The sequence below is a fragment of the Tenrec ecaudatus genome, chromosome 1 (genome assembly GCF_050624435.1).
Source record: "Tenrec ecaudatus isolate mTenEca1 chromosome 1, mTenEca1.hap1, whole genome shotgun sequence".
Taxonomy (NCBI): Eukaryota; Metazoa; Chordata; class Mammalia; order Afrosoricida; family Tenrecidae; genus Tenrec; species Tenrec ecaudatus.
Window position 1 is genome coordinate 220,873,708 of NC_134530.1, and position 122,236 is coordinate 220,995,943.

The 122,236-nt window shown below is 54.8% G+C and overlaps 3 protein-coding genes across 3 annotated transcripts; 1 reads left to right on the top strand and 2 right to left on the bottom strand.

The window, feature by feature from the left end:
- The first annotated feature begins 13,632 nt into the window (after positions 1-13,632).
- On the top strand, positions 13,633-55,661 carry ADORA1 (adenosine A1 receptor). The gene is made up of 2 exons (XM_075540537.1): positions 13,633-13,973; positions 55,022-55,661. The coding sequence occupies exons 1-2, from the start codon at positions 13,633-13,635 to the stop codon at positions 55,659-55,661; spliced, it is 981 nt and encodes a 326-aa protein (XP_075396652.1).
- A 1,941-nt stretch (positions 55,662-57,602) lies between these two features.
- MYBPH (myosin binding protein H) lies at positions 57,603-65,801 on the bottom strand. Its single transcript, XM_075542134.1, has 12 exons — positions 65,591-65,801; positions 65,353-65,487; positions 64,595-64,762; positions 62,038-62,126; positions 61,333-61,528; positions 61,017-61,156; positions 59,988-60,147; positions 58,772-58,908; positions 58,457-58,643; positions 58,284-58,338; positions 58,094-58,177; positions 57,603-57,714 (listed from the first exon to the last, which is right to left on the bottom strand). Exons 1-12 carry the CDS (start codon positions 65,799-65,801, stop codon positions 57,603-57,605), a joined length of 1,674 nt encoding a protein of 557 aa, XP_075398249.1.
- Positions 65,802-69,842: 4,041 nt separating this feature from the next.
- CHI3L1 (chitinase 3 like 1) lies at positions 69,843-77,898 on the bottom strand. The gene is made up of 10 exons (XM_075540538.1): positions 77,799-77,898; positions 77,553-77,582; positions 76,547-76,748; positions 75,478-75,534; positions 74,660-74,810; positions 73,781-73,905; positions 72,579-72,702; positions 71,779-71,961; positions 70,878-70,994; positions 69,843-70,478 (listed from the first exon to the last, which is right to left on the bottom strand). Exons 1-10 carry the CDS (start codon positions 77,839-77,841, stop codon positions 70,338-70,340), a joined length of 1,173 nt encoding a protein of 390 aa, XP_075396653.1. The 5' UTR covers positions 77,842-77,898; the 3' UTR covers positions 69,843-70,337.
- Between the last annotated feature and the right edge of the window lie 44,338 nt (positions 77,899-122,236).

Here is a 122,236-nt window from a genome sequence, read left to right on the forward strand (position 1 = left end):
TGCCCCCCTAAATCAGACCCTCTCCACTCCTTCCCAGCAGGTGGAAGTTGGGGGTTTTGAAGTGAGTCGCTAGCAGGGAGCCCTGGATGGAGGACAACAGATGGGGCCACCCAGCCCTGTCGCCCAGACCGAGGGCAACAGGTGGAGGCACAGGGACCGGAGTGTGAATGCTGGCGATTCATGAGCCCCGTGGGCGGGCAGAGCGCCCGGCTCAGGGCCAGGGACAGCTGGAGAGCACTTGGGTTGGGGAGGGTGCAGGGGCATCCCCACCTCTCCCTGTGCCCCCCCCCCCTTCAGCTACTAGAGAGGAAGCACAGGAAGGCGGGGGGTGGGAGGGCATGAAGTGAAAGAGGGGAGCTCTTCTCTCAGGCTGGGGTGGGAGTGAGGTCAAAGGGCCCAGGATGACCTGGAAGGCTTGTTAGGGAGGGCCTAATGGAGAGATGGGTGCCCGTCTCTGCCCCTTCCCCTGCCCCCCCGCCCCCACACCCCCAGCTGTCCTCTACCTAGCCCTGAACCGGAGGCATTTGGGTAATTCCAGCAGCTGTGTCAGTCCTTGGCTGGGTCAGGGAAGCAGCTGCCACCCTTCCTTGCAGACGGCGGCCGGTGGGCAGGGCATAAGGAAGTGGGTAGGTGGGGGGAAGTGTCTCAAGTACAGGACAAGCCACCGCACTGCTACCTGTCTAGTCCATCCCCATCCCAGGGCTCTCTGCTCAAGCGCTAGGGGAGCAGAGAAAACCAGCGATGACGCTAGTCATCATAGTGATGAACATTGGCTATATTCTTCCTGTGAACATTGTGTGCCCTGGCGGCCCAGTGGGGACCCCCCAGGGGCTCTGCTCTCTACCGATTATACCAAGAACCGCCCCCCCGCCCCCCAACATCCACCAGGGGCCAGTTCTACTGGGAATCAATGAGTACAAATCCCAACAGCGCCGAACTGACAGGGTTACTGGTTTTATAACAGATCATGGACTCCGCCCAGCAGGCCTCAGGAATGCATTTTCCTTCCCATTTTACAGAGGAGAACCGTGCAGAGGCTTTGGTGAAGCCAAGCACCCAAAGTCACACACTAGGAAGGGGCAGCACGGGGACTCCGGGCCAGTGTGTCTCACTTTGGAGACTACCCCACACCCCGGCTCCCCAAGGCAGGGTTGGGGGTATGGGGTGGGGGCAGATCTAACTGAACTCTTCTCCCTGTCAGAACGGGGAGCAGCTTGCTGAGATGGGGTGGACAGGGCTCTAAAATCCTTTCTCTCCAGCGATTTCTCCAAATAGCAGCGAACCCACTTCTTTGGGCTGGGTCAGAAGGCAGCTAGCTGCCTGAGGTGGCGCAGTGTCCTTGAAGTGCTCCGGAACCGAGCGGCTGGAGACCAGCGCTGGTGGGCGGGCCGAGCCTCGGTGGGTGTAGGGTGGAGGCGCTGCGCCGCCTCCTTTGGTTCCAGTCCATCATGCCCAGTGGGCCATCTCACTGAGTCTTGCGCGGGGCGCTGGAAACCAGAGCCGGCACAGGGCTCCCTCGCGCAGAATGGTGTGGTGGGGTCCCCGCGCTGCCGGCTGGCCTCTCCCCACGCCCGGGCTCCGGTCCTGCCAGCAGAGGGACCCCGCGTCCCAGACAACGACGGAGCCCGCGGCTTCAGGTGTCCAGTGGCTTGTGGTCCAGCAGATCCACTCACCACCCCCAGCCTCAGTTTCCTCCTCTCCGGAACGGGAAGAGTGTATTTCTCTGAATGAGCTCAAACGATGAAGCATCGTTCCATTTTCTTCTTGAGGCTGGACGATCGCTCTTGTCCTACTGGGAGCACGCTGCTTCAATGGGACCAAAGAAGGATCGATGCACTTGATTTGTGGCGCTGGAGGAGAATATTGGAAGTGCCACGGACTGCTAAAACGACAAACTGGCCTGTGTTGGAAGAAGTAGGGCCAGAGTGCTCCTTAGAGGCAAAGATGGAGAGACTCTGTCTCATAGACGTTGGGCATGTTGCCAGGGGAGACCAGTCCCTGGAGAAGGACATCACGCTTGGTTAGCGGGTCAGCGAAAAGAATAGGGCCCTAGAAGAGAAGAGATGGATTGATACGGTGGCACAGTGATGGGCTGAGACACAGGAACAATTATGGGGACGGTGCAGGATGGGGTGTTTCATTCTGCTGTGCACAGGATCACTATGGGTCAGAACTGACTCCACGGAGCCGGACACCTCCACCGGCATGCAGGGGAGAAGGATGGGGCTTTCTAGTTCCAAAGAGTTTCAGCCTCGGAGAGCCTCAGGGGCAGTTCTACCCTGACCTATAAGGTTGCTCTGGGTCGGGATTGATTTGATGACCGTGAATTTAGTTTTCTCACCATGCATCCATGAGCTGCTTCAAGCTCCAATTGATGTCCACCCAGCTCTAGGGCCAGGGTTCATGGCTGGAATAGACGCGCCCAGTAACAGAAGGCTGACTGTGTCTTCCACCCAACAGGACCCTCCAGGTAGAATGAGCAGCTTGGAGGTGAAGTATAGGACCAAAGTTGGGGCTTGTTCCTTCATTCTGGAATTTGAAAATTCAGGGTGGGCCCACAAGGGGGGTGGGGGAGGGGGGGGGCCACAGAGCAGTGTAAACCGGATTCTGGACCCAGATCACCTTTCATCCTGAAACCAGGAGAATGTACGCTGTACAAAATCCCCTTTGCCCTGCCCAGTGCTCTTTGGAAATATCCCCCAGTCCAAGGCAGATCTGAACGGAGTAACTCAAGTAGCGTTTAGAGTTGTGTGCAGGATCAGAGAATTGGGGCCAGGGACAAGCCTGGAGCTGAGAAAACGGGCAGAAGGCAGAATCTGTGGCCAAGCCTGTTTCCCCAAGCCCTTCTCCTTCCTTCTCCAGGAATGTCAAGTTCACATTCCTGTGTGTGACTGGGTGAGTGCCTGGACTTTCATCCCTGGTGGCCATTCCTGGTGGACAGGGCTTCTGGTGGAGGCATCCCAGTGAAGACGGGCATGGTGGCACCACTGTGGCTCTCCAGGTTGGGCTTGGGGGTGGGGTAAGGGTGGAACAGCTGGCTTCTAGCTGAGTAAAAGCTTCACTCCTTCCAAGAAGGCTTATTGCTTCAGTGTAAACTCTTACCCAGGGACGTGGTCCACAAAGCACCTAATTAGTTGCTGAGAGCGACAGGCTAATTGTCCACATCTGATTATATTGGTTTCAAATTCCATATGTTCAGTCCCCCGTCTGAGCGGAGGGGCTCATGATTTGCTGGAAAGAACCTTGAGCTGGGACTGGGGGGTCTGAGCTTGCTTCCACGGTCTAGTCACTGACTGCTTTCACTGAACACCATATCTCAAGGTTCTTCCTGTTGTAACATGTATTCGGGCTTTATCCCTTTCAGCAAATGAATTCATGCCACCATGCCCGTCTTCATTGGGATGCCTCCACCAATGTATGGCTCTACCGCTGTGGCAGTGACATCATCTGGTGTCAACTTGCAAAAGGTTGGGGTCTAGCTTGTCAATCTGGTCGCAACTTGATGACCTCATTTGGGAGGCACAAATGGAGATAAATTGCTCATAGGAGGCCAGGGACAGGCTCACTCCTGGAGAGACATACCTGTTGAAAAGCCACATGGAGCTACACAGAGTCAGAGCCCTGGAACTGGTGAAGCCATGTGGAGACCCACAGCAGCACTGAGAAAAAGTTTCTACCACCACTGGATCCACAAGACTTTTCACCTGCTGGACTGTGATCTTCCAGCATTCAGCTTCATTGCACGGCTGCGTGAGTTTAAAGAGGAATTTACGGAGAACAAATGTTTTGAGAATGAATGTACAAATGTGCTTTACACAATTGATGCATGCATGGATTGTGATAAAAGTTGTATGAGCCCCTAATGAAACAATTTAAAACAAAGAGGAATTTATGGACTAGTATTGACATATGGGGTAATATCGAACCTATGGACTTGATCTGGGCTGGGCTGTTTTCTTAATGTATAATTACTCTTTGATATAAAGCTCTTTCTTGTACACATAGGAGTATCTCTATAAATTTGTTTCTCTAGTCTACCTGGACTAACACAACCACCTTTTGTCTATGTATTTCATCAGCTGGTGGGCACTTGGGCTGTTTCCACACGTAGGCTAATAAGAGTAATGCTGCCATGAACATTCGTGTATATGTCTTTGTGGAGATGTGTTCCATTTTCTTGGGCAGGTACACACAGAATGAAAGACAGCACCACAAGCCAGCTCTTTTTATGTCTGTGGCCTATATCATCTCGAGGCCTGGTTGGCAAGTGATGATGGTCTCCGTTGCTGTCGAAGGTACTTCCGTGTGTGCTGTGGAACTGATTGCCACTTGGAGAAACCTCACCTGACACAGTAGAACTGCCACCTAAGAGCATCTTGGTGATCTTTTTTTTTTTAAAAAAAACAAATTCAGCAGGTGAATTTATTTGCAAACTACCCTTTTCTTTTTCCTCTTTTAAAAAATAATTTTATTGGGAACTCTTACAGCTCTTATAACATTCTATACCTCAATTGGATCCAGTATATTTGTACATCTGTTGCCATATCATCATTTCCAAAACATTTTCTTTTTACTTGAGCTTTTGGTATAAGCTCCTATTTTTCCCCCTCCCTCCCCCACCACTACCCTTGTGAATCCTTGATCAATTATGATTATTTGATATCTTACACTGTCCATTGTCTCCCTTCACCCATATTCCTGTTGCTCACCCATCCCCTTCAGCGGGGAAAGCTTTGCATCCAACCTTGTGATAGGTTCTCCCTTTCTTCCTCCTCCCCCTCCCCGGCCATTCCCCTCCCCTCATGATATCACTACTCCCACTCCTGTTCCTGAGGGATTTATCTGCCCTGAATTCCATGTGTCGAGAGCTCTTATCTGTACCGACGTGTGTTCTCTAGTCTAGCCAGATTTGTAAAGTAGAACTGGGTCATGGTGGGAACTAGAGGAACTTGCAGACTAGCATTCAGGAACTAGAGGAATGATGTGTGTTTCGTTGGTGCTATACTGCACCTTGGTTGAATCACCCCTTCCTGATAACTCTTCTGTGGGAGAGTATCCAGTTGTCTACAGATGGGCTTTGGGTCTCCACTCCAACCCTCTTCATTTGCATCAATATAATTGTTTGTTTTGGACCTTTTGATACCTGATCCTGTTGACTTGGTGCTAATCTTTAAGAAAGCAGAGTGCCAGGTCTCTGTCCCTTAGAGCACCTGGGTGGGTTTCACCTGCCAACGGTTCAGTTAGCAGCCCAGCAATTATATTACTCATCACACCACCCTTGCTCCTAGGCTCCCATTTAACAACTGAAACACTTGAGGCTCAGCAGACGGCCCCTAAACTACCAAGAGCCAGAACCAAGCTCACTTGCTCCCTCCCTCCTTCTTTCTGCTTTCTGCCCCTGTGAAGATGTACAGTCTCAGAGACCCACAGGGAAGCTCCACTCTGTCCTAAAGGGTCGCTAGGAGTCCGAATGATCCCGACGGCAGTGAGTTTGGTGGTGCGAGGTAACCCGGGTATAGTGGTCCACCTGCTGGGCTGCTGGCCACAAAGCCAGCAGTTTGAAACTGCCACCTGCTCCTCGGGAGAAAAGAGAGGCTTTCGGCTCTGTTGAAACAGCCTCAGATACGCACAGGGGCAGCTCCGTGCTTTCTCGCTGGGTCGCCCTGAGCCTGGATGGACTTGATGGCCGTGGGTGGAGTAGGGGCTGCAGAGGCAGGTGTTGGGAAGAAGCTGCTCATGGGTGCACAGTTTCTTTTTTCAGTGACGAACGCTTCTAAAATTAAATCATGATGACGGTTGTACAATTCTGAAAATATATGAAACGCCATCAAATGGTATACTTTAAATGAGCGATCTTTATGATATGCAAATTATATCTCAATAGAGGTGGTAAAAAAAAAGTTACCGGAAACAAAATGGAATTTAATCTGGCAACCTTACTTCTGTCCTTTCTCTCCCCCCTCCTCTCTCGCTGTCTCGATGGCCGTCTCCTGGCACACTGAAGGTGTGGGTACACTCCTCTTTCTTGAGGGGTCAGGGCACCACTTGGTGAGTGGGAGGGAGCATGTCCAATGGAGAGCCTGCCCCACCTCCAGCCCAGAAGAAACAAACATGCACACCAAACACACTTGCCGTTAGGTTTGTTCCAGTTCATGGGGGCCCCATGTGCATCAGGGTAGAACTGTCCCCCATCGGGCTTTCAGTGGCTGATGTTTTAAAGAAACGAATCACCAGGCCTTTCTTCTGCGGTTCCTCTGGGTGGTTAGTAGCCAAATGCATTAACTATTTGCATCACACAGAGACTAATCTCTAACAAACCAAAAACTCCCTACCATCAGGCTGATGCCGACTCATAGCGACCCTATAGGACAGAGTTGAGCTGCCCCTGTGCATTTCTGAGACTGTAACTTTATGGGAGTAGAAAACCTCGTCTTTCTCCCTCGGAGCCAGCTGGAGGTTTTGAACTGCAGACCGCAGCCCATGTGTTAACTGTCACACCAGCAGAGCTCTTCAGACAGCCTGGCTTTCCCTTATTCCCAGTGAGCATGGGAGAGCGCGGAGGGCCCCTTGCCTGCACAACCCTGTGGGGGTGGGCGTGGCGTTTGAGGAACCCCTGGAAGGTGAAGGGCTACATTTAGTGGGGATGAGGTCACTGGCACAGGGAGACGTGGGCTCAAATGTGTCCCTCCATGGTGGGGCAGCCTCTGGGCCTTCTAGGTGGTGGCAGTTGAATTGTCCACAGGTATCATGGTTGCAGCCAGGGTTGGAGAAACCAAGAACCCCCCCCCCCCGGCTGGTGTCTCGTGGGCTGAGGTCGGGGAGGGACTGGCCACGGATTCCCAGAGGAAGGGGAGGGGTGCTGCAGGTTATTGGGTGAGGGAGGGGGCTTTCAAGGAAGAAGTGGGGTTAAGCGAAAGAAGGTCTGGCAGCTTCCCCTGAGGTGGAGAGTGGGAGGGAGGGGCTTGGGGGCTAGGGAGAGCTAGATGCTTCCAGGTGGTTGCCCAGCCTGTGTCCGGCACAGCTTAGGTCTTCACAGGTGAGTGTCTTTTCACAGTCTGGTCCCTCTGCTTGCTCCCTTCCCGGTCCCTGCAGTCCTCAGCCAGGGGCGAGCAGGCCCGCATCTCCTGTCCACCGCCAGCCTCCTTTGGACACCTCCATCTGTGAGTGGCTTCCCGGACGAGCACCTTCAGAGGCTCACCTGCACGCACCACCTGGGCCTTTGCCCCCCTGCCCTGGGCTTGCTCCTGCCCTGAGCGGTCTCTGAGGCCTCTGCCAAAGCCAGCCATTCTCCCTTCAGCTCCGTCCTGCCTGCACCTCAGTGCCCCGCCTTCCTGTGAGCCTGCCCCGCTCCTGCTGCTCTCGCCCACCCCCCCCCCACCCCCGGGGCCCTGGTGGTCTCTGCTTCTCCCTCCTGGTTCCTCCAGGGCCCTTTGCATCCTCTCCCTGGATGACATCATCTCTCCACAATCTTGACTGGATGAGGCAGCACCAGCCCTGACTACTCCCCTGGGGCTTTCCCAAACTCCACTGCCTGCATGTCCGTGGGTGGGTTCCTAGAAGGAAGGAGTGGACGTCTTAACCCGCCTCCTGTCTCCCACTGCCCCTCCTTCGGCTCCCCTCTGTCATCATCTCAGACACTAAGCTGAAAACCCGAGGGCCACCCCCTTCACCTCCTCATCCCCTACCCGCAACCTGATTTCTTCACTTGGTCGCTCAAGGAGAGTGGGACGTCTTCCTCTGAGTTCTCTCTTGTGGGGGGGGGGGGGGGGAGGGGGGAGGTCTTCTTTCTGTTCTTGCTGTTTCCTCTGAGGTTTAGCTTCTCATCATCTCTCACCAAGATGGCCATTTCCCCAGACAGATGCCCCTGCTTGAGTCCAGCACGGCGCTCCACCGCGAGATCTTTCTCAAGCGTCTCTCCGATCCCCGGGCTTCCTGTTACCAAGCAATAATGACGATATTTGTTTACCAGTTCACAACCTAAAAAGCACTTGCCAAGACATGAAATGGGGATGCTGTGATCCTGTCTTCCTAGACACAGGGGCAGAGGCTGCGTGCACGCGCTGTGAGCCAGCGCGGCCTTTCACGGGGTGCCTTTGCCCCTCCAGGCTCTCCAACTCTCCCAGGGAAGCCACCAGAAACGGGGTTCTGCGTTGTTAGTCTGCTGCCCAACTTGAGGCTAGCACCCCAGCCAAGCCCCCAGGCATCTCCCAGAATGTGCTGGGCAGTGTGTCCTCCCTCCCCTGTTCGTTCTGTCTGCACACAGGATTCTCCTTGGTGCCACCAGTTCCTTTCCACAAAACCCGGCACCTCACTCCACATCAAGGCCCAGGCCAAGTGTTGCTTTACCCAGAAACCTCTGCTGTCCAGACAGGCTCACTGTGCCCTCCCCCCACCCCTCGGTGACCCCTGGAACACATCACCCGGTGCACTAGCTAATTCTGAACAGGGCTTGACACCAACTCCAGCACACAGCAGACTCTGTGCGAGAAGCTCTCAGGAGCACACCATCTCCACAGTGACTCAGTGACATCGGGTCCATGCTGACACACAGCGACCCTACAGGACAGGGCAGAGCTGCCCCTGTGGAGTTCTGAGATGGGGTCTCTTTATAAGAGTAGGAACCTCCTCTTTCTTCCTCAGAACGACTCGTGGTTTTGAACTGCTGACCTGGTAGTTAGCAGCCCAACATGCAACTACTTTGCCATGAGGTTTCCTCAGATACCCCAGATGGAGAGAAACTGATGGGTTGAGGAAGATGGAGGCCAATCTGGCTCAGAGATTCCTATCTTCCCTCCCCCACCTCGGAGCAGTAAAACACCTCCCAGCTGTGTCAGGCCCCAAGGCTCCTCTGTTGACCCCCACAGGACCCCCGTGTGTACAGATCCGAACCTCCAGGTCAGAGGGCTCCACCCGACCCCTGCATCACTCCTTCAGTGGAGGTAGGAAAGACCAGGCTTAGATGTAGTATGCACGTCCTGGTCCTCACAGGAGGGTCGGCGTACCGGGCTCACCTATGCATGACGCCTGCAGTCATTCCTTCTAGCATGCAAATGGTTAATAGCCCCAAAGATAGGCGTGGGAGCCCTCTCAGAGGTGCCTGGAAGGACAGCTCTGGAGACCTGCGTGGGGAAGATCTTAGAAACCTTGGCGAGCAGCTCTACCTGCATACTGCACTGGCATCAGCTGGACGGCAAGCCTGATGGTGGGGGCAGACTATGCCTGTTAATCTCCATGCCCCCGTGCTCAGCTCCATGTTGTACTAAGGGGCTCCCTACGTGTTTGTTGGAAAGCGTGAATGAGTGAGTGAGTGGATGGATGATGAGGGGGACAAGAAATGACAGCAGGGCCACCTTTGGGTCAGGATTTAGGACTGGCTCAGGCATGTCTGGAAGAAAGAACAGGGGCTAGAGGACCCGAGCTACCTGCATCCTGTGCTCTCACACACACACACACACACACACACACACACACACGCAGAGAGAGAGAGAGAGAGAGAGAGAGAGAGAGAGAGAGAGAGAGAGAGAGAGAGAGAATTGGCCTATGTTGAAATTCTTCCCATAAAGTGTACATTTCCCCCACAGGAGTCTCTGACCTAGGAGAAGGGAGAGGGGAGGAGGGAGGGAGAACAGGAAAGAGAGAGACCTAGATTCCAAATGGGAAGAGGAGGATGGTGGAGGAACAGAAGAGAGACTTTTAAGGAAGGACGCGGAAAACCTTTAAGAAAGACACTGCCGGGCAGTTGTGACTTTGGGGTGGACACCCAAGGGAAGAGCCAGGAGGCTTCCCTGCTACCTGTAATGCTTTTCACATGGACCTGTCTGGCCTGGCCCAGTTCCCCTCCTGCACACACTGCCCAGAACAAAGCTCCCAGAACGGGCCATGGACCAAAATAACCTCTTGTCTGCTGGGGACGGAGCACTGGCGGGGAAGCAGACGTCGAGAGCTCAGTTAGTGGCAGCAAGGTGCTTGGTTCAAACTCCCCTGGCGCTCAGTGGGAGGAAGATGGGGCAGTCTGGTTCACTGAAGATCGACAGCCTTGGGAAACCCGTAGGTTTGGGGTTTTTGGTCCTTCCTTTCCCACCTGTCTCCTGCTGCCTGCTAAGCCTCAAAAATAAATAATAAACAAACAAACAAATAAATAAATAAAACCAATATTTCTTATTGTGGTGAAAACATACACAACAAAATATATGCCAACTTCTTGTCTTTTTGATATAGTATCCTGTGACTCTTTGTGAGCCAGCCCATCCCACTCTCATAACCACTCTCCGAGCCGGAACTGCTGCACTGACGGCAAACCCGGGCTGGGCCCTCAGGACGCAGTAAAGGCTAGAGGAGGTGGGGGTGCTGGGGGCTAGGAGGGGCGAGTCCAGATAGGGGTCCTGAACCCACAGGGAAAGCTAATGTTCGGGCTCTGTGAACGTTCTAGATACTAGGCACCTACCTCTTCTGCCTACATGTTCCTACATGGTGTCTGTCTCAAATAGACTTCTCATGTCTCTCCCTCATTCCATCCTCCTCTGCCCCCTAGCCTCTCCTCCTCTCACATGCCCTCCCTGCCCCTGATGGGGATGCCCAGAGTAGAAGGCGTCTAGGTGGGGAGGCCCAGGCCCCGGTGTCTGAACCAGCGCATCTCTCCCACCTTGAATGGACTCACTGGCTATAGAAGCAGAAGAGGTGATAGACACCAAGTGGTCCAAGTCTACAGATGAGTCAGCCACTGAGGTCAGGAGAGGAAAAGGGCTTGTCTGAAGCAACGCAGTCAGTTGGCGGTTCAGTGGGGCCTGCAGGGCAGCTTCCAGCTCTTCTGACTTTCAGACAGTGCTCTTTTGATGGCACCAGATGGCCGTGCTACCCAGCAGTGCCGCTCGTCACCCACAGGGCTGGCCAGAGCACCAGTGGAGATAGCTGCCTGCGATGACGACGCCACCTTGACCAGCGCTGTTCTCGGGCAGGCCGGTTCCCCTCAGGGAGGCCGGTGCCTGGGAATAGACAGGGCACAAGGGAGGAAGGTTTTAGCTTATTTTGCCCCAAACTGTGGAATAAACACTTAACCCACAGGCACGATGCAAATTCATCTATTATGTGTCTACAACAGCTGGGTAAGAGGCGTTGGAGGTGGGAGTGTGTGTGTGGGGAGGGGGCTCAGATCCCCTCTAGGGCGGAATGTGCTCCTGCCGATCAGAGGGAGTGGCCCCATCACTCAGTCCCTGCCCAAGCTCTGACCACTAACTAGGTGATTCCAAGGTGTTGCGGGCAGGGTGGATATTAGGAAGAGCAAGCTGGGATATTAGCAAGAGGCCCGAGCTGGGGGTGGTGGGGCTGCGGCGGGGGGGGGGGGTGGGGGGGGGGGTGGTGGAGGAATGTGAAGCGAAGCCTTGAGTGAAAAAGGAGGGAGCCAAGGAAAGCTCAAGCTTCCTGGTGGCGTGGGGGGCTGACCCACAGACTAGCTGGTTCACCAGGGGAGAGGCTGGGAGTCACAGGGTAGGGGTGGGGAAGTAGAGGCGAAAGGGGGAAGGGGTGCTGGCACTTCCTGGTTCCTCCACCAGCGTGGCTCCTGGGAAGAAGCAGAGCTCACTGGGAGGTGCAGAAGGAGATGGCAGTGAGGTTCCCCTCTCTGGGCTGTCAACATCTTGAGATGCAAGGGGCCAGTACCCCAGAGGCCTGGGCATGCCCAGGTGGTCGGGAAGACCCCCAGCCCAGCTCCCTTTGCCCTTCCTTCCCAGGACCCCTTCCTGATACCTGCAAACATGGCTGTCTCCCGAAGGCATCCCCTTATAATCATAAGTGAGACCCTGTGTAAGCTCCTTTCCTGGAGCCGGTTTCCACCCCCACATCCTGAGGAACAGACAGACAGACGGACAGACACTTTCTAGCTTCAGTTCTTTTCTATGAACAGGGAGAATGAGGACAGGAAAGGAGGGGGAGGGCGTGGTGTGTGTGTGTGTGTGTGTGTGTGTGTGTGTGTGTGTGTGTGTGTGTGTGTGAGAGAGAGAGAACATCTTGAGAAGCCAGGTCACGGTCACGACTCGGAGCCTCAATGTCCTCATCTGTAAAATGGAAATCGCTAATCCACGAAAGGGCAGCGGCAGGCAGGTTGTATAATGACTCAGGCGAGAGCCTGTGAAGTAACGTGCAGGCGAGGCTCTTCGCGGAGAAGATGCAGGCGCCGATAGAAGGGGTTCTTGGAGTGCACTAGGGAGGAGGGGGTGCGGGCAGGACGGGCTGGAGGGTGCCGGCGAGGGAGGTACCCTGGAGCCCCGCAGGTGAGGGGGGTAGGGGGCTCTGGGGCCGGGGCGGCGCCGGGGTCCAGTGCGAGGCATGGACAGCTGGAAGCGGGTGCTCGGTCTAGTTCCGGGCTGGGCTCACACACCAGACCCTTGGAGGAGCTCAGCTTTTCTCACCCAGAATCACTTCCTTTGTTTAGAGGAGGGGGCGGGGGAGGAGACGGAGGGCGACGAGGGAGGGGCCCGCGGTGCCGCCGCCGCCCCCGCCCCCGCCCGGTGTGCGGAGCCTGATTGTCACTCAGCTCCCGCGCCGGGGGCGACGGAGACGCCGGCGCCCGGAGCCGGGTCCCACCCAGCTACCACCTCCTAACAGGTTGGCCTCGGATTTCCCCGGGGTGCCCGCGAGCCAGCAGCGACTGGAGGCGTCGAGCCGCGGGGCACTGGGACGGGAGAGCTTAGGTGGGCAGCAGCGCTCCACTTTTGGTGACCTTGGGTAAGTCTGTACTCCGTTCCCCGCCCCCTCCCAGGGGCTCCCCAGTGATGTGCAGGAGAGGGTTGAAAGAAGCGACTTGGAATGCCCCCTGGCTTTGGGGTAGGCGCTAGGCAAGGGTCCCTGGCCCAGCTGGAGCAGGACAGCCAAGCACCGGCAATGTCCCAAGTGGGTGGGCGCAGGGCACCTGTGCGTACACGCTGGGGTCTGGATAGCTCACGCTGCGCAGCCTTGTCCTGGGCTCGATTCCCCAAGCCCACCCTGCCACCCCAGTCCCAGGTGCGAAACCCGGGCGCCTACCTCTTTAAAAACGTCCTGGGCTGAGCCTCTGCTGCACCATGTGATTGCTTGAAAGGCCGGGCTGGGAGCGCTGCGGCGGGAGCCTGGAGGATGGGGAGCTGCGGAGAGGTGTCCAGAGCCCAGCCCTGCCCAGCGCAGCCCCGGAGCTCTGAGCGGCTCCAGGTGCCCGCAACTTTGGGCACTGCCTCTGGGACCCCCTACCAGCTAGCAGGCAGGATGGTGAGCTCCCTGCATCCTGTTCTGTGGGCTGGGGTGGGCAGAGGCTGGCATGGGGGACCCCTGGGGTGTGTAGTGTGCTGGGAGCTGCCTCACACTTGATTTTAAAAAGTCGGTGGAGGAGTGAGAGGTGCTATTTTAAGTCACTGAATGGAGCCTCTGGGGAGGAGCAGGGGAGGAGACAGATTAGACAGGGGAAGGACCTAGGACCCCCTCCAGCCTGAGAAGACACTGGCTGCGCCAAGAGGGACCCCAGCTCCAAAGGGCAGCTGAGACCCAGAGCTGCCTGGCTCCCCTCCCCCTCCCAGGCAGGCCTCCCTACCCCAGCTTCCGTGACCACAGGTGCCTGCCTCGTGCCCCTCCGTGCCTGCCTGCTGATGTGCCCAGCCTGTGCCCACCATGGCGCCCCCCATCTCGGCCTTCCAGGCCGTCTACATTGGCATCGAGGTGCTCATCGCTCTGGTCTCCGTGCCCGGGAACGTGCTGGTGATCTGGGCTGTGAAGGTGAATCAGTCGCTGCGGGACGCCACCTTCTGCTTCATCGTGTCGCTGGCAGTGGCTGACGTGGCTGTGGGTGCCCTGGTCATCCCCCTCGCCATCCTCATCAACATTGGGCCCCAGACCTACTTCCATACCTGCCTCATGGTCGCCTGCCCTGTCCTCATCCTCACCCAGAGCTCCATCCTGGCCCTGCTGGCCATCGCCGTGGACCGCTACCTCCGGGTCAAGATCCCCCTCCGGTGAGTCCATGGCCGGTTCCTACAGGTCTGGGTGGTGTCCAGGAGGGCCTGGTAGAGAGGATGAAAGGTAGACCAGATGATCCTAGTCAGACGGAGTCCTGGGTCATATTGCCCCGTCTCATGCCACCTTGCCGCCTCTGCTCTGCAGGGCCAGCCGGAGCTGCAGCTGGAGAACAGAAGGGGGCTGTGTGGCTGAAGGACTGTGAGCCTGGCACTGCACAGCCCCCCTGAGTGGGCACTGCTTCAGTTCCCCTGACCTGGCCAGAGACCCTGTCAGGAGTTCAGGAGTTGGTTTGGAGGGGCCTTACAGTGCAGGGGGGAGGGAAATGAGAGGGGTTTCACCAGTCTGCAGGGCAGCTGAAGCAACAGAGCAGAGAGCAAGGTGAAGGGGGTGGAGTGCACACCGGGAGCAGGAGGACTACCTAACCAGACCCAGGCAGCTTCGTGGAAGAAGCCCTTTCGAATTCTTGTTCTCAGAGGTCTATGCCAGCCAGCTCCAACTTCTGAGGCTGCCCTGCTGGACCCAAGCCCTCTGATTACCTCTGCCCAAGTCCCGCTTATGAGATCTCTGTGCAGGCGCAGGCAGGAGCAATGCTGGCATAGACACAAATCTCCCGTTTCTCTTGCAAATCCGTGTGTGTGTGTGTGTGTGTGTGTGTGTGTGTATCTTTGTGCCTTTGCCTGGCCCAGCAAAGGGGCCTGCATGGCTTTGAGGCAATACAGAGACTGGTGGCCTGGACCTGTCAGTAGTCCTCTTGAGTATGGGCGTCTAATGCATGTTGGGGCTCCCTGCCTGGGCCTGCTAGGCCATAATCTCATCACCAGGCAGTGCCTGGGCCACCAAGTGCCAGTGACAGCCTGGGCGCACTGCCAGGGACTAGCTCTGCATGGACACTTGTCCAGCGTGCTTGTCCCCTCTTTAAATTCTTGTCACCAGTATTGTCTTTCTATGGGGGAGCATTGGGCATCTCCGTCCTCTGCCCACCAGGGGTAGCTTCCATATCTGAGACTTGGGGCCTCTGGCCTCACTTGGCTGCTTTCCCAGGCCTCGGCACCCACGATCCTCCCCTTTGCGTTACATTTGTGCACATGGGACTTTTCAAAGCTCGTTCTCACCAATAAGAGCCAAAGGGAAACTAAGGCTCAGAGGGGCCTCTGGCTGGGAGCAGGCCCTTGATTCCATCTGCCTTCCTTCCTGAGCCCTGGCCCAGCACCACCTGCCAGTTCCTCAGCTCTGCTACCTCCCTCGAAAGCTCCTGGGTGCTTAGGGGAGGTGGGCAGAAGGCTGCTGCTCTGGGGAAAAGGGGAGGCAGCAAAGGACCCGCTCAGCTGAACCTGTTAGGCCCTGGGCAGGGCCACTGCCATCATTAGTCCCAGGCCCTGTTGTGGCTGAGGTGGGCCTCAGCCCATTAGGATGGGCCGGGACTCAGAGCCCAGCCATTAGGACCAAGTGTAGTCACATTAGGAAACTCGCCAATGTGCAGATATGGGAAGGCTGCTTGAGAAGGTTGGCCTACTGAGCGGAACGGGGTGAGCCAAGGCCTGGGGTGAGCCAAGGCCTGGCCCCGGTGTCACTGAAGTCCCGGCCTGCAGGCTGTATGCACTCCTACCCCCCCTGCCCCCAGCTGGGCTGTGATGCTGTGGGGCAGGGGCCACAGGCTCCTTCCTCCTCCTTGTTGCACCTTGCTCTGGCCTCCAGGAGCTGGGAGAAGGTCTTGTAAAGAGCAGGATGGGCAGGAGCAGACCTGGAGGCTTTGCAATCGTCCCTTGCTTCGAGGTCTTGCCGCGAGTGAGGGTCTAGCAGTGCAACCTTGGCCAAGTCACGCACCTAGGCTTTTTAAACTTTCATGCTCTCATTGAAACCCACGGCCGTCCAGGCCAGTCTGACTCACGGCGACTGTGTAGCACAGCACAGAAGGGTGCCGTTTGGGCTTCCAAGACTGTCACCCTTTATAGAAGCAGACTGCCCCACGTTCTCCTGTGCAGTGGCGGGTGGGCAGGACTGCAGACCTAGTGGCGAGTGAGTGGCCCAGCATGTAACCCACTGTGCCCAGGTCTCCTTTGACTGTGATGGCTCCTACGTTCTAGGGTGGCTGGAAGAATAGAATGAAATCGCACGCACGTGAAGAACTTAATAAGCAATCAACAGACAATAGGTTTATGTTTGTACTTTTATTATTACTACTAACAGAGGGATCAAAGCGAGGCTGCAGAGGCAAGCCGGGTGCATCCCTCTACCCACTTACACACACACACACACACACACACACTCACACACAAAACGCCTCCAGGGAGGGGTCGAAGTTAGAGTCAGTTTGTCGTGCTTCCTCTCTCCTGGTGGACTGTGACTGCCCATAGGAGAAGGATCAGACAGCAGTCACCCCTCAGTTCCCACCAATCCTCCAGAAGGCTGGCACAGTGTCTGGCCCACAGCAGGGGCCCAGGAAAGAGTGGGCAGAGTCGGACAAGTTTCCAGCGCTCGTTGGGCTGAGCCTCAGGCAGTTCTTCTGAATGTCCAGCTTCTCCCCTTCTTGCTGTGAACCAGACCCTGCTACTGCTCCCCCGCAGGGCCATGGCCACAGCTGTCCCTCCCAGCCCCGAAGCCTGCCTGTCCTGCATTGCACAACATTCCCCCCACCCCCACCCCTCACAGACGGTGCCATAGCCTGTGTGAAATTGCTCACCACAGAGTAGCAAGTAAACACAATCAAGCCTGGAGAACTTTGCTCAGTGCAAGCTGGTGGCCCCTGAAGAAGAGCCACTCTCCTGAGTTAGACAGAGGGGTGCCACTATGGCTGGCCCGAGGTGACGAGCCACCCTGGGCTCATTGCTTCCACTGCGCCCCCGCCCCCCGTTGGGAGGAGTGGCAGTGCTGTGCCCCTCTGAGCAGCTGGAGGCAGGTGGGAGCTGCTGGGGCCAGTGAGAACACCTCTCCGTCAGAGGTGCTCCAGGCGGCTGCGCCCTGGGCTTCAGGAAGTCATCCTGACCAAGCGTGAGGCATGTACTGAGTGCTGGAGGACAGGACTGAGCCCCAGCCTGCACCAAGCCAGGCATGGTTCGGGCAGAGGACTGGCCAGTCAACCACAAGTGCTATCTCCTTCCACTTGGCAGAAGGCCAAGACAGAAGAGATCCACATCATATAGTGTCATCGAGTTACATAGACTAAAAGCTCAAATGGTTGATTCATCAATAACCTGTAGTCATTTACGTGTGTTTTGTATGTTGTTTGCATAGCACCTCCCAGCAGGGCAGGCGTGTGGCAATTTGATGCCTACCTGCTCCAGGGGGCGGATTGTGGGGAGGTCTGCCAACAGGGACTCTCTGTTTAAGCCTTTCTTTGGGGGCAGGAGGCCCTCACGGGGGGTGGGGTGTCTGTGGACAGATGGGTTGGGGTAGGGTGAAGGCCTGGCAGGTGTTTGGGAGTCAGGCAGCACTGCTGGGATCCTGGAGGGGTGGGGCTTGTTGTGTTGTTGTTATTGTTGTTTTAAACTCCTAGTGATTGTGTAAGGAGCCTGGGTGGCGTAGTGGTTATGTTCTGAAATGCTAACCACAAGGTCAGCAGTTCAAAACCGCTGGTCGCTCTTGGGAGAAAGAGGAGGTTGACTGCTCCCGTCGGTTCTGAGTTCCCCACAGGGGACCCACAGGGGCATTGCTAACCTGTGCTATAAGGTTGCTGAGAGTCAGCGTTGACTTGGTGGCTTTCAGTGAGTTTGCGGAGTGACTGTGTGTGAGGAACAAGGTCCTGCGTCTCAGATCCTTTGTCTCATTTAATACTCAGTCGCTGGCTGCTGGAGGCTACGGTGACTGTCATTTCATAGGTAATCTTATGTTGTTCTTGTCGTTAGGTGCTATGCGAGTCTGGGTTGACTAGAGAAACAGACCCAGAGACGCTCTTTAGGTATACAAGAAAGAGCTTTATATCAAAGCGTAATTGTATATTAAGATTCCAGCCCCGTCCATATTAGCCCGTATATCCAATATCAGTCTACGAATTCCTCCTCAGACTCACGCAGCACATGCAATAGCGCCAAATGCAGGAAGAGCACAGGCCAGTGGGAGGGAAGTCTTGTGGCTCCAGTGGCGTTGGAAGCATCTCAGCGTGGGCCCATGTCTCCATGTGTCTCCTCTAGCTCTCTGAATGTCTCCACAGCAGGAGAGGGAAGGCAGAGAGAGAGAGAGTGTCCCGCCTCCAGGGAGGAAGACAGGAGTTCCCAGAATCCTCAGGAGAGGGCCATGCCCACACAGAGGCCTTATTGGCCATGACCTGGTTGACAGGCGAGCCTCCACCCCCTCACCCAAGTTGACAGGAGCCCATGTGACTGCCACAGGGGCCATCAAGTCCCCTCCCGCGGCACCCTATGTACAGCAGGACGGGACACCATTGTTCCTGCGCTCTAGCCCATTGCTGCAGCCACGGTGTCAGTCCATCTTGGTGAGGGCCTTCCTCTTTGTCGCTGCCCTTCCCCTTGACCAAGCATGACGTCCTTCTCCAGGGACCGGTCTCTCCTGACCACGTGTCCAAAGTACAGGAGACGAAGTCTCGCCCTCCTTGCCTCTGAGGAGCACTGTGACTGAGAGCATTCTATAGGCAAACTGAAGTCGGTGGATTGGAGAGATTTAATACTTCGCCCAAACAGCTTGCCAGGAGCAGAGCCCGGCGTGACTCCAGGCCTGTTTAACTTATGCCTAAAACCAAGCAGCCCTGGGCATCTTGCATTGCCTCCAGGAAGCTGCAGGATTTATGGACGGCCTAGGCTCCCCAAGGCTGTCAGGGGGCCAATTCACTCAGCCCACGCTCCTGCCCCTCCTCCCGGCCTGGCGGGGGCACCTTCCTCCAGTGGGCAGTGAAGCCTAAGGCAGCCCTGCCTCTGTCCACAGCTGGAAGCCCGCCCAGCTTTGCTGAGGAGCCCTGGGAGGCACCATAGGAGTGGGGGAGGCCAGACGGCTGAGAGAAAGCTGTGGCTTAGGTGCTTAGGATGCGTTTGATTTGGGGGCATCTACGTATCCCTCCCCGCCCTGGTGAGCCAGGCTGTTGTCTGCAGCCACCGCGCGGTGTGCACTTGTGCCCCAGCAGGGACGGCCAGCGCCTCTCTGGGTCCCAGCACAATTGCGCTCTGGCTGGATTAGTCATAGGCCTGCAGTGTCTGAGGAGGCCAGAGAGGAGCCGCAGGACGCCCAGAAGCCCAGCCTCATCTCGCTTGCAGATGAGGCAACTGAGGTCCAGGGGAGGGTGCGCGCTGGCCCCTGCCCACTGCCACTTATCCCGAGCCCTCCCACTTTCTGATGTAAAAGGCTCCCGGGGAAGGAAGAGCGTTATCTGTCGGGATCTTCTCAAAGAGCAGCCTCCATTGGCTCGGCCAACCCATTAGCTTGGAGGGGAAGCAGCTCTGTGATGGCCAGCTACTTTGAATCAGGGACACCCCCCTTTGATTTAGCGTGGGGGAGCCCTGCTGAGGAGTGTGCCGAGGGAAGGAACGGAGTTGTGGCGAGATGAGGGATGTGGGTGAGTTTGAAGGATGAAAGCTCTACCTTGCTGGCCTGGGAATGGCACCCAGGAAGGCTCCCATGGGTCAGGAGCAACCTGCCCAGGCGTGGGCACTGCTTGGAGGCAGGAGAATGGCCATGATGTCAGGGGTCCCAGGGTTCAGAACAATGGCTGTTAATGCCCGAGCGCAAAAGCAATCGGCTGTTTGTTAAGAATCAGGATAAGTCTGAAAGCAATACAGACGAGAAAACCAATCAATCCTACGACGTACAGCTACTTCCTGTGGGCATATTGGGGTTCCAGAAAGTTTTCAAATAGGAAGTTAGATTGGTAAGTAGGTGACAGAGAGATAAGTAGATAGATAGTAAGTAGAAAGATTAAAAAACGACTCACTGCCGTTGAGTCCATTCTGGCTCACAGTGACCCTGTATGACAGGAAAGAACTGCCCGTATGGGTTTCTGAGACGTCACTCTTAACGGGAGTGGAAAACCTCTTCTTGCTTCTGAAGAGTGGCTGGTGGGTTTGAAATGCTGACCTTGCAGTTAGCAACTCAGCATGCAACCCACAGCAGGACCAGGGTTCTTAGAGAGAATGAGAGCGTGAGCTAGAGAGATGATAGACTTTTTCATGGTGAAGGGCATCTATGCACACAGGGTGCTGTATTCCATTTCGTCCACTTAATGTTCTCCCGAGCCAATAGACATTATCGTGGAAGGACAGTTTAGGATGGTCCAGTAATGGATGGGATTGTGGATCCTCTTTTAGCTTCCCACACATGCAGCTCCTCCTTGGGGAGGCTTCCCTGAATCCCCCCTCCACACCACTCACCTGCCCCACATGTGTTGGTTCCGGTCAGCCCCACTCAGGTTCACCCTTTAATCTGCATCACTCGCCTCCAGATGAGCTTTCTACTGAACGTCTGTCTTTCTGAGCTTGTAATTGCCCCAAGGGCCCGACCACCTTGACCTTCACGTCTATGACCCGCCGTGCTTAGCCCAGAGTAGGCATGCACGAACGTCTGGAATATTTAAAGAGAGAGAGAGAGATGTTAGGTGGCTGTCATTGGACACTGAAGTTGCTGCTCCTTTCTGCCTGCCAGTCTCACGGTACTGCTGCCCACAGCCCACCTTGTCCGTGGAGGCACAGCTGAGGCTTGGACCTTGGGTGGTGCCACTGGGTAGAAGAGTGGCACAGTCTTCATCTGTGAGGTCTTTCTTCTGAGGTTCAGTCTTTCTCCACGCCCTTTCCACGGACTCCCTGTCTCACCGCAACTTTGCCGACTGTACAAATCCCCAGAGCTGCTGCTGGCACCCCTCAGCCCTCTGGGCTCGGGAGGCAGGCCTGTGTGGGCCCCTGTCTGGCTCTCAACGGCCTGTCACTCTCCCCGGAGCTGGGGTGGGCTGCTCCCCTACTCTCGGAGAGGACAGAAACTTGGAGGCGGAGGGTGGGCACAGGTGCAGAGAGAGAGAGAGAGAGAGAGAGAGAGAGAGAGAGAGAGAGAGAGAGAGAGAGAGACATAGCCCCCAGCCTCCGCCTCCCTTACTGAAGCCCCGAGGAGCCTGCTAGCTACTGTGGAAGGGAGACGAGGCTGGGGGAGTGGGTGTTAGTGATGGCAAGAGGCAGGGAAGACAGGTGGGTGGTCTTGGTGCCCACGCTCCCTGAACTGCTGGCTTGAGGGTGGGCTGGAGAATGGGGACTGCTGTCCACAGCTTCCTCTGGCTCCCTCTGAGGATATCTTCTCTCTTTTGTTCCTCATCTAGTGGGGGTTTCCCTGCCAGTGAGGGGGTGACCATGCCCATTGCTCTATTTCATAAGCACGCACTGAGCACCTTGCTGGACCTGAGCTTACTGAAGTGGGCAGGCTGACCAGGTCTCTGCCTCTGTCTGAAAGCTCGGGGCCATTCTTAAGATCTGGATTCCTACAGACCCAGGGGGCTAAGGGTGAACCTACCAACGTAGCTGGGGTGGGCATGGTGGTGGCAAGAGACTGGTGACTGGCACCTGGCACTTGGGGCTGGACCATACTTCGTACTCCCTCTCAGCCCAGCTCTTGTGGCTGTAGGACCCTTGGGTTGCCTTCTGGCCACTTGCATCTAGAACCTCTGTGCTTTTGGGGAGTGGAAGGCAGCTGCCTCATCCCCACCAGAGCCTTTGTGCACAGGGATCTGTTCACTCACTCGCTCATTAGTTCAACCAGTACTTACAGGTTGCCTCACAGGTACCAGGCAGCATGATGGATTCTTGGGAGATGCTCAGATGAATACAACGTCGCTCCTTGCTGAGGCTGCGTTGTAATAGGTTGGAGGACAAATGCTAAATAATGAACAGGATATGTAAATGATGCAGAGTATTAGAAGGTGCAACATGCCCTTGGAAGAAGATGAAAAGAGCAGGGTAAATGGGATTGGGGGTGGTGGCAGAAAGCAGGGTGTGTGGGCGGCCTTGATGGTCAGTCCATGGGTAAGGTGATATCTGAGCGTGACTTTGCAGGCCGCTATTGAGAGAACACCAGCCTGCGGAGGCAGTAACTAGGACAAAGACCTTAGGGCAGTAACCTTGCTGAGATGTTTGGAGACAAGCTGAGAGGTCAGTGTGGCTGAGATGGAGAGAAAACGAGGGAGAATGGTCCATTGGTATGACTGGGAAAATAACAGGTAGTTGGTCTTTATTTTGGCTTTTCTCTAAGGAAATTGGAAACCAATGCAGGTTTAAGAGCAGAGGACTAGCATGATCTAAGCTTTAAGGACTCACTCTGGGTGCTGTGTAGAAAATATGCTGTTGGGAGCAAGAATGGGAGGAGGGAACTAAATAGGAAATTTTGAGCCCTGGTGGGGGTAGTGGCTACACATTGGGCTGCTGACCGCCAGGTTAGCCGTTTGAAACCAGCAGCCGCTCAGCTGGAGAAAGATGTGGCTTTCTAGCCCCATAAAGAGTTACAGTCTCAGGAATCCCCAGGGACACCCCCCCCCCGTGCTGTGGGATGATTATGGTCGGTGGTTGAGCAGATGATGGTGGTCAGTTTGCTGTTTGGTTTTTTTTTTTGCAAACTTATTTATATTAAGCATTTTTGCACTTATGATAATAAGTATTTTGTCATACTTATTTATATTAAGTTTGCTGTGGACTGGGCAGCCAGAATAATGAACAAAGCTGTGTTGGAAGAAGGACAGCCAGCATGCTCCTTAGAAGCAAGGGTGGGTAGACTTCGTCTCATGTGCTTGGGGCCTGTTTGATCAGGAGAGACTAGTTCCTGGAGAAGTTCGTCATGCTTGGTGCGGCCAAGGGTCCGAGAGGAGGGCTGACACAGTATCAGTTGGGAGGCTGCCGCAGGACGGGCAGGGCTCCCTTCTGTTGGGACACAGGATGATTGTGAGTTTGAACCGACTCCACGTGACTGCTAGGGCAAGAGGGTGGCTTGGACCAGGGCCATCACCGAGGAAGTGAATCAAGAGTGGTTAATTCTGTATGACATTTCTTTTCTCTTGATAATGCACATTTAAGATTCCTCTTGGCCAGGGAAACGGGTCCCTTCCAGTCTACGAGATTATTTCTAAATTGCAAAAATGACCAACCGCGTCCACATCCCCCATCTTTAGTGATTCCCAGATCATCTCCACCCCCATCCTCACCCCCCAACCCCCCTCCAGTCTTGGCTGCCACGAGCTCAAGGGCAGAACTCTCCAGGAACTATGCTCGCACAGTAATGGAAGCCTGAGAAGCTGACAAGAGGCACGCTCTGCCGGTCAGCTCCTCTCCCCGCGGTAACTTCCCATTTCCTTTTGATGGAGGCCCGATATTTTCGTAGTGTAAGGGGCCTGCATCTTAAGTGGGGAGCCCCAAATGTTTCACACACCCACCCCCACCCCGATGGCACCCCCATCCGGATCCATATCTCGGATGATATTTTCAGCATCCCAGAAGACGCCCCGCCCCTCCTAGGCAGTGCTCTCCCAAAGGTCATCTCAGCTCTGACCTTTACGCTCCTAGAGTGATTACTCCTGTACCCGGACGTCTGCAACGGCACCCCGCAGTAGGAGCTCTCTTGTGGCCGGCACCCGAAACTCAAAATCACGTCTGACATTCATCCCTGTCACCGAGCGAGGCAGAGTTAAAAAAAAAAAAAAAAAAGATTCCCGTGTGGCATTTGCTGTCTAACTGCACCCTGCCTTGCTCAAAGGCCGGGTTGGAGTGGGGGGTGGGGGCGGGGCCTAAAGCATTGGCTGCGGCAAGACGACAAGGGTGGGCTTCATGGTGGTGGACTTCAAACTGCTGCTGGGAGGACGGCCCGGGCCTGGGCTGCCCTCCTCCAAGGCGGTGCGGGCCTGGGGGCAAGGAAGGGACTGCAGCTTGAGGTCTGTTGACTTTGAAGCTTCTATCAGACAGTTTGAGGGGCCCTAGTGGTGCAGAGGTTCAAGTATTCCACAGCCAACCGGTAGGTTTGTTCTGTGGGGGAATGAGGAGGCAGTGTGCTGCCACCCAGGCCTACAGCCTTGGAAAACCTCCCGGGAGGGGGTGCCGCTGAGTTAGCGTCGACTCAGTCAATGGCAGCAAGTCTTGGCTTATCGGGGATCTCAGAGACGCAGGCAGTTGGATGTACGGGAATGAGTGAGGGGGGCCGGGGCTTGAGAAATAGAAAAGGCTCTCAAAGGTTCATGGGACCCCGGTCTTTTGATCCTGCTTCCCCACAACATTGTTGGAGTTCCTCATACCGTGGGAGCCTCTGGCCTACTCACGGACTCAGCAGCTTCAGAGGACCACTCCGGTGGGGGTCCGGGACTATAACTATCTATGGGAGCTCTTCCTCCTCAGGAGCGGTTGGTGGCTTCAAACTGCTGACCTGACGGTTAGCAGTCCAGTGTGTTATGGCTCTGCCACCAGGGCCCTCCCGTGGACCTGCAGACGGTGTTTAAATCCGTGAGGGTGCATGAGATCCTCCAGAGAGCAAGCACAGACGGAGAGAAGCGGCCCAAGGCCTGGGCACTGAGAGGCCAGTGGGAAGAGGGGGCGTCAGCAAAAGAGACTGACAGAGAATGGGGGTGTAGGAAAGACCAAGAGCAGAGAACTTGGGCCCCTGGCAATCCACTGCCTGCACTTGGAGGAGGCGCGGGAGGCGAGCTGCTTCCAATGCTGCCAATGGCAAGAGAGATGAAGATTGAGAAACCCCCTCCCCCCCATCAGATTGAGACAGGTGACTGGGAACCAACGGGGTGGGGAATGGCATGGAAGGCCTCAGGGCTGGGTTGCTCTTTTGATGAATTTTGTCGTGCAGAGTGAGGAGGCAGGCGCTGGCAAGGAGGGGGGGGGTGTTGTGCTTAGTGCTGGCTTTTTTTTTTCCATGTGTGTGATGGAAAAGATGCTACTGTGTTTGTGTGCAGATTGCACTCCAGTGGAAAGGGGGCAACTGGCAGAGGAGGGAATGTGTGGGGTGAGGTCGCTGTGGAGGAGGCCCTGGGGTGGGGGGTGGGGGATGCGGGGATGCCAGCGGCCAGGGCACTCGGCTGCTAACCCAAAGGTTTTGGTGTTGTCAGACACGTGAGGGCGTTTCGCAGGAGAAATGTGTCCGTGTGATTCACCTCAGTCACGTGAAGAGGTGACCGCTTGCTGCGTGCAGGGTGGGTGGGAGTGGGGTCAGAGACCAAGGGGAGGGGCACTGCAGTCAGCCCAGCTGGGGGCAGACAGGGAGAGAGCTGGAATGATCTCAAGTTGATTCGACTTAGACGTCATGCTTGGAAGCAACCAGAGGCTTGTCGGAAGAAAGGCCTGGCAACCTAAGGAAAAAAAACAGCCATTGGAAACTCCACGGGGCACTCGTCAACTCTGACAGGCGTGGGAGTCATCACCAGCTGAGAGTCCGCTCAGCAGCTGCTGGTATTGGTTCTTGTGTAGACAGACAGGGCTGGATCAAGGCCCAGATGGAGGGGTGGCCTTAGAGGAGCCCCGTGGTTCATCTGTGATGGCAGAGTATGCACAGGTACGTATGTACGAGGTGCTGGGGCTGATGGAGGAAGTGCTCTTCTGAGCACTCATCTTTCTCAGTGAAGTAGGAAGCAGCGGTCATCAGCTGAGAGGGAGGGAGGGAGGAGGTGTCGGAGAGAGTGTGAAAAATTTCTCTAGGAAGTTGGAGAGTGTCTTGATTCAAGAAGTTGAGTATTGGTTGGGGATAGGCCCTGAGGACCCTCCCAGCCCCTCAAGTCCACAGTAGTGAATTTAAAGTGAGACTAGGCAGCATGGTTGTGGGTTTATCACCAGCCGTATTCTGCTACACTTGGGCACTGGCCTGAATGAGGTGGACAGTCCAATCAATCCTTCTTTCATTCAGAAGGGCCTGATGCTGTGCCTAGTTCCAGCCACATCATGGTCAGGAAGTCAGCCTGTTCCCATAGGCTGCAAAGGGCTCATGACCTGGGCTGCTAGCTGAACTATTGGAGGTTGGAGTCCCCTCATGGAAGGGAGAGGCAGTGCACAGGCAGCAAGCAGGTGGGTCCTGCCATAGGCCCTTGGTGGCTTCTCCCCAACCCCGCCTCAGCATCACTAAAGATTCATGAGGGTCGGACGGCTTAGTGGGGACTTAAAGGCCTTTCTGTTTCATGGCTATGCCTTTGAGTTTTATTCTATAGACCCGATGAAGCTCTGGACCATGTAAGCCAATAATGACTTAATCCAAATTCCATTTTGAAAAGGTCAAAAACCCTTAGCAAAGTATTGGCAAATCAAATGCAGTGATGTAAGAGGGACAGTCCATCACCACCAACCAAGAAGGGCTTCACATTTGAAAGACCGATCAGGCTAAGTCAGCACATGCACGTAAGGAGGTGACCTGCTTGTTGCATGCTGGGTGGGTGGGAGTGGGGTCAGAGACCAAGGGGAGGGGCATTGGAGTCAGCCCAGGGCGGGGTGTAGGGGGTGCAGACAGGAAGCAGAGGAGGCAGTGGCGATAAAACTGGAAGGATCTCAGACATCATGCTTGGTAAGGTGGAAGGTCAGCACAAACGAGGAAGACCGTCAGAAGATGGAACACCACTGTGGCTACTGCAGTGGGCACGGGCAGGACAGCAATGGTTGGGCCAGCAGCCTTTCGTCTGTCGTGCACAGGCCACTGTGATTTGGAGCAGACCTGTTGACTCCTGGCACCAGAGCGAGAAACAAAGGGCAGCGTGAGCTCAGTGGTCAGTAGTTCTCACCTTCCGTGCAAGCAAAGGACCAAGCAAAACCCAGACCTGGTCTGTGGTGTGGCTTCTCACTCATGGAGACCCCGTGGGACAGAGTAGAACTGTTTCCACGGCTGTGAGCCTTTATCGAAGACGGTTGCTACACGTTTCTCCCTCAGGGCACCTGGTGGGTTTGAACCACTGACCTTTCGGGTGAGCAGCCAAATGCTTTAAACACGGTGCCAACAAGGCTTCTTCCACGCAGGCGGCGTGGATTCACTTTGTCTGTGCAGCTCTGCGCGCGTGTCCAGTAGCTTTGGGATGGAGGCGGGAGGAGGCAGGCAAGCCAGGGAGGTTTTTCTGGAACTTGTCAGTGGAAGGAAGGCCTGTGACTCACCGCCTTCTGACCAACTGGTAATGGACTAGATCCCTGGTGGCATGCCGGTGAAGGTGCATGGCCACCGACCCAAAGCTCAGTGCAGAGGTTCAAGCTGCCCTTCAGGGCCAAGATGAGGCAGCCTGTATCCATAAGGAGTTAGACGGCCCTGGAAACCCTATGGGCAGTTCGGTGCTGTCCTACAGGGCTGGTAGGAGCTGTAATGGATGGACACGACAGCAAGGGGTTGGCAGTGGATTGAATGCCCAAGGGGCGCTCTGCTCTCGTAGTGTCCTCGAGCTGCTGGAATAGAAGGCCACAAGATGGGTGGCTTTCCAGAACAGGAAAGTATTTTCTCACAGTTCTGCAGGCCAGCAGTGGGGATCCAGGCGTGGGCAGGGATGCGCTCCTCTCTCTGGGCTCTAGGGGAAGATCCTGCCTTGTCTCCCAGTGCTTCGCGCTCCTTGCCCGGGCGACGTGTCTGCACCTTCCTGTTCATAAACCCCACGCAGAAGGGATCAGGTTTAGGACCCACCTGGTCTTGTTAATGTGACTGATGACATCAGCTGAGAAAACCAAACAGGGCCACGCCCACAAGTCGAGGTACCAGGATTTCAGCAAGTCTTTGGGGGACACAATTCAACCCATAACAGCAGACTTATGGCTTCAGCCAGTGGGTGGGCGTACATGGGAAGTGCGGGGAAGGGAGACATTGGGAAGACAGGCCCTCTTACAAGCTGCTCAGGCACCCAGGTGGGGGGTGATGCGGTGGCAGGCCCATTTGCTCATTTCCAGCATCCGTGTTCCCATGTGGTCAGACAGATGAGACCCTTCTCCCATACACACTCACAAAGAAGGGGTCCCACAAGCACCCGGCAAGTTTCCCGGTGTCCCCAGCAACCCCATACTCTTCACATCCTCGGCTGTCCCCCTCTGGCCTCAGGAAGCGATTGGCTTTGTTGGGCTGGGGCACAGCCCAGGATGGCAGCGGTAGGAGGTTCCATTCAGAATGGGGACCCGGTAAGTTCTGGTAAAACCAACTCCCACTCCAATGGCTGCCCATCCTCAGTAACACTTGGGAGCGGTCTTGCCCGGGACACTGGCCTCCAGAGCCTCACTTCCCACTAGGTGGCTGGAACCCGCATGGCGCTCTGGCCTCCTGGGGGTGTCCACCTCCAGTGCAGGCATTATTCCTCCCCAGCCCTGCAAGCAGGCTCATCTCGTGGGCGGTCAAGGCACCGAGCAGCTCAGAGAGAGATGAGGCTTTTTCAGCTGATGCAGCAGAACAGCTGATCAATAAACGGGCCGCTCTCAAGTGCCTGCTCTAGTCCGGCCCTGAGGGGGGATGCTCCAGGCTGGCCGGGGGCAGGCTGGGCCAGCACCTCTACTCAGAAGCCCCCTCCCTTTGCCTGTGCAGCATGGCCGGGTTGGTGTGCGCACTGAGAACCAGACCTCCATGTCCTCCCTCGGAACTCCCTGCCAGCGAGCTGATGCCGACTCACAGCGACCCTTCGGCACAGAGCAGAACTGCCCCCGTGGGTTTCTGAGACGGCAGAAGGCCTTGTCTGGTGGTTTTGAACTGCTGACCTTAAGGCTAGTAACTCAATGAGGCCACCAGGGCGCCTCCCGGGGTACACAGGGCTCATTAAAGGAAACTCAGTGTTCTCTGAAAGACTATCACAAAATCCCTCTCCCCCGGTGATCTAAGCGATGTAATGAGGTAGCTTTGGGGGGAAAACCCAGAGCTCAGTTTGCTGACACCAGAGAAGGCTTGCAAACCACAAATGATCACTGATTGCTGCCCAGGCAGCAGCCTGGATCTCAGCAAAGGAGACCCCCTCAGACCCACCATCACCGAGGCGATGCCAACTCACGGCGACACGACAGGTTTCCTTAAAGCTTTACGGGAGCAGACAGCCTCACCTTTGTCAAGAGGAGCAACTGGGAGGTTTGAACCACTGGCCTTGTGATTAGCAGCCCAATACCAGAGCTCCTTTTACCTGCTAGGTGACACTCAGAACCTTCTAACTATGAACTTAGAAAGCGCCTAGTAGACAGACAGAAGTAGACAGACCCCTTCCCCCTCCCTGCCATGGTTAGTGCACTAGCTTAATAAACACTGCCTCTTTGGCTCTGAGTCTGGATGCATCTTTCCTGGCTTGATAAGGCTGGGCAAGGGGCCCAGCACTTTGCCGTCAGCAGAGCCACGCGTTTCCAGCTCCCAACCGCCCAGCCCTGGGAGAGCAAGGGCCCAGACCAGCCTGGCTAGAGCCAGTCCTCAGCCTTCTTATTCTCCCTCACCTCCAACAAACAGAGAAGCCCTGATGGTTGGTGCAGGTGGCTGCTAAGCGAAAGGTGGGTGGTTCAGACCCATCTGTGGTTCTGAGGGAGAAAGACCTGGCAATCTGCCGTCGGAAACAGTGCCACGTAGGACACTCCCTGAGGGCAGTGTGACGCTAACCAAAGCCACTGTGCTGTGAGTCGGAAGTACCTCGGGGCCCCTTGTGCTCCGAAGCATACCCACCCAGCAGGGATGGTCACTCACTAGAGCGTGGGCCTCTTGGGGGCAGGAGAGAGCAGAGCGAGTTTCACAAAAGCTCTGGAACCCCGATCTTTTTACTGGTTCCCTTTCCAGAGTGCTATCGCCTACCTCCTATACCCACCCCCGACCCAGCTATGGAGGTGAAGACAAAAACCAAACTCACTGCCATGAGTCACCTCCCACTCAGTGTGACCCTAGAGGACAGAGGAGAACACCCCTGTGCGCTTCTGAGACTGTAACTCTTCCCAGCATCATCTTCTGCCCACGGAGCAGCTGCTGGTTTTGAACTGCCGACCTTGTGGGTAACCACTACATTACCAGACCTCCTGCAGGATGCCTTAAAACATAAAAAACAAAATAAAAACAAAAATCCCTCACTGCCATCGAGTCAATGCTGACTCATAACAACCCCTGGTGTGTTTCCGAGACTGTAACTGTTTACTAGAATAGACAGCCCCGTCTCTCTCCTGTGGAGCAGCTGGTGGTTTTGAACTGCTGACCTTGTGGTTGACAGCCCAACGCATAACCACTAAGCCACCAGACTAGACACTTAATCAGTGTTAGTGGCATGAAGAGAGGAGACCGGTCACGTGGAGGAAGGATGCGCCCTTATCTGGCGCTGCTATATCACAAGTGGACGGTGGCTTTGAGGTCTTTCTGCCCTCCGGCTCCATTATATCTCAATGGGGAGGAACTCAAGATATAGCCTAATCCTATCCATCGCATCCTGCCTCATTAGCGTGGCTGCCGGGAATCCCGCTTCCTTAACACCAGAGAGATTAGGATGTATATCACAGTGGATAATTACATCACATCACCAAATGTAGGTTAATTTCATAATGCCGAGCCTCCTGGCCTAGTCAAGTGGACACAAATCAAGGGAGCTTCGGAGACTCTGCAGAAGAATTCTACTGTCTTTTCACTTCATTTCCCCCCAAAGACCCTTTGAAACCCTCTCATCCTTTGTGGGGTGTGTGGGGTGGACCACACCTGGTTCCATCCCTAACGGAGGCTTTAGTGGGGGAGCTGAGGGGACAGGCTGGGAAGCCTCCAGAAGGATTGTTCAGGTTCAGAAAGCAAGGTCAGGCAAGAGAGGAGGAAGGGTGACTGAAGGACACCATTTTCCAGTGATCACAGGGGGCATCTAGGGCCCCAAGAGGTGAAGATATGCAACCAAGTTGACCTGGAAGCACGGGTAGGTCTTCGGGTCTCCTGACTCCAGGCCCCTGCATCCTCTTTGCTGCTCCTTTCTGGAGCGGGAAGGGGAAACGTCCTGACCAGGGTTCTAGCAGCCCTCCACTTGTCCTCACGGCCTCTCAGGGCGTCATCCCAAGCGGCTTCTAAAGCAGCTAGCATCCGAGGAAGCCCTGGGGACCCCAGGCTCTAACTTGCCTCAGGGGAGGAAGCCATTCAGGGTGCTTGGGGGATTGCTGGGTCTGGCAAACACACGGAGATCAAGTAAACACAACTTGGTCCCCGCCCTCTGCAGAGTGAACACAACCTCCCATCCCTTCATCAGTGATACCAATAACACGGAGAGCAGCCACAGGGGTTGCAGACAGGCTGAGAGCTGAGGGGCCAGGGCACGAACCCCCACGCAGACAGGCTTTCGTCCCAGCAGGAGGCCACAGTGCGTTGGGGCTTTGGCGGGGAGTGTGTATGTCCGTGCACAGGCAGGTGCAGGTGTGCGTGTAGGTGTGTAGGGAGTGGTGGTATGACTTCTCTTGTCGAAACAGCGTTGTGCTTTCCGTGGACACTCACACAGCAAGTCAGGCTCTCCTTTAGCTTGGGGCATCACTGACGTCTGCGATGCTGCGTCAGGCTCGTGAATTCCCTGGGGCACAGTGGTGGCAATGGGCTGCCAACTGCTGGGTCAGCGGTTTGAAACCACCAGCTCCTCCGCAGGAGAAAGAAGGGGCTTTCTGCTCCTATGGGGAGCATCGGTCTTGGAGACCCACAGGGTGGTTCTGCCTGGTGTGACAGGGTGCCCGGGAGTCGGCAGCGACTCTATGGCAGTGAGAGAGGGAGCCTGGAAATTACCCGATGGATGCTTTGCTCCCAGAAATCTGGTTTCCATGACCGTACCCTCCCAGCTTTGGTCCTCGGGGGCCATTTGGGCTGATATGAAAATTTCATAAAGGTGTGTAATAGTCACTGTCAATAGTCTTTATTTTGTGAACCAATCTCTTATTGGGCTAAAAGGTGCCTTCTGGATGGATGCTCAGAGGTAAAAAGAACCACGAATTTGAAGGGTTTAACAGGATAGTGCTGATTTCATTTCTAGAGATGGCCTGTGTAAATGTATATATATTCCTCCAAATTCCTGAACCCTCACACCTAAGTAGTGGTCTGAATGGCTTAAGAAAAGAAAGAGGAGGAAAAATAGAATAGAAATGGACTTGGGGTCTGTATGGCACACAAACTCATCTCAAACAAACAGAGGCTGTTTCCGTCCTGGTTTATGGGGTGCCTCAGGGAGATCATCCTGGGGAGTCCTCTGGTCTCAACTAACTCAGCAAATCTGGACTGCTAAAGCGCTTGGATCTGGTTCCACCTTCCTCTCCCCTTCTGTGGTGACACCATGAGAACACACCTTAGTGGGAGCCAGGCACCGTCTACTTCTTGAGGTGTCAGGGAAGCTGGGCATGGCTCCTGCAGACTGTGGGTCTGTGGATTAGCTCTTCTCTCCGTCTATAGCTTCCTGTGTTCTCTTTTGCTCCAACCAAGATGAGACCGATAGTTCTGTCACAGATGGCCTTTTGCAATAGCCCTTCATTTTCTTTAAATCAAAGCCCCACCCCCACCCTGCTCTTTCCTTCAATTCTGCTTGTTTCATGCTTCCAACTTCTACCATCCCACTTCACCCCTGTTCTCCCTGGTCCAGATAAGAGTCCCAACCAAACTGATATTCCGTTTGGGCCCCCACTCCCCATTAATATCCTTGACCACACAAACACAGCTTACTTGTTCATGGTTGCAATGTTTACTGAGAACACACGCCTTGTCCCCAATGGCACACAGCCAGAGTCTAAGGGGAGGAGGGAAGAGAGTGGCTAGCTGCCACACTGGTAGGCCTGGCCCCTTCCCAGGCACTCCGTGGCCAGCCTGGGACCCTCAGCCCCCATCCCCTCTGCCTGCCCTCGCACTCCCTTTCCCTGTCTCTAGCGTGCCGTGTCCCGGGCTAGCCAGGGCTTGGAGGTGAGGAGGAGAAAAGAAGCGTCGGCACCTAAGGCCACCTCTTCTACACAGAGGCACACAAACCCCCTACAGCTGATGCTGTACCGTGTCTGATTCCCCCTCCTCCTTCGCCATGCAGCTCTGATGACGCCTCCTCCGGGAAGCCTTCCTTGCTTGGCCTTCGTGTCCGCACAGCTCCCAGGACTTCTTTGTAACGGAGCCCTTGTCAGAGTGCACTGTGATTCTCTCCTCAGTGCCTGTGAACAACCTGAAGGTGAGGGCCCAGTGTTATTCATCTCGGTAACCCCGGTGCCCAGTCCAGCTTTGGCCCATTTCCAGGGAGCCAGTTATCGACCCAGTAGATCCCTGAACGAGCGACAGCAGTGGCAAGTGGCTGCTGAGCACCTGGCCTTTGCTAGACCCTGTGCTAAGTACTTTATATGGATTACTGCCTTCGACTCCTTGAACAGCCTGTGTGAATGTACGCATGGTTTTTGTCTACCTCCAGGACAATAGAGCCTCACCTTGGCCCACGAGGAAGCTCAGGCTCAGAGATGGTCAATTACCCACATGGTTGCATGAATGTGTGAAGGAGTGAGTGGAAAGCCCGTCTTTCCCTCCATTGTTTCCTGGCTGTTGACCTTGGATAGAACTTGCCTCTGACTCTGGGCTTCCACGTCTGTACAGTGGGCATCATTTCAATCCCTCCCAGGGGCGGTTGTCTGTGGGGCAGTCGTTTCAGGATGAGTAGTACGAAGAATGGCTTCATTGTTCCCCAGCGGGTTGGTTCTGGTGTGTCTATGTGGAGCTGAGAGGTGCTCTGACACCTCCCCACCCCCCCGCCCTCCAAATCTGGTCTGTGGCCCGCAGTTCAGCATGCTGTCCAAGGTCTGGCCTGCCTGCGGGGCTAGGAGGCGGCAGCAGGAGCTGATGTGGGTTGAGGAAGGCTCTGGCGTTGACTCCCTGTGGGTACGCGTGAGGAGCAGACACGTGAGACAGACAGAGCTGCTGCGGAGCGAGGAGAGTCAGGAAGTTGTAGAGACACACACCTGGCAGAGGAGCCGCTTTGTGGACCCGTGCTGCCCTACCATCCTGGGGGGGCGGGCACAGACAGCTCTGGGTGGCAGGAGCTGAGCCGTGTCCCCAGATCCAGTGTGACTCATGGGCAGCAGAATGGAGGTCCAACACCAGAGGTCCCTGGTGCAGGGGCAGCCAGCCCACACAAGCATGTGGAGTGTTCTGGGCTCTCAGTCCTCCATGCTGGCACTCCCTGGGTTTCAAGAATCCTGTCCAGAAATCTGTGTCTCCTCCTGCTGCCGCAGTCCACGTTGGCAGGGAGTGGACCATGCCTAGACCTCACCTTTCCTGTCAGAACATGACCTGAGTTTGCACTTAGTACCATCAAGACTTGAAGAAAAACATGCTCTTGGGAAAAACGGGTAAGAAGAATCAAACACGGGAGGGAGGATGGGAAAGAAGTGGCCCCTCAATCTGCCTGTGTGGAGGAGAGAGGTGGGCCTGGGAGTCACGAGGCCTCACCTCTAGGCTGGCCTCCACCATGTCCACTTGCACAAGGCACCTCCTCCCTCTGCACCTGTGTCTCTTGGTAAAAGTCCAAGGTAGTGGGGGGTCAGAGGTAGAGTGCTCGCCTTCCATGTTAGAGACCCGGGCCTCCATCCAGCGCAGCCCCTGCCCATCTGTGAACCGAGACCCATGTGCTGCTGGGACGCCGAGCAGGTTTCAGTAGGGCTTCCCGACGAAGAAAGACTGGAGAGGATTCTGGATCACAGGGGCCCAGTCCCATCATGTGGGGAGGCTATACCAGGTGGGGGTGCCGCCTGGAGAGCAGGAGACCGCCATCGCCATAGTGGCATGCACCCACTCAGCAGGCTGTGAGAGCCTGGCGGGAAGGAGGAGACGCTGAGGGGCCCAGCAAGGGCTCTGAGTCAGGCAGCTGAGCCTGGCCAATCTCTCCGCACTTTAGTGTATTCATCTGTAGAACGGAAATAAGAAGGCCAACTTCATAGGGTCCCCGAGAAGATCAACATCTCCTCTCGCCAGTATCCCGGGATTGCTTCCTCTGCTTTCTTGCTGTTTGGTGGAGGGAAGAGAACTCTGCGTGTGTGCATGCGCCTGTGCACATGCACGTCTTTCTGTCTTTGCTGTGGTTGGAGCGGTCAGTTGGCACACCTATCCACCAGTGTGCATGGGGGGTTCCAAGCATGCCAGAACCTTGAGGAAGTGGCTGGGGCAGGGCTGGCAGCTGCGAGACTCCCGGCAGTGTTGTTGGCCCTGTTCTGGGTCCAGTGCCCAAGGCCTCCCCCTTCCCGGATACAGGCTCCTCTGCACCCCGGAGGCCGCTTGGCCTGGGAGCGGAAGCGTCACTGGTCTGAGTAGTTCCTGAGTGTAATCGAGTGCCTTGCTGGGTAGTGTGTTTGATTGTCTTTAGTCCTGCATGGCTGGTGGCAACACCATTTTGCAAATAAAGAAACGGAGAACTAAGGAGATAGAGAATCTTGGAAATGGTTCCCTAGCTGGTTAGTAGCAACATTGGGACTTGCACGTGCTGCCTGTCTGAATTCCGAAGTGAATGTTGCTTGTATTACACCCCCTCCCCTTTGTCACTGCCTTCAAGGGTTCCAGACTAGTGGGGAGCTTCAGCTTTGTACTCTCTAAGCTCCTAGGTGGAGGGACAGGTGGAAGGGTGCTGGCTAAGAGGGCTGGGACTGCTGGAACAGAGCCTGCGGGAGAGCCTGCAGCCTGGCTTCCCTTAGGCCCCTCCTGCTTTTTCTCCGGCCATGGCCCCCGCAAGTGCTCATTTGCATGGCTGCTGCAGTCACAGGCACAGGGAGGCTAAATCAGGAGGTGTTGCTAGCAGCAGAAATAGCCCCTGAGGACCACGGAGGTGAGAGTGGTGGTGATGGACTGGAGGACCAGGCCCCAAAGAGACAAGAGACCCATCCTGCTACAGGTTCAGCAGGTATAGGAGGCCCCTGGAAAGAGCACTAGACCAACAGTCAGGTGAGCCTGGGCCCAGGGGCTCGACACCAACCAGCATTCCCTGACCGTTCCTGGGCCTCCACCTCACCATCTGTACAATGGCGACAAGACCTGCTCCCCTCACCTTGCATGCTGAGGTGTGCACCAAGCCCGAGACCTGCCTGGGGAGCCTGCTACTGTGGCTGTACCGAGGCAGGCCCCTGTGTGCCTCTCTTCCCTGGTCTGGCTGGTGGCCCTTGCTCTGTCCTGGGACACATAGTGGTTCCACGATGGACTTCTAACTCTCAGGTCAGCAGTTCAACATCACTAGCCACTCCGTGGGAGAAAGACAGGGCTTTCTACCCGCGTAAAGAGTGACAGTCTCGGAAACTCCGACAGGGACGTTTCTCCCTGGTTCTTTAGGGTCGCCGTGACTCGGTATTTACTCAATGATAGTAAGTTTGGTTGGGGCTTGGCGCTGGTGGAGAGGAGCTCTAGTGTACTGGTCTCTCCATGGAGCTGTTAACTACAAAGTCAGTGGTTCAAACCCACCAGCCGCTCCGTAGGACTTCCTGCTCCTGTAAAGGTTTACAGGCAGGGCTGCTCTGTTCTACAGGCTCCCAAGCATCAACATTGACTCAGTGGCAGGGAGTTTGTTTTATGTTTGGCTTGGTTTTGTCTGCCAATGGAGCAGGGACCCTGGAAATGCAGCAGGATACTCCCAAGGTCAGCAGTTCAAACCCACCGGCCTCCCTGCAGGAGAGAGATGGAACTCTCGTCTCCCGTCAAGTCTTGGAAACCCAAAGGCGCAGGTCTAGCCTGTCCTATAGGGTCGCTATGAGTCGGAATAGGCTGGGCAAGAGTGGCTGTCCGTGAAGGGAAGCAGGTTTGGCTGATGGGTCCCTGCTGGGATTTGAATTCTCATTTCCTGTAAGACAAGGTCAAAGACAACGCAGCTCCTTTTCCTCAGCTCCCCCAGCCACCCTCCTATCCAAACAAGGGCGGGTGAGCTCTTTTTTGTCCCCAACACCAGGCAGAGTGCCATGTGGCCTGGCTACTCCGAGTGCCATCTGGGGCCTTGGTGTTTCCTGGGAGTTGGTCAGGAAGGCTGAGGCTCAGGTCCCACCCTAGATGTGCAGCCTCTGAATCTGAGTTTTAACCAGAGCCCCCAGGCGATTCAAACCCACAGTGCACTTTGGGAAGCAGGAGGAGTGAGCAGTACAGGGAGAGGGGGGACCCTATTCCTTGTCCTCAGGCTCTCCTTAGGGCCTCACAGGACTGTCAGTGGAGGAAGTCAACAAAACACAGGCTCTGTTGCCCGCTGGGGGAAAACAGGGCTTTCTCCCCCGCTCATGAGGAGTTATCATCTCGGAAACTCACAGGGCATTTCTGCCTTGTCCTACAGGGTCATCAAGAGTCGGCATCAGCTGCACAGTGAGTTTAGTTTGGGGTTTGGTTGCCTGCTACCTGCAATTCCAAATCCGGCCACTAGTTGTATGGCTTTGGGCAAGTCATTAGGCTCCTGGGTGAGGAAGATGAGCTTCAACCCAGAAGGAGGGATTGTGGGCAGAACTTGGGGCCGGAGTAACTATGGGAACACTGGGAGGTGGGCTGGAGGGACCTCAGCCCCACTTTTACAGGTGAGGAGTTGAAGGCCCTTGCAGGTGGTGCCAGTTGCTGAGACTGAGTGAGGTGGAGGTGAGATCCCAGCACAACCCCCCTGAGCCCATCACAGCATTTTTGATACCGTTCACCCCTTGTTTATGGGTCATTCACTGTGACCCAGCAGTGGAGGCTGGAGACAGGGAGGTGTGGGCCTTCAGGTCTCCTTGGGACTTGAGAACTGAACCTGCCGAATGGCCCAGATTGCTTTTATTAATCTCAGGGGTGCCCATCGCCCGCCCCCCGTGCCACTGCTTCCGTACCTGCTACTGCTCATGTCCCTGGTGGCGACAGGCGGGGCACGTCCTGCCTGATTCTTTCACAGCCAAGCTCCCCAAGGGCCACCACCACTGGTGGCTATCCTCGTTCCCCTCTCCACCCCCAGCTCTGCCCTCTGAAGTTTTCGTGAATGGTGGCTGCAGAGAAAGGGCTTTGGTTTAATGAGCTTCCTCCTCCCCCACACACATCACAATGTGAGATCCCTCTCATCCAGGGTCACAGCAGATGTGTGATTTACACGGGCTTTGCAGAAAGAGGGGAAGTTACAGAAAATGAGTGTATTGATCATCCCTCAGCAAAGCTGCTTTGCCAAGCCGCTGCTCTGGGACACTGCCAGCGGATCCAAGCTGCTCCCTGCTCCCTGTGCAAATGAAGGGGCGCCAGCCAGCTTCCCAAGAAGGAGGGGCTGAGGGGGAGGAGGGGGGGGAGGAGAGGGAGGAGGGGTAAGAGGAGGAGGAGGAGGAGCACTGGCTGTGCCCCTCCTCCACCAGGGCAGGCTGTGGGAGAACCAGCTGGTCCTGCTGCAGGAGGAAGTGTGGCTAGACTCTTGCTCCCACCACCACCAAGTTGACGCCACCCATGGTGGCCCCACAGGATGGAGTGGATCTACTCCGTCGGGGCTCTATGGCTGATCATCTTTATGGAAGCAGACAGCCTCATCTTTTACCCCTGCAGCAGCTGGTGGGTTTGAACCGCCAACATTATTGTCCAGTGCGTAACCAACAGCACCACCAGGGCTCCTCAGACTCTTGCAAAAAACACAAAAAACAACCCAAACCAAACCCACTGCTGTCGAGTTGATGCTGACTCACAGTGACCCTGTATGGGGTTTCCAAGGCTGTGAATCTTCAGGTGAGCAGACAGCCTCGATTTTCTCCTACAGAGTGGCTGGTGGGTTTGAACCACAGATCTTGCAGCTAGCAATCCAGTGCTTATCCGGTCACGGCACCAGAGCTGTCCCAGTGAAAGAGCATGATGTGTGGGGCTGGCGGATTGAGGCGGAACCTTAGTATGGCATTCTTGTGGGCGCACTGGTCCCGGAGGTTTTGCCTGCAGATAGACAGGCTGTGGAGTTCAGCAAGGAGCCCCATACTGGGTTCCCCTTACCATCCGCCTTCTGAAAACACTCCTGAGGACCCCCCTGGACACCCCATTCTGTGATTAAACCAGGTGCCATTGGTGCAGAAAGACCCTGTGTGTATCAGCGTAAAACTGGGCACTGACGGGTTTTCAGTAGCGGATGTTTTTTTCTGCAGTCGATCGGCAGGCTTTTCTTCCAAGGTTGCCCCCGGGTAGACTTGAACCAGCAACCTTTTGGTGAATCACTGGGTTCATTGACCCTACATACTCCCCAAGGAGTCCAAGTACTGTGGCCCAAACCCAACCCACTACCGTGGTGTCCATTCCGACTCCGTGACTCCATAGAGGCTTCCGAGACTGTTGACCTGTCTGGGAGCTGGCTGCCTCCGCTTTCTCCAGGGGGAGCAGCTGATGGGTCTAAGCCGCTGACCTGGAGATGAGCGGGCCCCATGCTCATCCCGCAGCACCACCCCCAGAGCTCCTTAAACACTGAGACAGAAGCCAGGAAAATGACTTTGAACAAGGCAGGGTCCTTGCCCTCAGGGCACCTGCAAGTTTACAAGGGAACATCACAAAGTGTGGGAAAATTCCATGATCTGTTCCTTCCATTTTCCCATGAACTTTTGCTAAGGTGGGAAAACAAAGAATTGTACTGATGATCTTCTTCCTTGAGGAGGAGGAGGAGGAGGAAGAGGAGGAAACAACTCCCCATCTTGACCGGTCCCAGGAAGGGGTGCCACATCCTTCCTGTACCCCCCTGGGCCGGCCTGGGTGCCCCTGTGCCTTTCCTGGCCCCTAGCCACTTCTCACCCCAGGCCAGACCTGCAGTTGGGGTCGAAGAGAGGACACAGGGAGGATGGGGCGGGACTCAGAGCAGGCCCAGAGTGCCCATCTCATCTTATGCTTGGGTGGCTGCTGGCTGGCAAGGACTGGTTCCTGCTGGGCCTAGCCTGCAAGTGCACGTAGACGGCACTGAACGCTGCAGGGTCCTGTGTGTGCCCAGGCACTGCGCTGAGGGGAAGGCAGACACTGGGACGAGGAGAAACCACAAGGGGCTGGAGTGGTTACAGCTGTGATTTGGGTTCAGCATTCCACCTCGGGCCCTGATGCAGCGGGAGGGACGGACGTGAGACCCTGCGACGGACTTTCTGATGGGGAAATACAAGTGTGGGCTGGAGATCTGAGGGTGGGGGTGGGCGCCTTCTTGGGCAAGATCTCCAACATGGACGCCTCTCCCTGTCCTTTCTGTCCTCCAAAGCCCATTTCCTGCCACCTGTCACATCTTCTCTGGAGCAGAGGGAATTTGGGGGACCCCCTGATGGTCCGGGCGCAGAGCATAGTGGGTTAGGGGCTGGGCTGCCAACCACAGGGTCAGCTGTTCGGAAGTGCCAACCCCTCTAGGGAGGAGGAGGAGGAGGAGGAAGAAGAGGAAGACGAGGTGGTGGCTTTCTCGAAGGGCCACTCCTGCTCCGGTGGTCGCGTGAGTTGGGATCGACATGATGGCCGAAGTTTGGGTTTGGTTTTGGAAGGTCGGGGACAATGGGAAGAGAAGAAGAAGTCGGGCCCTTGAGAGCCCATGGGAACAATGGGCTTCTCAGAGGAGAGCATGCCCTTCTTCCAGGCCAGGGGAGGTCTGGGAGGGACCTCCTCGCATTACAACCCCTGACCTTAGCAGTGGTTCGCCACCTCCCTCATGCCTCGACCCTTTCATATAGTTGTGGTGACCCCCCAACCCTAAAATTATTTCCCTTGCTTTCATTACTGTAATTTTGCTACTGTTATGAATCGGGTGACCCCTGTGAAAGGGTCATTCGACCCTTAAAGGGGTCACGACCCACAGGTTGAGAACTACTGCTCTAGCACTTCAGCCCTGCCTCCTGGCCCCTGAGTTAGAGTCATTGGGAGTCTGTCTGGCTCAGGCCCCTTGGTGGAAACAGCCTTTCAGGCCGAAGCGAAGTGCCTTTGGGTCCAGACAGGCCAAAAGGATGCTCAGAGGGAGGTGGTAGAAAGGGCCCTCCCCAGTCTCCAGTCTCTGGCCCTGACCACTCCTCTGGCTTCTCCAGGACCCTGTGCTCAGCCAGAGCCACGCCCAAAGCTACAGACACCAAGGCAGGAGGCTAATCAGGGAACACAGACACATTCTGTACCCAGGATGAATGAGGTGGGAGAGCTGACAGCGAGATGCGAGATAGAAACGGGGGCCATGTGATCGGCCTTCCAAAGCGAAAGAGAAGTAACTCTTTGCTTATCAGTGCCCCGGGAATGCTGACTTGAGTGTCCCCAGGAAGATGGGGTGCCCTCCCCTCCCGGTGGGGATAATGGACCCTGTTTGCTACCATTTGCTGACTGCCTTGCTTTGTGACCTGCCCTGAGCCGCCTCCTCCCCGTGAGCGTGCAGATTGAGTGGGCCCATCCTACTTGCCAAGGAGGAGACCGGAACTCAAGGAAAGGCTGCTTGTTCAAGGCCCCGCAATGGGCACTCCACCTGAGCTCAGATCAGCCTCCACAGCTCACTCCTTCCATTCACTCACTCACCTAGCAGAGATGCCTCTTTCCACTGCCTTCCTGGGGAGGGAGGCAGGGCCCACAGTGAGATCCGGAGGTCCTTGCAGGGGGATCTCCCTGGGCTTCAGGCACCTATGCCTCTCAGCTGCCACTAGGGCGCCTCCCTCTACCTGTCAGTGCTGAGCTTGGCTTTCCATCTCCATCTCCCACATTCCAGAGGGGCCCCTGACCCATCCAGAGCCTGAGCCACCAGCCATCCAATCCCTCACCATCCAATGGAGACTTGGGCCACCCAGTGGGGGAGGCCGTCCCTCAAGACCAGCTCACACGTGGCAGAGCTTAGACCAGAACCCAGGTCCCCTGGTGCCCCCGAGGGCATCCTTGAGGGCCTGGCGTTACTGCTGTGGGCAGTGTTGTTCCCTGTGCTCCCAGCTCAGGTGGTTCGTAGGTTCCCAGCCCTCTCTGGCTGCCCCCCTGGAAGGGAACATTCTGCAGAGGCCCGAGTGAGGCCAGTGGGAAGTCAGGGCTCTGGTAGGCTTCCCTGCCCCCATGGCAAAAGGTCTTTCCACTTCATTGGAAAAGGAATTCTGTGGTCATCTGTCAAAGCTTGACTGCGCCAGCCACTCACAGGTCATTAAGTCCTTACGCAGGTGGGATACTTTTTCCTTCCCACAGATGAATCAGAAAGCCACCGGTCACGGCAGGTGGGACTGCTCAGGCCCACCTCTCGTAGCAGGAAGTGGCTGGGAATGCTGATGTTGTGTCTGGCTTCCCTGGTTACAGTTCAGGTCAGATAGTCCGCTCAGGGGTCACCCCCCCCCCCCCAGGGCTGCCAGTGGCACTGGGCTCTGCTGGCTCTCCAGGGGCAGGGCCTGCAAAGCCACCTGGCCTCAGGGCACTGTTCCAAGGTGCATGCAGCTGGGCCTCCTGCCTGTGTCCCAGCATTCTGATCTCATGCGTGGACTGGGGGCGGGCAGTGGACAGATATGCTTTGAGAATATGCCACCCACACGTTGAAGACCCACAGCTAGAGAGAAAAGATGCTTGTCCCCTGGCACACAGCAGGTTGGTGGCAGTGACAGCAGGGATTCCTGTGGGCTCTGGGCCTGGGTCTTAAACCAGAACTCTGACCTCCTGTTTTTGCTTATTCGTCATCTCCCCCATCAGACTAGGCACTCCGCTCCCATTGTTCAGGGGCTCTGCCTCCCCGTCAGATGGAGAGTTCCGAAGGTCCCTGTTTCCTCTGCTCTTGCCAGAGTCCAGAAAGAGCTCAGGATCTGCAGGAGGGTTGGGCGGAGAGTGCGGGGGCGGTATATTCAGAATAAGGATTGTAGCGAGACACATACATGAATTTACTGCCTTTTCTACTAGCCTGCAAGTTATTTATCTCAGCAAGTGACCAGGAACAGTTTCCAAGGCCCATGACACAAATAACCTAATCAATTTATCTGGCCTTTTTCTGTCAAGGTGCTCAGAGCATCGCACTCCTCCCCGCCCCCCGCCTCCCACACCATGTTCTTGCAGGTGGCCTTGGGTGTGTGTACCAGTCAGGTCCCCCTCCTGGGCACTGGTAGACACTCATGTCCGGAGGTGGTCAGGGCCAAAGGGAGCAACATTCTAGGCAGGAAGACAAGGCCCCAGACACCCTGGCCCCTTCCCCAGAGCCCCTGAGCCAGACTCCCCGGGGCGGTGTTACTGCTAAACATTTGGCCCCTGGAGAATGCCCAGAGAGTGCCTCTGATTGTATCTGGTTTCCTGTTTTCCTCTGGGAGGAAAAATTTCTCTGCGGAAAGTAGTTTAATGGTCTGCAAGGCTTACTTCCCTGCCTTTGAGATGCTAGTTTCCAGTTACCAGTGGCTGAGATCCTTGATAAAGGAGCAGGAAGGTGGGGGGTCAGAGAGAATTTACGCTCCTTCTCAGAGGGCAAGGGCAGGCCAGATGGAACAGTTCAGCCCCTAGCCTCCCGGCCCAGAGCTTTGGGGAGGAGCGAGGTGGGAAGCAGGGTGTGTGGGCCCTGGCGACCCTGCCCCGGTCTCCATGACTGTGGACACGTCATCACACCTGCCGCCAGACAGAATGGTGTGCGGGGGGCGGGGGGGCCCTTTGCACACTGATCACTCAGGGGGCTTCTCTCTGTCCTGAGCCGGTGTGCAGTGTGCAGACTTGGTCTCTTCTTGCAGCCCCCAGGCCGGCGTTCTCTGTGATGATCCATCCCTCTGTTCTAGCCTCACTCCCAACCAGCCAGCGTCTAACACACCAGTCACCTTGAAGCTGGTGTGACTCATGCCCGCCCCCATGTGCCATCCACAGGGTTTCCAGTGATGGGTTTTTGTGAGTGGATCACCGGGCTTGTCTTCTCAGGCACCTCTGGGTGCATTCTGGTTGCCAGCATTTCACCGTGTGTGCCACCTGGAGCCTCGGGGCCTAACTGGGAGCAGAAGTCCTGGTAGTTGTCGACAGCGGAGGGCTCTTCAGGCCAGGCATTGACTCCGCCGGTGATGAAGCTGGCCAGCGGGGCAGTGAGGTCCCGAGAGACGAGCAGTACCGGGAAGCAGCCCCTGGGCTGAAGAGGGGGCTGCAGATAGCTGATGGCAGCCGGAACCCTGCTGGGCCCGTCTGGTGGGAGCTGGAGCCCCCGAGACATGGTGAGGACAGCCCTCCACTCCTATGCATGGTCATGCACCCGGCTGGCCCAGGTCCTTGGGAGATGCAGAGGGCAGGGGTCCTGGCCACCATTCTGTCTTGCTTGTCTAGGAACAGATTCTCCCCACTGGGTACCTTCCAATTGACCATTCTCGCTCAGAAGATACTGTGGCCTCTACCCCCGTTACCACCCTTTCTCTCACCTCTGTCAGTGCTCCAGTGCCTGCCTCCATCCCACAGTCTGTGCACCTCAGGCCACCGGGCGCTCTTCCTGCTCTGTCCCCACGCTGTCCAGGCAGCATGCTTCCTGAGGCTGTGACAAGGAGAGGTTGCCCCACTGTGCCCAGCCAGACTCTCCTGGAAGTATTCTCACGCCCAAGGGGGGTCATTCATGAGGCAGAGGGCCGGGGAGGGGGCTCTGGCATGTAGGACTCCGATGGAGGTACGCATGCCTCGGAGACTGTTTTCCTGGGCTGCCTTCTGGACGATTCTGGAGAGCTGTTTTGGGCAGAGGCAATACCAGGGCAATACCAGGGACGTGGGTGGCAGTCCCAGTGCCTGGGTGGCGCTTGCTCATGTCTAAGAGTCCTCGCGATAGCAGCTTCGTGTCACAGGGGCCGCTGGGCGGCAGATTCAGCGGCAGCTCCCAGCACAGGGGAATGAGCAGGATTCTCCTCCTCCGTCCCCGGGGTAGAGGTTGTATCTGGGAGCGGCGGGCCCTTTGCTGTTTCTAATGAGCACCTGCTATTTAGTGCTCACTGAGGTGAGCTCACATGGCATGGCCTCGGATCGTTTCTGAATAAATGGATGTAGGGACTTGCTTATTCATTTTCACATGCCATTCGTTCACTTCTCGCTCGCTCGCTCGCTCTTTCAACACACAGTTGTGGAGCACTGTTCTAGGGGTGAGGCAGGCGAGCGGGGGATGAGGTGGGAACAGCAGTGAACACACGGATTGAAAACCCTCCTAGCGGAGGTGACTTCTACCAGAGGGCCACCAATCATGAACGCATGGACACAGGCTATGTGCGTGTTACACTATGTGTGTGTGTGATTTCAGCTCTCTCTGGGTAGAGCTACGAAATGATAAACGCACTGAGAAACTTGAACATGGCGAGGACACTCCGCATGCAGGGGCATTTCAGCCGAGCGCGCGGGGACGCTTGTCTGAGGAGGCGATGACAGACTTGAGACCTGGAGGAGGCGTCTCAAGCATCTTGGGGAGCTAGATGAGCGGGGAGTGAAAAGACTCTAATGTGGGAGGTGCTCAGCTATGCACCAGATGAGATTCTTGTGGGGTTCAGAGTGAGTAGGGAGGGTCCCCTAGGGGTCTCCGGGGATGGCACCCCCAAGATAAGGGATTCTCTTTCTCTCTCCCCCACCATCCAACCTCAGCAGGGGGTGTTTTTGGTCCTGGCCTGTGTCAGTCCGGGTGGACTAGAGAAACACATCCATGGCACTCTCAGATGTGTAAGAGAGAGTTTTATATAAAGGGTAATTGTACATTCAGAAAGCATCCCAACCCAGCCCAGTCCAAGCCCATAACTCCATTATTAGTCCATATGTCCGATACCAATCTATAAAGTCCTCTTCAGACTCACAACGCAAATGCAATGATGCAGAATGCAGGACGATCACAGGCCAGTGGGTAGAGAGTCTTTGGACCCAGTGGTGTTGTGAGCATCTCAACACTGGCAGGGGTCTCCACGTGGCTTCTCCAGCTTCAGGGCTGCACCAGAGTAGGTCCACGTGGCTGCTCCAGCTCCCAGAGCATAGCACCATGTGTCTTGTCAAAAGAGCGTCTCCAAGAGTCTCTTCCGACTCCAAGGAGGAAAACCAGGAATTCCCAGAATTCTTAGGGGAAGGCCATGCCCACACAGAGGCCTCATTGGCTACATCCTGATGAGAGCCTAGACTCCACCCCTGCACTCTTAATCCTCAAATTGACAAAAGATTATATAAGTACCACATGTCCTCAAACAACTGCTTCCCCTACCTTGCGGTGGCCCATCAGCCCACGCCATTGCGTCTCTTACCTGAGCCCTCAGGTAGCCTTCCGGTTGCCCCTCTTGCTTCTGCTGGTTCCTTCTGTTGCATGTTTTCCACACAGTGGCCCGAGCAAGCTTTTCTTCTTCTTTTGAATATGTTTTATTATTCTTATCTATCTATCTATCTATCTATCTATCTATCTATCTATCTATCTATCTATTTTACAGCAGTTGCCGGTTTACAGGGGACCTGCTGTGGCTAGAGAGAATTCCCATAGGCCTTCTGCACAGGATTTCCCTGGTACAGATATCTTGCATTTTTAGGTACATCCGTTGTACCGATACTGATACAACATTATGTTGAGCAGTTCACTGGGTTTAAGTGAAAGTTTACAGAGCATGTTCATTTATCCACTCGGCAGCAGGCCACGCATTTTTCATGACACCAGCTTCGAGATGCACGCTCACTGACTCAAGCCCCTGGTTTACATTGTGCCTCACTCTTTGGGCTGTGTGTTCCTATGGTTCTGACAAAGGCCTGATGCCACGTGGGCACCTTATATATAGAACAGCCTCCCTGCCCTCACAGTGCCCTGTGTTCTGGTTCCTCTTCCCTTCCCTGTGAACCTTCAGCCGTGACGGATCTTTTCTCTGTATCCACCCAAACTCACTGCCGGCGAGTCTGTTCTGACTCAGCGAGCCAGCAAGGCAGGGTAGAACTGCCCCGGTGGGTTTCTGAGGATGTACGTCTTTATGAGAATAGGGCTCCTCATCTTTCTCCCACGGGGTGCCAGTGGGGGGCGGGTAGGGGGAGATTCCAACTGCTGGCCTCCTGGTTAGCGGCCCAGTGCGCGATCCATTACGCCGCCAGGGCTCCGGTGTTGTCACTCTAGCTTGGTCTTTCCCTCAATGGCCTGTCCAGTCAAACCTGGGAGAGTCAGGACCTGCCAATGTTGGACATCTGTCAGAGAGTGAGAACTCAGGTGTTTTCTGCTAAGAGAGCAGTAGAAGCGTGGTAAGACGGAACGCTGTCAATGGTGGGGGAAAAAAACAAGGCAGCCTGGGGTCTTGCTGTCATCGGAATCGTGCTGTCTGTAATGTCCCCAGACCGGCTTCTTTCCCTTACCCGTACGCATGCATTAAACATCGCCTCCATGTCTCTTCGTGACTCGATAGCTCATTGCTTTGTATAGTGGAATAATATCCCACCCAACCAATCGTTGTTGCCATTAGGTGCCATTGAGTTGGTTCCAACCCACAGTGAGCCCATGCCCAACAGAACGAAGGAAGCACCGCCCAGGCCTGCGCCGCCCTCACGATGGTCTGGCTGCTGTGTCAGTGCATTGCATTTTCCCCTGACCTGTCCCTCTACCATGTGCGATGCCCTTGTCCAGGCTTGCCTTCCCGTGACACTATGTCCGAAGTACGTGAGATGAAGTCTCGTCACCTTTGCTTCTATGGGGTGCTCTGATTGCTCTTCTTCCGAGGGAGATTTGTGCAGCCTTCTAGCGGTCAGTCTGCTATTCTTTGGCCAACACCATCATGCAACTCTTCTGTAGGCGTTCGTATTTATTGTCCAGCGTTGTTGTGCCTAGGAGGTGATTGGAGACACCACAGTGTGCGCCAGGTGCGCGTGGGCCTCAACAGGACGTCTCTGCTCTTCACCACTTGAACGAGGTCTTGTGCAGCAGACCTGCCCGAGGCGATGCGGTGTTTGCTTTCTCCGTGGCTGATCCCATGGGACAGTGATTCTCAACCTTCCTAATGCCGCGATCCTTTAATAGAGTTCCTCATGTGGTGGTGACCCCCAACCAAAACAGTATTTTCATTGCTACTTCATCACTGTAATTTTGCTACTGTTATGAATTGTCATGTAAATATCCGATAGGTAGGATGTATTTTCATTGTTACAAATTGAACATGAAAAGCATAGTGATTCATCATAAAAAACAACATGTAATTCTATATTGTGGGATATTTATTTCTAATGACAAATGAAATTTTGTCTTGAAGCATGGTACAGCATGGACCACAGTCCTCACGCTGGGTACTCGTATGTGGGCGTATCTGCGTGTGGGCGGACCCACCGGGAGACGGATACAGGAGCCGTGTCTCGGTTCCTAAGACCATCAGAAATGGTCTTAGGTGACCCCTGTGAAAGGGTCGTTCGAACTCCAAAGGGGTCGTGACCCACAGGTTGAGAACCGCTGCCATGGGGACTGATTGTGGATCCAAGTCCAGTGAAATCCTTGCCAGTTCAATCTTGGCTCCATTTGCCACGAAGCTTTCGTGCTGGCCGGGGCGAAGACTTCCTGTTTCCTTTCCCCTAAGGTGTGGTTCATAGGGCAGGTTGTAGTCTTTGATCATCAGTACCTGCTTCCAGCCCTCTTCACTTCCAACAAGGAAAGTCGTGTTCCCTGTATATCGAAGGCTGTTCCTGCGTCTTGCGCCAATCCTGATGTCACGTGGTTCAGACAGCCCGGCTCCTCAGAGGGTTGCCGGGCACACAGATTGTATAAGCATGGTCACAGGACAGCCTTAAGGCATCGCTCTCCTGACTTGAAACCCCATGCTGCCCCCTTGCCTGCTGCTTGCTCTATGAACAACTTCCGCACGAGCACAACGCAGAGTTCTGGGATTCCTCTTTGGGGCAGTGTCGTCCATAATTTACTATGTTCCCCACGGTGAAATGCCTGTGCACAATCAATAAATCACAGGCCAACATCCTTCTCAGACGCCCCACTTCCGACCAAGCTCCAGCTGAAGTCAGCAGCGATGTTCTTCTTCAGAATCAGCTTGGCTTGTCTGAACGTATCGCAGCCGCCATTTAAAAATCGTCTTCAGCAAAAACGTGATCCGTCTGTGACGCTAAGGATGCCGCTCGATCATTTCTGCATTCTGTTGGAGCCTCGCTCTTTCAGTAGGCCCAGAGAGGTGTCTCTTCCACCGGGCTGGCCGGATAGCTGTCTTCCAGACCCCTTGCCTTCAGTGAGTGAGCACTTCCAACCCAGCATTTCTTTGCAGAAGCATCTCAATGGGTATCTGACACCCGTTTTAAAAGTACTATCGTGCAAACAGAAGTCAGATCACAGTGCTCCTTTTGCTGAGAATGGCTTCCTGTCTACTTAAGATAACTCCCAGCATCTTTCCTGTGCTCCCCCCTCCCTCCAGGCCACAGGTGCTCCTCTCTGCCTCCCTCTTTCCTTCTCCCTGCTGCTCCCTTGAAGCTCACTCCGTCTCCCTCCAGCTGAACTCTGGCTGTGCCTCCGCCGGGCAGGCTCTGCCCAGGCCTTTCTTTGCCCCTTCCTCACCCGTGCCATCCTCTGAGAGACCGCCACCACTCAGTCCTCTCCAGCAGACGCCTGTCCCCTAGTCCTTTTCTCTCGTGGTTTATTTCCCTGTGGGGGAGATCCTTTCCCCCCTGAGATGATCTACTTTATTTGCATACCTGTTGTCTGTCTGCCTGGAGAATGAGCACACCTGCGCATTTCCACCTTCCGAGCCCTAGCACCTGGTCCCAACGAGGGTCCCAAGCAGGGCAAGACGGTGACCTTGGAGCCACGGCATACAGGGAGGCTTCCGGAGGAAGTGGGGCTTTCCTTTGGGCCCTAACCAGAGCTCGCTCCTTCTGCTCTGGGCCTGCTCCCCAATCCTCCCTCACCCTCCCTCTTCCTGGAGTGGCAGAGCGGCCTTCCAGACAGGGACTTGGGCCCCTTTCAGCCTTAGAAGTTTCTTCTCTGCCACTGACTCATCAAGTGACCTGGAGCATGTTTTACGCTCTCTCCGGAGGGATATTTTGGTTTAGAGTTTCATGACGAACTTGGAGCTGTCGTTTTCAGGAGCTCATCCGTGCTCTGGAAAGTCAGGAGTCCATGAGAATTGGAAGTCCGGTTCTGCGGTTTCCTGCTCTCCATCAGGAATCTGTCGTCACCTCTCTGTTCACAGAGGCCTTCCGCCCCACACTCCACTGCCTCCTGCTAGCCTCACTCCCCTTCCTCTGCTGCTCGAGGACAGCGGTTCTCCACCTGTGGGTCGAGACCCCTTTAGGGGTCAAACGGCCCTTTCACAGGGGTCGCCTGATTCATAACAGTAGAAAAATTAGAATGATGAAGCAGCAATGAAAATAACTTTAGGGTTGGGGGGTCCCCACCACATGAGGAACTGAATGAAAGGTCGCAGCATTAGGGAGGTTGAGAGCCAGCTCTAGGAGAGTAGAGACCGACTGCCGTGCCTGGCTGGCTGTTTGCAGGCGTCTAAGGTCCCAGCCAGTAAGCAGTGAACGAGGGAGTATAAGTATTACACACGTTAGGCCAACCAAGTGGCAAGTTGCCCGACTTTTCTCCCGAGCCATTCTTAATCTAGCAGCTCCTGTCCAGCCTCCGTTGACAAATGGCGGTCATCTCACAAGAGGTGTGTTGGCCAGGAATAGACCCCGGGGATTCTACGTCAAAACCCAGAACAAACTCCCTGCCATCGAGTCAATGCCAACTCACAGCGGCCCTGTAGGACAGTGCAGAACTGCCCAGTGGGTTTCTGAGACTGGAATTCTTTATGGGAGTTGGAAGCCCCGTCTTTCTCCAGGGCTTCTACATGGAAGTTGATCCTTCTGACCAACCCTGTTGATGAGCTAACGATTGTGTCTGAACTCCCTCCTCACCTGCAGCCTGCGGGATCGCCCTCTTCTCAGGGAGGGACCCCTGGCTGCTTCTGCTCGGCCCTCTTTGGGAGCAGGATTTGTAGACGCCCTTCCCTAATTTCCACCTGCAAACAACATCGGCAGCAGCCAGGATTTGAACTGTGCATCTCTTCAGAAGGCTAGCTCTTGGCAGCCCTAAGAAACGCCACGGCAGCCCACTTCCCCATCTTTCCTCAAGCTCTCCCTTCCCCTCAGGGTCTCTGCCACCCAGGTACCCAGTCTGCATCATGACCGCGTCCCAGAGAAGACGGCATTGGCTATGTAACTAATCCGCGTGCCAGTCCCAGTGGTCACTTGGCCGTTAAAGATGGCGCATGCCGAGGGCAAGGCTTCACCCAGCGAACGAACGCCCCACCAGCAGTGGGCTTGTATGCTGTGCTGAGGGGGAATCCAGAGGTGGTCAAGACTGCCCTAGTGCCCCCACTGAGGCCTCTGGGGGCAGCCCTCTCTCTGCTGGCCTTCAGCACATCTCTGGGCCCCCCAACTTAGTGCTGCGGGCACACTGCACATGGCCCACCCTAGGTGCACCCCGGGCTTGCAGCCTCTGCTTCCCTTTCCCATGTGCAGGGAGAAGAAATCTCCCCTGGCTCCCGGAGGCAGCCCTTCCTGAGAGAGGCTGCCCCACCTCAGCCAAGGTCTCAGGTCCAAGCCCTTTCCCACCAAGGAGAAAATAGCAAGAAAAACAGATGAGGGCTGATACCCTATGCCCCAGGGTCTGCTGGGACCAGGGCCTGGAGGAGCCCCAGGAAAGCTTTAACCTCAGGTTCTAGGCAGACAGGAAGGGAGAGGGGGAGGGGAGCAAGACCCCTCTCTAGTTAGAAGTCGTTCCCCCCTCCCCCCACTGACCACCTGGGAAAAGGTTTTTGCTTAGCTCTTCTCTCTCAGTCGGTCATTGCTTGGCTGTCGGTCCTGGGCTAGACCCCCAGCCCCCCTCATCCTCAGGCTGGCCAGCAAGGCTGGAGACACCTGACCCGTCCCCATCACGGGCAGCACCTTCTTTGAACAGGCTCTGCACCATTGTCAGGCTCCTGAGTCAGAGAGCCCCCCCAGTCTGCGAATCTCCACGCCCCCATCCCCATCTCAGGGACCCACATCAGCCTACTGAGTGCACGGGAGCTGGCCTTAGAGTCAGGGGTCCCAAGAAAGTGATTGCCCATTTGGAGGCTTTGCCTGTGGAATTCCGTTGGCTGTGCTGTCTACCTCACAGGCTGGCTGTGAGGTGGCCTGAGACTTGATGGGACAGAAGCGGCAGATGTGACGGCACTGGTGGCGAGGCCTGCCTGGTCTCCTGGCTCCTTTTTCTTTTTTTTCACCTGGCTCTTTTTTCAGCTGCAGCCCTGGGTGGTCCTGACGAGGGGTGCTGGGACCTGCCCACCTTCCCCTTGGCCAGCCGTGGCAAGCCTTCCATTCTGCCCGTGAACTCTGCCTGCGCCTTTGGCCTCCTCCTCATAGACTCGTGCCCGGAGCGGCTTTCATCCGAGGGGACGCTGAGATCAGGAAGAAGGCCTGAACCAGAGGCGTTCACAGCCATTGGGCGGTGTCTGCTGAGCATCTAGAAATGGGGGTTGTCTCAGGTGTGAGTTTTTCTAGGGGCCTTGAAGGGCCACGAGCTCGGGTAAAGGAAAACCGGCCTGGGACAGACACATGGTGGGCACCTGACCGTGACCACACTGCTTAACTCACTGTTCCCATGACCCTTCTTCTGACTCACTCAGACTCCCTGCCGCTGTGGGGCTTCTGAGGCCGTGAGTCTCACAGGATCAGGAGTCTCCACTTTCTCCCAAAGAACGCCTGGTGGGCTGACGCTCTCAACCTCACCGCTAGCCATCCCAGGCTTACCGGACAGCATACCTTGCTTGCATTCTGACTTCCAGTGACCCCAGCACAGAGGTTCTAAGACTGGAAATCTGTATGGGGGCAGACAGCCTCATGTCCTCCCCTGGGTTTGAATGGCTGGCTTTGCAGTTAACAGACCAACAGCACTCTCCACCCCTGCCCCAGGCCCTGGTTATGCTGCTGAGAACACGATTCCAAGTGGGCTGTACTCACAGAAGGGTGCAAGGCTGAGGGTCAGTTAAGACATTTGAGGGAGAAGCCAGTGAACAAGGTTCCTGTGCTGTGAGTGGGAGAGGAGCAGCGCAGGGGAGGAGGGGGAGACAGCTGGACTCCTCAGTGGCCCCTGGAGTGATGGCAAGATCAGAAAGATGTTCCCAGGCCTCTCCTAGTGCTTTCCTTCAAGATGGGGTGGGCCCCAACACAGCTGCTTTCTCCGCCTTTCAATGAATCCCTCCCCCCATGGTGCAAAGGTTTCCCTGGGCGGTGGACTCTGCTCTGGGGTCTGGGACTGTTGGCCAGGCTAAGGGGACCCTTAAGAATCCCCGCAAGTGAAGGAGCAAGCTGCAGATCTTGCTGGTCAGAAAAGCAGCTCGTTGGAGGCTCTCCCTGCGCACCCAGGGAGCTCGGGGCCAGTGGACGTGTTTGTCAGGGCGCCCCATTCATCTCAGATGCTGCATTGGAAAAAAACAACTGGGCAGGCTGCTACCGCCGCTGCAGAGCCAGTGCCTAGCAGAGTGGGGTGGGCCCAGCCTGGGCACTCGTGCCAAGGCAGTGTGTGGGCAGAGGACACAGTGGCTGCAGGCTGGTTTGATTTAGAGGGAAATAGGGAGCCCAGAGAGTTGAAACCCTCCACCCTCCCAGTGGCTCGCCCCTCCTGGCCTTCGGGCAGCCTCGCCTGCCGACTGCCTGCAGTACAAATGCTTCTGAAGGGTGGGGAGCTCTGGTCCTTGACATCATCCTGCTTGTTTCCATCAAAGTACACATTTCCACCCTGATTGCCTGGTGTATTTATCTCCTGGCTTTTAAAGTGGTTAGCTCTGTCTCTTCACCCCAAATAAAAGTCACGCAGAGGCGGGGCTCCTGTATCTCACTCCCAGCACCGAGACAAAGGCCTGGTCTGGGAAGCCCCGCCAGCGTTTGCAGCATGAGTGCACGGAGCGTGTGCAGAAATGAGTGAATGGATACCCGAGAGCACCGGCACATTGGAGCAGCTCCGGGAAAGCCAGTCTTCCTTGCTGAGAATCAGTCCCAGTTGCCTCCGCAGTGCGGAGCTGGTCTCTGGTCCCTGGAGTGATTAGAAGGGCCTGGGGCGTGACGACAGTGGTGGATGGGGAAGAGGCAGGGCCCGATGGGCTCTATCAGTTGTAGCCACAGGCCCAGGGGGCAGGCTGGTGGCTAATCACCGGCTGTTTGGGTCTACGGAGATGTGCGCTGAGCGTCTATAGATGTGGGGACATAGCTGCCATCTTCTGTCGGCTGGCGTCGATCTCCTTTGAACCTCAGTCTCCCTATACGTCAAGTGGGCATTCGCTCCAACAGCGCTCTCCTGCCCCCTGAGGGCTGTAGTGAAGGGAAGGTGAGATGCCCAGCAGGCTGGCAGAACACCTTAGGGCAGGGGTTCTCAACTTTCCTAATGCCATGACCCTTTCATTACAGTTCCTCGTGTGGTGGTGACCCCCCAACCCTAAAACTATTTTCGTTTCTACTTCATCACTGTAATTTTGCTACCGTTATGAATCGGGCCACCCCTGTGAAAGGATCGTTCAACCCCCAAAGGGGTCAAGACTCACAGGTTGAGAACCGATGCCTTAAGGCAACTTTTACTTTGGTAATCTGTAGGTCCCCTGGCAGTGCGCTGGTTATGAGGTGGGCTGCTGGTCCCAAGGTTGTCGGTTCAACACCACCAGCTGCTCTGCAGGAGAAAGATGGGGCTTTCTACTCTTATGAGTCAGGCTCAGAATCCCACAGGTGCAGTTTGACCCTGCCCTCTAGGGTCGCCATAAGTGGGCACCGACTTGATGGCCATGAGAGAGAGAGAGAGAGAGAATCTTTATCAAGGAGCCCTGCGGCTTAGTGGACTCTGTGTCGGGTGTAGGTGCTGTAACGACTTGGAGCCTGGGAAACCCACAGGGTCAGTTCTACCCTGCCCTCTAGGGCCACTGTGAGTCGGGATCCACTCTGGTGCAGTGAGTTTGCTGTGGGGTTTCAGCTCAATTAAGGAGTCCCTGGTGGGGGGTGCAAACGGTCACCTTGCTCGGCTGCTAACCGAAAGGTTGTCCGTTCCAGTCCACCCCATGGTGCCTCAGAAGAAAGGCCTGCAGAGCCATCCTGAAAAAGCCTACCACCGAGCACCGGGAACCCCGTGACATGCATTCTACCCTGAAACACTGGGGCGGGGGTTGGGGGGTGCCATGAGTGGAGGCTGACCCTAGTGTTTTTACCTGGTGTTTCACCTGGTGTTTTCATCTTCAGACCCGAGCAAGCTGGGAGGCCAGCCTCTGCTGTGTGATCCCTACCCAGGTTCCTCCACTGCAGGGAACTGAGCCCAGGCACGGCCAGCCCGGGGCCTGCACCTTTGACGCCCACTTTAGCAAACACAGGGGTGCCCCAGCTGCGGACTCTGCTCTCACTGTACCCTCCTCTCCCTCAGGTACAAGACAGTGGTGACCCCCCGGAGGGCCGTGATGGCTATTGCTGGCTGCTGGGTCCTCTCCTTCGTGGTGGGCCTGACCCCAATGTTCGGCTGGAACAACCTGAGCCAGGTGCAGCGGACCTGGGCGGCCAACGGCAGCGTGGGCGAGCCGGTGGTCCAGTGCGAGTTCGAGCAGGTCATCAGCATGGAGTACATGGTCTACTTCAACTTCTTTGTCTGGGTGCTGCCTCCGCTGCTCCTCATGGTCCTCATCTACCTGGAGGTCTTCTACCTGATCCGCAAGCAGCTCAACAAGAAGGTGTCGGCCTCGGCGGGCGACCCGCAGAAGTACTACGGGAAGGAGTTGAGGATCGCCAAGTCGCTGGCTCTCATCCTCTTCCTCTTCGCCCTCAGCTGGCTGCCCCTGCACATCCTTAACTGCATCACCCTGTTCTGCCCCTCCTGCCGGAAGCCCAGCATCCTCATCTACATCGCCATCGTCCTCACCCATGGCAACTCGGCCATGAACCCCATCGTCTACGCCTTCCGCATCCACAAGTTCCGGGTCACCTTCCTCAAGATCTGGAACGACCACTTCCGCTGCCGGCCCGCGCCCCCCATCCAGGACGGCCTCCCCGGGGAGAGGCCGGATGACTAGGCTGCCCCCTGCCCCCACCAGCCCCATGCGCAGTGGTCTCTGCTGCTTCCCATCTCCCCGCTCTCCCACCTGTCTCCCTGGGCTGTGGGCTGTGGGGGCGGGGTGCAGACACAGCCAAGGAGCAGGGACTCCTTGCAGGGAGCCCACAGAACTGTCCCTTGGGGTCCTGGAGAAAGTGTGGGAGGATGGAGCTGGGAAGGAACCAAGCCACCCCCCTGAGGGGGGGAAGAGAAGGAGGAGGAGAAAGGAGCCATGAGCTTGCCCACCTCCCTGGCCCTGACCCATGGGTAGTTCTGGGAGACACCTGGATGGGGAGAGGGTGCTAGGACCAGGGGTGGGCCAGCCCTGGGATCAAGCTGAAGGAGAGGACGCCCTCAGGGTGGAGGGGAGCACGGGGGTCTTGACCCACTTTCTCTCCCACGCGTTCACACGGAGAAGCAGGGAGACAAGCTCAGTCCCTACCCTCAGGGTACTCGGCCTGCTCTCCTGGCCCGGGCAGGGGTGGGGGCGCAGGCTAGCGTAGGAAGTGGCAGAAAGAGCGGGTCCAGAAATCATTCCCTACATTTGCTTTATTCACGAGCGCGTCGACCCTGAGTGGGCGCTGAGAGGGGCCGCCAGGTTCTCCTTCAGCCCGGGGAGTGTGTTGCCCTGGGTGCGAGCCTCAGACAGCCACCAGGCGGCAGCACCGAGCCCCCGTCTTCCCTGGGTGTCCCAAGGGGGCACCTGGAGTGGCACTCTAGGCCATCTGAACTCCACCAGCCTGAGGCCAGGCCTGGACTCTCCTAGGGGACATCCATCTCTGCTTCCTCTGGCTGGCAGGAGAGGAGCCTGCCTCGGTTGGGGACATTCCGCCTGCCTCGGGTGGGGTGGATGAGGGAAGGGTCTACCTCTGGAGGGAAGAGCCGTGACAAGCCCAGGGCAGGTGAGATGTGACAAGCACCTGTGTGTGCGTGTGTGTGCGTGTGGAAGGGGCGGGGTGAGGGGAGCAGCTTTGCTGGCACCTGGTGCTCCTGGCACCAGCACTTTCCCGGCCTTCTGGAAAGCTGTTTCAGACAGTCTGAGCCTGAGGGCCATCTAGGAGGCTCAGCCCAGCCCCCACTCACCCCCCCCCCTGCAAGCCTGGGCCTCTCAGGTGAAGGAGGGTGGCCCCGGGCGTGGTGTGATGATGTCCCAGTGTGGGTTGCAGGCCCTCTCCTCTCTCGAAAGGGGCAGAGCGGTTCAGTGGCTGCTAATCTGTGGTCGGTGGTTGTGACTGGCCAGCGGCTTCCTGGGAGAGCAATGTGGCCCTCTGCTCCCGTGAAGACTGACAGCCTTGGGAACCCATGGGGGCAGTTCTACTCTGTTCTGTGGGGTCCCTGTGAGTTCACCTTCTCCCTCTCTCAGAGCTGGGGTCTCCCCTGGCTCTCAAGGAGGGCCGTGTAACTAATAAAAGACTGTGAACCTTCATGGAGTGTGCCTTGCTGGCTACCCCCACCCCCCTGTTGTAGGGCAAGAAGACAGCCAGGGCGGGGGGAGGGGAGGGGCCAGGGAAGCTGGTGTGGAAGCCTTTGGAGCTAGGGGTGTCAGTCCCTAGGGTGTTGCTCCCAGGGTTAGCAAGATCCTGAAAATCACAGAGTCCAAGAAAGTTATCTAGACATCTGTGGCCCCTCCCTTAGGCACCTGCCTCCGGTGGCACATCTGAACACCACCCTGTGGTGACACAAGCCATCCCTGTGGATGGCATTTCTGCCAGAACCCCCTGCATGAAACATCAGACACCTTTATTGGAACGCTTCTAGCCAGCACCAGGCCCACTCTAGGGGTGCTCAAAGTCTGGCACCCCCCTGGCCCAGTCTTGCCCAGGATGCCCTGGCAGGGCTGGCCAGGCCCACCCCACCCCATCCGGGGGACTGGCTCCAGCCTGTGCGGGTGGACAGTCAGTCTGGTACAGGTGGACGCTTGTCAGCCGTAACCATGGAAACGGGCAGGCGTTGTGGGCGTCTGGGCCTGGGAGGCTGGGCCCTGGGGTCTGCTGGGAGCCCCTGGAGTCTGGTGGAGCTGGGTGCCACATGCCCTGCAGGGAGAGATGCGGGTGAAGGGAAGGGAGGGCAGCCTCTCCTCTTTCTTCCAAGGTCCCCAGAGCCCAGGCCTCGGAGCCCCGAGGAGGAGAGACAGGCAGGAGGCAGGCTGTGCCCTCCCATGGAAACAGGCCTAAGGAGAAGGCCCCTGCCCAGGTCCCCCAGAGCCAGGACTAGACCCATCGCTGTCTCATAGCCATCTACCTAGTCATCAGCTGCCGGGCCTCCCCCATGTCTCTGGCGTGTGTGCTTGTTGTACGTGACTTGTACCTGCATGTGCTGGCAGGCTGTTTTGTTTTAGCCCCTGCCGGCAGGCTGCCTTGCTGTCTCAGTAGCATCCCAGGAGATAGCAGAGGGGCTGGTCCAGCCACTTACCCTGCTTCTCCCTCTCCTCGCTGTTGCCTCTGGTCCCTCTTCAGTGTGTGGCTGATGCTGTAGGAGATGCCGTAGGTTAGATGCCTGAGGGGTGGGGCAGGGGTGGCACTGAGAGCTCCAGAGGGCATATCCTTACCCCGGCCATGGCAGACTCTGCCACCTTCTTCCCTACATTGGGCCGTGCCCCTACTTGAACATCCTCTGGGCAGCCTGCCTCCCATCTAGTCCACCTGCCCTGCCTGGCCCTATGGTTTCGGGTGAAAGACACTCAGCCCTGTCTGGTCCACCTTCCTAGAAGTGGCCCCTCCTGTCCCCCCCAATCCAAGGGAAGCCCCTACAAAGCGACTCTCTACCAGCCCTCACCTTTGACCTCCAGGCGGCAGTCCACGGATGCCTCCCCCAGCACGTTGACTGCCTTGCAGGTGTAGACGCCCGAATCGAAGGGGCTGGGCTTGCGGATCTCCAGGGTGCAGACGCCTTGCTCAGAGAGGGCCCGGTATTTGGGGTCCCCCTGGAGGTCCATCTTGTTTTTCATCCAGATGATCTTGGCCTGGGAGAACACAGAGGAGGGCTGGGGAGGTGCTGAGCCCCGGCTGGACACTTGAAGGCGGTGTTCAGGCTGGGAAGGTCCCTCATTCCGCTCGCCCCCGCCCACCCTGCTGAGCCTGCCCCTCTCACCTTGGGGGATGCCCGGACACTGCAGAACAGCTGAGTGCTGTAGCCAGGGGTGGACCTGTGGTCAGCCAGGGGCTGTGTGAACGAGGGGGCCTCGGAAAAGTCTCGCTCAGTAAACCCCATGGGTTTAGCACCAATATCTAGATTCAGGGGAGAGAGGGGTCAGCCGGGGAGCTCCTAGGCCCACACTTGTCCGCTTTCTGCATAACCCCCCAAGCTTACATCCATCCACCTATAGCTTACATCCCTGAAGGAGCCCTGGCAGCGCTCAGGAGTGGGGGTGTTACGCACTGGGCGGCCAACCACAGGTCAGCGGTTGCAGCCCACCGGCCCCTCCGAGGGAGAAAGATGAGGTTTGCTGCTCCTGTGAAGATTTACAGCCTTGGAAACTCACAGGGGCAGTGCTACCCATCCTACCCGGTTGCTTCGAGTCAGAAAAAATGCAAGAGCACTGGGGTGGTCGCTTCATTTGGTTCTTTCACTGATCGCAAAGCGGCCTCTGTAAGTGATGGGCCATCACCTGACAGGTGAGACACTAGGGCCCTTAGTTGGGAGTGACTTGCCTAAGAGGGTCAGGGCGGGGAGCTAGGGGTTGGGGGTGGCAGGAAGATCAGAGAGATGAGATGAGGGTGGCCCAGGGTGGAGACAGCAACTCAGGACCGCCGTATTTCATTTGTTTGTCTGTGGAGACGTCCCCGGCCTCTCTTTTTCAAACAACATTTCCTTCCTCCTGTGCAGCCAGGCTGCTGTGAAAGAGGGGGCCTTCTGGAGCCCACCCAGGCTGCATGTAGGGGGACGGGTGCACACAAGGCCCCCATGGGAAGAGATGCAAGAGGGTGGGTCAGCCGCCTGTGCTGCCTCAGTAAACACCCGTATCTCTCTGTCCATCCCTGTGGCTTCTAGCAGGGCCGGAGGCTGGGGAGCTTAGCAAACTGCCCAGAGTCCACCCCTCCGTTTGCAAAGCCTGACGAGCCCTGTGCATCTTTACAAGAAGTCCGTGGCTCCCTGCGGAGGGCGGGGCTGCTGGTTGTGTCTGTACAAACCCTCGAGTCGCCTCCATCCCGTGCAGTGGCGATGTGTGACTGCTCGCTCAGCGCTGCCAGCAGAGTGGGCGTGAAGAGCACAGCACGTGCTCCCGGGTGGGCCCCCAACAGCCCCCAGAGAGGGGAGGTCCAGCCAGCCCGGGCTCCCCTTCCGGTTGGTCGGGGCCCAGACCCACCTGTCTTCTGGATGTGGGCCAGCTCCTTGGTGACGGCCGCTGAGTCGCTGAGCCCACACGGGTTTTCGGAAAAGACCCGGAAGGAGTACGAGTTGCCCACGATGAGGTTGGAGACGGTGCAGGTGGTCGGGTGGTAGCGCTCCAGCACCGTGAACCATTGCTGCGAGAAACCCTAGCCCATCAGCCTCCCGGCTCTGCTGGCTAGGCCCGGCTGCCACTCCTCTCCCCTCTCCCCGACCTCCTCAGTCCCAGGAGCCCCAGCTGTGCGGCTTTGGGCCCGAGGGGCTTGCCATAGGGCAGATGGACTGTGAGGTCACTCTGCTGACCTCCCTGGGTTCTCAGGGCTCTCGAGCCTCACTTCTTCATGGGAACCCCAGGGCGTGGTGCTTAAGTACTCTGCCACGCTCTGCGAGGTCGGCACTTTGACCCCAGCAGCCTCTCCAAGGGAGAGAGATGCGGCCGTCTGTGTCTGCAATGATTCACAACCTCAGAAACCTCACGGGCCGGTCTACTCTGCCCCATACGGCGGCCGTGAGTCCAAATCCAATAGCCAGACAGCCGCTCAATGTGGTCCACGGACCTGCAGCCACAGCGCCACTAAGGAGTTTGTTGGAAATGCAAGGTCTTGGCCCCTACCATGCTGACTCTGAATCAGGATGTCAACCACCCCCACCTCTTTGGTTCAGATGGCTGATGGACATGGTCAAATATGGGAGTACCCACAAGGTTGGGTTCAGACCCACCCAGAAGCGCTGGCCACAGAAACCTAGGGAGAAGTTCTATTGTGCACCCAAGGGGCCACCTCCAGCTGGGACCCACTTGTTGGCAGCCAAGGACAAGGAGAACTTGGAAGGCCTCAGAGAGCCCGGCCAGCTGTTCTCTGGGAGGACCCAGAGGCCCAGAGAGGGAAGAGACCTGGTCAAAGGTTACCCAGGGAGTTGGGCTCGGGAAGTTAGTCCAAAACATCGTCCTCAGACCCAATGGACAGGCCTGTGCCCCCTTCCCACCAAGTGCCCCAGCCAGCCTCACCCCTGTCTTTTTGTCTGCTTTCTGCACCGTGTAGCCCAGCAGCTCTGTGTTGCCTGTGTCCTGGGGTGGTGTCCATTCAAGGGCAGCATTACAGCCCCAGACGTCCAGGAGCCGGATGCTGCTGGGGGGTGCAGGTTTCTCTGCAGGACCAGAGTGTGAGGAGGGGCCGGTGAAGGCAGGCCTTGCCACCGAGTCCCCTCCCCTAGTACTTGGCTCCAGTCCCACTTCTCTGGCCTGCTCCCGTCAGCCCACAGCACTGGGCTAGAAATGGGGGCTCCCCAGCAGGCGGGTCATCCCCCATGCCCCGGCTTTGTACCAATCACCAGGATGTCAATGGCTGCCTTGGCCTCCAGGCCTTCCAGCTGCAAGGTGAGCTCGTAGCAGCCCGAGTCAGAGCGCTGGGCCTTGCGGATGAAGAGGATGGAATCCTGGTCCCCGCTGCGCACACTTGCCTGCTGGCTGTTGAGGGCCTGGCCATTGTGGGTCCACGAGGCCCGGGGCTTGGGCTTCCCCTGTGGGAGAGAAGCTCTCAGGACAGGCACAGGAAGGTGCTGGCACCCCGTGCACACCCAGCTCAGGGCTCCGTGCCCAGGGTGGCCTATCCCATGGGCTCTCCCTGAGGTCACAGCCATAGGTACTACCCAGAGCCATGCTCATCAGCCCTCGGACTAGAGCAGCGGTTCTCAACCTGTGCGTCGAAACCCCTTTGGGGGGGTCAAGCGACTCTTTCACAGGGGTTGCCCAATTCATAACAGTAGCAAAATGACAGTTATAAAGTAGCAACAAAAATAATGTTATAGTTGGGGGGTCATCACCACATGAGGAACTGTATGAAAGGATCTCGGCATGAGGAAGGTGGAGAACCACTGGACTAGAGGATCACCAGGTCCTGATGGGCCCTGGGTTGGCACTCATGGGAGCTTCACATCTCCCCCGCCCCTCCTCCCAAGACACCTCAGATGGGGGCCCTGGCTTCCATGCAGCAGAATGGGCTTTCGCCATGGGCAGGAGACTCACCCACCTGGAAGGGGATTTGCAGGTTGACCGACTCTCCCACCTGGCGGATGTAGGTGTGACGAAGGTGGCGGGGGACACGGATCTTGGGAGCCTCTGCATTGAAGGCAGAATCTAAGCTTAGCGCTGAGAAGGGGGGCTAGCAGGGGCTTCTGCGTCAGGGGCAGGGGACGGCTGCCTTGGGCTGTTGGAAGGAGGGTCCTGGGTGTGTGGCCATGGGAGCCGGCCACCCCACCCCCCACCCCCACCCATTGTGAGAAGGACAGAGCCGCCTGCCGAGGTCCAGGGGCCTGTAGCCCTCAAGGTCCTTGGGCAGTGGAGAGCCAGGCGGTCTTCGGGAGGGCATGCCCTCCAGGGTGTGAACTGGTAAGCATCCCGGGCATTCTCGAGGCGCCTCCACCCTGCCAGCCTGCGATTTGCCCTGAAGTACTGGCATTCCTGAGCTCCAGATGGGTCCGGCCTGCTCCCTGGCCCCCCCTGGTGGGGAGCAAGCACTGCACTGGCTAGAGCCGCACTCCTGGGGCTGGGAATAGTCAGCTTCCTTCTAACCCAGCAGCTTCTCTGCACCCCCACCCCCACGCCGTGCCCCCAGGAGCTTCAGAGAAGCCCACTCAACAGCCTGTCCCCCACCCCCCACCCCATTCCTTGGTGTCCAGGGCCTATGGGAGAGGATGCGGAGTTCCCCTCTTAAATGCGGCCAGGGTCGAGAAACCCCTCTCCTCGGTAGAGTCTACTGTCACCTTAATCTTACAGTTGGAAAGTCCACCCTGAAGTCTTCCTTCAGGGCCCTTGACCTTCACCCAGTCAGGAGCAAACCCTTGGGTTCGCTAGCCTCAAGGTAAGTGGTAGCCCCTTCCCTGCCTGCCGCTCCCCTCCCTGGCAGGCCCGGCCAGGCTCCTTCAGTGGCAGACAGGTGGCAGCAGTTGGTGGGTGGATGCCCATGGAGGAGGCAGGGAGAAGGAACACTCTGTCTCCAGAGATTAGAAGTGCAGGCACTTGGCATTGGGTGTGGAAGACTCAGGGGCAGCTGCGGGGGGCCTGGGAATGCGTGGCAGCTGCAGGTGGCCAAGGAAGGACAGCTGAGCCGCCCAGGGAGGGTTCTCTCGGGTGCCCACCCTGCAATGCCCCTGAGCGGGGCCTGCCGCTCACACTTGTCCACAGCGGCCTCCCTGTCTTCTCTCCAGGAACCCTGCCCACCTCCTCCATCTGGCAGAGAGATCTTAATGACGAGGCGACCTAGGGCCTCTGAAGAAAGGGTCCAGCCATGTTCAGAGCCCTGGGGGGAGGGTCTGGGACCCTCCTAACCAAGAGTCAATGTATCTAATGAGGTTGCCTCGTGCTGGTGGGTGCTGGGTCTTACTCAGACCCAAAAGTGTGGGAATATTCTTGAGTTTGAAAAACCCAAACTCATAACCATCAGGTTGATGCCTGTGTCTTAGAATGACCCCTAGAAGCCCCTCATGAACTTCTCTACAGGAGAAGCCTCTGTCTGTCTCATTAGGAGCTGCTGGTAGTTTCTAACTGCTGACCCTGAGGCACCAGGGCTCCTCCTGAGATTGAAAGCCAGAGAAAATCCCACTGAGGCTGATGGGGAGCTGGAAGGGGGCTTGCGTGCTTCTGAGTGGGATTGGGTCCTGCCGCTCGCAAGCTGGGTGACCTTCAGGGCATCCTAGGGCCTTGTGATGTAGTGTCTCTTCACTGTAACAGGGGGTGTGTGACTCTTAGAGTTGAGAGATGCTCTTGAATGCAGGCATGGCCCCTCCTGTGGTGTGGGCCCCCTGCTCTCTGCAGGCTTTGTCTAGAGGTGTGGGTCTTGGCCTCCATCTCTACCAGCACGTGCCTGTCCGTCCCATTGGTGGGGAGCAAAAAGAAAGATGGAGGAGGCCCAGGCCACCTGCTTGCCCCTGTCTTTCTTCACCCCGGGGCCTGGGGCTATCCCCAGAGACCTCAGATCAGACCAAATGACTCACTGCCATTAACAGCCCGAAACCTGATCTGGCCGGGAGGAGAGCAGGGACAGGACTCAGTCTAATTCCCCTGCTAATGGTCATGTTAGCAACAGGGCAGCAGACGATAGGCCCCTCTGGGGATGGGGAGGCTTCCCAGGCCTCTTTCCTCTCCCCAGGGACGAGGCACAGAGCTTTCCCTGTGGTGGGAGAGCTGAGCTCAGGGCCCATGGGAAGCTGGCAGCAAGTGCCTGGAGAACCAATGTCCGTGGCCACTGGAGGGATTAAGATTAGGTAGGAGGAAGCATAGACTCTTTGCCATGGGACCTTAAGTCAGGTGGCCCTGAGCTCTCATTTCTGGGGTGGTCAGGAGGCCCCTCCCATAATAGTTGGGGGCTGGACCACTCATGGAAATCCCCCCCACCCCATAGCCTCTAGAAGCCCTTCCCTGCTGAGGGACCCGGACGTCCTTCAGGTCAGATGAGGAGAGCGTGGGGCTGGTGCCTGTTGATTGTGTGGAATGGGAGACTGACTGCCCCCTGGCCTCAGTTTCCCCATCCATGAGTCACAGGGTCTGGAAAGGTTGGGGAGCAGGAGGGTGACAAGAGGGTGTCTTACCAATGACCTCTCGGATGTGGACAGGCTGGTCCAGGGTGGCTGGTGGCCCGGCCCCGGCAGTGCTGACTGCAACCACGCGCAGGAAGAACTTGTCGCCCAGGGTCAGGTTCCGCAGGGTCTGCTGGGTCGCCATCACGGGCCGGGCGTTCACAGGCACCCACTCCAAGGCTGAGTGCAATCAAGAGCCAGGTGAGGCTGATCCCCTTCAGACGGGACTCCCCTTCTTGCTGGTGATCAGGGACAGCTGGCCTCCCTTACTGGGCCTTGTGCCCCCCCATCCTCAGCAGCACCCGCTCCCCGCTGCCAGCCATCCCCTGGAATCATGGCCATAGGTGGAGTTGCCTGAGCTTACAGAGGGTGAAGAGTATTTTCAAAGCCACACAGCCATGTAGGGGTAGAAACAGAGACTAAGCTGAACATGGCTGCCATGGAGGGGGACAGGAGCAGGAGGCTTGGACCAGAGGGTCCCCTCTTCCTCTTCCTCTTCCTCACTGCCTCCCACCCCATGCTCCACCCAAGTGCTATCCTCTCCAAGCAGGGTCTCTGAGACCCGGCTCCTCTAGCTCTTCATCGGGGCAGAGTCCCAGTGCCCTCGGTCCTCCCAGCACTGTGACTCCCCGAGGTCATTTCAAACATCCTGCTTGCTGCCTTTTGACACACACACACACATGGAACAAAGGGACCCCTACACCCTGTCACCCCAGGTTGCCCTCCAGCCCAGCTCCCCTGGCTATTGCAGGGTTTGGGCCTAAGCTCACCCCCATCTCTGCGGAGCTCCAGGACATAGCCCTGCAGCCCCAGCCGCCCGAGCCTCTCTGGGGGCTCCCAGCTCACGGTCACCGAGCTGCTGGTCACGTCCTCCAGGGTCAGCAGCAGAGGGGCACTGGGCACGTCTGGGGGAGAAGGCTGAGTGAGGCGAAGGGTGCAGGGGCTGGAACTCGCCTCACTTCCTGCCGGGCCAGCCTCCCTCCCTCTGCCTGCCCCATCACTGGTCACCTTCGCTGGGGGGTGCAGGCTTAACAGCCATGGGGGATGCTGGGGCAGGTGCCTCTGGAGCAGGCTCCTGTGGTGGGGGGGCCTGCTCCTCTCCGGGGACCTCTGGGGCTGCTACTTCTCCGGAGGCCTCTGGGGCCGGCCCCTTGGCAGGCTCAGGAGCTGGCTCTTCTGGATCACAGGTGGGGCCCTCAGAGGTGACTTTTCCTGTCATTGTGGAGCTGGCTGGGGACCAGGCAGCAGTGTGGGGAGGCTGACTTCCCAGGGTGCCTGGAGCACCTAGGTCCAGGCATATATAGTCAGGGGAGGCCCCACCCCCAGCCAAATGATTCCCAGCTGTGGGGTCAGGTCAGGCAGGGGGACAGGGGGACGGGGAGGTGTCTAGGCCAGGAATAGCTCTGGGGGAGGGACCACAGGGTCCCTGGAGGAGGGCATACCTCCTTCATCACCCGATTGGGTGCCCAGATGGAGGGAGGTCACAGATGGGTGAGATGGGACATTGCTGGGGGCCCATGCTAGGGGCCAGGGAATGGGAGAGAGCACTGCCCTAGAGCAGGAGCCCTGATCAGGCTCGGCATGCTTGGCCGCTGGTGCCTCCGCCTTCTCAGGTGGGGGGCTCAGGGCCAGGCACTCCCTTTTCACATTCTCTGGGGACTCCCCTTTGTGTTGGGCCAGGTGGGAGGCACACCCACCCACTGCCCTCGTGCCCATTGTGACCATTCTAGACAGACTGGGGTCTTTGGGGAGCACACTGCCTCATCTTGAGCCATGGACCCTGCCCATTAGCCGTGCAGCATTTAACCCACAGCACGGGCTGCAGGATGGCCCTCCCGCGGTGGGGCTCCAGGGAGAAGAGCTCCTGTGAACTGGAGAGCAGCTCTGTCCCTCCACTGGCCATCCGACTTTCCTAAGGTTGCAGGGCAGAGCTCTGGGAGGAGGACCAAGCCACACAGCAAACCCACTGCCAGAGTCATTCCGACTAGCGAGCCTCTCGAGCAGGGCAGAACTGCCTGGGGGAAGTGGGTGGTGGGGGGGTACACCCTATAGAGCAGGGCAGAACGGCCCCGGTGCGCTTCTGAGACTGTAACTCTTTACAGAAGTAGAAAGTCTCGTCTTTCTTCTGAGGGGTGGCTGGTGGTTTCAAACTGCTGACCTTGCTCTTAGCAGCCAAACTCACTACTGCTGCGGCACCAGGAGAGCTCCCTGGAACTTCTAGACCCGTGGGCCTGGTCCTTTGCAATGGGAGAGATGAGGCAGGTACAGCTGACTGCTTCCTCATTGACTCTCCGAGTCAGTCCTCCATTCAATGTGACTTTGAGACTGGTAACGATTTAAAGCCCCAAACGCACTGTGCCAGGGAGGCGTCGGAGCAACCGGAACCCCTGTTGCTGGAGGGCGTGCCCCGGGGGCCGTCATTTTGGAAGAAGGAAGGTGTGTAACTCTAATAAAGTGGCAAACTCGCTCGCATGCCCTGTGGCCGAGCAGCCCCACCCTGGACACACACATACAGAAGCCCTCATGTGTGTCCCAGCAGCCATCACGTTTATGATCCACCATGGCCCCACAGCGGGCGGGTAACCACCGTGGAGTGCTTAGGCGGCTGGCGTGTAAGATATGGAGCCAAACGAGCACACGCCGGCCACACGCACTCGCACAAGTGTCAGCGCTCCTACAGGTGGTGTGGCTCCAACTAGACCAGACCGTCTCAGAAGCCAAACTGGGGCCTCCTCTGGGAGGTGGGCAGTGATGAATGTGACTGTGTGGGTCCCAGGTGCTATTGTGGCCCCATTTCCTGTCCCGGCAGGGTGGTGGCAGTGGCAGCGGCGGTGGTGACACAGGTTTGTTTTCTTCACATGAGACACGCATTTTACATACCGGTTGGCACGCGTGAAGCATTGCTGTGGTTGGCCCCTGACTCCTGGCACCCCTGTTACTGAGTACGGTTCTCCTAGCTGTAATCTCGGTGGAAGCAGTGTGCCCTGCTGTTCTTCCATTGGCTGGGTTTGAACTGCCAACCTTTAAATGTGCAGCAGTATAAGCCATTTACACCCCGCAGGCTCCTCTTTACTGCCATGGTGCCGTTTCTGACTCACAGTGACCCTATAAAACAGAGGAGCACGACCCCGGTGGGTTTCTGAGGCGGTGAATCTTGATGGGAATAGAAAGCTTCGTCTTAATCGCACAGAGAAGTTGGTGGTTTCAAACTGCTGACCTTGTGGAACTGCTGATCAACTCACAACCTACTGTGCCACCAGGGACCCCTGCCCAGCTCCTTTGCACATGATCCGCCCCGCTGTTACAATGAACAGGCATACACTGAAGGAGCAGGGGGTCTGGGTGAGGGCCTCAGCTCTGGGGAGATGGTTCAGGAGTCCAGCCACCTTACTTCTTGCTGAGAGCTGAGTAGTAAGGCTGGGGAGCTGCTGGGCCGGGTCCATGCCTTCTACCGGATGACTCAGGGTCCTGCCGGGCAGGGGGAGGGCCCCGGAGATCTGATCCCCATCCTTGGCCTCTGACTCTGCAGCTATAAGTGAATGTTCTAACCCTGCAGGACCCTGAGTCAGTCCTGAGGAGCCTGTCCCAGGCTGGGGGAAGGGTGCTGGGGGTGGGGGTGCCCACGGAGAGGGGGCTGCTCAGGAGGGCTCCCAGCCCCAGAGCTTGAAAAGCCCCTTATGAGGTAAAGTGGGCAGCGGCCAGGGATTAGGAATACTTGACCCTACTGCCCAGCGGTGACATGCCCAGCTTATGCTGAGCCCTCGCCAGGTTCTCACTTGCTTTGCCCTCAGCAGGACAGTGACCTTGGGATCAGTTGCATCTGCCCAACTCCAGCTGGTTCAGATTTCAGAACAGCCACCTCACCGACACCTCAAATCAGTGTCCTGAGCCATCAAGCCAACTTCAGGATCCCAAGTCTCAGATGTCCCGCGTGAAGGAGGCCCTGGCGGCTTCTCTTAGGTTTGGGAGTGGGCATCCTGGCTCTGCTATGGATCATGGCAGGTCTGGGAAGCTACAGGAAGCTGGAGAGACACTCTCCCACCACCAAGGCTGGGCAACACACTGGACTTCCCGCTCAGTACAGCACAGCACAGCTATTCACGCCTGAGGCCACCTGAGCAGAGGTGCCTTGTCCTCTGCGGGGCCTGTGAATGTTCCCTGTTCTGTGTTCATCCAGATGACAGAGCTGGGACCCTTGGCTAATTTCAGCCCAGCAACAGTTAGGTCGAGCACTGCCCAGCACCAAGTCATGGTTAGCTGCCCCCAAGTGGCTTTTGCCTCATGGCAAGCCCATCTGTGTCAGGGTAGAACTGTGCCCACAGGTCTCTCAAGGCATGGCCTTTGGGAAGAAGATGGCTAGGCCTGTCCTCTGAGGGCCTCTGTCTAGGTTCGAACTGCCAATCTTTTAAACAGGAGTTGAACCCTTAACCATATGTACCACCCAGGGACTCCTGGCACTGGGAGCATCTCAGGATACCCTGAAGGCACAGAGATTACAATGCTTGGCTGAATGTTAATTGATTGGTTGGTGGTTCAAATCCACCAGCTTGTCCACAGGGGAAAAATGAGGCAGTCTGCTTCCGCGAGGATGTACAACCATGGAATCCCTGTGGGCCCTTCTCTGTCCTGCAGGGTCGCAGTGAGCCTAAAGCAGCGGTGAGAGGGCCCTGAAGAGAGGGCAGAAGGGTGCCTGAGATCACCGTGCAGGCTTCAGGGCTCTTTAGCCTGGCTCCGTGACTGGCTCCTATCAGTTTCTGGGGGCACCCAAACCCCAAACACTCACCACAGAATCCATTTGGCCTCAGTGACCTTATAGGACAGGGTCAACCTGTCCCTGCTGGTTTCTGAGACTGTAGCTCTTTCTGGGAGTAGAAAGTCTCCCTTGGAGCAGCTGGTGTTTTTCAACTGCTGACCTTGTGGTTAGCTCCTTTCCGGGGAGCAGAACAAGTTAAGGGGCTTTCTTCCCAGCACCTGCTCAACTTCAGAAGCAGAGACCGTCTCTTTCCATGCGGAACTTAATTATAAGAAAGCTGGTAACAAGGACTTGAGGATCTGGAAGGCCACAGCAAATGAAGCTGTGGGTGCTGGCCTCGCCTTGGGGCATGGTGGCATCACCCGCTGCAAGCTCAGGCCGCCCGGCCTCAGAGAGAAGAATCCTGAAAAGTGGAGAGGTGGGCCCCGTGTGCCCAGCGAGCGAGCGAGCAAGTGAGGCCACCGAGACAGACTGAAGCAGGTGCCACTCCTGGTTTTAAGCGTTTGCACTTTATTGAGCAGCTGCGGGTTTAGGGAGGGGAAGTGGGGTGGTCGCTGCTATTATGTGGCTGGGGGCAGGTTTTAAGTCAGGCTTTGCATAGAGTATAATTAGTAGGCATGGCTTCCTGTGAGCAGTCTGGCTCCTGGAGGCAGAGTGACAGTTATACACGGTATCTTTTAGGCAGGAGGCAAGGGATAAGGGAGTTGATAAGGGGTCTGGGGCTCAGTGAGCATTGGCATTCATGGGCTGCTCTGTCCTAATCCTGTGTCTCTCATGCCCTGCTTGTCCAGCTCTGCCTCTTGGTTTTTCAAATGAGCTCAAATCTCAGAGCTGTGGGTTTTGGCACAGGCTGGCACAGGCTCCATGGAGGGAAACTGAGGCGCAGCTCAGGTCTCAACAGGATGGAGCCAGGCTCTTAGCCAGCTGCAGTCATGGGGAGTGGGGTAACTGGCCCTATTGTGTGCAGGGGGGAGGGGCAGCAAAAGGGGCCCCCTGGAGAATCTAAGAGGCTGTCAACTGGTCCTTGATGGTGCCTATGAGAGGGAAGCGCTGGTTCTTGCCACAGAAAGAGCCCCGGAAGTCATCCAAGTCCAGTGTCCACACCATGGCGCCCGCCAGTTGCCTGCTCTTCAAGTACTGCACCTGGCAAGAGAGGCCCAGAGGGGCAGGGCTGGGTTTCTTAGAGGGAGGGAGGGGGAGGTGGTGGGAGGATCTGCTCTGGGGGCCCCTCCTCAGGGAAGAGAACAGCAGGGCCTGAGACCCACAATACCCTAAACCCTGAGGGCAAATCTCATCGCCACTGAGTCAATGGGAACCCTACAGGACAGAGTAGGACTGCCCCACAGAATTCCCAAGGCTGTAAATCTTTATTGAGGCAGATGGCCGGAGTAACTGGTGGGTTTGAACCTCTGGCCTTGTGGTGAACAGCCGAACACTTAACCACTGCACCCCAATGCTCTTCCCTCAGGACAAATCTGGCTGCATGGGGCAGAGCCTCTGCACCCTCATCCCCTCCAAGGGGGTGGCCTGGGGGAAGCCTACCTTGGCCTTGATGCTTTCCTGGTCATCGTACCCCACCCATTGGTTGCCCTTGGTGGTGTAGGGGTCCTTCTGGCCGAAGACTCTGTGGACGGTGGCTCCTTGCAGGAAGCCACAGATCTATGCGCAGAGTGGGGTGGGGGTTGTGTGAAACATGCCCTGCCGGGACTGTGGGTACCAGAGAGATACTACATCTTCACAACTCTCCCCATCCCTGATCTCCTCCTAGTGCTGCAGGCCAGCCAGTTCTGGCCCCAGAGTATAGGCTTCATGCAAATACGTGCAAAGCAGATGCAAATACCAGAAAGCTCTCAATGGCTGTGATTACAACTGGGTTGGTTATCACTGCTAGGGTCTTTCGTGGAGTAGGGGACTTTGGGGGTGCCAGGGCTCAAAAGAAACAGGTTATCAGGAAAAATAGAACAGCGCCTTGTCAGATGTTCCTGGGAACAGTGGCATTGCAAGAGAACGGAAGGGCCCGGTGAAGTTCTGGAAGCTCGCTCACACAGCTGAGAGCCTCCAGAAGGTTCTATGTGGCTTCTTCCACCGCATCCAGGGTACGGGAAATGAGCACTGGGCTGAGGACTTGCACCAAGAGCGGCCGAGAAGGCACTAAATAAAGCAGAGGGCCCGCCCTCGGCCTCTACTCTCCACTGGGTCGGAGGAGGGCCTAGCACAGTGGACAGAGGACTATTCCTGAAGCTTCTCATGAGAGAGGCGGTGGAGAGCCGAATGTCTGCGGGAAGTTGCTCACTGCAAAGGTCACCCCCCTTACGCTTCTCTAGGGGTGTGAGATTTGCGGGGACATTTTGTACCCCAAAAGGAGCAGAGTGAGGGCTGAAAATCACCTTCCCTGTGGAGGTGGGGTGTTGGAAAACCTTCCCTTCCCCCACAACCCCATCACCTCATAGTAGGCGAGGATGCCCTTCTCCTTGGTGTAGGGGCCTGCAATCCCTGGCCCCGAGATGGGCGCGCCCACCCCCGACTCGGAGGAGGACAGGGTGAAGCTCTTCCCGAAGGTGGGGATGCCCATCAGCAGCTTGTTGGCAGGGGCCCTCAGCCGCAGCATGTTCCCCACGGCGTAGTCCTGGGTGGGCACAGCACCAGAGAGGCCAGTTAGACAGGCAGCTGCTGGGTGAAGAGACCAAGCTCACTGCCAGCCAACTGATGGTGGCTCACAGCAACCCTGCCGCACAGCAGCCCCATAGGTGTGGGGAGAGAGGACAGTGTTCTGACAGGTACAGAAACAGGGGGTTTGTTCTAGCTGCACCGTAAACCAATGGCACATGGAGACTAGAGGCGGACCTCATTTGCCCCCAGCCTCTTCAGCCCCGCCCCATGCGTGCTTTCCCCACTGTCCACCCCGCAGACTCCTCAGCAGATGGCTTGGCCCCTCGTGCCAGGAGCCACAGAGAAGGCATAGGCCATGGGCCCCTGTTTCCTCCTCTGTGCAGTGGGCTTCATAGCCCCTCCTTTTCCAGGCCTGTTGAGGAGGGGATGGGCAGGGCGTGAACATGGGAGGAGTCCTGGTGACACAGTGAATACGCGTTGGCTGCTAGCCACAAGGTGCTGGAAACCCACAGGGACAGTGCTACCCTGTCCTTCTGCATCCCTGCGGGTTGGCCCCGACTGGATGGTTCTGAGTTTGGGGTGAACATGGTGGAGGTGGGACCCTCCTGATCCCCACACTCTCCCAGCACTCACGACGTTGTTGAATCGGTCCAGATTCGCATCCATGTTGCTTCTGTATAGGCGGCTATGATGCCCCGTAGTCCCCTGCCAGGCTCCATGGAAGTCGTAGGTCATGAGGTTGATGAAATCCAGGTGTCTGTGGAAGAAAGGGGAGCCCTGTAGTGGCACTGCCAGGTGAGCACTGATTGGTGGTGGTTCAAACCCACTGTCCGCCCCATGTGAATAGGAAAGCTCCACCTGGTGCTAGGAGTCGGAATCGACTCGATGGCAGTAGGTTTTGGTTTGGGGTTTGGTAGAAGAAAGGGATGGCAGGTGAGGCAGGAAATGAGAAATGCTCTTGGCTTCTCACCCACGACCCCAGTGAGGTTTGCGGCAGCTGAGAGGAGGCCACAAAGCTCCCATCCCAGGGGCCCTCAGTTATTAGCTTCTGGGCCCCACCAGGCTGTGGACTCAGGGGCCCCACATGCCTCCTGCACACCTGTGGGCACGACACTTCTTCCTACTGCCCCCACTCCCCCAACACCCACCGCGCTCTTCTTGGTAAAGGCAAATGGAAGGGAGCCTCGAAGTGTAACAAAGTTTCCCATGAGCCTGGATGCCAGGGAGCTGGGCAGAAGTCTCCACGTCCATACTGGGAAAGCCGTGAGGCCTATAGGCTCCAGATGGCTCGGATGGTGGGGCCAGGGGCGGAGAGCCCCCTCTTGTTACCCTTGAAATGATCGAGTGATACACCAAGCTTGTATCACCCTAAGACTTTTTGGAAGATTGATATCAAACTGAAGTGGCAGGGTCCCTTATTGCTGGGTTTCCCAAGATCCCTGGCTGGCTTTGCTCTGCGGCGAGACCAGTTGCTTGGCTGTTGCCCACTTACACACACATGCATGGGGGCAGAAGGACCAGGGGTGGCGAACTCGAAAGGGGGTGTTGCCTGCACAGGAGCACACCTCTCCCGAGCCCCCCACTCTGCCTGCCAGCCAGCCATGAGAAAGAGATCACTGGTTCATGGTGGGTGGTTCCCGTTTCCTTGTCCCAAACATATCAATAAATACTTTCTCACCAGTCAACAGCACCCACCCCACCCCCCAAGTGAGAAAAACAGGGCAGAGATGGTAACCCCATGCTTGGTGGGTGGGGACTTGGAGGCACGGGGTAGGTAAGTGACACTGAGCTTCTGGAAGCACTGGGGCTAGACGTCGTCTGGTGGCCTGACTCACTGGGACACCTGGGGTATGTCGTAGCCAAGGTCAAGGTTGATTCTCCCCGCGGACATGGCTGCGCTGAGCAGGAGCTGTTCGTCTCCAGAAAGCTTCGCTTCCTGGGCAAACTCGGCCTTCATTTCCTGGAGGGGAGATGGGGGTAAAGGAGAGAGGGCCACATCTCCCCCCGACCCAGACCGTGTGAAAGGAAGGCTGAAGTCTTGGGCCTCTTATTGATGTTCCCCATCTGCTGTGATCCCCAGTGGAAGGACAACCCCATTGGAATGATCACATGGCCCCACCCATTCTTTGCTCGAACTGTTAAGGCCAGTCTCCTTCCCCACTCCCATGCATACCTCGAGAGCACACCGTTCCTCCCCCACGGGGGTGGCTGTCAGAACGGTGGGCAAGCCCAATGGGCCCACAGGTAGTATGGAAGACGCTTGCCTTTTGGTCTCTGCTTTGTTCTCCCAGGGACGTGAACTCACCAAACTCAAGTGACTTGTCATATAGATCGATCGTATGGCAATTCGCTTAGATGACTGCTCTGCCCCTGGGCTAACTGGAGAGGGCTGGGCCTCACTCACCTAGGGCTGCATGGCCCTGGAGGCAGTGCATGCTGGGAAGTGAGGCCATCTATTTGTCCCTGAGCAGGGGCCAATTGATACACCACCTTCTGCCTCTTAGGACTCCTGCCCACCTCCTCCATGGCTCACAGATGTCTCCCTTGGTGTGAAAGAAAGATTTCCCTGGACAGCTGTCTGGTTCCTGGCCTGGGGCCTCAGGACATCACAGCAGGGAGGCCTCAGGCCCTCTTTGCTTGCCCTAGGGGGCCGTCAGCTGGAGATGCCCCCCCCAGGCCTGCCCACCTTCACCTTCCCACCACTCAGCCCGCACCTTGACCAGGGTGGTGAAGTGGCTCCTATCCCTCCGAGTGGGGTAGAGCCAGGCCAGGTCCAGCCCGTCGAAGCCGTATATCCGCAGAAATGCTGGCACCGATTTGATGAAGGTCCTGCGGCTCTGGGTGTTGGAGGCGATTCTGGAAAATCTAGGACCGCAAGCACAGCAGTAGCAGGCTCAGCCCCAAGCTGCTGGGGTCCCTGGCCCTCTGGCAGGGTTTTCTGAGACCAGAGGGGCAAGAGCCTGAGTCCACCAGCCAGCTCCAGGAGGGCAGGGTAAGACACCCGGGCAGGGGAGGGCATCGTGGGGGGAGCGAGGGCTTTTGGAGATGACCTCCCTGGGTTCTGAGGCTGGCCCTATCACTAGCTAGGATCCGTTGGTCAGGTCATGATCCAGGCCTCAGTTTCCCATATGGAAATGGGATGACGGTGATAGCGCCTAGTGCTGCTGGGACCATGGCTGGAACGGGTGCACAGGTGGTCAGTAAGCACTCCATCCACATGCCTGCTCACAGCATCCCCCCCCCGCCCCATGCATTCGCATTGCCCCCTGCCAGCCCCTGTTGCTCTCAGGTGGGAGGAATGGTGTAAAGAGCATTGTCAAGGGTCAGGGGGCCCACTGTCTCCTTGCTGTGCGACTTTTGGCAAGTCCCTAGCCCTCTCTGTGCTTAACTTCTTTAGCCTAAAACCCCTGATAGCCACATAGACTTTTGTGCCCAACCGGTCTGACGCCCCTGGGCTGCCACCCCAGGAGGGAAGTAGACGCTGGCCCCGGCCCCCTCTGTGGCCCTGTTCTGGGGAGTGGTCCTCACTCACCTCTCTGTGCCGAAGGTCCACCCTCCAACGGACAGGAGGGTCTTCAGGTTGGAGTTCCTGTGAGGCACAGGGAGGAGAAGGGGGGGGGGGGGCGTCAGAGTGTAGCCGACATGACACTGGCGGCCCCACTGCTGACCTCGGAGCAGGTTTCTAGCTTCGGGAAGGGGGCTGGATATAAGTCTCCAAGGCCGTGCCGACTCTGAGATGCTGTGGTTCTAGGCGGCTGTGGACTCTGGCCATTCTTCCGAGGCTGCCCCTTTTTGCCGGCTCGCCTTGTGTGGGAAAAGGAGCCCTGGGGGAGTGGTGCTTATGTGTTGGGCTGCGAGGCATAAGACCAGTGGTTTGAAGCCACTAGCCGCGCCGTCGGAAAAAGACGCGGCTTTCTACTCCCATGAAGACTGACAGCCTCAGAAGCCCACAGAGACAATTCTACCCTGTCCTATAGTGTCACCGCGAGTCAGTATCGACTGGGTGGCAGTGAGTGGTTGCTGCGTTGTTAGGGGAGAAACTAGAGAGGGCAGAATGGAACCAGGAGGCATTGGCATGCTCCTTGGAAAGGTTCCCTTGGGGAAGGAGACGCTCACCCCCTGGGGCGCCCAGTCCCTGCCTTTCTTTTAGAGCTAGTTTCTATCACCACCAAACACTAGCCACCACCTGCTTCGTTATCTCCTCCCATGGAAGCTCCCCACCCCCCCAAACTTCAACACCAAATTCACGATCCTGCAGTCCATTCCAACTCAAAGGACAGACTCAAATCCACTAGGATGGAGCAGAACTATTGCTCCGGGCTTCTGAGACGGCAAAATTTCATGGGAGCAGAGAGCCTCATCTTCTTCCGAAGGAGCGACTGATGGCTTCGAAACGCGGACCTCATGGCGAGCGGCACAATGCACAGCCCACATGCCACCAGGGCTCCTTGTGGAAGCCTGAGTCCCTCTAATTCTGCACCCAGAGGTGGAGGCCATGGCCCCTGACCCGTCCTCGTGGGACCTGGGCAGAACCACCTTGCCCGAGGCCAGCGCGGGGAGCCCTCTATCCCGCTCCTGGCCTGGCCGGCCAGAGACCCAACCTTTTCTTGAGTGAGTTCAGCATGTCATAGAGCGTCACGTCGTTCCACTCCCAGGTGTCGATCTCATTGTTGCTTATGTTGGCGAAGCTGTAGATGACGTGGGTGCAGAGAAAGGGGTCGATGGCATCTGGGAAGCAGCTTGCGTCTCCATCCCGGTACTGGGACCAGCTGGTGTAGTAGCACACCAGTTTGTAGGCGGAGCCTGAGGGAGGAGCCTGTGTGGGGCTGGGGCTCGGATTCTGCCAGGGACCCTCTGGCTGAACTCAGAGGAGGTGGGGATAGTGGGCAGAGGTGGGAGTGGAGACAGAATTCTAAATGAAAGGGGTCCTGCCTCTGGGGAGCTCCCTGTCTGATGAAAATCAGGGAGACTCCCCAGGTGCTGGGGAAGGATGAAGAGCAGGGTGCTGTGTGGGGTGAGGGTGGGACAGATGAACAGAGTCTAAAGAGACGTGATTCCATAGAGACTCAAAGAGCAGCCTTCCAGGCAGGGCAGCGGGGTGGGGAAAAAAGCTTGGCCTTGAGGGGACAGCCCTGTGGGATTTACAGTGCAGTCATTCACTCAAGAGGCGGTGGCATGTCCCTTCAATGGTCCTAACCCCTAACCCCCTGCAGAGCAGCAGATAAGCTGGGCATGGTATCACAGGGGACAAGGAAGACCTTCCTCTTCCCTGACTTGAATTCTTACTGCTGCAGGTTAAGCTCTTCTTGCCTTCTTGATTACAGAGGAATAGCAGTGGCCAGCGGCCATCCATGCAGCTGGGGGGCGTGGGTGGGTGCTTCCCACCAGGGCCATTCCTGAAGCTGAGCCTTACGATCTGCTTCGGAAGCATTTCAAATACCCGGAAGAGAAGAGGGTCATTCGAGAAATGCATCGACCCGTCCACATTGGTTTAACAAAGATTATGCTCTACCAGTCATTCGGGTCTCAGAAAGAACTGGAAAAGTGCCAAGTTCCCAGCCCACCCCCAGCACCCAGCTCCCATCACCATCAGGTGGGGCTACTTACAGCAAGGTAGCAGCAGCAGGAGCACAAAGCCTGTAGGGAAAATCTAGGGTCAGACCACCTGCAGGTGCAAGCTTCCCCTTCTCCTCCATGCTCCCTGGGGAGCAGCCTCCTGCCTCTCCCTGCTTGGTCCCCACTCCCCGCCCATCCTTTCTGCCCCGCCCCCGCCCCGGCAGGTGGAGGCCCACCCGCAGCACCTCTCAGGGCTGCCCAGACCCTTCGGGTTGAACCTCGCTACCCCAATTCCACCTGGGCCAGCCCAGAGGCCTGTGGGAGTCACCCTCTGACACATTCCGGCTGCAGCAGAGCTGGGATAGCCTCTTCCTGCCCTTCCCCGGGCTCCTGACAGGCCTGTCCTCACGGCTTCCTCTTCGTTTTTATACCTGCCCCTTCCACTCCCCTGGGGCCCCAGCCGTCTTGTTTACCGGATCCGAGCTGTGTGCCAATTAAGGAACTGTGAGACTGGCGGGTGGACGTGTAGGGACACTTCAGGAGGGTTGGGAAACTCTGGAGTTTCGAAACATTCGGCCGGGATCTGGGGGTTCCCCCTGGAAAGTGGCTCAGCATCATTTCCAAGGCCTGCTCCCCTCCCATCCCTCCTCCTGGCGTTCCTCTCCAGCACTTTCCGGGCATCGCTGGCAGGCCCTACCTCCAGCCCTCCATCTCCAGCCCTCTCTCTGTTCAGGCCCTGGGCCAAGTGGAAGAAGGACACAGTGGAGCTCTGAGGTGCCCTGTGCTCCAAACAAGGCTTTCCTTTCTTCCCCAGTGCCAACCCCACCTGACCCTGCCTCCCACAGCCACCCTGTCTCCTGGCCATTGCCCATTGCCTGCTGCAGAGGCCAGGTAGGGGCCAGAGGGGCCTTGTGGAAACAGGCAAAGACCCCAGAGCTGAGGGCTCCCTTTAGCCTCAGACTCCTGCCTTTGTGCATTTTGTGCACTGAGCTGGGAGAGGACTGGGAAATTCCCAGAGCTGCCTCCAGTTGGAGACACCAGGCCTGCAGGACAAGGAGGCTCTGCTACGGGTGTGAAGCACCTTGGGGGTCATGCGACCCACCCTTGACTTCTCTGAGAAGTCTCCAGGCCTCTCCAGGGAGGCTTTTGAAACCCAAGGCTAATGAGCTCACCTCCTGCCTCCCCTTCAAGTCCTCCGGTGCCTTCCTGTCATTCTCAGGGAGAGAACGCGGCTTCTGATGGCCCTGCATGGGTAGGCCCCTGCCTGTGACACACTTTGGGCCCAAGATCCAGGACAATTCCATTCTCTGCAGGCCGTGCATGAATGACCAGTGGAGCGCTCAGAACCCTGAGAGTCAGCAGGGGCCCGAGGGCTGGCTTCTCAACAAAGTCCCCTTATTTTTGCAATGACAAGCGGTCATTGTCCTCTGTGATTCACACTGGCTCCACAGCCCTCACTCAGGTGTGCTGGCTCTTCCCTGCCCCCCTCTCCTCCTGGTCTCTTGTCCTTTCCCTTCTCCCCACACAGAAGAGGAGTAGATGGCCGTTGTTTGTCCTGAGTCTTCAACACAGGACAGTATCTGTCAACACTGAAGACTCAGCACGTCTCCTCTTCCAGGTCACTGCCCCTTTGGTACCCAAGATGACTGACAGCAGGGACAGCCAGCAATGATGTTCCCTGGTCACTTGGGTCACTGAGAGGTGGACTTCTTCCTCTGATTTTAAGAGAGAGCTTACAAAGCAGTGTGTGTGCCAACCATTTCATAACGGGACACTGCATGTTGAAAACACACCTCCCACACTTACCCCCTCCCTGGGCTCAGGTTGGCGCAAACTTTGCTGTCTTCCCTCCGCCGGCTCAGTGTGTCGATGCCCCATGTTCTCATGGGAAGGCAGCACTGTCACGGCAGGTGACCAGCTGCCCCAGGCCTGCCTCAACAGGACTGGCCCACAGACCGTGCCGCTCACTGTCTCCCAGCCTCCGCTCACCCTTTGCCCCTCTCACGTTTCACACCCCAGTCCTACCTGTCCTTTGAGTGAGGGTGCGGGAAGTGGGGAAGACCTCAAGTTCAAATACAAAGTGACCACTTTCTTTATGGAGTGTCTTAACCAGGACAAAGGCAAGACAGAGACAAGAACAGACCATCCGCGTGAGGGAGACCCTCAGCAGGAGGCCACAGCAGGGTTAGAGGAGCCACAGCTCTGTGGGCACGTAAACAGAATGGGTAAACAGGGGCCACTGTTCCCAAACGGTGACTGGTAGAAGGCCAGTCTGTCCAAGACCCATGTGGGCCCTATAGACTCGAACAAGGGCCCATGACTGGGAGACAGACACTATTGCAAGTCCTGAGGGTGAGACTGCCCACTCTGGGCTGACCAGGGAGTCATCGCCAACCCATCCTACCTGGGGACAAAGCGTTTGACATGGTCAGATGATGGCCAGAACCCATGGAAGGCTGAACCTGTGTGAAGACCCAAAATAGAGTTAAACTGCTCATTGCCTTCTGCAAACACCTCACTCACTCACTCACTCACTCACTCACTCACTCACTCACTCACTGCCATCGAGTCAATGCAGACTCACAGAGACCCTACAGGACAGAGAGAATGCCTAAATACCTGCCGACTATTCACACAGTTCCCACCTCACACCACCACCACAATCAAACCCACTCCCTCATTGTAAGAGAAGGTTTAGAAGAAAACCCCATGAAACTAATTACAAATGTAACATTTACTGGTTGCACAGCTCTCATACGGGTTTAAACCTAAAACAATAAGAGAAACCACCACTGTAGTTCAATGATAAGAACGCTTAATGACGAATATTCTCAAACACCTACCCTCTAATTAAAGTGATGAATCCAGTCTTCACTGATCCATTGGCTCCATCATTACGTCAAGACGATGAAATTTTGGATCTTTACTGTAGTTTGCTTAGTTCTACAAACCCTAACAGGCCCTTTCTTACCTGTCCATCAGACACTATAACCGTTCTCATCAGTTACCCAGTGGTGCGTTCTAGCGGGATCACTCACTAGCGAATGCGGAGAGAGCCTCAAGATTTCCGGTGCATGATGAGTGGGTGGCAGTTGGATCACAACCGTCTGACAGGCCTCTTATAACATTGTCTTGGAGACCCAGTCAAGCGGTTACAGGTCTGCCCTAAACCTGAACGCGGGTCTTCTGCTGAGTCTGCTTGTCTGAACAGACTGGATTCTTCAAAGGAGCATGAAGCTCACAGCACGCTGGCCTCACTCATTGCTCTGGGCCCTTGTTCAAGTCAAAGTGGCTTGTAGGGACCAGAAGTTTCTTTCCCCAAGATGCAAGGTTTGAAAGGACACCTAGGGGCCATGGTCTATGTGAGTTACCCCACCTTCCAGGAAAGCCAGAGGGAGGAGATAAATAATTAACAATAGTAGGCCAATTGGCTGAAAGAGCCCACAAAACCAAGACTTGACGGTCTCCATACCAGGAATACCAAGTGCCATGAAGTGCTGGTCTTTCCACGACAAGGCAGCACCGGTGGAAGAAAGACAAGGCTCACCACCCCTGGGGCAGTTCTGCCCTGTCTGACTCAGTCACTCTGAGTCGGCACCTACTGGATGGCAGTGGGTGTGAGTTTGAAGCAGCACCAGTAGCAGCTGCGTTCTGTAAAGCCTCATGTTGTGTATGGACGTGGCGGACGTGGACACAGAAACCTCCAGCCGCTAAGACACGCAACTGTCCCTTTGGAGACTTGCTGCCATTTCTACTTCGTAAAACCCTAACCTGAACTTCAGCTGCTTCTTTAGTCATGGTTCTTATAGTCTTGCTAAATTTACTAACAAATACCTTTGAGCTGAGGGTTGTAACCTCTAAATCCGCTTGTTAGACAATTTAGGATAAAGGAGAAAAGTGATTTCTGATATCCAGAGACTAGAACCTTAAATCACCCATAGCATTCCCACGTACAAACCCAAAGTAGACGTTTTAGACTAATTGGTAGCTAATCTCTGCTCCTGATGATTGGAATCCGTTGTGATTTGTGGCCTCCAACACTTTCCAAGGGAGCCCTGGTGGTGTAGTGGTTACGAGTTGGGCCTCAATCTGCGTGGTCGGCAGTTTGAAACCACCAGCCGCTTCATGGAAGAAAGACTGGACTCTCTACTCCTGTATGCAGTTACAGCCTCACAACCTTCTGGAAGTTGGGGTCACTAGGAGTTGGCATCGATGCAATGATAGTGAGAATTGAGTCTCTTTCCAGAGGTCTGAAGTCTTGATTTAGTCCGGGGGGCTCCACATTCAAAACATCAGTCCTTTTCCTAAGTCCAATCCATTGATCCATCTGTTGGAAAATACGGGTCAAGCATCTCTGCACGTCAACAAAGCGAAGCCCAAACTTAGCTGTAGACGAACAACAACAACAACACAGCGTGACCATGGTTGTGGTTGTGGCTGTGAGTCTCACCGAGTCCGTTCTGACCCAGAGCGACTCTGCCTACAACGAATGAAGCCCCGCCCGCTCGTGCTCCACGCTCACGACGATTCTTACGTTTGAGCCCCTGGTTGCAGCCCCTGTGGCAATGCACCTTGTCCAGGGTCTTGTCTAGGTGTCCATTCTCAGGGACTGGTCTCCCAAAGTGAGCAGGTTTCTCGAGAGCTTCCAGACTGAGAACGGACTATGAACAAGGAATAGGCGGTCCGCGTCAGAGGGATGAGCACTGACAACCTTATAGACGGCAGTAGCACCTGTCGAACGCGGAACACCGCACGAATGGCAGCGAGCATTGGCGGGGATGGCCTCCAGGAAGCTCATTGGAAGCAAGGACGGCGAGGCTTCTTCTCACGTGCTTTGGACTTCTATCGGCAAGTGACCATTATACAGTGACCAATATCATGGCTGCCTTACCATAATATTTCTAAAGTGAAAGACCTGAGGGGGTTGAATTGAAGAACAGATGCAAAACTAAATAACATCCATCTGAGTGAGCAAGACCAAGAAAAGCAACAACCACGAATAAGCCAGAAGGAACATGAGACAAGGAATATTCTGAGACACAAAGATTAACATTTTCAAAAAGCTTCAGCTATAAGACCAAACCATCACCTTGCTTAATTTACATCTCCATTACGTCCATAGGGGAATGGCCAGATTCAAGAGCAACAGCTAAGTGAGACATGAGCAGAACGAAATGTATAAGCATGTTTAAGGAGACACCTCTGGCGTCTTTCCAGGAGGTTTCGAGTCACCCGCCGTGTCTAGCAATACGCCGAGGAAGACCAAGCCGCGGCAGCTTTTCAAACCAGGCGGTTAGATGACCCCCATCCACGCTTGTCCGAGAACTCAGACCATCCAGAGGCAGCGTGAAACCTTTAAACTGGAATCATAGAAAATCCTGTGACACTAACGGCAATTTCTTACTTGATGTTATGAAAATTAAAACTCCCCCACCACCCCAACCCCCACCCTTGAACTATTAAACTTTAGTCGGATGGGTAAGACAGATGACCCTATATAATAAATTCCCTTTTAGCCAAATTTTAAAATATTATTCCTGCTGCATGTCTCTTATAACAGAATTCTTCAAGTGGAACAGTTGACCACACTATTTAGTAGATCTGAATATATAGAGAGATAGATAGATTTCAATATAGATCAAGATATATTTCCTTATAGATAGTTCCTTGACAAAGCTAAAGCCTACGAGCTTCATCTGAGGACCAATATTTGCTGGAGCCCCATTCAACACCAGCATGTCACCTAAATGCCGTGAAGTGACACATGAGCCACAAAGCGTGGCTCCCACTGGAATCCAAGAGCCCTGGCCTCCCAGGTCCCCAGAGGTCCATGGAAGACAGTGAAGGAAAACACCTTTTTCCCTGGTGGCAATCCTTGCCTCTGCCCACCTCCAGATCCCATCAGGAAAGGCAGCTTTATATTCTAGGCCACCATGCCCTACTGCTTTGGGGGGAAGACCCCCAAATGTAAATATAATGTATATCTCCCTGCCATCGAGTTGATAGCAACTCGTAGTGACCCTACAGGGCAGGATACACCCACCCCTGTGGGTTTCTGAGTCTGTAATGCTTTACGGGAGTAGAAAGCCTCATCTTTAGCCTAAATATAATTTACAGAGTTCCTTTATCACATCTTAAACAGGACAAAGATTAAAATGAGTCCTCTGAGCGAAGGAGATCATCAGCATGAGACCATAGTGGTGCCCAATGAGGCGCATGGACACTTAAGCCAACCAAACAAACCCAAGCTCACTACCACCGAGTTAATTCCGACTCCCAGCAGCTCTAAAGGGCAAAGTAAAACTGCCCCTTTGGGTTTCTAAGGCTGTACATTTTAACAGAAGTAAAATGCCTCATCTTTCTCCCAAGGAGTGGCTGGTGGATTCAAACTGCTGACCATGTGGTTAGCAGCTTGGGCAGTTACATAATCTCCAGTCAACTTGAACAAAGGGGTGGAGCCTAGTCTGTCAGTCAGGTCATACAGACAATGGTGCCTCTGTGTGGGCATGGCCTTCTCCTGAGGATCCTGGGAACTCCTGTCTTCCTCCCTTTGAGACATTCCTGTTGATAAGCCACATGGAGCTGCACTGATGGAGCCAGAGTCCTGGAGCTGGAGGAGCCATATGGAGACCCGCACCAAAGCTGAGATGCTTCCACTGCCACTGGATCCACAGGGTTTCCACCCACTGGCCTGTGATCTTCCTGCATTCGGCATCATTGCATGCGTTGTGTGAGTCTGAAGAGGAATTTGTAGACTGGTATCTGACATATGGGCTAATATCAGACTTATGGGCTTGACCTGGGCTGGGCCAGGACGTTTTCTCAATATACAATTGCTCTTTGATATAAAGCTCTCTCACTCACACATATGAGTGTCTATGAAGCTGTTTCTCTAGTCAAAGCAGACTAACACATAATCCATGAAAAACAAAGGAAATTGTCACTAAATCGTGATTGGCATCCCTGCAAGTGGGAATGCAGGATCAGGAAAAACCCAAACTCATGGCCATCAAGTGGGTACTTGCTCATAGAGCTGCCCTCTACCCTGTGGGTGTCTGAAACCATAACTCTTTATGGGAGAAGAAAGCCCCTTCTTTCTCCTGCAGAGCCGCTGATGGTTTTTACTGCCGACTTGTGGTTAGCACCCACTGTGTAAGCCCCCTACCTGCCACCAGAATCAGGAGCAGGACTGTAATTACGACATACACAATCTCACAAGTTCCTGCGTGTGGCCCTGCCCCTCCCTCACAGCAAGCACGCGCTCCCTCAGGGCAAAGCTCTCTACATTCCCAGTCAGTGGTCAGAAAGCGGAGGCTGAGCTTACATGGAAACTCAAAATGAATCCAGGGCTCCCGCAGTAAACTGTCGTAGCCTTCTGGGAATCTGGTGCTCAGGATTTATGCTCTCATACACTTCTTTCAGCTCCTGAGACTTGCTCTATTCTCTGCACCACATGGTTTTTGTGTGTAACATCTATGTGTTCATCAGTCACTGTGAAGGGTGTGGTAGTTACATAATCTGTCGTCAATTTGAGACTCAAGAGTGAACGGGTGAAGTTAAGCCTGTCCATCAGGTCCCAGTTTGATGACCTCATTTGGAGGTGCTAAGGAGATAAATAGCTCGCTGGAGATGGGACACACACTCCCTCCCTGTGAGACATCCCTGTTGAGAAGACCCATGGAGCTACACTAGAGCCCAGGAGCTGAAGGAGCCATGTGGAGACCCTGCCAGCGCTGAGATGCTTCCACTGCCACTGGATCCACAAGACTTCCCACCCACTGGCCTGTGATCTTTCTGTACTCGGCGTCATTGCATGTGTTTCATGGGTCTGAAGATGAATTTATGTATCTATCGGACATATGGGCTAATATCAGACTTAAGGGGTCTGATCTGGATGGGGCTGGGATGTTTTCTCAATATTCAATTGCTCTTGTATATAAAGCTCTTTATAATAAATACATGAGTCTCCCTGGATTTGTTTCTCTAGCTTACCCAGACTAACACAAAGGGTCCGAGATCTTACCTTACTTATAGCTAATGGAGGGACCCCGATGGCGTAGTGGGCTACACACTGAGCTGCGATCCTCTGGCCCTCTGGTTCAAATCCACCAGCCTCTTGTTGGGAGAGAAATGAAGCTGAAAAGGCTTGAAGTCTCAGAAACCCACAGGGGGCAGATCGAGTCTGTTCTATAGACTTGCTATGGGTCTGAAGGGACGTGACGGCGATGAGTTTGGTTTAGTTTGCAGCTAATGAGATAGCTGCCCAGCTTCCTGGATGTTGGGCCAAGACAGGAGACTCGGAGACTCCTAGGTCAGAGATAAAGAACTCTTATTATGCCTGGCACAGCACACGCCGCCGCAGCTTCCTGTTCTCATCAGCTCCCCCTCGAGGCCCAGGTGGGAGCAGCCCAGGGGGACACACAAGGGGGTGCTCTGCCTCAGAAGAACGCTGTGTGTCAGGAACCCACATCCTTAATATTGGGGAGTCGGCATCCCGCAGCCTTCATCTGGAGGGTGATGTCATGTGGGACAGTAGCTCTATTTTCCAAGGTTGCATGTTGGACACTCGTCATCGGAGCGGACAGCTAGGACAAGGTGGTCAGTGCCCTTGCGAGTGAGCCAGCAGCTTCGTACCCGAGCCCTGCCTCTTCTTGGCCCGCCTCTCCCTACTCACCCTTCACGCTGTGGCACGGTCAGGCAGCTCCTTACGGAAAAGGCAGATGTGGCTGTCATATCGCTGGGTGACAGCGACAGAACAGGGGCCTCTGCCCTGCCTGCTAAGGGAATAAACAAGGGACCCGTGAAAACAGCGATGGTGTGAGAATTGGCTTGGCACAAAGCCTGACCTTGAAGGCAGGCCCGAGTGAAAATTCTGACGCAGGTCTGTCCTTGGAGATAATCCTGAAACGTCCGGAGACATCTGACCCAGAGCAGCAGCCCAGATAGAACGGAAAGAAATGGTTCGTGAGACCCAGTTCATGAGACGGGCTGAGAAACTAATTGGAGAGTCGCTTGGCCATCGGCAGAGCGGCAACGGCCTCCCATTTGAAAGTGCCATAGAGGAACTGGAAGTGACCCCTAGACAACATCACCTCTCACCTCTTGAGGGGACCCACTTCCCTCCCAGAGCCAAGTGTGTCTCACCTACACTTGAGCTGGTCCCTTCTCAACTCACAAGAGATGCCTACTTCATTTCTTTTGAAGTGACTACGCTTTAATAAAACTCTGGCTTCACTCTTTGCTGCTGCTGCTGGTGTGTGTGTGTGGTTGTGTGTGTGTGTGTCTTCCCTCTGTACACTAACAAACCACATGGGTTTGGAGCTTGTTAGTTCCCTGATGGATGACAGCCCAGGAACTGAACTTCACATTAGGTGTCGTTCTTAACACCTGACCCCATGACAATCTCCCAGGTTCTGTGGCTGTGGATGTTTACTGGACACCTGCCTCCCTCACTAGACTATAAACTCCATAAAGGTGAAGACTGGGCCTTGCTCACTACCCCTAGTGCTGGGCACACAGTAGGTGCTCAACAAAGTACCCAGTGAGTAAAAGACTGAACGATCTCCCTCCAAACTGCTGATGTTCTCCAAAAGCTCACCTCCTGGCCTGGTTCTTGTTCAAACACTCAAAATGTCCCTCAAAAGTGACAAGAACAAAAACCAAACTCACTGCCACCCAACAGATGCCGACTCACAGTGGCCCTACGAGGACTGGGTAGAACTGGCCCTGAGCGGTTCTGAGCCTGTGACCCTTGGCGGGAGCAGGAAGCCCCATCTTTCTCCCTCTTAGGAAGATTGAAGCAGTGCATTTCAATGAGGAGTCCTGTCCCCGGGGGGAGTCCTCGTCCATGGCTGCGCTTCGACCTTTCTAAGTCCCCAGGAGACACTGGCCATTGGCTTCCTTTCAGCAGAGGCCCTGGGGGTTGTGCACCTGGGTGGCAGGCGGTGGGGCAGGGAGGGGAGTGAAAGCAGATGCGGGCCTCGCCCTCGTCTTCGTGAAGTCTGCAGTCTGGCAGAGAAGATGACCATTACAACAAAGAGGCATCAGTTGCCACTCATTGCCACGGTAGGAAGTTGGACAGCAGCTTTCCGGGGGTTCCGAGAGTTCTAGCTAGTGTGGGCAGTCAGGGAAGGCTTCCTGGAGAAAGCCTTCGTTTGAAAGTGGCGCAGAGGAACTAGGAGCGACCCTCTAGACAATGTCCTGAGATGGGAAGGGAAAGGAACAGCATGGTTGGTGCGGATGGTTAACTTCTTGCCTGCTAATGGAGAGGTTGGTGGCCTGAACACATCTAGCAGTACCTTGGAAGAAAGGCCTGGAGATCTACTTTATAATAACCAGTCATGAAAACCTTATGGTGCACAGGTCTACTTGGGGTCACCGAGAGATGGAATCAATACAATAACACCTGGCATGTGCTGGGGAGGGACAGCAGGTGTTGGAGGGGCAACAGCACAGGCCTGGGGTGGGGTGGGGTGGGGTGGTGAAGTGCTTCATATTCCAGAACCCGGAAGAAGTCCGGAGTAGCCTCGGCCTAGAGAGATGCCTGTGGGCAGAGAAAGCCATCTTTCAGAGGGCCAGTCCCCGGGACCCCTGGGTTAGGCTTGGATATTGTATAATAGGTATATAATATATTTGTATCTTGGGCACGATTGGTTCAGAGAGGCCATCTTTTGGCCAGGGTCAACAGCTGATGGTCATGTATTCATGGCCTCACTTGCAGTATTGGAGGGAGCAGTAATCGTGGTACGGGCAGGCCTCTTTCCCCTGGCCACAGTTCATGCTCATTTCCAAATCCTTAGCTGAGGCCCAGTGTTGGCACGCCCCGACACCATCAGAATGACTCAGAGGGAGGAGCGGTTGAACAAGAAAATAAGCATTCACGTCTGAAAGGTGCAAGGAATCCAGGGTTCAGGAGGACTGGCTCATGAACCACAAACCACCAGGAGGATTTGGTAGGAGGTGGGGCTGGGGGTGGAGGGTGGGGAGGTGGGGAGAAGCAAGACCACCCAGGGCAACAGGCTCCAGGAACCCCACTCATAAACACCCAAACTGACTGCCACTGTGTTGACTGTGACTCACAGCGACCCTGCAGGACAGGGTAGAACTGCCCCTGTGGGTGCCCGACACTGTCACTCTTCCTGGTGTTTGCCCTGTGGTTAGTAGTTCAGCGCATCACCCACGATGCCGCCAGGGCCCCAGGCCTCATCGCCAGCAGCGCTGACTCAGCTGGAAGCAGAGCAGATGGTCAGATGGTCAATGTTTGCTTTCCGTGGTCTCTGCCGCGGAGGCCTGGGGTTGAGCTGCAGGATGCTCTAGCTCCAGGTAGATAAACTGGTCATTTTGTCTTAGTGGATCCACACAGAGTGATAATTAGCATATGTAAGCATATAGCTCAATAGATATAAATTCCTCCTCCTTTTTTTTTGGCCTGGTGAACAAAACTAGCGCCAGGTGATGTGAGGATTTTCTGGTGATTGGGGTGTGGAGACTTTGTCCAGCCCCCGGGATTGAGAAGGATTTTCGCATGTGGGGAGCATTTTTTAACCGCCGTTATCTGCACGGTTTTCTGAGACTCGTGTGTTTGTTAATCATTCTGGATGGCAAGGAAACGAAGCTCTTTATTGCCAGTAAGGCCAGAGCTTCATCATAAAACCTTGCCAGACCAGTTTCCTGGAAGGGCTTTGTGCAGTCATTCCGCATTTAAAGCAGAGGCTTTCCCCCTAGTAGAGCCAACAGCGTGACCTGTCGATCCTGCAGCCTGCCCTGCCTTAGAGTGTGAGAGGCATAGTCCCAAGCTGTGCCAACATGTGTCCCATCGCGAGGCCCTGTCCGACTGCTCATCTCTGCCTGGTAACCTGCTTCTTCGTGCCCTTTCCTCTGGGAATAGATGCCCCACAGCAAGTGGACATCCGCAGTGACCGGCTCTGGCCCTCTGAGCAAAGGCAGAAAGGACAGTCACAACCCAGAACGAAAGAACTTTGGTCAAGTCTCCAGAAAGATGTCACCAGACCCACTCGGATCTTCAAAAGTGAGGGGTCCCACATGTCATCTCACTGGCTGGGAATCAGAGCCCTGCCCTGATGCATATTCATGACCATTCTGAGGAAATCTGTTGCACATGCATGACCCGGTCAATTGACTTCTGGTGTACATGTATATAATTGCAAATCCCCCTTTTCGGTGGGGGGGGGGGGGTTGTGTGTGCTTGCTTTGGGGCCTTGAGGCCCGTCTCGCTCCTTGCTTGAGCCGTCTCAGGAAGGCTGTTCTCTCTCACTTCCCTCCAGTCTCTGTCTCTGGGTCTCAGCTGCGCCATGCGAGACCTGGACTGCGAGCAATACTTGCTGCAATGGAATTGCCGGGGAGCTCAACACCCACTTACATTCTGATGAGGAGAAGGGCGGAGCCTTCTGCAGCCCATGCCAGTGACTCCCCGCCATCCATCCCCGTAGAAGGGGTGCTCTTGGGAATTCAGGGACGTTAGTTTTTTTTTTAATCTACAAATTAGGCAAAAAATTAATTGCGATATAAATCACAATATATAAATATATGACATATTTATATAGCATACATAAATATATTTTAATAAAATATATAATAGGTATATAATATATTTATATATCATGCATATATATATCATTTCTTTGGCTGCCAGTCGATTCTGGTTCCTAGTGACCCTATAGGACAGAGTAGATTTCCAAGACACCTCTATGGATGCAGACTGGCACATCGTTCTTCGGGGAGCAGCTGACGGGTTCAAACCACCCACCTTTTGGTTGGCAGCTATGCACTTTCCTACCATGTCACCAGAACTCCTTATATGTGACACCATGTTTACCATTCAACGTGTTTTACATGAATAAATAACTGAAGGACACGGTTACATCAGTCAACAGGAGAGCCCATTGCTAAACGCTCCATCATCACACACAGGCGCTCAGTGCCTCCTAAACAATGACTGCCCTCTCTCCCTCCCTCCTGGCTCTGGTAGCCGTTAATATTACCTTTGGCCTCGAGACATTTGCTTACTCTTGATGCCAAATAGGAACTGTGGTCGTAAAGTACAGGAACTTACTGAAAGTGCTTAGACATAATGGGTTACAAGCAGGTTGCTAATTACAAGGTCAGCAGTTGGAACCTGGCAGTCACTCAGCAGGAGAAAGATGCGGCTGTCTGCTCCGGTGCAGGTTGACAGTCTTAGAAACCCGCAAAGGGAGTCTACTCTGTTTTAGAGATCCCCTATGACTGGGGCTTGACTCCCTGGGAGTGAGTTTGTTGGGTTGAGCATTTGGGTAAGCACTGGGTGTGGCGAACCACAAGGTCAGCAGCTTGAACCCAGCAGCCATGCTGTGTGAGAAAGATGGGCGGTCTGCTTCCAGAGACTCACAGCCTCGGACACACTATGGGGACCGGTCCACTCTGTCCTAGAGGGTCACTATGAGTTGGATTCCCCATTGCTTTGTGGAGTCCCCAGGTGGCATAAATGGTTAAGTTCTCCACTAAGGAAAGGTGGGCACGTTGAACCCACCCAGAGGTGCCTGGGAAGACAGGCCTGGCAATCTGCTTCTGAAAGGTCACAGCCGTGCCAGCTCTGGGGAGTAGTCTCCGCCCCCTCGGGAGCACCGCGAGTCAGAATCTACTCTGCGGCGGCTAAGAGCAGCAGCACTGCTTTGTAGCCAAGGCCAAGCTGGAAACTCAACCTGACTCCCTGCCATCAAGTGAGTCCTGACTCATAGCAACCTCCAGGGTGGAGTAGCCTGCACAGTAGCTCCCACAGCAGCTTGGGACTGCTGACAGTGGAGAGGGTGGCGCAGGACCGGCTATGTTTTATGACGGTGTACATGGATTGTTGTGGGGATGGCTGACTCGGTGGATCTTTATGTCTCTTCAACTGAATTTGCAAAACAGGGGGCTGGTTGGAGCTGCCCTGAGGTCATACTTTACTATCCCCTATAGAATGCTGCTCAAGAAATGCTGACTCAGTGACCCGGCTCAGTCTGCCAGGTCCCTGGTGATGCTGTCAGCTTAGACTGAGAAGCCAGCACCTGTCCGTGTGAGTATAGGCTGGACTGTCAATAGTCTGGAGGTCAGGTTCAGTCCTTTATTGGTGTCTTTTGATGCTTCTTCTAGAACAGTGGTTCTCAACCTTCCTAATGCCATGACCCTTTAACACAGTTCCTCATGTTGTGGTGGAGACCCCCCCACAACCATAACATTATTTTCATTGCTACTTCATCACTGTCATCTTGCTACTGTGATGAATCAGGCGGCTCCTGTGAAAGGGTCGTGTGACCCCCCCCCCCCGCCAAAGGGGTCACGACCCACAGGTTGAGAACCGCTGTTCTAGAACATTTACCTCCCGAGGCTTGTAACACGATGAACTTAAAATGTTTTTGGCAGATAGATCGCCAAGTGTCTACCAATGGATGCAAAGAGAGATCATCTGTGATTGGTAAGTGTAAGTAACTCAAACAAGCAAGCAAACGAAACTCACTGCCAATTCTGACTTGTCCTGACCCCAGAGGACAGGACAGTACTGCCCCTGTGAGTTCTGGAGACGGTGACCCTTGATGGGAGTGGACAGCTTTCGCTTCCCCACACAGAGACTGCCGACTTTGTGGCTTGCCCAAACGTGACCACACCGTCACCACAGTTGGGGAATCTACAAGAGTCAAGGCGAGGGGAGCTCCTTACCCAGGACTTGTAGGCGAGGGCGAGGACATTAGCAAGTCTTCAGGGCTTGTGTTTTCTCCCACAGAACGAGATGGTCACCCTTTCACAAGAACGCTGAGAGCTAGAGAGGTGACTTGGCTTTCCTTGGATGAGTTGGCCATCGGTGTGTCCATCTTCACACACGAACATCAGAATGCTTCTTTTCAACCTGAAACAGGAGGTTCTTTTCAGTGTAATCAAAATGGAAATACTTATCTTGTTCTAGGAGGAAACCAAATCAGAATCGCCGCCTGCGGGTCAAGGCAGACTCAGAGTGACCCGATAGAACAGGCTAGAACTGCCCCTGTGAGTTTCTGGGACTAACTCTTTACGGGAGTAGGAAGTCTCATTTTTTTACTGCAACGTGGCTGGTGGTTTTGAATTGCTGACGGAAATGTGTCCACCTTGGGTCTGCTGGCACGTAAAATACCAACCACACAGCTTCTAGATCCACAGCAACGCACAAGCCACCACAGAGAAACAGACTGGTGTTCACATATAGACACACGGACGGTTATGCCTCCTCTGATGAGTTCAGGGATGCGTTCTGTAGGTGTGAGAACCACCCCTGACCTCCTCCCACTTCCCAAGCAGGAAGAGAATCAAACTCAGCATCAGCCCGAGGCAGACTCTGATGAGGCAGAGGTCAGACAGGTCACCCTCCAAACTTCTTTACCAATTAGGACACCAGCCGGCCCTCCCATGACACTCTTTCTCTGCTGGGCTCGACAGTTCATTGGTCACATAGAACTCACAGACAATGTTCACAACTGTAGGGTTTACTAGGGAAGTTAACAGGCTGCAGTTCAGGCTCAGAAATGCTCAGATTACAGTTCTTTGGTCAGGAATGCCTCTTCTCAGCTGTGCCCACTGGCACACCTTTCTCTGAGCCTTGACCCCTCAGTGAAGCAGCTGTTTGGCCTCTGCCCTGCTTGGACAACGTTACAAAGGTCTTTTGGTGCTGTCTCTAAATGCTCCAGAGGATTCTCCCCTCGACCACACACGCGATCCCAAAGGCTCTCAGCTCCAGCTCAGCTGGTCACAGGCCAACTCCTTCCATGAAGTGCCTGAGGCATGCCCACTGCCCCCACAAGTGAGCCTCCAGCCTGCGGGAACTTGCTGTACTTGCACCTTGGGCTGGGGCTTCTTTGTAGGGAAAAGAGGGCCCAAATTCAAAGACAATGTGTAGAGCACACTTTGTTGTGTCTGAAACAGGACGAAGATAAAGACAAGTCATCGGGACAAGGGAAGCTGAGTTGGTGTCCCAGGATTCCCAGAGGTGCTGTCACTTCAGCGGACAGGGTGGAGAAAGGAAACTGTCACAACATCAATGGTGGAAGATCAACCCCTCACAGCCGCAGGCGGGACGATGGGAGCAGACAAAGAACCACAGTTGGAATACAGACACGATTGTAGATAGAGAAGTCAGGGCTCTCCGACCCAGCAGTTAGGGCACGGTGCCGGACGATGTGATCCTGGCACCCCAATGTCCATCGAGGGCACACGACCACATCCCGGAGGGCTAGGCTGTCCCTCTTTGGGCTGGTGAGGGGGAGTGGTTGTAACTCAGACTCCACTTTCCTCCATCCATGTTGATTAACCTCAAAGCAAAGTTCTTCCTGGTGCAGGTCATGAGGCTGAATCTCCGCGAAGACTCGCGATAGATTTAAGATTCCCACCAAAAACCATAGCCTTCAGAAAAACTGGAGCTCAGAAATTAAGATCCATCGTGGTATTGATACATTTTACTTGTGTCCACTTAGCTTAATAGAGCTGAATCTTTTCCTGGTAGACCCAAGTTCACTGCCATGGGGCAGACTCCGGAAAGCCCCGTGTCTCCTGAGGGGAGGCTGGTGGGTTCACACTGCCCACCTTGTGGTTAGCAGTGCAACATGCAACTACGACGCCACCAGGTCCTTGAGTCGTATCCTGTTGAGATGTGGAGAACATAAAAAAATAATAACGAATGATTTTGCTAATTCTGCTTTTATAAGATGGATGGATAACCCATTGTGCTGTTTACGGCCGTCTAACCAACCAATGGCCAGTTTAGGAGTTGCAGGTATTGTAATAACTCTCTTACTCTGAATACGGGACCTGGACTTGAGCCAGGTGACCACCTGAAAATTGGTCAGGGGAGACATGATGTGAACATGGTTTACACGTACTTAAATTCAAGAAATAGTGATGGCATTTTTAAAAAAATGCACTGCACGAAGGAGCAATCGTTTATGACAGTCTTCCGCTTGTTCAGAAAGAAGGGACATTAGTAAAATGCACAAGGACGGCCCAGCCCGTGAAGTCACAGATCATGCCCGCGGTGAAAGGAAGCCGTGCTGTCTGGAAAGAGGTCATGCGGGTGATGGGAACAGACGGACACATCCCAGTCCTGCTCTTACTCTCTGTCCAACATGCGTGTCCTCTGGAGTCGAGGATGCCCCCTAAATGAGCCCCAGTGAATGGATAGATGGCACTCACTGTACCAAGGGAAGCAGAAGGTGGGTGACGACGTCTTTCAAAGTCATCACGTGTGGCGACTGCTATCATTTGATTTAGTTCCTGGGGGATCCGTTCAGACTCAGGGAGATCCCTGGTGTGTCAGAGAACCGTGCCTCACTGGGTTTCCAATGGCTGAAGTTTCAGAAGCAGAGTGCCAGGCCTTTCTTCTGTGGTACCTCTGATTGGACTTGCACCACAAGGCTTTTGCTTAGCATTAAAGCACATGAATCACGCTCGCCAGCCAGATACGCAAAAGCTACTCCCATGAGACCGATGAGTGCCAGAACTTGATAGGACTGCCTTGTTTCTCAGGTCTCAAATGTCTTCCACGATTGACAAGGTGCGGTCTAAACCCTTTTCTAAAGCTCTCTATTAGACAGCTCATATTACTTGAATTTTCCTTCTCTGGCAGTTTCCACCGTCCTTCCTCATGTTCCAGTTTTTGAAGGTTTTATTATATAAACCCAAGAAAATAATGTGTGCTTCTCCTCAGACCGTCTACATTTACAATACAACTTCAAGGTTGTCTTCGATTATCTTCTAAGGCATTCTTAGTTTAAGATAGAAGTATTCTTTCTTCCCCCTTAATAAACAAAATGTATCCATGCTCTTGCAAACAGATTCTATAACTGTCACAGATTTTCTTTCATATGTCTTTTAAAAAAAAATCATCCATTTGGGAAGAAGCACGGTCAGATGCTCCTCGGAGCATGTATACTTCGGACCCGTTATCGGGACAAACCAGTCCCTGGGGAAACACGAGAAAGACTCTCAAAGAGACGGGCTGGCCCCGTGGCTGCAACAGTGGGCTCAGACATGTCGGCAGTGGTGCGCTGGCAGAGGTCCTCGCGGAGGCTGGTTCTGTGGTACGGAAGGTTGGTATGAGTTTGAAGGGACTCGATAGCACCCAACGACCACGCAGCGAGGGGGCAGGCAGAGAGCTGTCTATAGAACATGATGCCATCAGTGAAACTTGTTTGCAGAGTCATCTTCTGAGGAAAATGAAAAACAAATTTCCCTTCTCATTTGATTATATACGAATTATTGAAACTTCGAAGTTGTGTAGCGGTAAAGTTTACTAGGCTTATTTTGTAGCCTAGTAACCAAGATAGTTAAACTCACTGTGAAAATCTCTCTTTTTTAAAATTCCCTGAGTTACAAACTTTTTAAAACAAAATTCTTCAAGAGCCATGATATTGAATGCAAAAAAAAGGCAACAATTTGAAAAAGAAATCTTCGGATTCCTCTTGTATCCAGAACCACTCTGACGGCACCATGGTTCGAGTATTTGGCTGCTAACTGGAAGGTCCGAGGTTGGAACCCACCACCTGTTACCGGCGATAGAGGTATCTGCCGGCTGCTATAAGGGACACAGCCTTGAGAAGCCCACGGGTTGCTGGGAGCAGTAGTCTTTCTTTGTTTGTTTTGTTTCTGCATTTATATAAGTGCTTAGTAGGGTCCTTCCTACTGTCTCAGTACAGAGTCATTTGGATTTTACAAGATCTTATCACCTGATTTACGAATTCCCTCTAGAAGTGGATAAGCTAGCTCAATGTGTTTGCTCAATTAAAAATGTATTTGTAAAATACGAAGTTTCATCAAGCCTGGTACCAGTTGGAGGGGCTCACTGTGATGAGCAACAGACTAAGGAGGAAACGGGCACCACCAGAATATGTTACCATCAGTCAAGGCAGATAATTACAGCAGGTAGCTAAAGTGCTCTGGCGGCCTAGTGGTTTGTGCGCTGCGTTGTGAACTGCAGGTCAGTCAATAGTTTGAAACCACTAGCCGCTCCTTGAGAGAAAGACGAGGCTCTCAACTCCCATGAAGCTAGCAGTCTTGGAAACCCAAAGGGTCAGTTCTGCCCTCAGGGTCTCCAAGAGTCGGGATCGGCTTGATGGCAGCAAGTTTGGTGTCTTGCTTTTGGAGAGATCTGGTGGGGTCGGGGGGTGGGAAGCATCTTTGTTGAACAGATGAATGCTTTTATGATTTCCTTCTGAATTAAGTAGCCATCTCTCTCTCAATGGCCATATCCTGCACAGTGATACCCCTTGTTTTAACCTTACATAAAACTTCTGAGGAGACCTGATGATTTGAACTATTTAGAGAAATTAAAGCGAGTTGATTGCTTCCTTTCATCCTCAACATAGGAATTTTACTTTCACAATAATTAATAGCTATTAAGAACAGAGTGAGTAAGCCTTAAAAGCCAGAACTCTGTGATGAGGAAGGAGGTGTTGAGCTTAGAGATGAACGTTGGGACAAACATAAAATGCACAGACACGGAGGATTCAATCCATATCAAAAAACCAAACTCACTGTCGAGTCTATTCTAACTCATAGTGACCCTGCAGGACAGGGTAGAACTGCCTGTGGGTTTCTGAGACAATAACCCTTTACGGGAGAAGAAAGCCTCATCTTTCTCCCAGACAGCAACTGGTGGTTTCAAACTACCGACCTTGTGGTTCTCCCGCAATGTGTTGTACTCTTTATGGAAGCAGAAAGTCCTGTCTTTCTCCGGAGTTTCAGCTGGGGGGTTTGAACTGCTTACCTTGCCACAAAACCACGAGGGCTAGGAAATCTCAAAATCCCCAAGGATATTCACCCTAAGGAAACTCCCAGAGGACCAGACTTCAGACACCTCATGCACTGCCCAGCGTTGTCCAGCAGAGTACAGGAGGGAGGTTTATCTGTGTTGTAACAACTGTGCAAAGGACTGTGTGCATCCAACAAATCATTCTTTTTGGATCTTCCTTATTCATTGCACTGTTTTTACATGCATTAAAAAAACTCACTGCCATCAAGCTGATTCTGACTCACGGTCACCCTATAGGAGAGGTAGGACCGCCTCTGGATTTCTGAGACTATAACTCTTTATGGGACTAGAAAGCCTCTCTTTCTCTCAAGGATAGGCTGGTGGTTTCAAACTGCTGACCGTGGGGTTAGTAGCTCAGTGTGAAACCACTGTACCACCGGGACTTGCAGCTGATTATTTGCTCCGCATACAGACTGAATAAGTACAGGGAAGGGACCCAGCCCTGACACACACCTTTCCTGAGTCGAAAACTCCCAGTGTCCCCTTGTTCGATTGAGCGCCTTTGGGTCTGGGGAGCACAGTTCAGGGTTCCCCGGCTTCTCAGTGGGATCCACAGTTCGCTATGGAGTTATTGCCACTGGTTTAGCTCTTCTTCATCGGGCTACAGTTTTATGATTCGTATATGTTTTTAATGTATGTATGTAGTAGAATAAAACTGCCCGCTTATATGTCATGCTTCCCACAGCCAAAGACCAATAAAGATCAAATTGATCAGGATACTGTAATAAGCGGCCATCACAATGAGGCCAAAACCACCAAGGAGGCAGAACAGACCCCCTGGGAGCTCGTCAGAGCCGAACTCCCTCGACAAGCCCTGGGTCACCTGAGGGAGAAGCCCATGGTGGACAGAGCAATCCTCCCACCCCAGGATGAGCACAGTGTCATCCCCGGAGTGTGCTGGCAGGGTACCTTACTTGGCAGAAGGAGCTTTACAGATGTGATTACAGATTTTGAGTCGAGATGATCCTGGAGTGCCCAGATGGCCCCATGCCATCACAGGATCCTTACAGTAGGAAGCCATGGTCAGACTTGGAAAAGGGAAGCAAGTGCAGAAGCAGAGGTTCAGCTAGGCTCTTTGGAGATGAGGAGAAGGAGCCACAGAGCCAGAAATGCCGGCGGGTGCCGTCAGGTAGGAGAACCAGACCAGGGGTTCCCAGAAGGAAGACACTTGGCTGGCCCTGGCTGTTAGCCTCGGATACTGACTCTAGATCAGCGGCTCTCAACCTGTGGGTCACAACCCCTTTGGGGGTCGAACGACCCTTTCACAGGGGTCGCCCGATTCATAACAGTACCAAAATTACAGTGATGAAGCAGCAATGAAAATAATCTCATGGTTGGGGGTGGGGGTCACCACCACATGAGGAATTGTATTTACAGGTCACAGCATCAGGAAGGTTGAGAACCACTGCTCTAGACTCTTGACCCCAGAATGGCGTTTGTGTGTTCTGGGCCAGGGGCGGGCAAACTACGTCAAGACACGTGAGGCTCTTTCAGTAGGTACATGTGGCTCTGAAGTAAAACTGAACAAAAATGAAAGGATATGATTCAGATATTGGTGATTTCCTTTGCTTGTAAAAACAAACACGTGGCTCTCAAACAACACTTAAATTATTTGGTACGCCATCCGCTCCTCTGTCTCAATCGTTTGCCGACCCCTGTTCTTGGCACTCGTGTTTGTGGTTAGTCTTGCAATAGCAAAATGCTGCAGACAGAGATTTTCTTCATCTGACAGCAAGGAACCTGGGAGGAGGAGTCCTGGCTGCCCGAGGGGACAGTCATCTGCCTTAGAGCCCAGGTGTGGGCTCCGGAGTTTGAAGCCACGCCCCAAGGTGGCCTTTTCCCTGCTGACCAGGAGCCACAGGGAGGGGCAGATGGCACAGTCTGGAATGGCCGGGAAGGGCTGCAAAGAAATGCCACCTCCTTAATGAAAACAAACTCCAGGCGGGGGCTGCCCAGGTTGACACTGGGGCAGCTAGACCACGTGATCTCGACCCTGTCCCCAAGGCTCACCAAGACTGCACCTTCCACGTTAGGGGCTGTTCTAACAGCACTTGGGGCAAGAAGGCATGGAAACATTGCCTCCCCAGACCCAGAGGCAGGGGGTCAGCTGTGGTCGGAAGGAGTGCCAGCCCACCACTAATCACGGATTTCATAGGCACAACTGTACGGTTGCCATATATAAATATTCTACTAAAGTCCTAGAGAGCATGAGAGATTGAAGAGAGATAGAAATAATGGAGTCAGACACATGTCATGGTAGCATGCTCACCTCAGCCACACTTGGTGGTCCACATGGAGAAAGGGGGAGGGGAAGGAGGACAAGGGGAAAGGGAATAAGGGAGCAAGGATAGGAGAGAAGGGGAAACACACACAATAGGAAGAGGAGGGATTAGGGGTATACATGTGACAAGATGGGCGGATCGTAGGTTCAGCATGGCAGCCTAACTGAGCCAGTTCGACCTGTTTCCTGGCACCATTACCAGTAGGGTGCAAACTCCACCTACAGGAACCAAATCTATGACTGCAAGCCTTTAGGAAAAAGTAGCCCATTGTCCTTAGCAGCAGGGAGGGGTGGGGGCTACTTAGTCTGGTGACTGATTGTCTTCAGGGAGGATGTCAGGAAGCATCTGACCTCCCCCCATATGCTAGTAAAAAGCCCGTAATGTTTGGCATGTCTTTGGGGGAGACAAAGCTGGGGGAAAGTCTCTTTATAATCCCATTGTCAGCCATGCAGATTCCCACTGCTGGCTCTGAAAGAGGCTCTGCTCTAAGCCGGTGCCAGTGGCTCCCAGAATCCTCTGCGCTCCTTAGCTGCTTAGAGACATGTCTGCCCCTGTTGTCACACAGAGTCTCTATGCTCCCTGTGTGCGACTCTGCTACTCTCCTTCTCTTTCATAAGCAAGAGTGTGACGTCAGGAAGTCAACTGATAACCATCTTCAATAAAACCCAAACAAGGCAATGCCCTATTCCCTCAAGCTAGGACAGCATGCATCCCCCCCAAACAGGCCTTTCATTCATGACAGGGGCCACCACCGGGGCTGCCTTGGGACTGGACGGTCCTACAGCACTCTGGTCCAGGAGGCCAGGCCGCACAGCTCTCCCTCTGCAGGGCTGAGGATGATCTCTGAAAACCCCGAGTAAGCCTTCAGGGGGAGCTCAGAGTTAACCAAGAGCTAGAACTGCCCCTGTGGGTTTCTGAGCCTACTGGAAGTCAGATCATCTGACCTCCCGTCCTGATTCCACACGGAGGGTGGCAGGTTACAAGCCTCCTCTCTGGCCTGCTCCCTCATCCAGATGCACAAGAAGCAGGCTCTGGGGCTGTTTTCTGAGTTCGAGTTTCCAATAAAGAGACAGATGAGACATGGCCTCACCACTTGGACTCCAGGAGTCCAGAGATGGTAGCATGACCACTCACTCACCTGCCTCACTCATTCCTGTATGAGGTCACTGCATCAGTCCAGGTGAACTAGAGAAACGAATTCACAGATGAGAGGTCAACACTGAGATACTGAACGGAGATAGGACTGAGACAGAGAACGGGAGGTTAAGAGCGGCTTTATTAACGTAGGGAAAGAGCTCCCGGGAGGAAAGGGAGAGCAGAGAGAGGCACAGGAGCATCTTGAGCTCCTGGGTGGTTCCGAGACCCAACAAGTTAGGTCAGGGAAATCGTAGCTTGTTGGTGAGGTGGTGGGAGATAGATAGGGCTCAAGCTAGAGAGGTAGACGTTGACAACAAGAAGGGAGATTTTTGCTTGCAGCTCCAGGACCTTGAGTCAGGATGCGATCCCCGTGGGAAGTGCCTTTGTTGTTTGCCAGCCTACTCCCTGGAGAGCTGGGACAGGGGCTGCACAAACTTGGTCTGGGGAGATAAGCTCCTTGGAATGTTGGGGCAGAAGATGCAGACTTCAATAGGTCATTCATCTTCCTGAGAGGCTGGAAATGGGGACCTTGAAGTTCTATCCTCCTGAGGAGCCAGAGAGGAGATGGGGGCTGCCTAGTCTGGACCTGGCCCAAACAACAGACACTCATTTGTGTCTAAGAAAGAGCTTTATATCAAAGAGTAATTGAATATTAAGAAAGTACCCCCGCCCAGTCCAGATTAAGTCCGATATTAGTCTATATGTCCGATAGCAGTCTATAAATTCCTCTTCAGACTCACATAACACATGCAACGATGCCGAATGCAGGAAGATCACAGGCCAGTGGGTAAAAACCCTGTGGACCCAGCCTGGAAACACCTGTTCTGATTTACATACAAATTCTTATTAAAGACGCAGCACAGCTAGGCATGGACCTTGTCTGTAAGCCGGGGACTGTCCTAGATAACTGGAGGCCGGAGACCATGCCGGTCAGAGTGCCGTGCGTTTCTCTCAGTTATTTTCCAGCTTCCAGCCGTCCTCCCAGCTCTTAAACCTTGTAGCTGAAAGCGCACTGGGGACAGGGAGCTAAGCAGTCCTCCTCTGCAGGCCGCTTCGTGGCGGGAGAAAGCCCCTGTCTGGCGCTGGTGTGGGCGCTGCCGAGAGCATTAAGAACACACATGGGGCAGGGCTGAGCTGCGAGGCTGATGGCTTGGAAGGAACCGGAGTTCAGAGGCGTCAGCTCGGCATGAAGGGCTGTGTCCATCCATGTTTCCAGAAATAAGTGACCGGGACCTGTTGCCATCAAGCTGGTCCTGACTCGTGGCGGGCCTGGGAATCCATCAGAGGAGAACTGTGCTGTGCAGGGATTGGAAGTAGTGCTCCAGGCTTTTCCTCTGGGAGGGAGGACTTGGAAATCCAGCCGGGTGGTGGTCAGCTCCAGGAATGGCCACTGAACTCCCAGGAGGTCCCAAGCCCTCGCCTGAGCCGAGTGGGGCCTGGGGGTTGGGGAGGGAGGATCTACTCCAGTGCTCTGGGAGGAGGGCAACGGCTGAAGTCTGAGTGACGAGAGGGGGTTAGCCATGTCCAACGGGTGAGCAAAGCGATCAACGCAGAGGACAGCGCAGGTGAGGTGTCAGACCTGTCCCACAGGCCCAGCGAGTCGGCTGGCTCCCAGCGACCCTGTGAGTGGCTGAGACCGTAAATCTTCACGAGAGGAGAAAGACCCATCTTTAAAGCACAAGACAGCGCAGAAAGCATTCGAGGAGGCCAGTGCAGCTAGAGCAGGCTGCAGATTGAGCAAAGGGGGACGTGGGGGTGGGGGAGGGAAAGGGGATGGGTGGGGGGTGGGGGGTGAAGGGGCTGGGTTTGTTCTCAGGGCAGGAGTTCTAGCAGTTAAGGAGTACAGTCGGGGCAGAAAAGTCAGTGGCCGCTTCTCTGTGTGTAGAAACTAGATTTGGATCGAGTAGCTATGGAAGACTATCAGGCAAGAGACGTCCTGGCAGGGGAGATGCAGCAAGGTAGTCAGATACTAGACACTTGTGGAAGGCAGATTAACAAATCACTGACAAGTTGGATGCGAATGGATGAGGGGAAGGGAGGGGCCCCACCCAACCTTGGGGTTTTACCTTTAGCGATGTGGCAGGGGTTGTGGTAATTTATCAAGGGGTTGTGCTTCGGAGTAGGACTCAGTTTTCCAGTAAGGAGCTGTGTTGGAGGATCTGAGTGGAGTGAGCTCGAGGGCTCTCCCTTCTGGAGGGCAGCCGGAGATCATGTAAATGTGGGTGTTATTAGCAGAAAGACGCTCTTTTCAAGCTGTGGCCATGGATGAGATCATTCTGGAGAAGGCTGAAGGCAGGTGCTGAAGGCCTGAGGCAGGCAGTCTGACATTTAGGAACCAGGTGGAGGTGGCACAGGCTCAGAGGAGGCGTGGCTGGAACGGTTTAATTCAACAGCTCCAACACCCCGGATGCCCAGGGTCCCCCCCTGGGCAGCAGGTCAGGGACCCTGCCTTCAAGGTTCACAGTTAAGGCTGGAGCTGCCTTCAAGGTTCACAGTTAAGACAGGCCTGGGAGGAGTAGCGTGTCCGGTCATCTGGTGGGTCTGGGGGAAGGGGTGTGTGTGTCAATGGCTGAGCCAATGGGAGGGGCAGGAGTCGAAGTTTGAAGTGCTTTGCTGCTAGCCAGTCAGCCCAGAGGCACGTCAGAAGAAAGGCCTGGCAGTCGACAGCCCAAAGCTCAGAACTGAACACCCTTCAGAGCTTAGTTCTGCTCTGACCCATGTGGGGTTGCCACGGATTAGGGTAGACTCCATGGCAACCGGTCTGGGAGGGGCCAGTATCCTCAGAGGGATGGAGAGAAGGGGTTCAGGAGGGAGGAACTGTTCGGCACTGACACCTTTGAATAGTCTGCTCCTCCCCCACCCTCCACTGCAGCCACCACTAGGGGCCCGCCTCCTATACATCCTGGTCTTCTTGCAAAAAGCCCTGGCCAGGCCTCATTTCCACCCGCCGTCACCGTGTCTCCAGGTCTCCCCCCTCCCATGGCAGGCTTGCAACTCCAATAAGACCATTTTCTGAAAACAGGATTAACTGGACCGGAGGCTTGTCCGCCTTCAAGGTGGACGCAGACTCCAAGAGTTGCTTCATTTCCTGCCCTTGAGAAATCAGGCTGGTGACCAGCCCGCGTCTCCCACAGCTTGGAGCAAAGAGAGAAAGCAGCCCCGGAGCTTCTAGGAGAGAACAGAAGGAACTTACCCCCTCAGGGCCAAGACTGCAGACCAGGGCCCTCTGCTGCGGGGGTGGGGGTGGGGGTGGCTTAGACAGGCTTGCTGCATTCAGCCCACAGACCCAACCCTCTGGTCCCAGCTGCTGCCTCCAGCTGTAGCCTGCATGGCTTCCCTGCGGGGTCCCAAGCCTGAGCCCATTTGGACATGCCCCGGGGCTCTGGGCTAAGGCCCCCTTCGCTGCTCTCCCCTGGTGCGGACGCCTCTATCTGGCACAGTCCTTCCTGGTCAGCCAACCGAGAGGCTCACATGTTCACTTTGTTCCTTTTTCATAACATGCAGCTCATTGCCTCTCGAATTAAACTGCTTTATGGGTCTGCCTTAATGCCTCTCCGGGTTCCCCAAACGCCAGGAGATCAAGCTTGCACATGAGGTTAAATCGTACTTATCTCCAGCTAGCGCCTCAGCAAAGGGCTTGTGCACATTTAGGGAAGTGATGGATTTTCATTACAGGGACCTTGAGGTGATATGGGAAATGCAGCCCGGGCTGGATTGTATTAGTCTTCTGGGAAAACACACCTGTGACCAGCAGGAGCAGTCTACAGAGGATTAGAGCAGCCCCTGAGAGGTCAACACTGAGACACTGCATGGAGGTAGGATTGGCACAAAGACGGTGAGGTTAAGAGCGGCTTTATCAGCGTAAGGAAGGGGCTCCCGGGAGGGAAGGGAGAGCAGAGGAAGGGACAGGAGCATCTTGAGCTCCTAGGAGGGTCTGAGACTCAATAAGTTAGGTCAGGGAAGTCTCAGCTTGTCGGTGAGGCGGTGGGAGATAGATAGGGCTGGAACTAGGGAGGTGTATGCTGACAGAGGAAGGGGGATTTTTATTGCTGGCAGCTGCAGGACCTTGAGTCAGGATGCGACCCGTGGGAAGTCATCTTGTTGTTTGCAAGCCTGCTCTCGGAGTGCTGGGAAAGGGGCTTTACAAATCGCCTGGGAAGAGAAATTGCTTCCTGGGTGCTGAGGAAGGGGCTACACAAACCCGCCTGGAGAGATAAGCTCTTGGGCATGTTGGGGCAGGAGTTGCATAATTCAATCGGTCATCCATCCTCCCGAGAGGCTGGGAATGGGGGCTGTGAGGTTTCATCTTCCTGGGGAGCTGGAGAGGAGGTGGGGCTGCCCCGTCTGGACCCGGCCCAAACAGCTTATCCATTCAGTCAACAGACAATAAATGTCCACTCATTGGGCTGCTCACCACAAGATCAGCAGTTCAAAACCACCAGCCACTCCTCAGGAGAAGATGAGCAGTTCTGTCCTGTCCTACAGGGTCACAAGGAGTTGGAATTGACTCGATGGCAGTGAAGTTGAGTTTGATGAGTCAGAACCAACTGAAGGTTGTTTGCAATGCCTCACACCCCTTGAGGAGCCCCCAGGGGGTGCTATGGCTTATGCATAGGAATGCTAACTGCAGGGTCAGCAGTTCAAACTCACCAGCTCTTCTACAGAGGAAAGATGAATCCGCCAGATCCCCTAAATGTTTACCATCTGGGACACCCCATCTAGGGTCACCATGAGTGGAGATTGAGTCAAGATGACAGTGTGGAGCCTCTGTGGTGCAGTGCTTATGGACTCAGCTACTAACTGAGAGGTTGGCGGTTTGAACTCCCCCAAGTGCTCCTTGGGAGGAAGTGGTGGCAGTCAGCTGCCATAAAGACTGACCATCTTGGAAACCTACGGGGCTATTCTACTCTGTCCTGCAGGGAGTTGGAATTGATTCAGTGGTACAGGATTTGGCTTGGGTTTGATTTGGAGCTCTGGGAGGTACAGACGGCTAATGTACTCAGTGTAAACCAAGAGGTTGGTGGTTCAAGACCACCCCCCCCAAGAGATGGAGATCTTCTGAAAGACCCTAAGGAGTGACACTCAACTCTGCCAACCAAGGTCACCATGAGGCTAACTCAAGTCCATGCAACCGGCCCAGTATTTTGGGTTAAGTGCCGGAGATTGTGTTGGATGCTGGGGATGTAGCAGTAACAAGATGGGGAGGCTCTTGCGTGCGTGGGGATGATTCTCTATTAGGGAGACAGCTAACACAGAGGCACACATTAGTCATGGCATTACGTGTCATCATAAAAGGCCAGAGTCAGAGTGATGGCATTGGGTGACTGAGGCGATTGGAAGGCCTCGCAGAGAAACTGGAGACCCCGAGGATGAGCTGAGATGAGCGATGCAGGGAGGGGGACAGACTAGACACAGCTTGGACCCTGGGGAAGGCTGGGAGAATGGGCTCCATGGGTTGAAAGATGAGAAGGAAGGGGCTCGCATCTGAATCACAACAAGCCAGGGAGCAATGCAGCAAAAATAAGCCACCTTCCTTTAGCAAAATAATAGCAAGAGGGTCCTTAAAAGATGACATTGCCTAAAGAGCATCGGCTTTGTCCTGAGGTGTAGACTCCAGCCCTGAGTCTGTTCATTATTTGCTGCGTGACGTTGGAAAACCTTTCTGGGTTTTAATTTCCTGGACTGTAAAATACCTAATTTGTAGAGTTCTTGTGAAGATTAAACGGAATGTAAGACAGCAACAGACACCCACCACCGAGGCGTTGCCATCAGATGATAGCCAATAGCCGATAGCCGGCAGGAGAAGGTCGGGGAGGATGCCGAGAACATGTGGTGAGTGTTGGGCCAGCCGTGGACCACAGAGCTGCCGATTCACGCCTAACTTCACCTCGTTGCTCCCTCCTGTCCACTGTTGCCTTTGCTCTGCCCTGTGCCTTCCTTTGAGATGCTCTGGTGGTAGCGTGGGTTACGTGTTGGCCAGTAACTGGAAAGGTCAGCTGTTCAAACCCATCAGCCACTCTGCAGGAGGATGCTGAGGCTGTTGCTCCTGTGAAAGGTTTCCCTCACAGGAGCACTTCTGTTCTGCTGCTGCAAGTTAGAGTTGACTCGGTGACAGTAGGCTCCTTTGTTTTGCTTTAATTACCTTGTTTGATGTCGTTGGGTGGGGGGGTTCGGGGGTGGTACAAGGGGTTTGCCTTGGAGCTAAACATCACTGAAAGGCCCTCGAAAGAAAAACCTGACCATCTGCTTCCCTGGAGGTTGCAGCCACGCCAATTCTGTGGAGCAGCTTCGTGCTGATGCATGTGGGCCGCCGTGTGCAGAACGCACTTCGTGGCTTGGGCCTGGCTTTCTTCGGTGTTCACCTCTTCTCGCCTGGCTGTGGTTGTGTTCTCTGTCCCCTCCACAATCTCTCGCTCTCTCTTTCCTCTACAGTCGTTCCAGTCACCTCATCCCGACTGCACGGAACTTGGAATAAAAGCATATTTTAAAATCCTCTTTCTATCTTTAATATGCTTTTGTCTTCCTTTCAAAATCCAGTGTGTGTGCCATTCTATAAACCAACCAACCAACCAACCAACCAACAAACAAACTCACTGCCGTTGAGTCAACCCTGCCTCTTATAGAGCCTGCAGGACAGGGTAGAAGTGCCCCTGTGGGTTTCTGAGACTGTCACTGTTTATGGGAGTAGAAAGCCCTTCTTCCTCCAGGCCCTTCCAGACCTCTCTCTTTATAAATACAGAATGAAGACGAAGCAGCAGCAGTTGCTCTGAATGAATAGTCTCTGCGTGATTCGATAGCCCTGGTGATTGCTTTTTTCCACTGCAGTCACCATCCCTTAATGGAAAGTGGCTCCCACCACTGGATTAAAGGATTAGAGAGAGATTGTCTCCAGATAGCCAGGTCTGGCTGCTGGGAGAAGGTGCCTGCAGCAGTTGGGGAGGGGAGAGCTGGATGCTCACCGTGGGTCAGGGACCTCTGAGTCACCCAGGGATGCTCTGGAATGCAGCCTGGGAGGCCAGCTCAGCTGCTGGCTGGCTTTGGCACTGTGACTTGCCTGCAGACTCAGGGCTGGACCAGTCCGTAGAGACCAAAGCCCTGACTAATGTGTAAAGATGGTGCCTGGATCAAGTGTACCGTAAGACACCAACCCCACCTGCCTTATAGGACCAAGAAAGGACACGTTGGGGCAAGTTGGACATACCTGTGCATGCGAGGTGGTGGAGGAGAGAGCACCAGAGCAGGCCCCCATATCTAACGGAAAGCTCGTGTTGGGAGGGAGGTACAGGGTCTTCCGGATGGGACTGCACAGCAGGGGAAAGAGCAATGCTGGATGCCTAGCAGAGGAGCGAGCTAGCTCTCTATGGCGTTTCCTCCTCCCGGGGGCATCCCAGGTGTTGGCTGTGTACCCTGTAGGTTGCCTAGTCTGTTTTTCAGGGCTGCCCTAACGAAGTCCTACAGACTGGTGGCTTCTAAGAAAGGAGCTGTATTCATTCTGGAGGTGGGGAGTCCTACGTTAGGGTGTCTGAAATCTGAGGGACCTGACAGAGCATCTGCGTGATGCCCCTCCCCTAGCTCCTGGGGAGAGCCAGTCATCCTTGGCGCTCCTTGCCCCGTAGCATCCTCGCCTCTGTTGTCACATGACCGCCTTCCTTCCATATCTCTGGGCATCCATGTTCTTTCCATCCCCCTGTTGGATGAGGTCCTGCCCCGCTCATGGAAACTGATGGAGAGCCCTTTCCAAGACTGCCTCTTCAAAGAGGGCTTCCTCAGAAGCACTGGAGCGGAGGGCCTCAGTGCCCGCTGGAGAGTGTCAGGGTAAGATGAGTCAATTCACACAGAGAGGAGGTGAGAAGTGGCTTTCCCAGCTCACACAGGAGCCTGGCTGGGTGGGCATGGGGGTGGGGGCGGTGAAGGCACTTTTCTCTGTCCCACGGAAGTCTGGTGGTAGCTAAGGGCCAGGTAGCCTCCCCTCCATATCCTGACCTCCCACCTGGCTGGTGTGACAAAGTCTGGGTGGGCCTCACTGTACTGGGAGGGAAGGGGACTGAGGGAGCTCTGAGCCTGCACCTGGAGGCAGCCTGGGATGGGATCGCAGGCAGAGATCAGCCCAGGCGGGCAGACTGAGAACTTAAGTTCAGGTAAGGAGTGAGCAAGGTAGAAAGTCCCGTCTTCACAGAGGCCAAAGTAAGGTCATAGGAACAGTTACTAGGGCCCGAGGATCTGAAACTGGAGGCCAGGAAGGAGTTTTAGGCAAAGTAAGACCACCAGCCAGTGGGCCTGCCCCCACAGTGTCCCCGCCATGGGACTCCAGAGGAAGGCCAAAGGCAAGTTGGAGTCACAGCAGTCCGTCCTAGGGGTCTTTTTCTCTGGAAGCCACCCCCTTCTCAGGTGGCCACCTTTCACGTCCCTCCTCAGCGTGTGGCCTCCAGGGAATGAAGAGGCCGAGGGGCTGAGGGGCTGGGCAGGTGCACAGACTCCCACTGCCCGGCCGCCTCGGGTTATTCTTGGCCTGGCTGACAGCTGGGGGTGGCAAGGATACCCTGGAGGAGCGAGCGGGGTGGGGCCAGGACTTTGCCTCATGCCATCCTAAGCTCCTGAGATCCCACATGCCAGGTGGTGGGATCCAAGGAGAGTGGGGGCATGATAGGAATGTCCAGATGCTCTTTCTTCCCACTCCCACTCCCTGCAAGGAATTCACAGCGGCCCTTTGGAAGGAATCTCCACCATCTCCCTCATCCCCGCCCCAAGGATTGGCCAGAAAATATGTTCCTTGCTCAACTGACTGAGATAATTCAGAGGGAGCTGGCTCTTTCTCTCTGTACCAAACTGAGAGTAAGTGGGACGCTGTCCTCACTGAGAGCAAGGCCCTAGTGCTCTGAGCATGAGGATCGGGTTTGGGCCCAGTGGTGGCGGCCAGAGAAGGGCACTTTGGAAAAGTAGCTGCCTGTGCAGGTGCCGTGGGCGATGAGCGGAAAGGAGTCTGCATGTTGTGCCCTCGCGTGGGCTAAGCACTTCCTGCGGAAGGAAAGTGAGGCTCTCTGCGCCTTCTAAGCTGTAGAAATGGGGCAACCCAAAGAGGGGGTTCGACTGTGCCCCCAGGCTTCCCAGGAGTTTGAATGGACTCAAGGGCCGTGGGTTTGCGCTTTGACTGACAGGCACTGTGTGAGGTGCTTTCTAAAAATAATTTTAATTTCTTTCAAGATCTTGTATAAAAAACAGAACCCTAAAACTTGAAAAGAGCGTGTTAGCCTCACCTCCTTCACGATGAAATACCCCGTCTGACCTTTGACAGGCAGCTCCGTCGGAACTGTCTGGTGTCTGTCTCCACTCAGCTGCTCCGACGTTGCTCTCCCTCAGCTGGGGCTCCCTTGCATTTGGCTCATCCGGCACAGGTGCAGCAGCACCACCAGCTTGAGTGCCTTGAGTTGGGTCAGCCGGTGATAGGTAGCTTAAGGCGCCTGGGATCTGGAGCCTCGTTCCCAAGAACGATGCTCATTGCCCTGGAGAAAGACCAAAAGATGTGCTCCAGGACCCAGGGCGCTGAAACGTGGTCCCAAGATGCGGGGAGAGTGAAGGAAGCTGGGGACCAGACAGAGTGAGTAAGGAAGGGCCGTCGATGACCTTGTAGTCAGCTGAGATCTAATCTCTCATGCTGGCAACTAAAACATGGGTCCATCCATCCATCCATGCACTTATTGCCAGTTCTCCTACTTGCTCGCTGTGTGAGCTTGGCAGCCTTCTCCACCTCGAGTCTCCAGTGCTCCAAGTACAAGAGGGAGAAAATCTTACCTGTGCATGAGATTCCTCATTCTAGCCTCTTATTTGCATCCATCTTCTTTATTTGTACGCGGGATCCTGGAGGACACGGAAACGACATGATCCAGGGCAGCGCCCACAGCACCTCTCCGTAGGAGGCGCCTCCTTCTCACTGTGAGGACGAAATCCCACGATGAAACAATCTCCAGCAAAGTGCTCAGCACATGTGAGGAGGCCAGCGTGTGCTGACTCCTTTCTGTGCTGTCTCTTTCTTTCCTGGTGCTGCTGTAACAGACGTCACCCAGGCGGGGGTCTTAAGGAACAGGAAAGGTCTCCCAGTCTGGGAGGCTGTGGAGCCCCAGTGCAGGGTCTCACAGGGCTCTGCTCACTTCCATCTAGAAGGCCATTCAAGCTTCTTGCCACTTGTGGCAGCCACCCCTCACCCCCCGTGTTGCTTGGCTGGTCGCATGGACTCTTCCTCTGTGAGCATGCTACCCTCCGTGTCCTTTTCCCCTTTGCGAGGGACACTGCTCGGAAAGAATTAGGGTTAGGACTCACTTGCCTTGGTGTGATGTCATTAACATTAAAAAATCCGTTTCCGAAAGGGCGCTTTCACAGGCCAAGGGATGAGGATCCAATGTCTCTTTCTCCGGGCAAAGGATTCAACCAAGAGCAGATTCCTGTTGTGGGACATGGGGACGCACCAGCAGTCAGGAGGGCACGCATGGGTGCATTCCACTCAAAAGGATCTTAAGGGGGAATAGCAATAGCATGCCTTATGTCATCCAGGGGCACGAGTGCCTGTCCAGGTGAGACCATTCCAAGTCTGCCACCTGGGAGAGGTGTCCAGGCAGTGGAAGGAAGGAGAGGGGAATGGAAGGGGCTGTTTTGCTGAGCCTGGGTCCCCTGGACAACTCTGGGGGAACTGTGGAGACCCCCTCCCCCCTAGTGAGAGAGGTTTGAGGACACCTCAAGATGAACACATTTCCACCTCTGTGACCGCAGGGAAAATTGCAAGTTCATGGTATCTGATCCACGGCCACTTGGGAAGGACAAATAGCGGGGCAAGATCACCAGCAAACGTGCCCAAGTTCATCTCCAATAAGGACCCTTGCACAAGGTTCTGAGTAAAACAAAGCCAGTGTTGAGGCTACCTCCTATCACCTTTCGACCCACTGGGGGAGGTAGAGGGGAATCTTCGGCTAGGTATGGAGCCAGAGCTTCATCTCTCCACTGACTCGAAGGAAAAGAGAACCAAAAGGCCCGTGACCACTAAAGACAGAGTCAGCAGTTATAAATCATCCTGAATAAAAGCACCAAGCCAAGACGGCTTCACTGGTGACATCTACCAAACATTCAAGGAACAGATAATTCCTTTTGACACAACTCTTCCAGGGACTGGGAAGGAGGACGCTCCCAGCTCATTTTATGAGGCTAGCAAGAGCTTGGTATCCAAAATTAGTTTATTATTGTCCTGGGCGACAGCTGGGCTTGGTAAGGGCATCCCAGAATGTCAAAAAGAAAACATGCAGGCCCCTTCTCTCCGGTAATATACAAACACAAGAGCGTGCAACAAAATATTGACCACGTCTAGCAGTGCACAAAAACATATCCTCTCTCCTGAACGAGGATGAATGAATCTCCAAAACCAAAACCAAACCCAATGAGCACATCGAGTCCATTCAGACCCATAGTGACCCTACATAGGCTCCTGAGGCTTTGAGGGCGTAGATAGGCTCATCTTTCTCCTGCCAAATTCGTTCTTGGAAAGTAAAATGAATTTAACAGGAAAAAATGATTAATACAATTTACTTCATGCCATTAGAAAGGCAAAAATCTATAAATGCTCCCAAAAAAGAGCATCAAGTCAATTTTGAGTTTTTAAAACTGTAAACTGCCAGGGGAGCAGACAGATCTCTCATTCTTTTGCTCAGAGGCTGGTGGGTTTGAACCATTGACCTTGTGGTTAGCAACCTAAAGCATAGCCCACAACTCCATCAGGTCATTTGACAAATTCATGTTAATTCTTCATGAGAACTCTTGGCACACTAGGAATAGAAGGAACTCCCCTCAGTCCTGTCAAATGGCATCTATTGGGGTTTCTGAGGCTGAGCATCTTTAGAGTATGCCTCTCCTTCTTCCTTGGAGTGGCTGGTGGGTTTGAACCACCAACCTTCAGCAGCCCAGTGTTTAACCCATCAGGGAAACTTCTGAAAAGCCTAAGACGAATAGCACACCAAATGCTAAACTCTTGAAAACATCCTCTCTTAGGGCAGGAGCAAGGTCAAGATGGCCACCTTACCACGGGCGTCTGCCACGAGTGGGAAGGTTTTGCTCCTGCATTCAGCAAGAAAAACAAACAAGAGGTAGGAGGCTTGCAATGAAAGGAATAAGACATATTTGTGCCTGTACTATGATGGCCTGCATGCTGCAGAATAATTGTTGAAATTAAAAAAAATTAATGGGAGAGTTGGAAAAATTGCTGAACACAAAATCAATATAGAAAAGGCCATGTCAGCAATGAGTTAAACATTTAAATTTTTAAAAAGGGCAAAATTTACAAGACCAATTAAAAAAACTCACGAGTCTAATAAAAGATGTATGAGACCTTTAAGGAGGAAAGAAATCAATTTATTAAAATATATTTCAGAAGACGAAGCTAAAGAAAGAGAGGCACCGTATTTGAAGATGCTGTGGTTGGGGGCCGTGGCATCAGTTCTGACTCCCAGCAGAAGAGACACTGCCTGGTCCTGCACTGTCCGCAGGGTGTCCGTCCTACCCGAGCCCATTATAAGATAGGGAGACTCAATAATGCCAAGATGTCAATGCTCCTAACACGGATCTGTAGATTCACTGACACAAGTCTAATGGACACTTGAAGCAGCATATTTCAAATGGCATTTGACCAGCTGATTCTAGCATGTTTACAGAAGAACAAAAGCTGAAGAAGAGTCTACACATCGCAGATAAAAGGGCATAGTAGAGGGGATGGCTATACTAGATGTTGATTTATAAAACTTGAAGAATCAAGACAGTGAGTTACTGGGGTAGGCATCAAAATACAAAAAAGCAAATCACTGCCATCAGATCAATTTTGACTTGTAACCGGAGTATTCAAAAAACCAGAACAAGTAAACCCGAAGTCACCAAATTGATGGGATCCCATAGGCCAGTCTAGAACTGCCCCCTGATAGACAGTAACTCTTTATTGGAGTAGAAAGCCTCATCTTTCTCCTAAGGAGTGGCTGGTGGTTTTGAACTGCTGACCTTGTGGATTGCAGCCCAACGTGGACCCACTGCGCCACCAGGGCCCCAAAAGGATAGAAACACATCAGTTGTCAGAAAGACACCATGTGTAAGTGGAAACTTGATGGATCGCGAAGCTAATGTCTTCATTTCTTGGAGTGGTCATACCACATTGGGAAGTGCTGACAACAGGAACTTAGTCTCTCATATTCAGAGTGTGTGGGTGAAGCTGTTGGAAGTTCCTACACAGGGGAAGTGATGGAATCGGATCCTGATTTCGGGTGCTTTACCTGGGCACAGTGTGGGTGCTGGACTGGAGGAGGGAAGGACAGAGCAGGGCCCCCGTCGAAAGGCTGGTGAGCGGAGCAGTGGCACTGGGACAAGGTTCTGGTGACTGCTGCCATCACTCCAGTCTCTAGCTCCAGCTTCTCATCGACTCCGCCTCTGTGTCTCTGTGTCTCCTCTTCTGACTTTCATAAGGGCTCTTGGGACTGGAATTAGGGCCCCTCGGAATAATTCACGGGGATCCCCCTCTGCACCCAAACAAGTTCACAGTCACCAATTTGAATGTGGTTATGACGTGGACGATCCTTTGTGGAACTGCAGTGTGTGAATAAGGACATGAGGTGCATGCCACTGTAATGTGGTGATGGTTGGATGAGCCATCCTGTGGGGTATGAAAGGAGCCACCTTCGAAGCAGGAACAGGGGATCTTACTACAAGCGAGAAAGAAGAGACAGGTAACAGAGTCCACAAAGACAACGCTCTAGATCTCACTTCAGTGACCAGCATGGGGATCTTAGAAGCTCAGGAAAGCCACCTGGGGTGAAACGATTGTTCTCTCCGTGTCTGGAGGAAGAAGCGTGATGAAAATCAAAGGCATTTGGAAACAATTAGTCCAGCAGACGAATGGACCACATGCACATCAGTCGCCATGACCCTGGGCCCAGAGAAACTAGAGGGCGCCCGGTGACCCCAGCAACTGCTCAGCAAGGGATTGCATTAACGGGCCCTGGATAGAGCTGAATTAAAATATGGAACAAAACTTGAAATCATAACAGAGATCGACTTATCAGTCAGTTAAAGACTGGGGGCACTCCCTGGAGACTGTGCCCCTCAGCCACTCTCCATGCCCCTGGTTTACAGGAGGGTATGTAAAGGGAACAACAGCACTAGTGAGGTCTGCACACCTTAGCATAATGGGCCAGTTGAGACCCACTGAGCAGCATTTCCCCCAGGACACTTCGGAAGGGCGCAGAAAGAAGGAGGAATCGAAGCAGGAACCACAGGGAGGGGTGGGATGAGGAATGCTACACTCAGGGCATCACGATCAGTGAGATGGAGCAAAAGGTGCATGAGTTCTTGGGCTACATTCCTGCTCTACAGGCTTTATTCAGTTCACAATGCAGGAAAGAAGAGCCAGGGGTGGTGTGCGTCATTTGGGCCCTGAGGTTCCTGTGTGCAGAATCTCCTGGACCCAGGAGAGAGAGCACACAGACAGGTGGTAGAAACGTGGTGACCGTAGAGGCAGCCGCACCAAGTGTGTAAGACAAAGCAGCAGGCTTCTTGGTCTGAGCCACAGGTAAAGCTGACTGCCTTTAGGCAGGAGCCTTGCTTGTGGGGAGTGGGGAGTAGGGGCATGCCTCAGGCATAAATGGAGGGAGTTGGTTTGCCAACCAACATTGCTGGAGCTGAGAGCCTTTGGGATCGCGTGTGTGGTCGAGGGGAGAATCCTCTTGAGCATTTAGAGACAGCACCAAAAGACCTTTGTAACGTTGTCCAAGCAGGGCAGAGGCCAAACAGCTGCTTCACTGAGGGGTCAGTGCCAGTGGGCACAGCTGAGAAGAGGCATTCCTGACCAAAGAACTGTAATCTGAGCATTTCTGAGCCTGAATTGCAGCCTGTTAACTTCCCTAGTAAACCCTACAGTTGTGAACATTGTCCGTGGGTTCTATGTGACCAATGAACTGTCGAGCCCAGCAGAGAAAGAGTGTCATGGGAGGGCCGGCTGGTGTCCCAATTGGTAAAGAAGTTTGGAGGGTGACCTGTCTGACCTCTGCCTCATCAGAGTCCGCCTCGGGCTGATGCTGAGTTTGATTCTCTTCCTGCTTGGGAAGTGGGAGGAGGTCGGGGGTGGTTCTCACACCTACAGAACGCATCCCTGAACTCATCAGAGGAGGCATAACCGTCCGTGTGTCTGTATGTGAACACCAGTCTGTTTCTCTGTGGCGACTTGTGTGTTGCTGTGGATCTAGAAGCTGTGTGGTTGGTATTTTACATGCCAGGTGGACACATTTCCGTGGAACTTTCAGGTGAAGAACAGACTATGAAGAAGGAATAGGTTGGGCACTACGGAGAGATCTGCCACTGAAAGCCTTATGAATGGCAGCAAAAACACTACCAGCTGTACTGCTGGACGTGGTGCCCACCTGGCTGGAAGATACTGAAATCTGACTGGGGAAGAGGTATCTCCTTAATATAGTCAATCCTAATGGAGTGGATGGAGTCAAGTTTTGGGGACCTGTGGGATTATGAAGAGACTTTTCCCCAGCTTTGTCTCCCCCAAAGACATGCCAAACATTAGGGGCTTTTTGCTAGCACATGGTGGGAGGTCAGATGCTTAGAGACATCCTCCCTGAAGGCAGTCAGTCCCAGACTACTGTAGGCCTGCTCCCTGCTGCTAAGGACAATGGGCTACTTCTCCCTAAAGGCTTGCAGTCATCAATTAGGTTCCTGTAGGTGGTGTTCACACCCTACTGAAAATGGTCTCTAGTTGAGCCAGTGAACAGGTCAAACCTGCTCAGTGACTGTCCAAAGTTAGGATCCGCCCATCTTGTCACATGTATACCCCCAATCCCTCCTCTTCCTATTGTGTGGATACCCCTAGACCACCTCCTCCCATCACTGTATTACCTATAGCACAGCCCCTTCCTGTGACGTATGTCTTCACCTGTAATTAGGGGGCGTGCATGCCCCCAGAGAATGTAAAAGCCTTGGTCAGCATTAAAAACTGCTCCCTCTCTCTCCACGTGAGGCTGAGGTGAGCATTGCTACCATGAATTGTGTCTGACTCCATTATTTTAATCTCTCTTCTACCTCTCATGCTCTCTATGACTTTACTATAATCTTTACTTATTATCGCTGTACAATTGCGCCTACCAGACCCGTGATGATGTGTTAGGGCAGGTACCCTGACGGGGACCTTCATTTGCAGATGGTTCACGACTCAAGATAAAAAGAAACAGCTAGAAACACCCATTAACAATTGGGATGTGTGAAGTATGAATCTAGGAAAATTGGAAGTTGTCAAAAGATAAAGGGCACACATAGAGATCGATAGTCTAGGCATTAGTAAACTGTCCCGGGCTGGTATTAACTATATATTTTTAATCAAAAAATCCTTTGGTTTACTATGTCAGGGAGGCCAAGTTCAAGAGGAATGTTGCATTCATTTTCAGGAAGGACATTCCCAGCTCTGTCTTGAAATACCTGATATCTGTGGTAGGGCAATATTTAGATACCTACAAGGAAAGTCTATTAATACAACTACAATTCAAACTTAAACACCAAACGCTAAAGTTAATGATGAGAAAATTGAAGCATCCCACCCACTTATTTGGTCGGAAATTGATCATCCATGCAGTCATGAGGCATTGCTAATCACTAACAACTGGAATGTGGAAGTGGGAGACAAAGAAGAGGGGATGGCAGTTGGAAAATATGGCCTTAGTGATAGAAATGAAGCTGGACATCACATGATAGAATTTGGCAAGACCAATGGCTTCTTCCTTGCAAATATCTTTTTTTTTCCAACAGCATAAACGGCGACCTCACTAGGCAGAGTCCTCACTAGGCACAGGGTCCTCACTAGGCAGAGTCCACAGAAATCAAATTGACCACATCTGCGGATGAGACAATGGGGATGCTTAACGTCAGTAAGTAAACTGAGGTCAAGAGCCGACTATGGAACAGATCATCAATGTAAGTTGAAGTTGAAGAAGATTAAAACAACTCCACCAGCCAAACTACAACCTTGAAGACATCCCACCTGGATTTGGGGAACATCTGTAGAAACAGAAGGCCTGAGAAGCTGTGGGAGGACATCAGGAGCATCATACTGAAAGAAAGCAAAAGAGAAAGAGACAAGAAAGAAAGAAATGCTCAAAATGCATGACAGAAGAGGCTGAAACGTTTTCATTGTAGCGTAGCGACAGCACAGCATAGAAACGATGGCGTAAAGAGCTGAACAGAAGATCGTGATGGGCAGCCTGAGAATGAAACGTACAAAGATCTGAAGTTAGAAAGTGAAAAAGGAGGAAAAGGCCGCACACACGAGACGAGAGACCGGAAGGAACAGTTCAATCCCCGAGGTGCGACGCGGAAGAGTTCTATGGGCAACATATTGGCGGTCGTGGGAAGCATCAGAAGACGGAAGGAATACAGTCGCTGCACCAAAAAGAAGTGGCCGGCAGCCCACCATTTCACAAGGTAGCATAGAATTAATAACCACTGGCACTGACTGCCCAAGTCGATGGCCAAGTTGCACTGAGGGGATTAGCCAAGATCAAAGCTCCAAGAGTAGATAGAATACCCATTGAAATGTTTCAACAAGTTGATGATGCAGTAGAAGAACTTCCTGCGCCTACGCCAAGGAATTTGGAAGACCTGGCCAACCAATTGGAAGAGATTCATATTTATATCCATCCCAAAGAAAAATAACCAGACAGAAGGTGCAAGTTATAGAACGAAATCGCTAAGATCACATGCTAGTAAAGTTCTGCTGAAAATAGTTCAGCAACGGCTGCAACAATAGATCAATAAGGAGAGCTGCCAGAAATCAGGGTGGATTCAGAAGAGGAGGCGGCATGAGGGATCCCATGGCTGGGGCCAGACGACTCTTGCCCGGAAGCAGAGAAGACTAGAGAGATGCTTACTTGTGTGGTATTGGCTCTCTGCAAAGGCATTCGGTGGTGTGCATCGCAACGAACGGTGGATGATGTTGAGACCACTTCACTGGGCTCTCACAGAGCCTGTGCATGGACCGAGGCACGGGAACACAATGGGGGGGGGGCAGGGGGAGGCAGCTCTGCACGGTTAAACACCAGGAAAGGTATGTCGGGTCGTATCTTTTCACCAGCTGACTTCGTGAGTACGCTGTGTCTGAGAAGCCGGACTCCACGTCGAAGAACACGGCATCCGGTTTGGAGGAAGGCTCATGAACGACTTGTGCAGGTGACATAACCTTGCTGGCCGCGGGGGAAGAGCACTTGCTGATTAAGACCAAGGATGACACTCCTGGTGTAGCTTCTCCCTCAGGCTAAAGAAACCCCACAGTCTCACAACGGAGCCGGCCGAGCGCGTCACGATAAAGGCAGGGAAGGCGGAGGCTGCCAAGGATGTCACTTTGCATGGCTCGGCCATCAGTGCTCATCGAAGGAGCAGTCAGGACAGCAAACGCCCCACGAGGTCTCTTTAAAGAGCAGCGAGGGCCACGTTGAAGACTGAGTTGTACCATGGGTATTTTCAATCTCACACGCACGGGACGCGGGAGCCCAGACACACGGCATCCATACATCTGAAAAGATGCAGAAACTGCTGAGTAATGAGGGAAATGGACATTGAAACCCACCTAAGGAACCGCTTTCCACCTCTCAGGTTGACAGGAAACACGCATGCGCTCTGGTGATGGTAAGTGGGGTACAGTGGGAACCCTCCGCGTGGGAAGAAACACTCAGTCCACTGTTTGGAGAAGCGCTGCCTGCACGGCCACCAGGTGAGCAGCACTTTTTCAGTGCATCCTGGGAGGAGGCGTGCTCAATGGCGCTCACAGCTTCCTGTAACCAGCTGGCCCATGCAGGCCACTGGGCACCACAGAATGACAGAGCCACCCAGGGCCAGGGCAGAAGGAACAGTCAGGTGGTCCAGGACCAGGGTCCAGGTTAGAATTGAGGTGATAGCCCAAGTTGGCTTGAGGGACAGGAAGTGGGCGTACTCGTGGGGGAATCTGCCCATGGGTGCCACGATCATAGCCCCACATGGACAAGGAGGCCGTGCTGAAGAAGGAGTGGGGCCCAGGGTCATGGGGAGACATTGGAAGAGGGATCAAGGCAGGAGTCCTGTCCTACGCTCTGGGTGAACAAGGGCCCAGGGAAGAACTGTACCTGGTGTGCACCTCAGGCCCTTGGATTCCCGAACAGCACGGGCAGTGCCTAACAATCTTCCTTAAACACCACCTGCCCTGAGGGCCCGCCTAACCACACTGTGTAACCACACTGTGTAACGTGGTCCCCACCGGCACCCTCTCACCCTCTGGCCGTGCGTCGCCTCCCTCGTCACAGCCTGGAATGATCACATTTGTTCAGTGACTCCCCCAGCAGGAAGGGAACGCCAGCAGGCCAGAGCCTGGAGTCTTCCAGTCTTGCTGTGAGCAGCGGGGCCCCGGCCTGGCCTGTGGCTCTACTACACCGTGTGCTGAGTGGCTCTGGAAGGCTCAAGAAGCACATGGATGCCGGAGCCCAGGGGCATCAGACGGGTGTCAGATGGGCATCAGATGGGCTTTCATGTGCCGCTATCTTCCTGCCGCACTTCTCCGGAACCCCCCCCTCACCCCCCACCACTACCATTGTGTCCTTCTGACTCAGTGACACTGTCAGGTAGCATATAGGGGCTGTTCCCCTCCATGCCTATGAGCCCCTACAGGAAGTTGGAAGCCATAAAAGCAGCGGTTCTCAACCCGTGGGTCGCGACCCCTTTGGGGGTCAAACGACACTTTCACAGGGTCGCCCGATTCCTAACAGTAGCAAAATGACAGTGATGAAGTAGCAACAAAAATAATTTTATGATGGGGGGGGGTCACCACAACATGAGGAACTGTATGAAAGGGTCGCGGCGTTAGGAAGGGTGAGAACCACTGCAATAAAGGCTAAAGGGCATGTGCCAATTCAGGCCCCAAGCTTGGTGGTATCCCTAGGTGGGTGGTACACCTGGGTTGGCCGATTCCAGGCCAGGTGGGCTTAATTCAACCAATGGGCTCAGTTGAATTAACCAGTACCATCGGCCGTGTCTCCCAGCGGAAGGCCCTAAAAAGCAGAGACAGGAGACAACCGTCCTCTCCCGCTGCGCCTCTGCCTTCTGCTCCGCCGGGCTGCGGTCTCTCTTGGGCCTCAGGTTGCCTTGTGTGCACGTGTATGTGTGTGGGTACACTCCTGTGTTCAGTTAACTGTAAAACCTGAAACTTCTGTCCTTTCTAAAAACCTACTTGGACCACAAACCAGGCTGTGGTGTGAATTCTTTCTGGTGCGAAGCCAAGAATCGAGGTATCTCCTACCCAGGGAGTCTAAAGACACTACACAGGCAGGCAGCCTCATCTCCCTCAGAGCTTCCAGTGGATTGGAACCACTGACCTTGGGGTTAGCAGGCCAAAGCCTATTCCTCGGGGACAACAGATTGAGTCAGAAAACGGAGTGGGTCTGGACCAGCAGGGTGTCAGCAAATAGCTGGGGGTCTCAGGGGTGGAGCCGGCATGGCTGAGGTTAATGCTGACAGCGGGGCACCAGAGCAATGAATCAGGGTGGGGATGAGAGAAGAGAATGGGCCTGGAGTCGGGGATTTGACATTGTGCTGACCACCTGGGGCCTCATCAGGGTGTGGGTGAAGCTGTTGGAAGTTCCTACACAGGGGAGGTGATGGAATCAGATCCCGATTTCAGGAGCTTGACCTGGGCACAGTGTGGGTGCTGGACTGGAGGAGGGAAGGACAGAGCAGGGCCCCCGCCGAAAGGCTGGTGAGCGGAGCAGTGGCACTGGGGACAAGGTTCAGAGAGGAGCAGGGTACTGAGACATGAGCCGGACAGAGGGGGCTGAGGACACCTTCCTGAGGAAAGGCTCGCCTGGGGCTCAGAGCGACTTGGGCTGATGGGACATCACGTGAGTTAGGATTAACTGCAGAGCAATGGGCTTTTTGTTTTGTTTTTAAGGTGAGCTTATTCTGCTGAAATTAACACCAAGCTATCTGGGGAATGCTTGCCTTATCCAGCTAATAATTCAAGCCCACAGAAATTAGAGAAATCAAAGGGAAGGGGGAGAGTGAGTGCCTACACCTGTGAGACCAGAACTAACTGAACCAAGGAGGCTTGGGGGCAGAGTGGGTGATGTGTTGGCTGCTAACCTCAAGGTCAGCAGTTTGAAACCGCTAGCCATTGGGGGAGGGGGAGGACAAGATGAGGCTTTTTACTCCTATAAAGATTTATAGTCTCAGAAACCCACAGGGCAATCGACGAAATGGCAGTAGGTAAACCGGTTGGGTTTTAAGTTGTGAACCGTGGTACACAGACAGCAGCCCTTACGGAATCCTCACAGTTGCTCTGAGAGGAAGGCATCGCCCTCTCGGACTGAGGAGGTTGGTGGAGGGTCTGTTTCTTTGCCTGAAGACACTCGGCGAGTATGTGGTGGCCCCCGTGGTCAAGTCCGCTCTCTGTCTGGGGCCCAGGCCCGTCCCCACATAGAAACTGC

What these genes read in the sequence shown, in the direction of transcription:
- MYBPH (XM_075542134.1), bottom strand. Translation starts at nt 65,801, where the DNA reads ATGACAGGAAAAGTCACCTCTGAGGGCCCCACCTGTGATCCAGAAGAG. An exon ending in GCTGCCCAGAGGATGTTCAA is followed by an intron (nt 58,178 to 58,283) that starts GTAGGGGCACGG and finishes CCCACCCCTCAG; the next exon opens with GCATCTAACCTACGGCATCT. An exon ending in CGAGGAGAGGGAGAAGCAGG is followed by an intron (nt 57,715 to 58,093) that starts GTAAGTGGCTGG and finishes CTCTCCCTGCAG; the next exon opens with GGCATGTGGCACCCAGCTCC.
- CHI3L1 (XM_075540538.1), bottom strand. Translation starts at nt 77,841, where the DNA reads ATGTGTCAGAGGGTGACTCCCACAGGCCTCTGGGCTGGCCCAG. An exon ending in CCTGCTGCTGCTACCTTGCT is followed by an intron (nt 76,749 to 77,552) that starts GTAAGTAGCCCC and finishes CTCCTCCCTCAG; the next exon opens with GCTCCGCCTACAAACTGGTG. An exon ending in GACATACCCCAGGTGTCCCA is followed by an intron (nt 72,703 to 73,780) that starts GTGAGTCAGGCC and finishes TTTCTTCCACAG; the next exon opens with ACACCTGGATTTCATCAACC.
- ADORA1 (XM_075540537.1), top strand. Translation starts at nt 13,633, where the DNA reads ATGGCGCCCCCCATCTCGGCCTTCCAGGCCGTCTACATTGGCATCGAG. An exon ending in CGGGTCAAGATCCCCCTCCG is followed by an intron (nt 13,974 to 55,021) that starts GTGAGTCCATGG and finishes CCTCTCCCTCAG; the next exon opens with GTACAAGACAGTGGTGACCC.